Raw genomic sequence first — 144,179 nt, forward strand, 5'->3', positions numbered from 1 at the left:
TTCCCTCTAAAAGCCGAGCTGTTACAATGTCCGAAATAATGATTTATATCAATATTTCCCATTGCAAGAATCAATCACGGAACATGCGCCTTTAACTAACGCACGAAGAGCACGAACGCAGTTCATCGAGGCGCCTGACCCGGGGTCTATGAACATAATAGTTCTGCCAGTCCACTCTGCGACGCCGCACTCGCCTGCTGCTGCAGTCGCAGGTGCCCGCTCCTCAGCAGGCGCGGGCTGCCCGCGCCCATCTGGCCGGCGTCGGTCCGCCTCCCTCGAGTCTGCGCACCAATAGCCACTCTCAATGCATAGTCACGAGAGGGGAAAACAGGTTCGGAAAGGATAGCCAAACACATTAAATACAGTGTTATTTATTAACTACTAATAACACTATTAATTTAATTACAACACTTAAAATGCATGTCCACAACCTAATCTGTCCTTCGTTTAGTCCACAATTTACTCTCCCCACTGGAGCTCGGCTCGACAGTATCTCTCCCTACTGCTCGTCTCTTACATCGCACCTCTGTCCCAACCCACTGCCTCGCACTACTCGTCCGTCGCACACAAAACTGTTCCGATGCACCATTCTCCGCAGACGTTGTCCGGTTATCGCTCCTTAAGGGGTCACTCGCCGTCTTCCATTCACTATCTCGGAGGCAGGCATCACAGTTTTTTTATACCCTTCAGCCCCCTTCCGGAATGGTCTCACATCCCTTTGAAGTGTCGCGTCTTTAGTGTCGACTCCACACCCGAAGCTCCCAGAACAATGGCGTCCTGGTGACGCCATTCCACGTGAGAGCCCGCAGAATACTCCAGAGGGACGGAGGGTTCAATGACAAAGCGCCAAAGAATAGTGAGCGCGAGGAAGTGCTTGGTTAGAGATTAATGGGTAGAGCGAGGATAGCCGCTAATCCGACAAGGAATGTGTCGCGCTACAGACTACGCCCCACCCGGAGACCAAGGAGCCAGCCGACCGGCCAGTAGGACCTCTGGCCTGCCTCGCCAATATCCTTCCGCCAGGCACCTCAGCAGTGTTGTCGTTGGCCTCGCGACTTTGCAGGTGGGCTTCGAGCGAGGTGGAACCTTTTCGTGGATGGAGATGTGAGAATTTTGATATCTTGCTAAATCTAACTCTAAAGTACATTATTGAAAGGTATAACAATTTAGCAGCCATCCAATTCAAACTTTAAATTTTGAATAATTTTGAATGAGAACCTGTTTACAAAAATAAATAAAGAATTAATAGTAGGATATATATGAGAGTTTGCTAATTTCAAGTAATTTCATACTTTTTATGTCAATTTTGAAAAATTTACATAATATTTCAAACATTTTTCACCAAGTTTCAATTTCTTTTTAGCTATTGTTAAGTTTTTACAAACTAAATTACCACTAAATTTTAAATTATTTACAAAGTTAAAATTGTTTAATTAAATGTTAAGGTTATTTTCTTTATTTAAATAAAGAAAATAGTTAACATAAAAGGTAAATGCAAAATATATTCTAGAAAATATCTAAAAAAAATATTGAAAATTGGTAAACATTAGTTTTTAAAGCAGCTGTAACTTGTTATTTGTTGTATCCGCAAAAATAAATACAATAACCACAACTCAAATTATCATTTATTTTTTTCAATATCAAACCATAACAGATAATATTTTCTTACACCACTAAAATATTGTTTGAAAACTTGTAATTTAAAATTGCTCAAAATAATAAACTGTTGAATAACATTTGAAATACATAACCTAATTAATACCATTACCATCATTTTGATTTTGTAAGTTAATTTGATTAAAATGAATTGAAATTCTTATTTTCTCAGAATTTACAATACAATCAACTTGCTCTTTGCAATAAATGCCAGCAAAATATAAATCTAATTTTTAAAAAATGATATAATTTTCTATATTATAATTAGATAGACGTGTTTATCTTAAAACATTCTCTATGGCTACAAGAAAGTTTGGTATTTTTAAATACCATTTGAATCCAAAATGTAATGATACAGGCCAAATAAAAATAACGAGAAACATATATAGTTAAAAATACAAATTTTTCTGCTCTTTTGGGTGTTTCAAATTTTAATGCATAATTTTCAGGTGAAATGAATCAATTTACAATAGCAAAAAGTGGTGGTTTTATTTGTTTAATGCTACTTTTTGGAGCAGCTGCTGAGATAACAACAGAAGTTCGTAATAAACAAGCTAATGATCAATCAGTGAAGTAAATAATAAATAACAGATATTTTAGGAAAAGCTTATATAGAAGGAAGACCAATATAAGTAAAATGGAACTATTATTGGATGGAAAGAAGGTTATTTTGAAGAAATTTTAACACCAATGGTAGCTTCATTTTTATCAGATAATTAAACAATCTGAATAACATAAAATTTATAAAAAACATGGAGGTTTTGTAAGGCCTTTATCAGTTTATTATTTTTCTTTCGTCAGGAAATTATAAGAGGAAGAGTAATCTTAAAAAAATATTATTCATTATTAATTATTTTTCAGACATTATTTATCTCAAAAATATAATGAATTTGTTACAAAAGGTGGAAAAATATGATATTTTGTATTCATGCATCAAACAAATTTGAAGAAAAAATATAAAAAAAGGTAGTTGTTATTTATTTATAATTTCTTCTCACAATTTGGCTATAAATTAAGATTATTTTATCTTTTATGGCTTACTATGCTTAACATTACCTGAATGATATTAGAATTAAAGATCTTTAACATTATAATCCGAAGTGACAATAAAGTTAACGATGATGAAGAGCTTTTCAACCACGTATTTTCATGTCTGAAAACTTTACATTTAACTGGCTACGTCAATGTGTTCACGGTGCCTGTTTCTTCCTAAACTCCTAACCATTGGGAGGCACCATTGTGCGTCAGAAAATCGGGTTGCCTCTGAGAAGTTTTTAATGAGCGAAGAACTCTTTGAAGGCTCTCCGAAATCTGAAAAGTTTTTCATTGCAGCTGCAAGAGCGTCTGGAAACTAGACCACAAGTATCAAGTATCTCAATTACAAAGTATACTTTCTTTGTCTCGTACCTGATAACTGTGTGCATAGCAACATTCGAAAGTGAGTCTATAAAGGGAAATATTTAGTCTACGTTTCAAACTTTTCTGGGAAATTTTAAGTTATTTTCCTTTTTGTGCTTTTATGCTTCTGAGAACGAATAGCTTCCTTCTTGAACTTAAACTTCATGTGTAAAGCTAAATGTGAAAGTTTGGAGTCTAATTTTAAAGGATATACCAGTATTATGAAATAAGTTTTGACATTAGATATTTACATGGACTCAATATATAGTATTATTAAGAGTATTTTTGTAATAGAGTGAATGATATTATATGCAAAAGAGCCCTACTTGGTTTGCCACTCTGTACATATCAGTGCTCTGTGAATAAGTGTGTAAAGTAAAAGTGTGTGCATTATTTTTTTGTGTAACATAAGTGGACACACACTGTCTCTCTATTGAGGATATAATTACTATAATAATTATAATATAATATTCCACTTTCCATAGTGGTAATTTTGCATTGTCAGTCACCATCTACATAACACTGAGCTTGCAAAACAACAAATAAAGATTATATGCATAATCTACTTTCTGTACTTACTAAATAACAACAAACAGTTACGTTTACCTAAATAACAATGTTTTATTAACTGCGAGTGATACACACTGGCAAATAAAAATAATAAATATTTAACTCAGACCATTCCACCATTATTCCTGTTAAAAAATAATCAAATTGCAATTTGTAATTGTTATTTAGCGTTGAAAGAATGCTGGACACAACCAAAAAAAAATTTATTCGCCGACGTTTGTGTTCTGGTGTATAGAAGAATGTTATTTTAATCAGGTGAATTCAAGGTTGTAAATTATTCAGATCATTGCCCGGGCTACGTCGACTCGGTACACACGCAAGCATATATGCGTCCCAGACCTCTAGACCTCTTGTCTTGAGAGTTAGTATGCGTTCATTTGTATGTATGATTAATAAATAACCAGCCTATTGATTAAACAGTAATCTAGAATATTACATTGGAGTTTTAGTCAGAGTTTTAACACAATTTCACGCGCGTCTGGACATTTATAAGGCATTAAATACATTTGGCGTCACTAAAATCTGTTTTAACAGTTGTCCAATATGGCCTATCTTTTCAACCGCAGAAGCGAGTTTGTAGTCCAAGCATCAAAGACTTCTCTGCCAACAGAATCTAAAATGAATAGGACCGGTGGACAGTTCTGCAAAAATTTTTGCTCATAATTTGAAAAAAAAAAAAAAAATAATGAATGTATTATTGGTAGTTATTTTTTAAGTATGATATAGGGCATGATCTATAACGAAGATAAATTTCAAGGGCTTATCTACCACTTTTTTATTTTGCAGTAAGAGTCTTAACCTAAACTTTCTGAAATTAGCTATTTATAATCAAATTTTCACTTTCCTATAGTTAACAATTTTAATTTGCAGCTGACTGACAAACCAATTAAATTAATTGAGAATTTATGGCTGGAATTAAAATAATATTTACTGGGAAATCAGTAAAGATCACTACAATGTTAGATAAACCTAGAGATAAATAAATGAAATAATGTTAGTTTCAGCGATTTTAATGTCAGATATATCTGGTCTGAAGCAGTTGTCGTATAAGGATGAGCAATTACGTTTGTAAGGTTTCGTTTTTTGATAAAAAAAACTTAAACAAATTCAAATTATTAAAAGAAACTGAATACAATCATGTAGGATTTTTAAATGATTCTTGCAATGGAGAAGATTGATTTTAAATAATTGTTTTGGATATAATCCATTGCTAGTTTACACTGTAGGTTACAAATTAAACCAAAGAACAGACAAAGAAATTGATTACACAAACACTAAGAACCAAGAAAACAATCAGCTGATGTCTAATGTTAAATGTAAACACAGAATAGAGAATTCCATGGAAGGAATTGGTCTGGATAACATAAAAGCTCATCGTTGTAACCCCACCGTGTTCGTCTGTGCTGTGATATTGTTTTGACTAATTCCTTCCACGGAATTCTCTGTGCTGTGTTTACATTCAACATTTGATATCAGCTGATTTATTTTTGCTGGTATTCTGTGTGTATGTGTACTGGAATTTCTTTATCCGCCCTTTGTGTTTTCTCCATTACATAGAAGTGCAATGTTGCATGTCCAAAATAATGAATTAAAACAATTATTAACACGAAGAAGTATGTCTTACCTGGACGCTTTGACTGACTGAATGAATGTCTGAATGTATTAATTAATTATTTGGTTTTTTTGTTTCACTTCTTCCACGCCGAGAAAACTGGAGGATTATGAATAGTAAACCAGGAATTACCTCGAGAAAAACAACGGGTCACTTGCGAAAAAATAACTCCGTCAGGAATCGAACCTAGGCCACTTCAACTACCGTGGCCCATAAGGCGAGGGAAGCCCAAGGAGAAACTAGAGCGAGTAGTGTTTACTTCACCACGAGACAACTGCACCTGGATGGCTCTCTTCCATTGTCGCCCGACAAAACAAAAACAAAAAAGAACTTTCTTACCAAAGAAGTTCCGTGACAACTCGGAATTTCCCTGGGACGCCACTTATCCAAGCGAGTCACCAGTCTAGGCGGAAGAGGATGTGTTCAAGGGGGGAGGATGGAAATAGGGTGAACACCTGGACGTTCTTCGGCAATTTCCGCCATTCGGTCGTTTGGGGGTCCCATTTCCTCCCCAGGCGACACCCTTCGCAGTCGCGAAGGTTGGAATTGCTTTCCCGAAGTAGCGACGGGGTTTTATTGGTTGTTGAAGAGGGGAGGGGGGAAGAAAACTGCAGGTGTCGGGCAAGCGAGCTACACCTACCTTTCGACAATATCGGAAGGAATCCCGAATTACCACGACACGCAACAGGCAGAAGCACGGAAAGTTACTTGTGCGCGACACTGTTACGGGAAACTTTCCCGTATAACAAACGAAACCCACTGCTAAGTAATTCAATAGAATATACCGTCAAACTACATTTTAATTTTTTTTCCAACATCAAAGTTTCTATAGCGTTACAATATTGTGTGTGAATACACTAGAGTTTCTTTAAATTTCCTTCTTTTATATTACATATTTTGCATTTCGGATAAAGATATGACATGTTGACATTTTCTTTACTAAAGCTGCTGCTCTGTTAAAAAAACATTCAAAAAAGCATTAGTATATATAGTTAGGGTTTCATATCTAAAAACATTTACAAAAATCAGAATCTCACTACCTCGTTTTTTTATTCTTAGGACTGACAGTGAATTCATATTTAAAATAAAATTGTAATATTGTAGGTTATTAAGTGTCACCGTTATCTACATGAAAATCATACACACTTTATATTATTTTAAAAACTTATGTAAACAGAGGGAATATGTTTACTGATGTAGACACAAAAAAGTCTGGGTTACAGACTCCTTACTAATTTTCATCCTAAGATTAAACAAGTACCATAATGTGCCAAATGTTGATTAGAAATATCGTATCGTCTATAACTTTGTTTTTGGCTTTCTATACCATTTACAGCAAATGTAGTATAATTTTCGTAAATAAGATTAATTACAGACTATGGTCCAATGTAAAATGTAAGAGTCAGACATTGTATTAAAAATCAAAGAAACGAAGTTCATTATGTAAGAAAATGTAACGGCGTCTAGCATTAAAAAAAAACAGGTATTTTATTGAAAAACTCGCTTCTTAAACTGAAATCATAAAAAGAGTAGAGTAAGTATACATGCTGATACCACACAACAAATGTGGAAAGTCACCTTATTTCCCATAAAATTCCAGTCACTTTAAAGTACTTTGGTGTAAACCTAGTGTGAACGGGGCTTGCATCATTGATTATTAATATATTTCGCCCGGACCACCACCACACATCCGACTCCAGTGACAGTTTCATGGCCTACCCATCAGGCGCCCACCTTCGTAAATTTTGACGTTGGTTCGTCCGGCCAAAGGGTTATTAAATAAGAATTGATACTACGTGACCTACTCTAAAAAAACATTTTGTTCACTTATGAATACTTACCTTAAATAGTGACTAATAATGTGCTAACAAAAATCAAATATCATACGTTATATTGTTTGTAAGAAAGGATTGGTTACTAAAAAAAATTATTTATATATTTTTTTAAAAAACTAAATAAAAGTTATCTACATATTACTGTAATTATTTATAAAATAATTAACTGTCATAAATATTTATTATATATTTAAAACGTCTGAATTGCCTTATTCAAATGTAAAATAATAACAAATCATAAATAGGTAATTTTATTTTAAAAATTAAAAATACATAAATACATTCTGCACATACCCTTCATACAGACGTTTCCGTTTAAAAAAAAAGTCTAAAATTAAATAAGTACTTTTTGGGTTACTAATTGCATAGTTATTTTGCTCAAAATTATATATATAATTATATATATATATGTATATTAAAACAAACAGTTGAGAATAAGGAAACTCCGCTAGTGGAGACCGCAGTCCGGTCACGAGGTTTGACAGGATCGTGGTGTCGGTAACGCGGAAGCCGGAGTTCCCCGCGGTCGCCACTGGAACAATCTAGAGCAGGCTCTATGCGGGAGGAGCGAAAAGGGGGTAGGTGGGACTAACTATTCATTGACCCTGAGTCAGAAGTGCCAACGATCCGCATTCGTACAACTTGTTTTTGTTTTTTTACATTATTATTTTCATAAATAATTATAATTAATAAATTAGAATAAACATTCAGGATATTTTTTGAGTTTCGTTATTAATTCATCTCGATTAGTCCACTAAATTTAATAATTAATTTTATACACTTAAATATAAGAATGTATTTTTGAAAAAAAAAATTATTTTGATTGAATTTATACTTTACTAACCGTGTAAATAATATTACTCGAGGCCTTTTAAAAATCTATTTCTATAAATTATTAGTAAGCAAATTTACAGTTAGTTTTCTATTACGCCAAGAAAGTAGAACTTATGACTCGTGTACTTAAAGTACACGAAACTTTTTTTTTCTGTTGCAAAGATTAAAATGATGTTAGGTTACGCATGTCACATAACTAACATTCTCGATCAATTTCGTTCTTGATAGATTTTTTTCCCCAGAGAGAAGGAAAATGGAGGGGGGGGGGGGGGGAAGGGTTGTTTGTAAGTTTTTTCACGTCATGAACGTAAGGTTGAATAAGTTATGCCAGCGTCGTTTAAAATATTCCGCAATCGTGAAAACGCATGAAATCTCACGATTTTTGTTCCTTCTTATTTTTTCAAACGCGAAGTTGCACGAGTGAGCGTGTGAACTTCGGACATGTTCGGGCGCGGGCCGAGCCGCACCGCGCATGCGCGCGACACCCGCACTAGCGCCAGAGAGCCGCCGCCACGCCCACCAGCAGCAGCGACACGGTCACTGCCACGCCGCTAGCCGAGTCTGGAACACACACGCATTACACTCACACTCGAGCTCATGCAGTCAAGGATGTTCTCTTTAATTGTGATCAGTGGCGTAGCCAGGATTTGTGTATGGGGGGTGTTAAGAAACATGGTCCCCACCCCGTATTAAAGCGGGGGGTCCGGGGTTCCTCCCCCAGGAAAATTTGGATTTGAAGGTGTAAAATAGTGCTATTTTAGAAGTTTTCGGTACTTAAATTTAAATATTTTAATGGTAAAAATTTTATTAATTTTAATATGAAATTTGTTTCAGTGATGAATAAGAAATAAATTAAATATTTGGAGCTAAAGGGGGGGGGGGGTTGAAACATTAACCCCCCCCCCCCTGGCTACGCCCCTGATTGTGATACCCGTTATGACAACAATACATAATAGCCAGCTTGCACACCCAGGTAACGAAATTTTTGAGCAAAAACCTAGCAAGTAAATAAAATATGGTAATAGTAGTTTTCCTCAAGCCAAGACTTTGCAAGACGACCTGCATGTGTTCAAAAAAAATATTTTCCTGGCTATGAACTTATTTTTTTTTTTCTTTTTGTGATATTCTAAAGCAGAATAAAAAGTTGGCCGCCCAACTAAAAAAAAAATGTAATACTTGAAACACTACATTATTTTTCTCTCTGTTTGTTTTTCCATATTGACTTTGCGTATTCTAGTATTAAGTTTTATTTCAACTGAGTAAGATTGACTTTTTTTAAATAATTAAGTTATATTAACGTTGTCATGTTTTATGCTGGCAGGCTTAGTGGCAAATAACTTGATAGTAGTTAGGAAATTATAATAAAGCTAGGTTTCAGGTGGCATGTTGAATGATTTTTTTAATGACAGATTTAATGAAGAAATGATTTTAAAGTGCGACTAAGTAAAGTTATACAAACCGTAGACACCCAGTAAATGGACCTATTGTGAATGAAAATGGCACAATTAATCACGCAAAGATTTTGAATATAAAAAATCGCGTAACTTTTAAAAAATATCAGGTTACATGTATGACAAAAAAATAATATGCAATGCGAATGGTATGAAACAAAAAAAGTCATAAAACACATCTTAAATAATAAAAACTACATGGTTATTTGTTGTTAATGCCTTAAAAATTTTCAAGAAAATTTGAATAATTTATTTTCGATCAGTAAAAATTAGTAGGTATTATTTAACTAACGTTCACTTCTTTCTTTTTCATTTTAGCAATGTTAGTTTTATATACCGAAAACACTTAGTATGCGCATGATATTCATTTGACTGCAAAAATAACTTCTTAAAAATAAAACTAATGCTGTTTAAAAAGAGTTTTCCAAACAACACCATATAAATAACAGGTTATGTCACAGCATTAAATTTTTTCAGTTTAGGAAATTATTGGTAAATTTTGCGAGAGACTCCGTCCAACCAGGCGCTGTTTTTTACACTCCAAAAATTATTTTAATTGATAAAAAAAAGTGGGAAATACTATTTTTTTAATTACGGAAAAATTCCAGAAATAATATTTTTTATTCAAATAATTTGTAAGGTTTTTAAAAAAAATATTTTTTTAAATTTTGTTTTTTTTAAATTATTTTACATAATCGTTTGTAAAAATTAATTTTACACTTAAACTTGAACCCTATAGAGGTTGTTTCACAAGGAGTTACTACCACTCACTGTCTTATTTCTTACATAAATTGGAGTAAAATAAGCCTTCTAAAAATAGGTCATACTCATAATAGTTATAGAATAATTCAAAACACTAAAAATATTACGAATACAAAAAAATACTCATTCAGATGGAAATGCAGTGATGCACTAACAAACTATGGTGTTTTCAGCTGACCAACAAAATTGAGTATCTACAAAGGATTTTTTTAAATGTTTTCTGTAATTCCATACACATGGCCGCACACTCTCGTACCCACCTACTGCATACGACAGTCTTCGCTAGCTGCAGTCACGTGCGTGATATGTGCGCAAGTATTTCCTCACGTGTTCGTGCGGTCCTGTAGTGAACAGTCTCATTCGTCATCGTCGTTCACAAAAAGCTGTTCATTGCAAGGCATTGCCAATTTTCTCGAATTAACTGATTCGATATTGGGAATAGAGGCCACACTTGTGACTCCAGATGTGGTTCTCGCCGTTGATGATACAGATTTTTCCATTTCGTTACAAATTATGAAATCAGCTCCGTATGAACTATTATTGCATCTATGACTCATCGTTAGCCAAGGAATAAGTTCATTAGTCGTTTCTACACACTGTAGTTAAAATAAAGTAGTATATTACAAAAACATGTTTTTTTTTATTATTGTCTATGTTCATCTAGAATACTGTAGCTTCGAAACGATGTAAAAATTTTGGAAAATGGTCTAGTAGTTTAAGTCTAGTTATTAAAAAGAATAAAAAAAACACACTCTGTACAGATATTTATATCGAAATGATGCACGGAATGAGTCCTAGGAGTGACGTTAGCGCCTTGTTGAACAACCTGTATTCTCGCTGGCACAGTCAGCTGGTTCTTGACGAGTCAGAGGTTGTCTCGAGCCGTGACTGAGCACGCAGTCCTTTTGTCCGCCCCAGGTCGGTAACGGGGAAACGTCTCACTCTCGGATTGCAGGACAGAGCAGTTGGTGCCCACTGTTGCCAGATTGATACCATCCGGCTCGTTAATACTTAAATTCTTATTTTGCGTATAGTCAATAATTATATTAAATGATACTATTTTTTTCAAATTTTGCTATTTGGTGATTTTTTTAAGACCTTAAATCAATAACATGATATTGAACAGAAACAAAAATATTAATATTAAAAACTATAACCAAATTTTAGGTTAAAACTGTTTGAAAACAGTCGGCATCTTTCAGTTGCGTGTTTTTAAAATATTGAATATTATCTGATGGTGGTGCTCTTGTTGAATCACAACAAGAAAATGTCCCAAATTTTCATTTAAAATTTTATTTTTTGTAAATTTATTTTTAAAATTTTGATAACATTATATATTGGCGCGTGAAGCGTCCGCGCTGTTTGCGTGTGTCTGGCAACAGAGCGCCCTGAAACGCCGGAGGGACCCCACGCACCCACGCAGGAGAGGCGGTCCTCGCTGGGGAAGAACCAGCCGGCGGGGATGCAGCTGCACGTGGAGTTGACGCAGGCCACGCGGTGCGCGTCTCTCTTGAGGTAGCAGTCCACGTCGCCGGTGCAGCGCCCGCCCAGGCCTGCCAACACACGCACGTTGTCAGTTCTTTCTTGACGTGACAACGTCTAATAAATCAATGAACGCCAGCTGCACGCAAGAAAAAGTGTCCCGTTACGCACATTGTCCCGTCTCGCTGTGTCCCGTTACGATCATTTCAAATTGCTCTTTGCTAACCTGAACCTCCTAGCATTGCGACCAAGTCCGTGGCGTAATTCTGTTTTCATGCATTTCAATGTAACATTTTCATTGCTCTTTGCTAACCCGTTCCTCCTAGCATTGCTTCAGAGTCCGTGGCGCAAATATAATTATTATTTTTGACTGCATCTTGGTGTTGGGTAAGCCATTTTCCTTCACATCATCCTTGAAACACTCTCAAACGTTTCCTACTTTTCCTATCATCGTCCTATCCTTAACAGAATAACACAGATTGGAAGAAGTTAAAAAGCAAACATGTATAAAAGTTATAGTTAAAATAATCTCTTCGTTAAAGTAATAAACATATTTGAATAAATGAGTGGAAATAAAATTAAATTTATCAATTAAATTGTAGATGTTTTTTTCACTCCTTCTTTGTATCCATACAAAATAGTGATAATTCAATAAAAATGATTCAATTTTATTTATAAAAGTATCCAATAGTTTCATCAATGTTTTGTGATGACGTCACGTTAAACTATCGTCCGTAAACCGACTTTACAGACACCAATTTTTTTAAATGGAACAGCTACATAAGTAGTAGTATAGTTTGGGGGCTCCGGAAACTGGCTTCTGGCTGTGGGGCCGGTGCCGGTGTCCGCCATGTTGAATTGTGTCGTCACGGCGGCCATCTTGGATGAGTGTAACGGGACACAACGTAACGGGACAAGTAGGACATTGACCTTTGATCCTCAAAATCCGCCAAAATTGGGCAAAATTTGCCCAAAATTCCTCAAAATTCGCCAAAATTTCCATTTCTGTGGAAAAAAGTTCCACCAAAAAATCTCAAAAAATTCCTCAATTCAAAAATTTCTCTTTTCGAGGGAAAATTTTCCCGTTTCGAGGGAAAAATTCCCCTTTTATAGTCCTTAAAAATCCCAGCGGCTGAAAATTCCTAAAACTGGCTTAAGCATCCTTAACTCAAGCCTCAGTTAAGCCATTTCTAGGAATAGGGATACCATGACCGCCATATTGGATTGTGACGTCACGGCGGCCATCTCGGACGGTTGTGACCTTGACCTTTGACCTTGACCCCGGCGGCCATTTTGGATCCGCTATCTTGGACGAGCGTAACGGGACACGGCGTAACGGGACATAGCGTAACGGTACATGTAGGTCACTTCGGCCATTTTGGATCCGCCATCTTGGATGACGTCATTGTGTTCTCGAACATTCCGGCGATGTGTTTTCCGCCATATTGGATGATGACGTCACCGTTGCAGTTTCCGTTACGGCCGCCATCTTTAACTTTTTTATTTATAATCCGATTTTAACGAAAAAAAATTTTAAAAATTATAAAAAAAATTAATTAATAAAATTTTAATAATATATTTATAAAAAAACATACATTTACGACATGGAACTCGGAGTCCTCGGTTCGAACCCAGTGAGGGCAAAAAAATAAAAATGGCGACCGATCCTTCCCCCGTGGTGACTGCTGGCAGACTGACTCCTACCACTTTTTTACAAAGCATATATATCGTCACCTAGCATGACGTCATGTCCGCCATCTTGAAAATCTGTAAATTTAATGCTATAAATGCGGGAAAAAATCCAAAATTCATTAAATAAATTAGCAATAAATATAATGATTGATTGGATCGACTAAGGTCCTTGGTTCGATCCCTGGTCGATACAAAACAACTTTAATTAAAAAAATATACTAAAAAAAGTGTATGTTTGAGAAAATAAAAACACCACAAGTTCTTTTAAAAAAATTTTATTACATAAATTCAATACATTACTACAAGTACAAAAAAACACTAACAAATTACCAAAGCCTTTTGGATTCCTCGATTCAAACAGTCTTCTTATTGTATGGACTAAGCCTTTTACATGACTTTAAATGTCTATCCGATCCGGTCATCACCACAGCCAGAGACGGACTGAAGTTCATATCACTTATATAGTCTCATTAGCCGGTACAACACATGAGTCAAATCAATAACCATGTTCATTATACGTCTCGGAGCCTTTTTTATAATGACGATGTAAGCTATCGAGACGTGAAATTAGTTTATTGCACTTATTGCACGGAAATTGATTTTCTTAGAACATTATTAGAACAACCGCTTCTTTCATGTCTGCGAGCATTTGAGGTGATAGTAAATGATGCACCACAGTATTTGCACTGATGCGAAGTACGCTCTTCATTAATTGAAGTATTCAATGCTGATGAAACTTCAGCTGATGGTAAAACAGCACACATTGAAGTCTCCCCCAGTGCTGCCAGAGGCGTTGCCAACGGGATCTGCTCCAACATCGTCGGTGCCAACGTCATGGTTCCCGTAGTCGATGGTACATCCTCCATCGAGTACGACGTTAATGTCGGTAAAGATGCCATCGAAGTCTCAAGAACAGGCAATTACACGACTTATGCACCAGAAGAAACAAACTAGGTGATCCGTACACCGTCGACGGCAGTAACAAACTGAGCGTCCTGCTGTCTAGGACTCGTTTATATACATTAACCGGTTTGAATAATACGCTAGTCAAATCAAGAACAATTTACTAAAATACTAGAGTCAAAACAACATTAAAAAAATTAAGCACCATCAACAAAGAAGGAAGCACATTTGGAAGCACCATCAAAAAAGGAAAAACAATAGGAAGCACCGTCAACGAAAAGGCAGCACATTTGGAAGCACCGACAACGAAAAGATAACACCGCCATCGAAATGGCAGCACATTTGGAAGCACCGACTACGAAAAGGGAGCACATTTGGAAGAACCGACAACGAAAAGGCAGCACATTTGGCAGCACCGACAACGAAAAGGCCGCACTTTTGGAAGCACCGACTACGAAAAGGCAGCACATTTGGCAGCACCGACAACGAAAAGGCAGCACATTTGGAAGCACCGACAACGAAAAGGCAGCACATTTGGAAGCACCGACAACGAAATGGCAGCACATTTGGAAGCACCGACTACGAAAAGGCAGCACATTCGGAAGCACCGTCATCGAAAAGGCAGCACATTTGGAAGCACCGACTACGAAAAGGCAGCACATTTGGAAGCACCGACAACGAAAAGGCAGCACATTTGGCAGGACCGACAACGAAAAGGCAGCACATTTGGAAGCACCGACTACGAAAAGGCAGCACATTAGGCAGCACCGACAACGAAAAGGCAGCACATCTGGAAGCACCGACTACGAAAAGGCAGCACATTTGGAAGCACCGACAACGAAAAGGCAGCACATTTGGAAGCACCTTCATCGAAAAGGCAGCACATTTGGAAGCTCCATCAAAAAAAAAAAACGGCTAAAAGGAAGCACAAGTTACGAGATCTAAGTCTTAGTTAGAAATCAGAATACAAGAAATAAACACATTAAATTCTTATAATTTAAATTATTTATTTTATTGCTTTACATTATACAAATGCAAGTAAAACAAGCCATTATTGTATGTAGCCAGCATTCCTCAGTTCCTTGAGTATGACGGATATTTCTTTGATGCACGAATAGTTTCCTGCACAAAGCGAACCATGTAGAAGTCTTAGCCGGTCAACCAAAATGTTTGGATCTTTCCATGATGTGTAATCATTCTCTTCTACCAGCATCTTCCTTACACCTTTATAATAAATATTATGATCTCTGGTGTCTTCCGTTTTACCACCAACCTCAGGGTATCTTTCATGTTTGAGACGGTGATCATCACAAGCTTGATCAGATTTATTTAATAAATCACGTCGTTTCCACCGTTTCGGCCTCAGCACACCGCCACATTCTTCGATCTTGGCAGCTGTAGGTGCTTCATCATAGTCTATGTCTTTGTCAACAGCCTCAGAGTCACTGTAACAATCACCGAAGAAGGAATCGTCTTCACCCAATTTACCGTAATAATTCGATTTTGATGATGTTGAAGTGTCTTCATCGTCTTCATGCTTCCTTTTTAGGAGTCCATCATTTTTACAAAGTAGGAAAGATCTACTTGAATTCGGCTGGAATATATTCTCACTTTTCACGTTAAGGATTCTTCCATTGTATTCATTCTTCCGTAAATCATCAACCTCCTTCAATTTAAGTTCTTTGTCGAGATCGGAAGAGCCAAGAAAATTATTGTCGTAATGCAGATCACTCTTCCTTAGGCTAGTAGATTTATCGTTGTCCTCTAGCTTGTACGCAGGCTTGGCGCTACAAGTTCTGCCATGTCTTTTTAGGCTCTCTCTCCGCGTAAACGACTTGCTACATCGAACACAACTTATCATATTGCGCAGTGGATTTTTAACACAGTCATTCTTCTCGTGTTGTCTTTTATTCTTTCTCAAGATAAACTCTTTACTGAAAAACTTACACCTATGTTCTTTCGATACAGCGTCAGATCCCAAATCGGAATTCATATTAGTTACTGAGACTAATGCCAGATACCAATTGAGTGTTTTAATTAGATCCAATACTTAAATAGAAATTTTTTCATATTTCATCAGCGAGAATTAATATATCTCATGCAAAAGTACTTTATGCATGTAGTTCTGCTTTTCAACAACAGATGTCGCCACATGTTGCTTGCAGGTAAATAATATTTAGTTCTTTTATGCAGGATGCGGGATGCTCACTAACGATCGCAAAAGAAGGATGGATTCGCTAGACTCCAAGGAAAAGGAAGTTCGTCTTGCATGTTGGTGCTCCACAGATGTCTCATGGCGTAATATTAATTTGACTGAGTAATGATATTTTTTAATCCCACCTGATAAAAATATTGCAAGTTTTGATTTAGTAGCAGAAATTATCGAATTAAATGTAACTCCAAATAAAATGACATGTCTCATTAGACAAAAAAAAATCCATGCAAAAAGCGGTTTCTCAGAATAGTCAGAAACACTTGAAGAAACCACAGGAATGATTGCAAGAACACGGGAAAAACCATCAAAATATTGACAAGAATAATCAGGAGCACACGGAGAAAACCATCATAATATTGGCAAGAATAATCAGGAGCACACGGAGAAAACCATCATAATATTGACCAGATTAATCAGAAGTACTCGGAGAAAACCACCACATGTTTTCTTTGATATCATAAAATTACAGGAAAAAATATTTAAAAATAAAAAAAAATTAATAAAAAAATGCATAAACAGTATCTGCTAGCTTGTAATTGTTGAGCAAAGATAGAGTTGTTTGAACAGTTATATACCAAATGTTTTATTTTTCCGAGTTGTAAAATGTCATGCAAATGCAATTTAGGTACGGAAACTCAATTGCACCAGTCTGATTAATTTAATTTTTAAACATATTTTTCAGCAAATTTTGTTTGTAATTTGTATTAGATAAATGCCTCCTGAAATCATTTACTGTAGAAACCACAGTTAAAAAATAAAAACGAAAAGACTTGTGGTGTTTGTTGGGAAAGTAACCAGTGGCTTTTTTCCCCTTATTTTTTTTTTTTTTCATGATCTCGAAAGTTTACGTCAATATTGGATCCCGGGATGGATGCGTTCTCACTAATTCACCGCTGTGTTGAAACACAGACCAGCTGTGCTGCCTGTGACGAGCGTGGCCGGTGCTGCACAAACAGCTGTCTGCGTAAACATTCGCAAGAGCCTCGCAGAACGTGTCTATTTAAGGAGTGGGCTTTGTCCATTTAAGGGGAGGCGGAACACACACAGGCAAGCATACGGACGTGGCAGGTTACAGTCATTGGCCAGAGGTGACCTGAGGTAGGGTATTTTTTTTACCAGGGTAGGCTGCCTGTTTGCGGCCGCCACTCCCTCCCCTCCCTGGGAGCACCCTCAACCCACACTTGGAGGTACGATGACAATGTCGTCCCCTGGAGTGGTCACGTGCCGGAGTATCCCTCCAATCGGGAAACACTTCTCTCAAGTAGGTTACTCACCCTTATGATGGCGACTACAGAGTCGACCAAAACGTTGGTGATATATTCGACTTGGATGCGGTTACAAACCAGAAGACAATCTACTTCAGACAGTGGCCGCGAAAGCCTGAGATCTTTATCAATCACTTACAAGCTTAAGAAACACTTTAAAAAATCAGCCAATCCAAAATCAAGATACAAAAAATTAAAAAAAAAAACTGTGCATACATTAACTAGGGGCTTTCTCTTCTTTGTCTCTTTCCAATTCTGATGATACATTTGTCATTGAGTTTCCACGCTCGCAAAGAAGTACCGTATCTGTCTCTCTCTTGCACTTCAAAGGCACACCTGCCTATCTCTTTCTTTCTCTGGCACTGATGCAATTTTACCGTCACATTCCATCGCCATGCTTTCCAACAAAAATAGATGATTACACTTCAAAACATAAAATAGCAATGACGTTTAGAGAGTTTTTAAAATTTAAATTAAGTAAATTAACAGACATACTTAAAAACATGAACTAATGAAAAATAAGGGCAAAACAACACATTGCTAACATACGACTACCTCTGAAATATTCAATCAGCCATTATGTACACATTGAAACGAGAAACCTGACCAAGTACTGAAAATTATTAAAAAAAAACATAATGAAATTATTTATGCTAATGTTTAATTGGAAAAATGCCAAGGCCTTGCAGTGCTATAAGTATTACTAACTATTTCTTGGCAACTTGTTTCCTATTAAAATAATTCATATGCATGTTCCAATTGTTGATTAAGGGGTAAAACACTTGAGTCAGATGTGGGTTCGAGACCCAGTGAGTATTGTCTCGCAGCCTTGCACCGCGACCGGTGCGGCTATGTTACTCCAGCTTCGTGTTGAGGGGATGACAGATGAGGAAAGGTTTTGGGTGGTTTAATGACGAGACAAAAATTTTAAACTATATATATAATGTTCATAAATTTTATCATTTAAAGAATGGGCAAAAAAATATCAAACATCATTCACATTTTAGTATCACTAAAAATGTAAAATAATATATGTTAACAAAAGAAAACCGATTTCAAAGTTCAGGTGTGGACTGGAGTCGATTCTGTTTTACCTCTCCAGTTTTAATCTTTTTGATGTGAAACATCTTAAGTAGTATATAATAGTATGTCCTGCGCCTGGCTTCTGGCTGAGGAGCCGAGGAGACGCCACCATCTTGGATTCTAACGTCACGGTGGCCATCTTGAATGACCATGACCTTGATCTTAGACCTTCAAAATTTGCAAATGTTGGACCAAATTTGCCCAAATTTGCCCAAATTTACCCAAAATTCACAAAAATTCACCATAAAATCCAGTTTTTTGGAAAAAAATTACCACCAAAAAAATCTATAAAAATTTTGTAATTCAAAAATAACGGTTTTGAAAAACCTCAAAAGTCATTTTGTTTTAGAAAGAACACAAAATCCTCAAATAAGGCATAAGCATCCATATCTACAGCATCCGATAAGCCGTTTCTAGGAAATAGGATGCCATGACAGCCATCTTGGATTATGACGTCACCGTTGAAATTTCCGTTACGGCCGCCATCTTGAAATTCCGTAATTTTTATGTTATAAAATCGGGAAAATTAATTAAATGCTTTAAAAAATAATCGATCGAATCTAATTCTAAAAATTAAAAAAATATATATTTAAAAAATTTACACTTACGACATGGAGCTTGGAGTCCTCGGTTCAAACCCGGCGAGATAAAAAAAAGATGGCAACAGGTCCTTCCTCCAGTCGCTGGCAGACTGACCTCCCACAACTTATTTCAAGGTATATATATCGTCAGTTAGTATGAAGTCATTTCCGCCATCTTGAAAATATATAATTTCATGCTAGAAATTCGGGAAAATTGTAAAAAATAATAAAAAAATTATTAATTAAATCCTAATAAAATTTTTACAAAACACCGTTGCAATTTTCGTTACGGCCGCCATCTTGAAAAAACGTCATTATTATGCTAGAAATTTGGAAAAAAATCTCAAAAATTATAATAAAATTTTATTAATCACATTTAAATTTAATACTACTTAAAAACGCACTTACGCCCTGAAGTCCTTGGTTTGAACCCGGTAAGAACAAAAATTAAAAATGTCAATAGTTTCTTTTTCCATGGAAGCCACCTGTCGGCTGACCTCCCACCACCAATACCAAGGTATATATCATCAGTTAGTATGGCATCATGTCAGCTATATTGTTTTCGTCTGATGGAGACCTCCATCATGTTATTAGAGCATGATACCACCATGCTAGTTTATGTTTTACCTGCTAGAGTGCAGTAATCATTTATTATTACTGACGCAACCACCATTTTGACATTTGAGCACCATCTTGGAATTGTGTAATTATTCAGCTAGAAATTCGAGAAAAATTCCAAAATTCACCAAAAAAATTGCAACCAATATACTGATTGATTTCTGTCCTTGGTTCGATCCCTGGCCGATGCAAAAAAAAAAATAATTTTATGTGTAAATTCCACAAAATGGCAGGTTCGAGAAATAAAACACCACAAGTTCTTTTACAAATGTAATATGTATCACTTAATTTATATTCTACTACAGGAACACTTGCGAAAGCCAGCAATCTTATAAAAATGTACGCCTACATAGGCGTGAAAGGCCTAATTCTAAGCTCCAATCGGTTTATACTAGACAGAGACCATCCACAACCTTTACAGACATAGTCTTCCTCTTCTTGATAGATTTTCTGGACACTGGGTTTAACAGTTTTCTTCGTGTCGTCAAAACTGTAAATTACAGCAGGCGATGTCTTGAATGCACACTTCTTCACTTTGACATCTAACGGATATGGCTTTCCATATATACAGTCCAACCACAAGTTATATTTTAAATATGCATTTGGAGCTGTTGAAGCTTTGGAGCTTTGGAGCTGATAGAACTTTGGAGCTTTGGAGCTGTTGGAGCCTTTGGAACATTTGGATCTGATGGAGCGTTGGAGTTTTTGGAGCTGTTGGAGCCTTTAGTGCTGTTGGAGCTTTAGAGCTGTTGGCGCTTTTGGAGCATCTGGAACTGTTGGAGCTTTGGAGCTCTTGGAGAAATTGGAGCTTTGAAGCTGTTAGAGCAATTGGAGCTTTTGGAGCTTTGGAGCTGTTTGAGCTTTGGAGCTGTTGGAGTCTTTGGAGCATTTGAAGTTGATGGAGCTTTGGAGTTGATGGAGCTTTGGAGCTGTTTGAGCCTTTGGAGAATTTTGAGCTGTTGGAGCTTTGGAGCTTTTGGAGCAATTGGAGCTTTGGAGCGGTTGGACCTTTGGAGCTGTTGGAGCTTTGAAACTGATGGAGCAATTTGAGCTTTAGAGCTGATGGAGCTTTGGAGCTGTTGGAGTATTTGGATCCAAAGACATTTGTACTTTACTTGGCGATATCATGCAGATTATTATAAATTAGCTATCTGATGATGTAGCAACAAACACACCTTTAAAATATAACTTCTGATTGGACTGTATATATGGAAAGCCATATACGTTCGATGACAAAGTGAAGAAGTGTGCATTCAAGACATCGCCTGCTGTAATTTACAGTTCTGACGACACGAAGCAAACTGTTAAACACTGTGTCCAGAAACTCTGTCAAGAAGAGTAAGTCTATGTCTGTAAAGGTTCTGGATGGTCTCTGTCTAGAATAAAACCGATTGGAGCTTAGAATCAGCCATTTCACGCCAATGCAGGCAAAAATATTAATAAGATTGCTGGCTTTCGCAAGTGTTCCTGTAGCAGAATAGAAATTAAGTAATAAATGTTTCGTTTCTAAAGAACTTGTGGTGATTTATTTCCTTAACCTGTCACTTTTGTGGTATTTTTAAATAAAATATTTTTTTTATCGCCCATGGATCGAACCAAGGACAGGAATCAATCAGTATAGTGTTTGCAATTCTTTTGGTGAATTTTGGATATTTTCCTGAATTTCTAGCTGAATAATTACACAATTCCAAGATGGTGCTCAAATGTCAAAATGGCGGTTGCGTCAGTAATAATAAATGATTTCTGCACTCTAGCGGTTAAATGTAAACTAGCATGGTGGTGTCATGCTCTAGTAACAATATGGAGGTCTCCAGCAGACGAAAACAATATAGCTGACATGATGCCATACTAACTGATGATATATAACTTGCTATTGGTCGTGGGAGGTCAGCCGACAGGTGGCTTCCATGGAAAAAGAAACTATTGACATTTTTAATTTTTGTTCTTACCGGGTTCAAACCAAGGACTTCAGGGCGTAAGTGCGTTTTTAAGTAGTATTTTATTTAAATGTGATTAATAAAATTTTATTATAATTTTTGAGATTTTTTTCCAAATTTCTAGCATAATAATGACGTTTTTTCAAGATGGCGGCCGTAACGAAAATTGCAACGATGTTTTGTAAAAATTCTATTAGAATTTAATTAATAGTTTTTTATTATTTTTATTTTTTTCCCGAATTTCTAGCATTGTAATTATATATTTTCAAGATGGCGGAAATGACGTAATACTAGCTGACGATATATATACCTTGAAATAAATGTGAGAGGTCAGTCTGCCAGCGACTGGAGTAAGGACCTGTCGACATCTTGTCTTTGACCTCGCCGGGTTCTAACCGAGTACTCCGAGCTCCATGTCGTATGTGTATTTTTTTTTTTTAATTATTTTTATTAAAATATTATTATTAAATTCAATCGATTAGTTTTTAAAAATTTTTAAAAAATACCGATTTTCCAACATAAAAATTACGGATTTTCAAGATGGTGGCCGTAACGGAAATTGCAAGATTAGTTTTTTTTTTTTAATATTTTTAATCAAAATTTGATAATTTAATTTTTTTTATAAATTTTAAAAAAAATTTCAAAAATCAGATAAAAAGTGAAGTTTTTCAAGATGGCGGCCGTAACGTAAATTGCAACGGTGATGTCATAATCCAGGATGGCGTTCATGGCATCTTTTTTCCTAGAAACGGCTAATCGGAGGCTGTAGACATGGATGCTTAAGCCGTTTATAGGATTTTGTGTTCTTTCTAAGGAAAAAAGATTTGATGTTTTTCGAAATCCTAATTTTTTAATTATCAAATGTTTTTCTTTTTTCAATTTTTTTGGCGGAATATTTTTCTAAATAACTGGAAAGATGGCGAAATTTGGCGAATTTTGGGTGAATTTGGCCAAAATTTGAGGGTCAAAGGTCAAGGTCATCCAAGATGGCCACCGTGACGTCACAATCCAAGATGGTAGTCGGTTCCTCGGCTCCTCAGCCAGAAGCCATGCGAAGGACATACTATTATATACTACTATCTTGGCTCTCGGTATACGGCATTCGATAGAAGTAATTTCGTGATTGGAACGGAAGTCGCATGGAACGGAATTGTGTTACCACGGTGCTGCCATCTGTGGCGGATGGCATGAACCAAAGTTCACAAAACTAACGGGAAACTTTATGATGTTAACTGTTTAATGATTTTTGACAAATTCGGCAGAATTTTAATCAAATTCCCTGACGAAATCGGATTAAAAGCTAAAATTTAGTATTTTTTTAAGGTTTTTTTATTTCACTTTTATCAGAGCCGTTTCCTTATATAATTTATCCTTTAATTCTGCATATCGAATGATACGATAAATGACGTAGCTGTTCCAGCAATTAATTCTAGCGGCAGGTGCGGAAACTACGTGCTTTTCGCTTAAATAAATGTAGTTAAAAACACTTTTTTTTTGGTACATGTATTGCGGACGGCCTTATTTTAAAGACTTCTAAGTCAAATTTCGTCTTCGAGTTTCGTATTACGAGTATTAATGTATTTGCAACATGAGAACACTTAAATTTGCTCGTTACCGAGGTTAGATGTTACACATCTCTGGCGAGTATTGAAAGAATCGACCACAATTTTTTTTATTAATTTGTAAACATCTTAGCTCTCGGTATACGGCATTTGGTAGTAGAAATTTCGTGAAAATGGAATGATGGCCGATAAAAGGAAATAAGACACAAAGATGGCGGACCCACGTGAAGCAACTTAAACTTGTAAATAGTCACTTTCTTAAACATTAAAGTACATGAAAAACTTTTTGGTTTTCCAAATTCAAATTTGTATTTGTGAAACTACCCTGGAATATATTTGTTAAACTCTTATAGTCATAGTAAATTTGAACAACAAATCTTAAAATGCCTAAGAAAACTAGCATTACACTGATTATACGACATACTCGTGTTGCAGATTATTAACAGGTTCCGTAGCGCAGTGGTAGAGCGCGCGTTTGTAGATTTCGAAAGTTAATTATTAACTTGGTTCAAACCTCGTCACTGAGAAGAAAAAAAAATCTTTTCCTTTGGGAATTTTCTTTAAATGAATTTGTTGTATTTTGCTTGATTAATCATATTTAAATGAAACGTTCACCCACCAAGTTTCAGTGAAATCGGTGTAGTGTTTTAATTTCGAATTTTGTATTTTGAAGTACGGTTTTTTTTTTACGCATTTCCGGCCGACACGTGGAACCTGCAACTAAGGGCGCGGTTACACGGGACCCTGAACTACTTCAGGTGAACATGTTTAAGTAAACAAGTTTACAAACACGAAAGTGTACGGTTACACGGTAGTTGCTAAAAAGTGTGTTTAGCTCTAAAACCGATTGTCTACTGTCAACGAATGACTGTGTTGTTGATCTCTATTTTGTAATTGTATCCAGAAAACGCGGGATTTTCTCACTTGTTTATACAGCATTATCAGCAGAAATGGAATGTGTTTACATATTGCTCCATATTTTTTTACAAATCGGGAATTCAAACAACATGCACAGTAACATTTTTAAACTTTTTTTTTATTATTTTTTGAGTGAGAGTACCTATCTCAGTTTTAAGAAAATTAAGGTCAGGATCAATTAAAAAATATATATATAATTATCTGTTGATTTTTTTTTTGTTGCATTCGGTAAAATATTACTCGAACTTGTGCCAGAAACACTTTCCATCTTGAATTTCTGCAAAAGACTGTTTATATTCTAAACAGCCAATCAGAGGCTAATGTAGAAGATATGTCGATCTGAACTACTTTGCCAACCTGTTTAAGTGAAATGGGAAATGGCCTCGAACGAAACATGTTCAGACTGTGTGTAACCGCACTCAACAGCTGAACATGTTCACCTGAAGTAGTTCAGACTCCCGTGAAACCTGCCACTAAGTTACTCGGAAGTGCTTCCAGGGATGGCGACGTGGCGCAGGTAACCGCCCACTCACCGACGCTCCGCCAGCACCTGCCCTGCAGGAAGTGGTGGTTGGCGTCGCACAGGCAGTGTCCCTGGCCGGTGGCGTCGGGCAAGCAGCGCGCGTTGTCTCCCAGGCCGCGGCACTTGGCGTCCGTGCTGCAGCGCTCGCCCGCGTACACCGCCACTGTCCACACAAGCCGCCGTGAGTCCCGCGCTCCTCGCGCTCGTTCTCGGCACGCGAGCACCACAGTTGTACACGAGACACTATCCCCGGGCTCCACGCTGGGTGAACGGCAACGGAGACGGATCTCGCGGGACATTTCGCTGCAGCTGCTTCCATCCACATTGGACGGAAACCAGTGAGATTGCATTCCAAGGTTACGAAACATCAATTTTAATTATAAAATACATCATGCTTTGAGATCATAATCACGGGCAGCGTCTATAACAAAATGAAACTAAAAAAACTAATATAATGCAACACTAGATATTCTTCTACTTGGAACCATTTCCAACGTATTTAGCACATAAACACAAGGGCGCCCATATGAAAGTTTGAAAGGGGGGGGGGGGGGCAGAATGTTTTGGGGGAGGGGGGCAAGCCATCACAAATGACAAAAAAATGGCCAAAAATGGCCTTTAATGACTGAAAATTTGCCCAAAATGCTCAAGAACACCTAATTTTTTTCCTTTGCCTGAAAGCTAGGGGGAGCCACGGACCCACCCTGCCCATAGGTATGGGCGCCCTTGCATAAACAAACATGGCTACCACCGCAGCCAAGTACTCGGCTCCTATTGGTCGCACGGAGTCAACGAATACGTGAGAGTTCAGCATTGCCGAGCTGATCCGTACGGGTCCTCCTGTTCCGTGAGATCTTTCTCCGTTTTACGTGATCCGTCTTCGTTTCCGTGTCATTGTAGAAAGGGCGTTAGCGGGATGGGGCTAGTTTTATTGAACTATTAGATAACTTCAGATTATAACTTTAGATTTGTATAAATAAAACAAAGCTACGGGCAACTTAATTTATTTAGGGACGGGACATTATAAAGCCATATATAATTTGCTTTATTTCCAGGCATTTCATGAACCTCAAAATCCCTGGTTATAAATTTTTAATTTTGTGATATTCTTCAGATAGATAATCATATCATCTAAGTTATGCCGGACCCCACTGTTAGTTCGAGTCGGCTATGTGTATCTTACTTGTATCCAAGTAGTGTGATCTATAGTCATTGCTGTTTTAAAAATAAGATTGGTTCTCATACAAGCTCACATTACCAGGTAAACTAATTATTGATCACAACACAATTTAATATGGCATAATTAAGTTATATCAGGGAGCCAACTCATCTAAACTATAGTTTCAATTTATAATCTATGTTTTCAAAACGTTCAAAGTTATTATTCTTGCATATGCAGAGATTGAATACACATCACATCATTACAGAAAGTAAATCCAAAAGGGCAGAACTTCCTGCTGTCTTGCGTTTGGGGAGGGGGGAGTTGGAATCATTTTTCTCGCTGTTTGCTTTCAAAATTATGATTTTCTTGGTGAGAATAATATATTTTTAAAGTTTTTTTGGAGTTTTGGTTTTGGGGAGGGGCATGTCTTTTCTAAATTCCACCCCTTGCGTTCATCCCTGCCTCTGCAACAGTAACTGTTGACTAAGTGCACGTATCCTGAGTACCGTACGTCTGAGATGAAGAAGAAACGCCCCTTTTATAGCACCCACTTAGAGTGATCATTGCTCTTTTTAAATGAGAATTATATATAACTTTTAGGAACTCAAACTCTGTACTCAGAACTCTTCAAGACTGTAAAGGCCGAAATCCTAATTTTTTTTCTCACATAAGCATAAAGGCAATAGAACAACACACAAAGTTTCCTATAGGTAATCTCAACAGGTAACGTCAAATTTGGATTTGTATTTTGTAATGTGATGCTACAATCTTAGAAAGATAAGGAAGGATCATAGAATGGTGTGATATAATAATTTAACTTCCTTACATAAAACAAAAATAATTTTGTTGCTACCTTAATATTAGAATGAACTTACAAAAAAAACACCTTTCTAAGTATTACGGTATGCTCTAAATATCATGTAGTGTTTTTAAAATTCCATATTGTGTGATTTTACAATATAAGTCTTATTCATTCTTCGAGTAGGTACCCCAGTTGTAAAAAAAAATAATTTTAATAAAATTAAATTCCGGGTATGTATTGGAGTGTTTTTCTTAAGTTTCATTCAGCATCCTTCGTTAAAATTGTGAAAGAAATAAATGTTATGTAGGATATTTAAGGTATTTAAATATATTTTGTTCAAAATTTTTTTTTTGCTGTAATAGCGTTGATAAAAATTTGTATCGCTTTATTAGAATGTTTACATTATTATTCAAAAGCATTGTGGCGAGTATTTTTTTTATCCCTTACTGAGAAATGTGTGCACTGTGCGTTTTTTTTTTTTTTTTTTTAAATGGAGCAGAAATATTTATGTAAAATTTCAGATATTTGTAAATTTTTACATTCATATAAAAACAAATGTATCACCACAAAATGGTGTTCGCAGTTGCACTATGTTCGGATTTTTACCCGGATATTCATTCTTTGTGTTGTTTCAGTAACTCCAATAGTTAAAGTTATTTGTAAACCGTTTCTCTGAATATTTTCCAGTATTAATTGCGCAAATTGATAAGCGTAGTAAAATAAATTGAAATCTAGTTATTAAATAATTTATCATCTTTTCCATTGTTAAAAAATTCTCAGAGTTATCTCGAAAAAGGTTTTTCATACATGCAAAAATTACTACAGCCATGTGTTGCACAACGTTACAATATTGGTAAAAGGGTTTGCAAAGGTATATTTACAAAAAAAAAAAGAGCAGACTTTTTTCCGAGTGTCTGCAAAAAAAAAATGTTTGTATCATCGAGGCTTTGACACCGTGACCACAGTAAGCTGGTCGGGAGGTGTCTTGTGGTTTCTCGCGCAACGCACGGGGACTCGTCGCTGGTGGGGCTGAAGGGGCTGAAGGGCCTGAAGGGGCTGAAGGGCCTGAAGGGGCTGAAGGGGCTGAAGGGGCTGAAGGGGCTGAAGGACTCACGCCTGACGCAGGAGGCGCTGCTCCCCGAGCTGTAGTCCGGCGCCAGCCCCTCGTCGCACTTGCACAGGCCGGTGGAGCACCGCGAGTCCAGCAGCCAGTAGCAGTCGCTGTCGTCGCTGCAAGGGTTCCTCATGGCTGCGAACACCACACCGCGTCCAATTCAGCGCGCAGCGAGTGCTACAGTGTGATGATTTTTTTTTTGTAATTGGAACAGAAATATCCATATAACCAGGGGCTTAGCCAGGGGGGGTTTTAGTGGTTCAACCCCCCCCCCCCCCCCCCCCAAGCTACAAATCTTTAATTAATTTCTTATTCATCACTCACACAAATTTCATATTAAAATTAATAAAATTTTTACCATTACAATATTTAAATTTAAGAAACGAAAACTGCTAAAATAGCACTATTTTACACCTTAAAATCCAAATTTTCCCGGGGGAGGACCCCCGGACCCCCCGCTTTATTAAGAGGGGGGGGCATGCTTCTTAACACCCCCCATACACAAATCCTGGCTACGCCACTGCATGTAACTACAGATATTTGTAATTAGGCTATGTACATTTACATGAAAATAACTGTAGCGCTACAAAATAGTGTTCGCAGTAATACTGGGTTCTGATTCTTATTCTTGCATTTATGATTTTTGTTGTTCCAGTACCTCCAATAGTTAAAGTTATTTGTAAACCGTTCTCTCAATAGCTTTCCAGTATTGACTACGCACACTAATTAGTATAATAAAACAAAATAATGTCCAATTATAACACATTTTTAATCATTTTCGTGGTATAAAAATATATACTTGAATAAAACATAAAGTAAAGTATCAGACAATGTGTCAATTTTCGAAAGTTATACTCAGGATTATCTCGAAAAACATATTTCATATACATAAAAATTAATCATAGTCATGTGTGGTACACAATTACAATATATTTCTTGTATCATTACAAACTATTTCTTGGTAACTGGTTTCCAAAGAATACTTTTGTAAAAGTACAGAACATTTTTTTTATGTGTATGTAATCTATTTTATCGCACAGCCTAATGGGTCAAGAACGAGTCATCAAGTTATGTCCACAAATTTTCTCGTCAATGTGGTCAAAGCCGTTTTTGTAAGAAACCACTGAAATATATTATAATTTATTATAACTAACTTTGATTCTCGGAAAATAAACACGTAGACAATCAGTAATATAGATGTATTTTTCGCGGGAAATCATCTGAGAAGCAATACAACACAATAAAGCAATAGAGTTGGCCTGTGCCAGTGGTTTAAGGGTTTGTGCGTATTTGAATTAGTGAGACGACGTCAGTATGATTAAGTGGGATTTGCTAAACATATTGTAGGACAGTAAAGGAATAAGTACAATAAATACAAACTTGAATATATAACCAAAAGCGTAGGTCAAAATGTACTTCGCTTTGGTTGGGAATGGGCATATCTTCTGCGGGAGAAGCTGATTGTCCGATGAGGTGTCGGAACTGTTGTCATCTCTAGTTTCCAAGACAACGGCCCAATTGGTCCACAGAGAAGGGGGTCTGACGCGAAGATATAGCCTCCCGACACTTACGGCAATCCTATGCCTCCATGTGGCACCGATGGTTGATCGAAAGATCTGCAAAAGAGGACTCTGCTGGTAGGTACCCAGCTTTAGGCATCCTCACTTGCCGGAAGGATACCAGAAATGGTAAAGGACTGAATCTGCAGGCAACGGAAGATGCGACAGAAGCCTTTCTGAGGGTTCGACTGCCTATCCCTGGTGATGTTGGGTCCCAAAGGCCTGTCTCTTGATGACGAGACATCAGCCAATGAAATGGAGAGGACTGGGTGTGCCACTGGCGGGTCGGTTGCACCCGGGCCTTCTCGGCTAAAAAAACCTCTTGAGCCGGGATGGGAGTGGGAGAAATATCCAAGGTTCGCCGAGGTGCTTCTGAGTCCATAAGGCCAGTGGTGGTTCCAGCAGCTGTATCTGAGTTGTGTAGATGCAAACAGTCTTAAGCCCACAGGTTCACCAAAAGTTGGTAGTAGTGCGGGTTGGTCCTCTGAAGTAAATAGATCCCCGCTGAGATTTTCTTATCGGTCCCAGACTAGATTGGGGAGGACTCGCACTTGGCAGTGGTTCTCTGCTTGGAGCAAGCAGGAGGATCCTGAGCCCTGAGGAAAGCTGACACAGTGAGCAGCGATACAGCTCTGGTTACAATCTTATAGCTACTAGAAGTTTGATAGGCCTCCGCCATACCACGGGTTTCCTGGATGATTGAGGAGTCCCAGATGATGTTGTATATCGGGATAAGGCGTCAGTATAACTGTCTTCAGGTAGCACGGGCAGTCAACTGTCTGGTTAGTTACTTCCTGATTTCGATTTGAATGAGTGTACCTTCTTCTGGTAGCAGATTACCCCCACATAGTTTTGGCCTGATGGGAGGAACCAGTAGGGTGCAGCCAGCCTGTGGTGGGTTAAAGGGCATGTACAATGGGTTGCGGTCGGCTGAAGGGTTGGTCGCAAAGGTCGGCCCCACACCTAAGCATGTAAAACCCCGGTGAAAGTATTCTTGACCTTCGGAAGGTTGCTTTCAGTGCCTGAATTGTGATCCCATTCTTAGAACAGATTAATCCCTGGTTCTAACCTATTGGGTGCAGCTACAGGGAAAGATGGAATTGCGTGTGGCCGGTGGTTCAGAGATGTGATCTCGGAGATCATGTACTTCGCTTGGCAGTTTCGCACTTGGCAGTGGTGCACCTATATCTTGGAACAAGCTTGGAGGGTTCCCTAGCCCTTCGAGTGAGCGACGTTACGGCTCTGGTAATAGCCCAGACAGCTATAAGAGGTTAAATCGGCCTCCGCTGGACCACGGGTCTTCTGGGTAACTGAGGGGTCCCATAAAGTAGTGACAGATCGGAGTAGTTGCCAGCAATATGTGACCATAGGGATACGGACACTGTCAACAGCCTGGTAAGCTAAGTGAGCAAGGGGTTCTTGGTGGTGGCGATGCTGGGATGGGTTGTATCGGCCTCTCGTTGTAGCTAGATCTTTAACAGCTTTTCCGATTGTTATTGGAAGGTGCATATCTTCTTCTGGATGCGGATAACACCTGCAACCTTTTTAGCTCTGTATTGTGCTGGGACTGGAAGTCCTGTGACAGTATAGCCGATGTGTATTGGTATAAGGGCTAGTGAAATAGAGTGGTCCTGGCTGGAGGTTTGGTCAGCTTAAGGTTCAGCTCTTTCCCACATAGTAACACCCTGGCGGGGACAATATTGAAGCCAATGAAGGATGCCTTCAGTACCTGACTGGTGATGCCAGTTCTCAGCCCTCGCAAATAAGATCTGGACTGTTTGTAATGAATGCTGATATCTGGACCTTACGGTGCACATGCTGGAATCCAGTCTTTTTTTTGCAAGAGAAGATAGCCCGAAAACATGTACTTCGCTTGCCCTCATATCAGTGCGAACTCAACCCTTTATGAAATGGTATGGGGGTCGAAGTGAAATCATTCGTAAGTCTGCGTGACACAAATTTAAGCCCGCGTGATATGGATTCCTTATTAACAAAAGGTTATGATTATCTACGAAAACAAAACTGGAAAAAAAATGTAGGAAAGGTGAAAAACATGAAGGTGAAAAAAGAAGAGCTGAAGAATTTCAAGATGATGAAAGGTTTTTGATAAGTTTAGCCTCATCCACTTTATCCCTGTCGTCTCCAACGCCCCAACCTCATTCTCCTAGTCAGCCCGGCGCAGCTGTTACAGAGAGAGTATCAAATTTGGCCAGCGGTAGTGATAGTGATTATTATGTATGTGATATTATTAATTTCTTTATCAAGTTCATGACACAATTATCGTATGAATTCTTATCAATGAATGTGGTTGAACGATTTCTTGTTGTAAGTTAAAGTAAAATATAAAGTAGCGATTTATTCAAAAATTATATACGTTGATATTATAAAATATTATAAATTAAGATATTAGTTCTTAAAATATTTTTAGTTAGAACTCCAAAGAAACACATAACCTGAAATTAGTAATGTGTTAGAGCTTTGGCAACAGTGCGCGCCTAGGCCATTTTCTGCAATGTAAGAATGAGACGATCTATAGCTGTGCTGACTTGTACAACCAGGGGTGTACATACGGGAGGGGATAGATGGGATATCCCCCTCCCCCGAAATCCTAAAAAAAATAGAAAACACTTTTACTAAATAAATGTATAATAAAGCATAGGTATCGTATGTTTTCGCAACCATAATTTGATAAACTACCTTGGCTTTCAAGTTTGAGTCTTGACGCAATGTTAGTGCGTACAGATCTGAAGATGTCTCCTGCAGTGCAGACAGAAACGTCTATACATACTACCACTGTGACGATGCTTAGATCCTTAACACTGTTTTAAATAATTTGGTTTTTGCAGAAGTTTATTGTGTTCTTAATACAATACTATCAAAAAAGCGTAAATTTAATCGTACATTTACCATTTCATTAAAAGCATTTGAATAATGCTGACATAACATGATATGTCGCAACACATTGTATTTTATATTAGTCTGAATGATATTATAAAGAAATAATATGATATCCAAACCAAGTTAAAAGAGCCACGAATAATTATTTAGCGTGGCTTTTTATTCCTTTCCTTGTTTACCAGTCACTCAGGGCTAGTCAGTGAGTGCCAAAATATTTGTGACCAACTCATAAATTTGTTTTCTGCTTATTTTGATTACAGATTACTCATCAAAGAACTTTGTATGACATTGGAAAATCACAGAAAATAATCTACGTATGGATTTATTAAAATATATATGTGTACATTTAAGGACCATCCTATTATAGAACAGCAAATTAAAAATTGAATTTTCTCGGGGCTGGGGAATTCTGTCTGCCTGAACAAGAATATGGTCATGATATAAACTCAATTTTGTAGAAATTGGTGCACCAAACAAAGCCCATAATATTCAGCGAACCAAAACTGAACCCTAACGTACAAAACATCGACAAACTGACTCAATGCCCCAACCCAAAACGTCACGCAAAAAATCGGCGAAAGGGCTCGTTTATTAAAAATAAAGACCAATACTCTAGCGTGTGTTCGTGGCTAGTCAGAAAACTTTCTAAAACAGAGAGAAAAGGCGCACTGTTCAAACATTTGACTCGTATTTTGAAGTACCTGTGTTCTGTAAACGATCCCGCTAACATGACCGGCTTCTTATAAATTTTCTTAAAATCCGTTTAGGTAAATATAAATAGTATCGTACCAAGGCAGAAGTCTGTCCTTCCTCAGTTTCTCTGACTTTTCTATGTCTTGAGAAATTATTATAAGTGTAATGTTGTATATGAAAGCCATACTGAATATTCCATGTTTTGTACAACAATTATATTAAGCATTGGCAAAAAAAATAGCATATCTATACGACCTAAAACGCCCGGGCATTAAATCCCTAGGTCTTTTTCAATGTCGGCTTGCTACGGACGAACGCACAGTATGTTCATAGTAAATATTAATAAAGACTCCCAAAAATGATTTACACCGCAAGCACAGTCGCTTCTTTAAACTAGGCAAGGTCAGCGCCGTATCTCAATTACTTGTTGAGCCGCGCTGGGCCCAAGGCCAAAACGGAACAGACGCTCTGCGTGATGAAACTCGCGCAATGCAAGCAACTATAACAGGCCTATTCTGCGACATTCCATATTAGCTTTCGTACGCGATGCTCCGACTGAGGTAACGAGAGGCCTAACGCGATGAACTGTTGCAGAGGTAACCAATTAGTTGCTACTGTACAATCTATATTGTTTTGAAAATTTTGTCGTGTCGCAATCTATGTGCTTTAATGTAAAAAAAAAATTAACAATTTGTATTTCCAAGTGTGTATCAGCAGTGAAACTAATGAGTTGTGAAGGGAAAAGCATTTAAGATTAAAGAGAGGATGGATATAAAAAATTAAAAATTCACTTATGTGTGTGTAATTAAGATAACGAAAAATTAATCTACAGGGAAATTTTTTTTCTGTACTTTTACAGGATTCCTTTGAACACCAGTTGCCATGAAATAGTTTGCAATACTACAAGAGAGATATTGTAAATGTGTAAAACACATGGCTATGGTTGTTTTTTCATATATGAAATTTGTTCTTCGAAATAATACAGAGAATTTCTTACGAAAATTGTCGCATAATTATATATTTTAATAGATTTTTCATTCCAGCATTTTTTTAAACCATGGAAAAGATAACAAAATATGCAATAACCTGACTTAATATTCTTTTATCATGCTTATTAATGTGCGCAGTTAATACCTATTAGAAAACCTATTCATTGAAAGATTAATTAATAACTTTAAATATTACAGGTACTGGTACAACACAAACCAGAAATTCCCGCGTAAGAATCCTAATCGAGTATTGCTGTGAACACTATTTTGTAGTGATACAGTTGTTTTCATGTAAATGTACAAATATTCAAATATCTTTGATTTTATTCAATATTTCTGTTCCATTTACAGAAACAATGTACAGTGTTTATTATGTTATATTTCTAAAGAAAACCTTATATCTAACACTGAAGTAGTCACAACATGCACACGGATTATTCAAAGCTATTACAAAATTGTTTACACCTGAACGAGACTCCTGTAAACTATGCAGAAAGTGGTGTTTGTTACACTGCATTCCAAGGCACTATAGTAATTATAATTCAGCCCCTCGTGCTAAAAATTACTACTCTGTTAAAATATTTAACACGAAAAAAAATTGCATCAAACGAAGATTTAACTCAAATACAATATGCAAGTCACAACTAAATTTCTTTTAAATTTCCTGAACTAACAAATATTCCTCAAATTATTTTCTGATCGTCCCCAGAAAATTCAAATGTACACTGAAAATCCAAAATTTTTAGACACACTGTGATCGAGGTTGACCCGAAAGTGCCATTCCCAACATCTTTATTTTCCACGTATATTTGTGACGTGTTACTACCCCCAATTATTTCAATGAAATAACTTTGCTTCAGCGACAAAACTGGAGGGAGTTTTAGAACTGCGATCAATTTAACATAATAATTTAAATAATTTCTCAATAATTTACGTTTTAAAAAAATGTATTTTAGCCCTAACTTCAAAGACATGTACCAGCCTCGGGAAACACTTAAGACGATATTTTTTCAACCTATTTCGCCGCGATGAACCTGCAGCCGAAGCGAGACTCGCCCCGTGTGGGAACGCACCTCTGAGCAGGTCGTCCGAGGAGGCTACTTGGGCGGCGACCGCCCTCGAAGCCAGCGCCAGCAGCAGCACGCGGCGCACGACGGCTTCCATCGCGAGCACTGAGGCGCGTCGGGCTTATCTCTTGACGCCCGCTATCTGGTCGCAGATAAGCGCCGCCTTCCAGGTACCCGCGCCGCGTCATCCTCCATGTCCGCCATCGCTCTCTACTCTCCTGCGTGCAGGCCCGCCAACCGTACTAGAGTCGCCGGCCGTGAAGCCCCCCCCCCCCCCCAAAAGCATCTGGGTCCACTATTGTTTTAGTGTTTGCCTTGATAAAGCCTAGCCTCAGCTGGGTCAAGCCCCTCCCAAACCAAAATCCTGGATCCGTCACTGGTGGTACACACAGTCCGGGTACACTCACCTCTGCATTCCATGTTCTCAGCTGTCTTCTTTAATACAGATATCATATGCACTGTTCTGTTAGATCTCATATTAGTGCGACAATATTCAACTGTATAGTTTAAATTTAATATAGGCTTTACTGCTAAGGCTCATGCGTAGGATTTTAAAATGCTTCCCCTGGTAAAGAATGTGAGAGAATAATGTAAACATGGAATACCTATGTGAAAAAAAAGTAATTTTCAGGTAAAAGGTTAGTGTAAAATTATTCCAAAAATTACCTGTAATATAAACATGGCTGTTTACTTGATAGTATCGGCCACTTGATCCTGTGGTTCTCCAGAGATCCTTAGCAATAGTGCGTAGCCGAAGCCATTTTCAAAAAGGCACGGCGGGCAGGGTAAATGACTATTTTCCACCCTTATTTGTTTTCCATTGTAAGTGAATATTGTTCTTTTTTTTTTCAGTTTCTTAAATTCAGACACATTTGCGTAATCCCAGTGTATCTTTTATAGGGTATCAGGTATAGACATAGTACGTGTACCCGATTTCAGGTACGTGTGGCAACACTGTTCGGGAGGAACTGAGTGACCAGGCCAAAGATTTAGTCGACCTTTTCCTCAGTCCCAACCCCCCTTGGTACGGACCCAGCTTATAATTTTGGTTGGACTACTTTTTTATGCGGGGTGGAGAGGAGTAAAGGACGAGTATGACTGGAGGGTGTTGGGTGATTCACTGTAAAAAAAGAGGCGTATTTTTACAAGGATAGTACTTGGAAACTCAGTTGCCAACTATATCGCTTGTAAAATTTCAAGGCATAACTTTGTACCATTTGCAATTTTGCAAAGCATTGCCTTGCAGTTTTACAAGGGATATCGTTGTCAATTCAGATACCAAGGATTTTCTTACGTAAAAAGGACACACAATTTTGACAGTGTAGACATGTAATTAAATGAGTGAGTCAGAAATGTCTTACGTCTTATATAGTCTTTTTTTTTTTGCTTTTTCGCATTTCCAATTATTTTAAGCCAGGGCTTGAGGGAGAGGAGGGCGGGTTATAACCCTCTCGCTTCGCCCATAGGACTGCCCTCTCAATATCACTATCACTCATTGTCCTACTCTCATGGTAAAATCAGGCATCAAAACAAATTCTTAAAAAATTAACCTGGGTCTCTCTGACATTCGGGCTTTGGAAATTAAATCTTCCCCACACCCTCCCCCTCCCCCTCATTTTCTAACCAACTATGCCTTTCCCTTCTCCTTCACGACGGCCCTGGCCACGGCCAAAAATCTTGGGAGAGTCCAGATGGAGCTCGTGCTAGCGAAAAGTGAAACCAGGCAGGCTTCAGCATTGTCAGGTGAATACCGGACCAATTATTTTAACATATATGGCGGTCATAAAAACCACTTAATGCTTTCTTGTTGGTACAAATCGGATCTTGTCAACGTCACCGGTATAATCTTACTTAATGCTCCCCACAGATAGATGGACATGTTGCTTTTCTCTCGTCATGCTGGGACGTAGGTACCTTTTTTTCGAAACCTACTCTTAACATACTTAATTTTTTTTTAGAAATAGCAATTGCGTTATGAATATAGGTACAAAGCTAACTACATTGCTAAGTACGAGAAGGTGCGGTAAAAGCTCTCAAACAACAATTGTATTAAAAATACGTTACTTAATAGTGGATAATATCTTATTCGCCTGGTTCTGTCTTCCTGGCATCTTTCAGAAGGAAACTCAGCTGAATTTTTGTTTCTTTTGTTACAACTTTTTACTCACTTGACATAGGATTAAGGTTAAGTTTTTACTTTTTATAAAGTTTGTGAATAGAATTTTTACTATTACAATATTTTAATTTTATAATAAAGCAAAGGAATGTAAAGCTTTAATATAGTGAATAAAATTAATAACCTAGATGGTTAAATGTTTTAAATTTTAAATGATTTTTGTTTAGATTATAAGTGGAGATAAGAAAAAATATTCGTAGGTCTTGTCAGATATTTATTTGGCAGCACTGAATGTAATTTATCACGATAAAAATGCGTGATTCGCTAAGTTCAGGAGAAAACATTTGTAAATTGGAAGAAAACTGAAATTTAACTTTCTTGTAGTACGTCAAAGCAATGAATCGTTAGGAACATGACTGATTTCAGTATAAATCTTATCCTAATACGAAACAATGTTCGTCATGGTTAATATGTAATACTTATATTATTAAAGTACCACGTTCGGATGTCAGTCCACCCATTCTGATTTTGGAATTTCCTGTGGTTTTCGCTCATGGCTTTATAAAAATGCCTGAAAAAGGAATAGATGAATTCATTATCCTCATTTATAGCTGATTTCATCTCAGTGCATAAATTGAAGTAATTTAAAAATAGGAAAAAAATAATAAAATATAAAATTCCGAAAAATTCTGGCTTGAAATTCGATAATCTAGACATACTTACTGGTTGCCTCTTCGTTCGCGTGGACATAATAAATCAGACGGTTTCAATTTGATATAAAAGATTCACTACTATTATTTATTAATACGTACACTAAATTTAAAGTAACAGTGGTACAAAGTTACAAGAAGTTATATCTCCGTGTTGTAATGCATTAAGGAAATCAATGTTTCGTATCTCATTCTCATTACGCTTTTGTAACCGTTCGAGTTATCACAATCGAATAAAAACCATATAAATAGAGGTTACTATCTTTAAATTTGGTAACTTTCACGTCACTATAATAAAACGTAATTTTGTTAAATCATTTCGTACAGAGAGACAATACTTTTTTGACATCACATTTAATTTTGATTGTTTATTTTCTGCCACGAAAAATATTTTATGTGTTTAACTAAAAAAAACAGTCACACACTAAGATTTTATTTATTCGTCTAGATTATAAACCAACAAGCCCATATTATCATCTGGTTTTAAATGGTACAGCAAAAACAGTTTGGGCTTGTGAAAGGTAGCAGTAGTAACACATAACTTCTAACAAAAAGTGAAAAGCATATATTAGAGTGGTTGCACTAAATGTGTTTCTGTGAATTTACTGTTGAAGTTACAAACCACTTTTTATAACTAATAAAGTCCCTCACACTAATGTAAATAAAAGAGAGCGACCAATAATTTTTTTTTCCAAAATTGTTCCATCGATGAATATAATTGAAGCTAAGAAATTTTTATAGAACTTAAATTTGTGTTTTTAAATAAATTAATACTTTTTTCTTCATTTTTCGTTTTAAAAATGTTTTTTACCTATCAAAAGGATTTATATGTGCTAAGTAAGTTATTTGTGGCTCGCCTGAACTCTTTGAAATAAATTTTCAGGGTAATAAATGCATGAGACACAGAAGATTTCGTAAAATTATATTAAATTGATTATTTTATGGGTAAGTTTTAGTTAAGTGAATGCTTGTTTTTAAAACACTGCTGACGTAGTTTTATGTCATGAAACACAGAAAATAATTTTATTAAAATATGGCGCAACTTAAAGTATTACCAAATATGACTTTGGCATTCAACAGACTGGGGTTATTAATATGAAATAAAATCAAATTAAAACATTAGTACAGCTTCATAGTTGATGATAGCCCCAAAATTGTCATGTACCTATAAGTAATAAAATGCATAATGACCCAAATATCATGTTAATTTAATGTTAAAAATTATTTCAAAATGATTAAATTTAACCTTGTATAACAATTCAAGAACTTAAATATATACTGCAAAAAAAAAAGTATTTTATGCAGAAAAAGTTGGAAAGGGAATTTATTTGGAGAACCAAAAGTGTCTCCACTTTTACCTTTGCGCAATTAACAAATTTTGATTTGCAAATTAAAACATTCCGGGAACAATAATGGTAATGAAAGTTCAAAGTACAGGAAACAACTTTTCGTAGAGTCTGTTGGCTTAAAATGGCCGTAGTTTTAGTCTGATGTCGCTTGATTACACTTGCATAAACTCCACTTTACGAACCAAACCACCGAGCTACGGAGCACACTTGATGCACGCCAGCTTTCTGTGTAAGGAGTTCTGGGTTGGAATCCCGGGTAAGGCATGGGTATAATATAAATAATTAAAAATATTTTATGTAATTGAAACTGTCAAAACACACACTTTGAAATTCTAATAATGAGTAAAGAAGAGAAGATGTTTGGCAATCAATGAAAATAATAATAAGTGTTTGAATATGCAGTTACTTATTTCACTCGCAATCAGAACGACGTGAATTCAATCCCACGCATTTGAGCTCTCTAAGTATATATCCATCTGCTCCAAGGAAGATGATGGAGTGTTTTTAATCATATTATATCGTTCCCAACTTTTCAAGTTGCTGGCCAGTAATTTTCACCACGGTAGCAGTCCCCACGTAAAAGCGCAAAATAAAAAAAAAATTAAATAATATAGTCGCTAAGCTAATCGAAACTAAAATTGTATACACTTCCAACACTTAAATGTTGTTGGTTTGCCAACTGAACTGTTTGTTATTTCAAAATTTATTGGTAATAGAAAATACACGAAAAAAGCGAAGCGGTGAAAGAAGGAAGTATTTGCGGTAAGGGTCAAACAGACATTTTGAAGGTGCAACTGCCAACTTCCAACTACCGTTTCATAAAAAAAAAAAAGTTATATTTATTATCTCAGCTTGCTTGGGTTCTTTTAATTTCTTATTCCAGCTATGCATTTAAGTATGTGACAACTAACGTGACGTTTTTGCAGACACCAATTAGAGAGGACATTACGCAGAACTATCAAACGTACGTTCGTTTCAAAGAATCGTCTTTGTATGTCTTTGATTCATTCGCGACACTCGCACCTTCGTGGACTAACACATCCGCGATGGAGTGTGTGCCTAGACACAACACTTATCTGTTGAGATAAGTTAAGAAGCTGGGCTCAGGCTGAGGACCGTGACTCATCTAATGCCACTGCTGGACTGTGAACAGCACGGTAATTAAATAGCTATTTTTTAACTCTATAGATTAAATACACAACTTGATTATTGAAATTATCTGCCTTATAAACGGCAAAGGCGAATGGCGACTGAGTTTCGTCCATGAAGGACGCATAGCCTACCACTTCTTGATTTGGCGTATCTGTTGATTTATAATTATTTTGTGCAATACCTAATAGTGGTCGATAGTGCAATTATACAATTGTAAAACTGCATTTACCGTTAATAAGGATCGTAGACTTTCGTGATCATTGTCTGAGTTTTCTTCAATTGCTAGCCACGTCGGAGACGAAAAGATTCATTGCGTTTCGGGCGGCATTGCAGTAGGTCATCTTCAGGGTAGTAGTCTCCTGCTGCTACTTCGGCGCGGCTACAACTTTCAAGCCAAGTAACCTATGCATTTTTTGTTGTTTAAATTGTTTTAGAAGTTTGCCATGAATTAATATTTCGCAGTTTTATTTTTGTTACGTTTCATTCTTGTTTGCATTCATTTCCACGTTTGAATATCTAATGGTTTTTTTCGGTGTAGTTTGAATGAGAATTTGCCATATTTCAACTGTCACTCAGTCATCCAAAGTCACATATTGATTGTAATGTTTTTTAATAAATCATAAATATTAACGTAAAATTAAAAATATTTAAAATTCTTTACATTTACATGAAAACAAAAGTGTCTGTAAAAATAGTGTTCGCAGTAATACTGGGTTCGGATTCTTACCCGGGCATTTATGCTTTGTGTTCCCTGAATAGCTTTCCAGTATTAAATACGCACATGAATAAGCATAAGAAACAATATATAATCAAATTATTAAATATTTTATTATCTTTTCCATTATGCTTGGATAAAAAATCATTTTTTGGTAAGAAATACTCAGCATTTCATGCAGGCTATGCAAAGATTACCATAGCCATGTTTTGTACAAAGGCACAATATCTTGTAGTGTTACAAACTATTTCTTGGCAACTGTTTTCCAAAAGTAATTTTTTGTAAAAATTACAGAAAAAAAATTTTCTTCGTACTTTTGCCTTCACTTTGACCGGTTGCCTCGTCAGAAGGACAGAAGGACAGTCTTCATCTCGTGGTTCGCAGAGAGGCGACACGGTGGTGTGGGTACTTTCCCCTGAACACACATGAGACGCTCTTGGCTGTCCGCTCCAACCATTCTTCACGTGTCAACTCCAGCGGCTCTTCAGCTCTCGGCTCGCCTCCCCTCGTCAAGCGGGGGATTTTTTTTTTTTTTTTTTTTGCCGGCCACCACACACTTTCCCCAAAGACCACGAAAACCAGTCCGGATCGCGCGCCATCCTCGCTGGAAGATTCAGTGCGTGATGTGCGCTCTCCTGCAGCTTCTGAATAAATCCCTGTGAATTTATGGGGAGCCGACCCCCAAATTCGCTGCCGTCCGGAATAACTTTGCTCGAGAACTCGAGTGTCGTGATCCACGCATGCAACTGTGTGTGTCACCAGAACGACTCAGTCATAAATATTAAAACACTTCTGTGGTACTTTGGCTTATAATTTTTTTTGAGTGCCAGAAACGTTTCACTTTCTTTATATATCCATATATTAAGGTACATGGACACGAATTTCTCGGTAACTATGGTTTATTACGCTTGACTGATAAGTGTTGTGAGTTAAATATACCATTACATAAAATAAGCCATTATTGGCAGTCAAAATTGAAAATAATACGTAAAAATAATTTAAGAATTCTTTGCCTGTCTACTTACGTTCTTGCATCGAGTACTATGTAGGCCACAGCATAGTTTGCTATAGAGTTAAATAAATAACTATGCATTTATAAATATTTAAAAAAATTCAATAAAGATACTTCTGATGCATCTTTCATGCGATTATAGTGTTATTTAACTAAATAAAATGTATTTAATATATATTTTAACCAAAAACATTTTATCGATTGTTAAACTAGCAATCAGAGAAGTGAAAGAAGAGTTTTACTTCTAAAAATGTTATGACTGTCAGAAAATATCTTTAATTTAGATGTACTTACGAGGAAGCACTTGCTTGGAGGACAGAGTGATAGCCACGTAGTTAAATGTGTTGTTTTAGTGTACATAAGGTCTCATTTAAAGCAATTTTACCGACAGTTGTAGCCGATACCGGAAAAAAAATGGCTACCGTTGAGGTTGGCCACGCTGGCACACAGACAATATCATCGAACTCTTGTTCACAACCAGTTCTGCAATGATTGTTGGACCCGGAAATTCGAAGTGGTCCTTGAGACAAGCATGACTGTCAGCTGGGACGGCGGTCGTAGTTGAGCGCTTTGTTGCAACAAAAAAGACGTTCCAAACAATACCCTCGTTGCCAAGATACGAGAATCTTTCTGTATTCACCGGAGCAGCTATCTTCGATGCAGCAGCAAAACAAGACACGGTAAATGTTAGAGACAATGATGGTCGATAGATTTTGGATGGAGGATTGAAGGAATGAAGTAATGAATGAATGAATGAATGAATGAATGAATGAATGAATGAATGGGGGTAAAGGAAAAACCCCGAGCAAAATCTCACATGTTCGAGAAAGGTGGTGCAGCCATAAGACACCGGTATCCGAATAACAAAGTACATGGGTTCTATCTAACTCCAGTCAAGACACCCTGATTTAGTTGTTCCATGTTCCTCGAAATCTCTCCAGGCCAGTGCTGGAATCGCTCCTAACAATTGACCACGGCCGATTGTTTTTACAACATCCCAGGTACGTGACCTATTGTTAATTAGCGATCTCTTCCCAATTTAATTCGTTAATGTGCTCCCCCCCCCCCCCCCCCCCCATCTTCCCGTCAAATCTGTTTGTTCCATTGCATCTGACACTACGGAACATACTCGGATACTTAAGTCAAGAAAAGAGTCATATGTCAGTTTTATGGACGTATGTTTTAGAACTATAATAGTTCTTAGAACCCTGCTCTATAATCTCTGAACACTTTTCTGTGTGCTAATGCTGCCAGAAGTAGTTATAAATCTTGTCACGAAATGGCAGGAGTGTGAAGTATTTAAGTCCTGCACCACATTTTCATTTACAATATCATGTTAACTATCTGTTATTAAAGAATATTATATCTTCGTAATCTGGTTTACGCCCAATTATCTAACTGAATCTGAGCAGTTTTGCATATGAGGGACTCCAAAACAAAATGGTTAAGAATGAGAGAGTTGATATTGAAATACGTCATCTTGTATTCAACAGCTATCAGGCCGTACCAAATATTGTATAGATTGTTATTCAAAATGTTTCTTCATTATAGTAAAAAGCGCCTGTAAATAGCTTTACTTAGAATGTAAGATAGTGTATATTGATAATATGATTCCAGTTGTATTTGTTATTACAAATTAAATACAAGGGGAAATATTTTTGTAGTTAATTGATATAAAATTATTTTTTCCTTGGAACTGCCTTTGTATTAAACGTAACCTAGATTGTTTTTAATTAAATATAATATTTTCTATTATATAATACCTATTGAGTCTAAGATGGCGAATTAGTGTTTATATACCTCTCCTAAAAAGGGGGGAGGGGGAAATCGAGCGACAGCTTTATTCCACTCCCCTACAATCCCAACATAAAAGCTCTAATACTGAAAGTTTAATGCGCACTTTCGTGGCATTAAAATTGATGCTTTTGTAGTCTAAGCCATCGGGCTTGTTCTGTGTTTAGCAGTTGCTGTAATCTACGTTTATCTGTGACATTCAGTAGAATATACAGGATGTAAAGCCACCACCTGAATGTGAGTTAATGCAGCGTGCAAATTATAAATGACGTCTCTTTTCCGGTCGGTTTAAGAGTAGGAATACTAAAATAATGAAAGTTAATAAATGGTAAAAAAATGTTTTTGGTTGAAACCAAATGCAATTATGGTCACTACTGCAGCAATACGACACAGACAGCTGGGGCGTTATCAATGTCATATCTGGCTTCTTGATTGCTTTGTTCATTTGAAGAAAAGTCACGATACTAAAAAAAAATTAGATACCCGAAAATTTCGCATATTATTTTAGGAACCAGTTAGACTGCTAATATATATGCACCTTAGCATTGCTTTGATTATTGTATCACAATTGTTTCGTCACTCACCTCTGTGACTAAGCGCCTGTCAACCATCAGCTAGCTACAGAGAGACCGAATCATATTAACCCATTTTAAAGCAGGGGAGTGATTGCATAAGAACGCAATCAATAGGAAAGCACGGAAGGATATAGTATACATAGGAATGTCACATCATGAATACGCTAAATTTTCGGGCCTCTACTAAAAATAAGTTTCATTGCCTCATTAAATTTTATGTTGGTGGGGGTACGATTTCAAAAAAATATATATATAATTTTATGTTTATTTGAAATAAATGACTGATTTCCGGTGTAGCAGTTCAAGATAACGCCTCCGGAGGACAGCAGAAGAACACGCTGAAGATCGTCCCAAAATGTCGTATTAATTTAATTTTTGCAGGTTTTATTGATTCAAGATAATAATAGCGTGAATTTTCTGTACCAAATCTGACTCCGCTGTGAAGAACAAAGAAACTGCCCCTTACTACAGATGCCGCGCCAGTCCCGCCTAATGTGGCTCAACAGAAATGTAGTTAAATTTAAGATGAGAAAATATTTGTGTTTGAATCCGGACGCTGCGCTGGTATGGACACGATCCCCCATCGATCCAACACAGTAAGCAGGTACTTTCATGCACAGACAGGTTAGGTGGTCAATCGAACAAATATTTCAAAAGTGCTCTGCATGACTAAGAAAAATATGACGACAATACAACGTGAGTAAAAAAACATTTTATTAACTCTTCAAATTAGGTGTTTGTAAAAGTACGATATTAAAATAATAATAAACACTTGAGTTTGTAACTAAACGACTTATTGCAGGTGAGGCAGTATAAGATGATACCTCCGGAGACACTGCATCAGAATCCTCCCAAGACCATCTCTAAACACTAAAAGTACGAATTAAAAAAATTAACATTTCTTTCGGTTTCGATTTGGTAAAAATGATAACCAAACGAATACTTAATATAATTTTGGTTTTTTAAAACTGACATCTGATTTTGATAAGACGATATATAACCTCTTCTAGATTATTATGTTCACCAAGTTGTTACTTTTTAAGTGAGGCGACAACACTTAATTCTAAGTTATTTTTTCTTGTACAAAACAATATATAACAGGCATATAACAATATTTGTAAAAACACTTAATTAAGTATAAAAATTAATACAGACGTTTTCCTTCTAATATATAATTAACTAGTTATGTAATAACAATAAGTTATTACACAGCTGTATGCATATATATACATAATACTACAGAATATTATTGGTTACTGGTGATATAATCTTAGAAGTTGAATAAAATGTTAAACTTATGACAGGTTATTTCATCACTACCAAGAATTTGCTATTCTGGGGGGTTATTTGTTAATTAAAATGGTAAGTAAATGTCACATTTGTTAACATAACTGTGAATTATGAGTTTCACATATGCTTGCAGGTTTCAATGATTAATAAATTCGTGTGTTTTATTTAAACACTACCAACCTGTTAACTTTTTGTAGATACTGTTCTAGAGATAGAATTTTATAACTTAATAACAGTATTTTGTTTTAAATATGGTTGAAGCAATAAAATAGCAAGTTGGAGTGACTATCGGTACTGAAGCTGTCATAACACGACTCTGAATTATTAAGTTATCGCGGTAACTCACTGATGAAGAACAGAAGTTAATTTTAGAACATTAACTTCTGTTCTTCATCAGTGAGTTTGATCTCAGGTCAAACTTATTTCGAACAAGGATTTTGGTTGGTCGGAACTCACTATATTCCCTTTATTTAACCGAATTAATATTCTCCCTTGTTCGTAATTCAAACCATGGCATTCGATCTCTTTTTAAGATACTTGGTTGTAAACAAACCCAGTTTTGTTAAAATAATTCATTGGATACATATATATTCTACACTTAATTCATTATATTAATTTAAAATTTTTCAAAATATGTTGGTGAAAAAAACTTATTTTTTAGTTATTTACAACTCACGACCTATTAAAATAAGAAAATGCACTGTAATGCATCTAAATTAAGCTAACTGAAATGAGTTATTACATACAAAAATCTTAAGTACTTCATTTCACATCAACATACATCATTAATTAAAAAAATATACCTAAGTAGTAATAAAACCAACCGATAAAAAATAAAGCTTCTGGTGTAACATATTCAAGAATTATTTGTGACATTTTTCAAAGTAAATACAAAGTTTATCACTCGGGCAGTTAGAGAAGTCCCAATCAGCCCCAATAAAACACGTGCGCTTTGTGACTAGTGCCCCATTCTTGGATTTTAAGGGGCTTGGTTCCTGTATTTTCTGGTTTTGTCTTGTCTTGTAGCGACATTTAAGTTGGAGCAAGGAGCGTGTAGATGATGATTGCCAGCCAAGTGAGAGAGGTTGGACGTCTCACGAAAGACATCCCACTGGAAACTGAAAAAAAAGTTTATAATTTAAAATATGCTAATGTGGAAATGATAAAATATCATAATTAAACAATGGTGAGTACTGAGTTCGTCTGATACATTTTGTAAGGCGCAGGTGTAAATATTTATCGATTTCGTGACACAAATCCCTTGCCATTATGAAACAAATTTTACAACAAACTTATCTTCAAAAGCACACTTCTTACGTTTGGTTTTTTTAATAAAGAAGTGGTAATTGTATTAACTTATAACTTAAATACAAAAAGTTTTTTAATAATTGTTTTAGAAGATAAAAAACAGTTAAGAATGAATCTTACAATAGATCCTCATTACATAAAAAAAATCTCAAATGCTCAAATGATGAGGTGCATGAGTTCGGTCCCAACATGAACCGGCGTGACTCATCCGATGTATGAGCCCCAAGTCAGTATCCAAGCCGTTCGGAGCAAGATATAGTGTTGCAAGGTCCTTTTGGGCTTAATTTTTCACAATTTATATTTATCATAATTATCATAAATGTATCTTAACTCTCAACAAAACCAAAAACAATTTTCTGAGCATTACTTACAACAAAATACTACATTACGAATACCCGGTATTCGAATTTGTAATCTCTACCAACTAGTGCTTTCTGTTCTTACTCCACCTCCCAAGCAAGTGTAAAAGGTGCATCTCCCAGGTGCTTAAGCAGTAGTTACATCCATCAGAATAACTGCGAGGGTGGCATAAATAAAGAGGGATTGAAGTCAAAAAAGTTGCGTCACATTGAAAAGACCAGATAAGGAAACTGATATGATCTTATTCCCGTCATACTTTAACAAGCCCGGTCGTTGCCTGGCAACTGTCACCATCACATGCTCCACCTGAACCGTAACTATATGTCCAAGTAGCTCGACGCAGGTGGTAGCAACTGGAACGCTGTACACCTAGCTACTGCTGGGTTGCAGAAGTCAGAGGAAGGCACATGCCGCGCGAACGGGGCCTCGCACTCACTGCAGTCGCTGTGGTCGTCGCTGGGGCGCAGGCCGGAGCCGCACTCGCACACGCCAGCCGAGCCGCAGGTCGCCACGCCCGTCCTGTTGGCCGCCACCACGCACTCGCGCCAGTTGCTGCACGCGCCGCCCAGTCCTGTCCACACGACACACGCCTGCATGGTTCTCGTCGTCCCCCGGGGGACTCACTGTTTCGAGTCTCCAAATGTTTAACCCCCACTGCTTGAGGGTCAAACTGTTAGAGTCTCCAACTGTTGGTCTCCCACTGCTCGAGTGTCCAACTGTTAGAGTCTCCAACTGTTAATCTTCCACTGGTCGAGTGTCCAACTGTTCGTCTCCCACTCCTAGAGTGTCGAACTGTTCGAGTCTCCTACTGTTACACTCCCACTGATCGAGTGTCCAACTGTTAAATTCCCACTGCTCGAGTTTCCATTATTTCTAGTACCAACAGTTCGAGACTCCAATTGTTGGTCTCCCACTGCTCGAGTGTTGAACTGTTCTAGTCTGCAACTATTAGTCTCCAACTGATCGAATGTCCAACTGTTAAACAACTCACACTGCTCGAGTGTCCAATTGTTTGAGTAATATATTGTTAACATTGACCAACTGTTTGCGTGACCAACTGTTTGCGTGACCAACTGTTAGAGCGTCAAACTATTCGTGTGTCCAACTTTTAGAGTGTCCATTTGTTCGGGTGTATATCTATTTCATTGTCTAACTGTTTGATTGCTCCACAGTTCCAGTGTCCAACAGTTCTAGTATATCCAACAATTTGAATGTCCACCTGTTAAAAAATCCCACTGTTTGAGTGTCCACATTTTTGTTTGTCTAGCTGTCCTAGAACCTAGCTGCTGTCAGAAGGACAACCTGTTCTTGTGTCCAACTGTCCGAGAGCCCAACTGCTGTCCGAGTTTCCAATTGTTTAAAGTGTCCAGATCTTATAGTGAAAATATGTTAGAGTGTCATTTCATTCGGGTGTCTATCTGTTTGATTGTCCACATGTTAGAGTGCCCAACTTTTCGAGTGTCCAGCGGTTCAAGTGTCCAGCTTTTGGAATTTCCAGCTGTTAGAGTTTCCAGTTGTTCTGGTGTCTATGTTTTTTCGTGTCTAACTGTCAAAGTGCCCAGATATACAAGTGTTCAATTTTTAGAGTGTACAGTTATTCGGATGTTTTTCTTTTTTAGTCTTACTGTTCAAGTATTTTACTTTTCAATTCTACCACCGTTCGATTGTCCAACTATCAAGAGTGTTTAACTGTTCGAATCCTCCACTTGATAGTGAATACTACTGTTTGTGTGTCGCCATGTTCTACTGTCCCAATCTTCGTGTGCCTAGTTATGTATCCAGTGTATTTAATGATATTTTTCTGTCGTATGAACATTGAAGAAGTTTGTTTATTTAGGTTGTAACCTACTTAAACTGTTTCAATATTTCTCATTTGAAAACATTAATAACTACACGAATGTTTAATTAGGCTAGGTTACAGTTTGCCATTAGAAAAGCTTAACTGTTTACAATTCTCACTTTATAAAAATATTTCTTTTGTGTTGGTTTATTTGCATGTCCATTATTGTATCGTAAATGAGCGAAATGAGGCATTCAAATTTACCATACTTGTCGAGGGGTTGACTTGCCTCTCAAGACCTAAACAATCTGTGCTGTATCAATAATAGATATACTATTAATATACAACAGGTATATTAATATAATCTTTTTTTATACCTAGGGCATTATTAAATGATAATAACTTGAAGGCAACAATATAAATAGGCAAATAGTGTTTCAGTCGATGTATTCTTGCAATTTTCGCTTGCATCACTTTCTCACTTAGATTTCAGAATTATATTTTCTTTCAGCTTCTAGGAATTTAATTTTCACTATACGTGGTCCGTTGTACGCAAACAAAATACATTAAAAAAGGATGGTTCTAGAAGGCGTGTTCATTGTTAATTAAAACTCAATGGTTTTAATTGAAAACTCCCTTCTAGAGATGGGTAAACCATTTATATAACACATTTACTGCGGAGCTTATATAAGATTATTGTAAGCGTTAATGTTTAAACTGGAAATACAACTCAAAATATTTTAATATTCAAAGTTTTTGACTTGAATTATTCTTGTTGGATGAATTACGGAATTTTTAAATTTCGAGCATTACTAAAATTCCGATCCCACGAGGGGAATAGTTGGGTACGTGTTAGGGGAACCGGTAGAGGAGGAGACTGCTGTACTCACGCACGCTGAACCAGCACCAGCTGTCCTCGGACACGGCGTGGTACAGCTGCGGGCAGGAGCAGGTCCGCGCGCCGTCGCACACCGAGTTCTCCAGCATCTCGCTGCACTGTATGTCCTCCTCGCACGGCGTGCCCAGCCGGAAGGCATCTGCGAAACACAGGCTGCGGCGTGCCTCACGCGCGCTCGTGGGTTCCTCGCACAGAGCAGCACAGCTCGAGGAGGTACACATGTACCGATTTGTTTTGTTCATGGAACAGAAATATTCACGTAAATTTACAGATATTTGTACATTTGTACTTTTACATGAAAACAACTGTATTACTACAAAATTGTGTTCACAGTAATTACCCTTTCATTTATGCTTTGTTTTGTCCCAGTACCGCCATTAGTTTAAGTTATTTGAAAACCGTTCCCTGAATAGCTTTCTAGTATTAACTGTGCACGTTATTAATTATAGTAAATCAAAATAAAGTCCGATAATTCATACATTATTATCTTTTCCGTGGCTTAAAAAAATTGCTTGAAAGATACATCAATTAAAAGATAAAATTATGCACCAGTTTTTCTTGTCAACTAATTTCCAGTGGAATCTTTTGTAAAAGTACAGAAATTATTTTCAGTGTACTTTTCGATGGATCGGATGTCTTTTCTCAAGTTGAAGTAACTCTGGTTAAGCAATTACTAATAAAAACAAACTGTAGCTGTTAAAACAACATTTCTAAAAGTTTGTTTAATAGCTTGCAAGGAATTTGCCAGTAAATAATGTTAACCTCCATTCTACAGCTGGAGCCACGGGTACACAGGACAGGTCCGACACGCTCGGCTGCAAATGAAAACACTAGGTCACCGTGACGTCAACACGACAAAACACGCGCCCCGACGGCCCGCGACAAATAGATTATATTTCTAACTAGCTGCAGTACCCAGCGTTGCCCGGGCTGAACACAGGGTGAAGGGGGAACTGTTTAGAGATCAGATGTAGTTAGTAATTGTCTTCTTAATTTGAATGTCAAGTGTGCAATATAATTTTTATCACTTTCAGATCCCGACAGACGTTGTTCTGCCAGTTTATAGTTATTTACCTGGTCTGTATGTAATCTAGACTCTATAAAGCAATATAGAAAAAAAAAACTGAAAAATAAGGGATTACTAATATTGAAAAGATTCCATTATCTAGCTAATGCTCGGCATGCATTGCAATGCCTCATTCAGTTTTGTTTTGTAATATGTTTGAAGTAGTTACACATATACAAAAAATCTATCCATGTCTCTAAATATATATTTTTCTCTATCTACATCTATAGTCCTATATATCTATGTATCTCTCTATCTGTATTTATCTCTTTATATCTACATATATACCTCACACTATCTCTATGTATTCTATATGAGGGTACTGATTGCTCCGTTGTTAATATCACACGGGTGTTTTTTACTTGTATGGGAAAATTAAGAATGATAAGGCATCTAGTGCGTGGCAACAATGTTAATAGGCAATAGGAAATAAACTTCTAGCGCCTGCGGCATTGTCAAAACACACTTCGAACGTGTACTGCATGTTGTATCTAACCCCTACCGACGCATATGATTCTAAATTTGACTTTTAGTAAGGATCCCTAATGTTATTGACAATATAATATAGCCTATAGCCTTCCTCGATAAATGTACTATCCAACACTGAAAGAATTTTTCAAATCGGACCAGTGGTTCCTGAGATTTTCGCGTTCAAACAAACAACCAAACAAACAAACTCTTCAGCTTTATAATATTAGTATAGATTTCGTCGCGTCATGCCGTATGACGGGAAGCCGAGGAAAACAAACAAAATTGAACTTCAAAAAATATTTACCTACTTGGTAAATCTTTATGATTAAAAAATATATATTTTTTTTTACGTACGGATAAACTTTCCCATTTGAAGTGTGCCTTCATATGTTTATATAAACGGATATATTTTTGTTTAAGTTTAATGTAATTCTTGTTCATAGGTCAATATTTGATTTAAGAAAAGACGAGTTTAGCAGAGAAATTTAATTAATGAAGTTCAGGGTACTGGTATTTTGCATGACATTGTGTTGAAGGACTACAGAAATCAGCTAAATAAAGAAAACGTATGGGCTGCCATAGAATGTTATATCCTATTCTACGCTAGTTTTTAGCGCATTCTATGGTAGACTGTATTTTATGAACGCATTTTACTTGGAAATTTTTCCCGTCAGCTATAAAAGAATTTGTCGTGGTAATGTTGTCATGGTATTGTGACCTTGCGCTATTAAATCTGTCGTGCTGGAACGCTGCATGACGTTATGTCGAGTTTGTCATGTCGTGTTCATCGTGGCATTGTAACTCCAGCTTAACAAAAAAGGAGTGATTTCTATCTGGATAGGAAAGTGTGGTGGAATGACTTTCTCATTATCACTTTAATTATTAACATCGCAAAAATGGAACAAACCCATTCCTAGATTATTTCCTTTATGGTCCAGATACTCTCCTAGCTTTTCGATTTTTACACGGTGTTTTTCTTAACCGTGAATTATGCAATAAAACATTGAAATACTTGCATTCCGATTTGTTGAAAACGCTACGGTCTCATTCAATTAATTCTTGTGGAATCAAAAATCAACATTTCTTTTTTTTTTTTAATGGACAGAAGCCAGTTTAGCGCAAAATCTGCAGGGTGTGTATACCTCCCGGACACGCGCCATTTTAATACTAAATGATGCATATGTACTGCAAAAAATCTTAAATTGATAAAATAAGTTTTCAAGTGCTTTTTTACAGACTACAAACAAAGTAATCTTTGTGAAATGGGACAAGTGTTGGCCAGGCTTTGTCTTATGTACAATAATGTGCAATATTTAACTGTAATCATTGCCTGAAGTCAATTACACAATGTTAAGAAGAGCAAAAGTTATCTTTGACACACCAGGATAATTTTTTTTTGTATTTAAATGGCGTTAGACAGCTTTAATTTTCTAAAATTATATTTATGTTATGTTTAACTTGTGTAGACGCCTCAATATAATTTTTATTAAATAAATTATATTTCATTTCCATAAGTCAAAGCCATAATATGTTTTTTTAGGACCACCAATTAAGAAGAACTAAATTAAGCAAAGAAACTAAACATTTCAAATTAATAATAAATTCTTCATGCTAATTCGTCGTTCAAATTATTTTTTTCCAAAGAAAAATATTTAACTTATAATTTGGTAAAATATTGTATAAATCATAAAACAATTTAATATTCTCACGGCTGAAACTAACAGAAGAGCGTACTGATTTGCGAAAATACTTAAACAAAACTCTCAATTTATTAGTCCCAGAAAGCGAAATGAAAGGAGTATAATTTTATTCGATAAAATTGTCTGAATCCAACTTGAAATTAAAGCGCGGGGTTTTGTGTATTGCAAAACGTACAATTAGAACTCCAGGCAGCACCACAAAATAATAATCCTAATTTAATGGGCTTTTATCTCATATTTGCTACTATATCTAAAACCTGATGTGGGTATAAGAAGATTGTTTCCAGCTTTTTATGTTTAAATTATTAAATATATTAATTCCTATATTATTTCTTAAGAAATTTCTTTTCCAGAACTATAGCCGTTGTCTTCATCATGTTTATTGGCTTCTGTATTTGTCTTTGCCATTTAAAATGTTCTTCTTCGTCTTCGACTTCGATGCTCTATTTCCACCTTCTTCAGTATTGCTTATGCTTCATCATTATTCTGTAATTTATATGTTCTACTTTCGTCCATTCCTTCTTCTGTCTTTAAGGGTTGCAGCGGTCAGGTCCCGCTACTTTCAAACAGCGCGCCGGGGCATCAACGGCCTCTCCCACCTTCCTTTTCCCTTCCCCGCTGTTGTAATGTGCTTTGCTTCTAGCCTCCCCTCCCGGGGTTGGCGCATGCGCGGTGGTCCGCGCAGAGACTTTATAAGAGGTTGCTCTGTTCTTTGAAGGCGACTCGGGAGCTCTGTTAAAAATGGCTTAATAATATATAACGCGCTCATTAAGCCCATCATAACATATGCAGCACCAGTGTGGGCAACTGCGGCTGAGAGCCATTTAAAAAAGTTGCAGCGAATACAGAACAAGAGCATTCGTATCGCGACAGATGCGCCTGTGTACTAGTGATGGGTCGTTCGTTAACGATTCGTTCAAAAAGAACGAATCTTTGAGAGAACGAAATCTTGCTATTCGTTCACGATGTAAAGAACCGGCTCTTTGAGAGCCGGTACCTTGAAAGATTCGGAAGAACGAAAACGCGGAGAGAACGAGAGAACGAGAGAACGAGATGAGAGAACCGGCCACGCGCCCGGTCTGATTCGTTCGTGAAATGATTCATGACGTCAGGAGTCTGAAGAATTAGTAATCACAGCGTGTGCATGTTCACAAGAGCAAACGATAACTGATCAAATAAAATAGGGTAACATGAAAAGTATCTATACCTGAAAATGTCAACTGTTAAGTAGTGGTTTAAAATTGCTTTTTCACATTCACATACACAAATTTGGAAATAAAAAACTAAAAAAAAAACAGTATGAATTAAAAAATAACAGGGAAAGTAACTACAAATGTTCACATTTACCATTTTTGGGTTAATTAATGTACTTCATTTGTTTCTCTTCATACTGAATCGCAGTAGTAGTAGTATTAAATTTTTGTCTTTTTTCTCTAAATGTGTTGGTCTACATGTAAACACTTTACTGTCACTAGAGTGTAAATAGCCTATATATTAATATTTGTAACTTAAAAAGTAATAAAATATAAATAATCTTGTTTCATATACGCAACTGTGATTCACTGGTTACGGAAAGCAATGTTCAAATTCAAATACAAAAACACGTACGTAATACTCTAAAGGATGAACGAGTTACGACACCTGATAAAAGAGCCAGATCCCATACACAGAAAAGAACGAATTGACCGAGATGAACGAATCGTTCTGAACGAATCATTTCACGGCACTGATCCAAAAGAACCGATTCGGTCAAAAGATCCGTTCTGCCCATCACTACTGTGTACTGCCCCGTCAGAGCTATGCACAGGGAGCTTAAACTCGAACTCTTGAAAGACTATTATGTCAGGACTGCACAGAAATTCTATGATAAAAGTCACCTGAGCGCAAATATGTATATTTCCTCTCTCGGAGATCGCGACCCGGAATTTTATCACAAATACAAAATGCCTATCTCAATCCTGGCGCACAGGCCGCCCTAGCTGCTCTGTGATTGGCAGGCCCGCTGGCCAATCACGTCGCGCACAGGCTCACGCGCACGGAACCCAGCCCTGTCTGCACGGAAAAAATTCCTACGCGAGTAACACTTATTATTTAATTTATAAATACTAAATAACCAAACAGGCTGCATATAAAACATCACTTAATAAAAATTAAATACGAATGCTCCTTCACCATTCGCCTTAAACCCATACGCTGACAGTTCTTTCACTATAACTAGTGAATAGATGTAAGTATAAAATATTAGCCTATATTATGTTGCAATATATATATATTGTGTTGCATAATATATGTTAAAAAATATATATATATATATATAAAAACTAGTTTTAGTTATGCTTAGTAACACATCACAGTTAATACTACACGCACACAACTTCGTAGATAATTAAAGCGTAGAAGTTGGGGCTAAAGGGCTCGCGATGAAGGAATTGGGTAGTTTCTCTAACCGACCGACTGCCCTTACTGGCGACAGGCGATATGAGCTGTGCCCTCTTCCTGAGTGATTCCTGAAGCGCCAACTCGCGGATACACTGTTTAAATTAATTATTCGTAGCTCTGGATGCGTAGATGCTGTGATAATGGGTTAAGCAATGACGGACGAACTAATTTCTCTAAGTGCCGACAGCCATTGACAGGCGACAGGCGACCTGAAGCTATAGTTTCTCCGGAGTAAAGCCCATGTCACAGCTCGCGGATACTTAACGTAAATAAAACATTTAATGCCCACACATGCGTTACACCACACATTAAGGCATGTTAGCCCGCGCAACATGCATTTACTAAAAATAGTCTAGTCTGTAGGATGTTTAATTTTCTCTCTTTTAGTTATAGGTGCTGCTGTCTGGAGCGGATGTGAGTGGTTAGTGTCACCCTCACCGCCAGGGGCCCCTGCGTCCCTGGCCAGCGAATTCCAGTCCTGGACAAAATCAAAAATCAAGGCGGACATCGAGTCCAAGTGCCCAACCCCCGCATGGTAGACTCTTTCTACTCTGGCCAACTCTTCATCCAGACCATCCTCTGTCTCCTGTATTCTCCTACACTAATGCATGCAAACTTGCATCCCGCATGAAAGTGCCCAGGGTTTTCTCTGTGTCTATGCAGGTTTTACCTGGGCCCAACTTAACTAGTAGCTTAGACTAGAGATAAGAGTGAGGGGAGTTAGTCATGGCAACAATCGCTGCCATGGCTGGCCAATCCCCTCCTAGCACACGATGCATGTGACCCTCTCCCTGCATGGCTATTTCCAGCATGACTAAGGCGTGATAGGCTTCGGCCTGAGACGCACTTAGGTCCCTCCTTAACCCGGACCCCTCCCAAACACACTTAGTTTTTAGTTAGGTTAGGAAAAAAAAAAAAAATTTTGAAGGGCTCATTAAATTTTGTCTTCCATTTAGGGCACTTCGTTGATAGGCCGAGGGAGCGATCTCCGGGGGAAAATAATATAAGTTCAAGTTATTTCTGGGATTTAGGCGGTGGCCCTACTCATAATGTAGTTTGCGAACTTTAAATTTATTTTGTCTTTTCTAAATTCTCTTTCAGCCGCCACCTCAAAAATTACGTCTGGATATAATGTTGTGTGCGTGGGATGTAAACGTTTCTTTTTGTAAATTCATTATTTTGACTATTCTGCCCCGCGAAGTCGACTCGTTTGCAATTGTTCTAGTCTTAGTATTATTCCCTTTTGGATTTAATAAGCCATTGTACGCTTATTATTTATTTGTAACCGTTCCTACGTTATCTATTAAGTATGGTATCAATATTGACGTTTACCGTTTATTTGTCAGCATAGTTATGAGCCTAGTCCTATTCAATTGAGCGTGATATGGCTTGATTTTCTGTCGTACTGCTTGCACATCAATGTATATTTATGGGGATTACTACATTAACTTAACGGGATATGATACCCTTTCACGGTTAGTTTAAATTTTTTATTATTTCAGTGTTGCTATATTTAAATGCATTCCATATTACCGTATGGTAATAATTAAGTGAAGCATCTTTGTTAATCCGTAATGTGTAGGTAAGTGTAATTTGTACTTGTTATTAGGGATTTCTGCGCCCCTATTCTGTTGTCCCGCGCGCATACACACGCGTGCAAGATTTGTAATTCTTATTGAAGCTTATAAAGTGTTGTTTGCACGTCTATAAGTATTTGTTATTGAGAAGTGCATTAATTAAATGTATCCTTATATAATTTTTTTCTTGTGTGTTCACATTTAAATGCACCTAAAATACACGATCCGTGCTGAATATTTAAATTCAGCCCCTCCCCGTTACCCCTTGAAATCTTGTCCTGACAGTTGAAATCCATGTCCAGGATCCGCTTAGTTAGGGCTTTGTAAAGGCTTTCAGGGTCTTATTTTCATCTTGCGTGTTCGTTTATCTTTCCTTCATTCTCAGTATTCTTAATATAGATCATGCTAATCTAATCTTGAATTTCAATTCTTCCTTTAGATTTTCTTCCTTCCATCGTTTCTATCTTTCGTTTCCCTTTATGTTGTTAACCCTCTTCTCCTTCATATTCTATGTCCAGGAGAAAGCTGTGTACACAAATTAAAAACCATAATCGAGTGCGTATCAGGCCAACCACACGACTGTGCGCACTACCTGTGCAAAATCAGTTTACAATTCAAATTTTACTGTTAATTTCAGCCAACGAAATTCCGCGATGCATCTGACATCTGTTGGTAGAGTTAGCATATAACAATATTAACTACCAAATAATACTGTGACATCTGACAAACCTTTAGTGAACAACGTTATTCAACATACAAATTCATTTGAGTTATGTAAAATATTTAGTTAACCATTCTAACTCCAATATATTTTTTTAATTTATATTATTTACTAGTGATTTTTATAATTAAAATCATTAACTAATATTTGATTATTAATATTTAATATTTATTATAATATTTTATTACTTTTAAATATTATTTAAGTATTAATAAATATTAATTAACATTAGGTAATATTTAATAATAATAAATCAACAATTTTTTGCCTCATTTTTATTGATAAAGATAAACATTTCTCAAGTCCCACTAGAATGACATCATACTCTTCTCTCATTGGCTGTTGCGCCACGCGTCCATAGCAGAAATAAAATACATTCATTTCCCTTCTTACGCGCACGATCTCTTTTCCATGCTCAACACAGTTCTATGCGCTGTTACCATTATTTTCTCTTTTTTTTTTAATTGTGCTCCCAGCTTTAGGTCTTCATGGGCGTGCCCTGAGTCAATAATAGGAGCTTGGGTCTCCACGCGCAGCCGGCAGTTTTCCGAGAACTTGGCCTCCCGCGAGCTTCTGCGAACAGTTTCCACGGAGACGGAGACGGAGAAGTCTAAAAACGCCCTCCCCCCCCCCCCCTTCAAGGGTCACGGTAATGGCCTCACGCGCTCTCTGGATACTCGTCGCGTGGGCCGGCCCACCTTGTTCGCTGAACCTAGCGGAGGCGTTGACACGTGACTCTGTTCCGGTGCAAAACACCCACCCATTAGTAATTGGGACGACGTAAGACGATTTCGCGGGGAGCATCAGTCGCTTTTTTTTTTTTTTTTTTTTTTTACTTGTGTTCCTCTTCAAGAGTCCGTGTAGAACGTGGTGAGAGCACTCGCCTCCTACCAAAGCGATCCGGGTTCGAAACACGCAAAACGGTAGGAACGTGACGTACGTTTTCCGTGTTACGGAGATTTGATCGGGGTACTCCCTTCCAATTCATTCTATCAATTATCCATTCTTATCTCCTCCCCCCCCTTCAACGTGTCAATTCACCTCAATGTTGACAAGAGGTTGAGCACATTAATTATTATTTTTTTTATGTTCTGGCCCCCAACACACGTCATTCTTCATTCCCACTAAAATAGAAGAGGCTACTGCAAAAATATTTTATTAAAATGTACTCTGGTAAATTATCTGTGACAGTAAAATAAAAATTGCTTCTACCAATCCTTATAATGAATGCTATTTACAACTTAGTAAATATTATTTGATATTTTCATACCACGTTTGTCGATTACTACTTCCAGTACCCACCTGAGGTCGTGATGGCTGAACGAAAAGTCTTGGGTACGTCTTAACTTTGTGGGCACATTAGCTCGGAGCCCACTTCAGTCTTAGATCACCTACATTCTTGACCTCTTTTCATAAACGTTGAATGTTGCGACTGGAGTCACAGATCATTTTCCAGAGAATATTCATCTGAGCAGTACAGCGAGTTCTGCGCCTGCTCCAGACCACTCATGCTTCCCGGGAAGCAGTGTAGATGCGCTGTTTGTCCGCAGTCTCAGCTGGCGCGGGCGAATTGGGCTCACCCATTCGATATTTACTGGCTAGAATAATAAATAACTTTAGAAGAGTTAAATTTTTTGTAACAAAATTATTATAGCTTCTTATACGTAATTTTAAATTTAATAACTATTGACCTCATTAGGGCTGTAAATTGTAACCCACGATAACGATGTTGAATGTATTGTAGGGGTTAATAAGACACGTGCGTCACGTTATTTGGTTACAGATGTAGAACTGTTCAATTCCACTGACGCTGCCCAACCTCCACATCTGCATTGTTCTCAGAGCCAGGTCCAGCAAACTCGCTCAAAGGGCCGCTCGGCGACTCGCACCAGGGCCCATCAGCGCTAGTGTGTGTTATTGGATCCACTCACCAGTGAAACCCGTTGAAAATTGAGACCCGCTAACAGCATTCCAAGGACGACATTGGCAAATTCCCGCTCCAGCAAGTGACGTCAATTCAACGAGAAGGGTCCCAGTTAGACCATTACAATTACGTGAAAAACGATTGAAATAGTACTAAAACTATGTAAATCTGAATTTTGGCTCATTTTTACTGTTCCTTTGGTGAACAACATATATATAAAAAAACACTCTGACCTTCGTGTTACGTTCGTATCGTTCATATTTAGGCTTTGAAGTCTCTAATGCCTACAAATTAATTTCTTTCACTACTCTTTCTCATGCTGTGACCAAACAGAGAGCCACACTGTGCTCCGATTAGTTTCGAATGATAGAATATACACGAGGAAACATTTACGTAAGACATTACTTACAAAAATATTAACGCTAGACATTCCTTACAAAAATATTAACGCTTCATATTTAAACTTATATTGAAATTAACCAAATAAAATTCAAATGTTTGTTGAATATAATAAAACAAATGCTGCTCTATAATTAATATTGGGAAAACAAAATCCTGAAAAAAATTTAGTTGTTCATTATATGTTAGTTCTAACTGTTTTGAACTTTCTTTGTGCAATTGACGGTTCTATATCTGTAGCTAAATAACGGGACGCATGCAACTTATTAACCCCTACACTACATTGAACACCGTCATTGTGGGTTACAATTTACAGCCCTTATATGATCAATTGATATTAAATTTAGAATTAAGTATAAGTAGCTTGAAGATTCTATTACTAAAAATTGAACATTTATAAATATCTAAGGGATGAGCCTAATTCGTCCGCGCCAGCAGAAACTGCGGACTACCCGCGCATCTACACTGCTTCCCGGGAAGCATGAGTGGTCTGGAGCAGGCGCAGAACTCGCTGTACTGCTCAGATGAATAGTCTCTGAGAATTTATTCTCATCTCTAAAACACATTATATTAATAAAAAGGAGATTTTTTTGTCTCTTTGAAGCTAATGTAGCTCGGAGACGGTATCAATGTAGCCGTGAAATTTAATGCCTGTATTCTCCAAGACGGATCCGTTTACAACTCGAAGATTTTTATTTTCCCCCAAATTCGTTTTTGTTTTTCTAAAATTTAAATTTCTTGGCGATTCTTGACCACGTATTCTCTATAATCGCCACGGCAACTGCTATTGCAGTTTCAATGATTTATTCACTCTTAAAAACACTTTTAAAAAGTCTTTCTGTGAATGGTTTTGTCATGAAATCGACACGGTAATGGTAAAATAAATGTGAATTTGAAGGCTTTTAAAAACTTTTGAAAACTATATTCCTTCCAGTTACCTTATTTCTAATGATTGTTTTTTTTTTTCAGTTCATTATCAAAATTCTATTTCTTTTTTCTTTTTGTGACGTGGCAGTAGCGTTCCAGCGAGAATGGACATGTAGTATATGAACAGTGTAAGAGTGTTCTGGCCGTAGACTTCTGCTGACTGACGGGTGCATCAGATAGTATTAACAAAGATTATCTAAAAGCATACTTCAGATTTATATAATATATAACAACTTTTAAACATTTTTTCATAAAAATATGTATTTCTAAGTTATACATTTGCAGAGGAAACGTTTATTTTACCTTTTTATTTTACTTCTTATCGTCCCGTTACTGCGAGGGATCGATGACGATCTACCATGAACTCATTGTTCGTCTGCAATAACGGAACTTCCCGTGTGTTGCCCACGGAAGCAACATTAAGCTGGATTTTCGACGGGTCGTGGAGGGGAGGGGAGGGGGTATAAAGCTAAAAAGGCTAGCGGGCTTTAACTGTTGCGCCATTCTGAAAAGACCCTTTTATTTTTGTCCACGGGAAAGCATTGAGTCGGTGTTATGAGCGCCACAATGTAAAGAGCGATTTCCCGGTCGTTGCCTGGCAACAGTTTGGTTTGTTTGGCTTCACTTTCTTGGATAACCTACAGTTCACAGGGGTAAAAGCCACAACCACAGCCCGAACAGTTCCGAAGTTTACCGAAGGTAAAGATTAGCTAAGGTTTTGTCAGTTAAATATATAGTATTTCTTTTTTTTTTACTGGGAGGGTATGTCAGGTTAGGTTATCGTATCTAAAACGAACAGTTGGTTACGTTGGAATAGCGTTATTTGAAATACTCTTTGGCCGTAAAATATATCAATCATTGCAATATGGTGTTTTTTCACGAACGATCGACAAACTTCTGAGAACTTCGGAACTGTTCGGGGGTGGCTCTCATTCCTGTGTACTGTAGGCTTCCCCACTTTCTTCAGCACGTGCTGCACCTGGACTTTTCCCGCCTCTCTGATGTGGCCAGACGTGGGGAAGGGAGTCAGGCAGGAGACGTGGGGCGTCACGGGGAATAGAGTTATACAACTCACAAAGAAATTGGTTCGAAGACTTTTTATTCCTGGAACTTGGCTGTGCGGTGTTGACGATCCGAAATTTAAATATTTTTTCGAATACACAGAAAAATCTTTTCTGTACTTTAAAAAGATTATTTTCGGAATTAGTCACCAAAAGATACCTTGAAATACTACATGAAAGATATTGTAACTTATTACAACACATGGATATAGTCAATTTTGTAAATATGAGTTAATTTTTTTTAAATATTACTAAGTAGTCATTACGATTATTTTATATTTAAATTGATTTTCGATTAAAGCATATTTTTTTACCAATGGAAAAGATAATTAAATGTTAAAAAAGTTGACTTCATTATGTTGTAATATGCTTATTATTGTACACAGTTAATACTAGAAAGCTAGCGGTTCACAAACAACCTTTTCTATTGGAGGTAGCCTACTGGACAACACAAAGCATAAATTCCCGGGTAAAACACAGAATTCAGTGTTATTGCGAACACTATTTTGTAGTGATACTGTTGTTTTCATATAAATGTACAAATTTACAAATATATTTTATTTTACACGAATATTTATGTTCTATTTACAAAAATTTACACTGTAATGATATGTCCACCTTATGATAGTAGCCGCCCCTACGATTAATCCAGGCTAAAATTCTCTCAGCAATATGGACCTTAAATCATATACTTTCATCAGAAATTTCACCTAATTATTTTAAAGTATCCTTAAATTAATATTTGATGTTTCATTATAAAATACATTGCGGACTGTGGATGTTAAACACAATTCAAGGAAACAAAACCTTAAGGGAGATCGGTTTCTAAGATTTTGATATTTTATCTGAGGATAAGTATAGATAACTGGAATCATTTTTGAGTGCACGCCAAAGTAGATATGAAAACTGAAAATTTTACGTTAATATTTGAAGACAGCAAGTGTATCAACACATTTTAAGGACTCTTATCATTGCATCACAGAATATTTGACACACCCCGAAGGACTAAAAATGAATGAAAAAAAACCTATAAGAATATTTTACCGAATAATATTTAACCCGGAGAGAACGTAAAATGTGTCACAGCCAATGAAAACATGACGACCACTTGACTATGCAAGTGTTTGGGTAGTCTAACTCGGCACCAAATATAACGCGAATATTTACGACACAGTTTAGGAGAGTAAAACTTTGTGGGACGTTGTATAGTTTCTTGCGTGAAATTATGAACAGGTTTCTCCTGACGGTTTACAAACTGTAATATCTTGATAACTAAAGTCTGAAAACATGTGTGAGAGTTTGGGAATATCTTAGCCATGCCAGAAATCCGGATCAATAATTCAGTTATTCAATATAGTCCGAAAATAGAAAGATTCACATTCCTACAAATATTCAATTTTGATTTATTAAGAACACTACTTAGAAATTATTTAAGTATTCCCATACATTTAGAAATATTTTAGAAAATTTGCACATACTGAATTAAATTAGTTCGAACCCAAGCTTGCAAGGATCACCTTGTAGTGTGACTCAAAAAATCAGGGGGGAAAATGTGTGGTTCACATCCCAAAGGCACTTTTTTCTTCCACGTGAAAGTTTTCCCGGTTTACAAAGGAAACCAAAACTTGTAAGTCCAAATATGTTGTAGTTTATACGAAAGTGCAGTTATCTGGTTCCATATGAAGAAACCTTCGTGAGAGAATCCGTAAGTTGACTGTGGTTTCCAAACGGTACACGTCGATGAACACTGCACAGAAAAATATTTTTTTCTGTTATTTTATTTAAGATTCCTTTGGGAAAAAAAATTGCCAATAAATAGTTTGTAATACTACAAGAAATATATGTGTATTTTCGAGATAATAATGAGTATTTCTTACAGAATATGATGCGTAATAATATATATTAATTAATTTTTCATTCAAGAGTTTTTTTAAAAAACATGGAAAAGAGAATCGAATATTTAATAGTTCTGTGCAGTTAATTTTGGGAAGCCATTACAAATAACTTCAACCATTGGAGTAGCTGGAACATTATAAATCATAAATACCTGGGTAAGAATCAGAACACAGTATTACTGTGAACACTATTTTTTAGTGATGAAGTATTTTTTTAATGTAAATGTACAAATTTATAAAAATCTGTGATTTTACATTAATATTTCTGTTTCATTAACAAAAAAAAAGCGCGTTTAACTCAGTACAAGTGATAGAAGTGAAACCTCTTTGGCATGTCAAACCTCGAATCGTAAGGATATTGTAAGGGGTAAAACGACAGAGACTATGACTCACTTCAAAAAAAAGCTCAAACCCCGTTGTGTTGCACTCTGCCCAAATACTCCCTCACTATATGCCAGCAAGTCGGAGTGGCGTCAGGCGCAGGCGGGTCCCTATCGCCGCGACCCGCCTATCCCTGCAGCATGGCAGGTTCTAAACTGAGCCGCACGCCACCACGTGGAGCCCGCTCAAGGGAACGGGACCCAACGAGTTCTCTGCACCGTCCGCAACATTTTCCCGTCAGAAATCGTTTCACAGCCCAGGGTTTTCCCTCTGTCTATGGAGGTTTTACCTGGGCCCACCTTATCTAGTTATAGTCTAGAGTTAAGAAGGGGAGTTAGTCATGGCGCCAATCGCAGCCATGGCTGGCCAATCCCCGAACAAGCACACGATGCATGCTCCCTTGTCTGCATGGCTTAAACCCGGCATGAATAGGCGTAAAGGCTTCGGCCTGGGACGCACCTAGAGTCTTCCCTAACCCAGATCCCTCCCAAACAAAATACACTTAGTTTTAGTTAGGTTAGGAAAAAAAAAACAATGTTTCACGGAAACGATGCATGAAATTTGACTGCCGTCGCGACTAAGAGGTTTCACTTGAGAAGTGGACAGCGTGGCGGTACTCACACGGGAGGCAGCGGGTGTTGCGCGAGTTGGGCACGTGGCTGACGGGGCAGCGGCACACCTCGGCGCTGCAGGTGGCGTTCGGCGCGGAGCAGTCGCTGCTCGCCTGGCACCGGTGCCCCAGCACTGCCGGCAACACCGTCTCACTCGCCTCGACTTGTCTTTGCCCCGTTCACGGTCAGACACGCGTGGCCGGCGTTCAACCAGTTTATAAGCTACTTATAAGTATAGAATAATGCGATTATGAACCTATAAGCACACTTCTATCAGCAAACAAGTGTGTTTCTTTGAAAATTCGGGATTTTTTTAACTTTATGCAGGGCCGGTGCAAATGTAAATTGGCGCCCTAGGCGAAAAACCTTAATGCCTTCCCCCCCCCCCCCCCCCGGACACCCCAAAAAATTTTCCTTGCCTAAAAATACATCACGTAAGCCTAAGATTTTGTCAACAATCAAATGTAAGCAGGCTTGTGTTTTTTTTTTTTTTACTTTTTTACTTATTACAAATCATAAACAGGTCACCGTGGACTTAAAATAATTACTTATATCAATATAAACATTCCAAACTGTTACGAAAATCCATTTTCATCTAGTTTCAATAATCGTTAAACATATTATACCAGCTGTTATGTGTCGTGCTGCGCCGCCCCCAGCTACTTGGTGCCCTAGGCGGTTGCCTAGTTCGCCTGTATGGACGCGCCGGCCCTGACTTTATGTAACTTTAGTTATTCTTATTTCTTAGTACTAATAGTATGAAACAAATTCGCTATCCGCGTCTGTCTGTCTGTTCGGTTACTTCTGAAGGACACAATGGATTTTGATGGGGTTTTCGCCATCGTTTAGAGAAATTTCTTCCCAAAGGTACATGTGTGTAATACACTCATACTAAATTTAAAGATAATAGAGAAATGTCGATGATTTGAATCATGTTGTAAAAAGACGCTTCTAGGGCGCTTACCTACGCTGACTTACATAAAATTAATGTACTACAGAAATTTAGGTCTTAAAAAGGCCTAGAGAAAAGTCCACTATAACATATTTCGATTCTTCTAAACATCACTCACTGTAAAGAATTTATATTTCAAAATAGGTTAAATAATTAGTTATTTTCGAAGCTATTTTAAAATATAATATTCATCTATATCCAATAATACATGTTAGTAACCATAAGAATTTAATTTATATCAAAATTGATTTTTACACCATATAATGCATTACTTAGAAGTACTTACGTATTAAATCCAAATGACGCCCCAGTAATAAATCACATTCGTGGGCCGGGTCACTAGTTTAGCATATATTACTGTGTTATTGTAAGGCTGTAAGAACATTAAGTAGTAATGAATGAAAGAATGAATTAATGAATAATTGACTAACATCTCGTCGACAAGTAGGTCATTGAAGGCGATGAACCGTGATTACGTGAGGATAGAGCTATGACAGAGTGAATGGGTCGGAAAAGCGGTAGTAGCACGAAGAAACACACTGGCTAACAACAACGTCCACTACGTTTCCCATTTTCCAAGATAAATCCATTTTAGATCCTACCGGCAACCGAAGGGGCGCGAACTATGTAATGTCTACAAATATAGAAGTAATAAGTTGTTTTAACAAGCCTGCTTGGCTCTGGAGGCGTACATAATGAGGGTAGAGCCATTTTTACTAAGAGAGAGTTCAAAGTACAGCCACTTCCACTTAGAGACAGATGTCTAGGTGTAGCTAGGTGTAGCATCGAGGTAAAGCAACTTCCACTTAAAGAAAGACGTTACGTTGTGGCTACTTCAACTTAGAGAGAGAGAGACGTTAAGGTACAGCCACTTCAACTCAGAGAGAAACATCAAGTTAAAGCTAGAGTCCCGGAAATTTCGCGAATTTCTCTGGCCTCAGGATAGAATTCAAAGTTATAGGTGTGCTCGACCCATGTTCACTTTCCCATTGGTTTATTTCTTAGCGAGAACATTTTTATCCTTGTTATTTGGCCCTACCTGATTCGCTTACTTCTCTCCTAGCTGGACATCGTTGGCTCACGGTCGTAGAGGGGCGTGTCCAGATAACTGCGGTCCAATCATGAACACAGTGCGACAGTGTGGAGGTTTGCATTCTAGCTTGCGACTAAATGAATGCGTGAACATTCCGTGGCTCTAGTTATAGCCACTTCCGCATAAAGGTACAGCCACTTCCACCTACAAGGTACAGTGACTTCCACTTAGAGGAGGACATGGAGGACTTGGAGCGCGAGCGGGGCCGGGGGAGCACAGTGGCTGGCACTCACAGATGTCCGGCAGGCAGTCGCGGCCCCCGCTGCCGCCGTGGAAGCCGGGCTGGCACAGACACGCCCCTCGCACGCAGGCGGCGTCCATGGTTGAGGCTCCCACCCGGCAGTCGTTGCGCACCGTGCACTGGCCCCCGATGCCTGCGGCACACGCATCATGTGTACATAGGACCGAGTATATCTGAGTGTCTTCGCTGGTGGTGGTGATGGTGTCATCAGCCTGCAGGCATGACCAACAATCACGCAGTTCTGAACCCGGCAAGGGAAATTTATGCATATGAATAATGCGCTTTGGTAGTAAACGCAGAAGTTAACATTGTGTGTCGCAGCAACTTGTGTCCTGGCAAATCAACACCCAAATTCTTAGCATAAGCGAGAAATTTACTTTCCAAAATTTCACAGGTCGACTATTAACTATTACTCGTGTTGTATTTACTGTTTTTTCATGATGCCGAAACTATTAAGGAGTTTTCTTCAATTTCCGCTAAAATTAAATTATGGAGAAATGACTTTTCTTGACCATATATTCTATAAAGTGTACCTGAGGTGTTTTGGTGAATTACCAAGAACTAAAAATCAAGATTATTTTTGGGATTTTTTAATTGATTCCTCAAGAAAAAATAAAAACTGAAAGACACCATCTAGGTATTAAATGTTTTTTAGTGAATCCTTTTTTTTTACTTTATGTATATATATATATATATATATATATGTAAAATTTAAGAGTGTCTGAAGTCCATAGGAACCGCATGCTACAAAAAGATTTCCCTTTGAAGTATTGGCATTCATTTTTAATACATTTTTGAGAATGACCACAAAGGTAATGATACTGTCTATAGACACTATTTAGTACGTGGAGGTGTGCTCTCTGCCTCAACGAAGATGGTGTATTTTGGCTTCTATTTATACCCCGAAGAGGCACGAACCCAAGCTCACGCGCTCGTAGCCGATAAGTAAGTCCAAGCGTCGCTCGCGCGAGGCTCATGGCTTGGGGCATGCATATTTCGCGAAAAGATTCCGAGACGAGATGAAAGTTAAAACATTGTAGCATCGTAAGTGTTTCGTGATTTGGTGAGTTCCTTTCAAGTACACGTCGATTCTTACAACACCAAGCACAGTAATTCAGCGCGGAAGCAAACGCGTCCTGAGTGGCTCGTCAAATAAGTCAACGGCTTCTCTCGCAGACGGCAATCAATCACAAGGAAGAAATCGCTGGTGCGGGTATAACTTGTTGAAGTCTAATAGGCGTTCATACGTTTACGCGAAAAATGCCTGCCCCAATCATAATTTATGCCGGTGGCGTGAAAGTTTGCACGTGAACTGGCCCGGAGAATGAATCACACGATGTGATGGTGGAAAAAACTCGCTCTGCAGTCGTCGCGTCTGGCAGACATACCTCCGAGTGTTGCATCCGTCGTGGAATCGAACCCGGCGCCTATCAGCGACTCACACGCATGCCCATGGCATTCAGCTTTAAATCATTTTACATTATTTAAAAAGGTTTTTAAGATTGGTTTTTTGTAAGATTATAATTATCATCACATCAGTTAAAAGTTAAATTATATTTACTACAATAATTATTTAAATATGTAAAGTTTATTACAGTTTAAAATCTTGGCTCTGACAACATGATAACGATAGATTATTGTTCCCGTAATAAATGTATAGGTTTGCAACTGTTCAAATCCCTTTTATTTTTCATTTGTATTTCTAAAATTAGTCTAATAAGAAGCAGTGTAGCCTATAAAATTTAATTGCCAACTTTATTAAAACCAGTTTAAAAGTTTAACGTGATATTCTAAATTGACAGTGCAAATTATCTCTCCCGGAGGAAGAACACAGAACAAGTAGAAAACGTTTCTTTAACGAAGAACCAAATCTAGTTAATTTTCGTTTAATTTAACACGTTGGGAGTGGTATAAAAGATTTTTTTACATTTTATAAATGTTTATATCACACCAAACATAATTTTAGTGCACTTCATAAAATAAAATACATTTATGAAGTCACTTAAGTACCTGATAGAACATTTTGTAAGACGTCAATTCAGGGAACAACTTTCCCTGGGATTCTGCCAATTTAACCAATGGCGTAACTAGAGGGGGGCAGGCGGGACTTGTGCCCCGGGCGCTGTATTGGGGAGGTGGGGGGAGCTAAAATGGCGGAATAATATTAACTATAGATATTTACTTGAATAAAGTAGTGTGAACACAAATATGTTGGAGGCAAATTAACTGAATTATTTGTATTGAATGATACCTAAATTTATATCGTCCAATACTTAAAAACTGGTATCTTTTGCCTACTGTCCAACTTGTGGTGTATTAAAAATGAAATGACTGCAAATAAATCTATTTATTAACATTCTAAGTTGAATAAAAATATTTGAAACGGTGAAATTGATATGTGGTGTTTTTGGATGGTTTGAGGGAAAAAAACGGGGCGCCAAGATGGGTTTTTGCCCCGGGTGGAAACTAGTCTAGTTACGTCACTGCACTTAACAATATGTGTATCAAATATTACGTCCAGGTGCACACAACCTTTGCAGGTAGGGTATCTCAGTTTCTGTGACTCATATTTAAGAAGGAACCCCATGAATTGAGACGAAGAACAGGCCACACTGACATACTTTTCTCCATATCTAAGTTTGTATTTTTTAATTGGGTGATTTTTTGTTTCAAAATGTGGTCTTTCCAAAAATAAATACATAAAAAAAGTGCGTAGTCATACAGTGTTCTATGCCAGCAGCAATTCTAATTGAAAAACAATAATATTTCTAGCTAGGCATCTGAATATGACACAAAATTTTACACAACACAAGGCCAGTTCTTTCGTCGACTGCTTCACAAAAACTGATATCCAATATACGTGAACAACTGTACTACGCATGCAATTTTTCCCTTCATCTGCTCGATCATGGCCTACTCTTCTGCCCATACTGCGCAACGAAGCTAAGTTTGGAGCATCCGGCGTAAACACTCAGTTCACGTGTTGTGATAATTTGAATTTTTGTTTGTGTAAAATGTTCCCGGTACGTGCGACTTTGAGATTTTTTTTTTTTTTTTTTTTTTTTTTAGAAGGCCCATAGATATGTTAGGTGACTTTCGGGTTCCTTGGAGTACACCACAGACTTAGCCGAATGAGTTAAGTGTGTATGTCCCGTTACAGGTCATAATTTTAATTTTTACGTTTAACACCGTTAAACTTGTAGACATTTTGAGTGGCGGAACATCAAATATATATATATATATATAGTGCATTATTTTTGTATAATTAGTTTTGCCCCAGCCACTCGTCGGCGCCGAAGCTCTAATACCCTCCCGATCAACAACAGGGAGCGATCCCTCATAGTTCTGTTTATTTAAAAGCTCTGAAATGTTTAATCAAAGAGAACTGGAATGATACTATGCATATGAGGGAGGGGAACACGAGTACGCCGGCCGTAAGGTCGGAATAATCTGTATAATATTATCTGGCAAAATTAAAAAAAAAAAATTTTTATTTTTTTACAATTTTGTACTGTATGGATGAGGAAACTTAATGGCATAAATAACTGAAAAATTTAGGGATTAGAGGCAATGCAAGTAGCTACTGCGTTTTATGGTTTAAAATTCTTTCACTAAATTTTATTTAATAATTTTTAGCCTTTCAAAATAAAAAGTATACCTACTGATTTTTAAGGGTTAAGTAAAATTAAATAATTATTTTTTCTGAAAGAAATTAAACCATAGTACATAGCAGCCTGTAAAATCGACTAAAAACCTAAAAAAAAAATTCCAGTTTTATTTTCCATGTTATTCTCCTTACCCATACTGCACAAAAAAACGTACAAAAAAATGCAACTTTGACAGCCAGCAAATTATGCAAAACGTATTATATATATATATTTATATATATATATATAAACTTTTCATTTTATGAAAGTTCAGCCACTCTAAAAGTCGGCCTGTTTAACGTTGTGTTTCATAAACATAAAATAATAACCTGGAACGGTAACTACACCCTTAAACCCTGGAATAAGTGGCAATGATGTTGAGATAGGTTCCCTCAAGGTACTCCTTTCAGCCCCTCCCCAAGCGCTTCCGAGACGAGATGAAACGACGTGTCCGTACCCGCGTAGCTTGAGGAGCCCCAGGCCCTTGCAGGACAGTGCAGGCTGGTCCCGCGCAGGGACCGATTGGCGCGCGGGTAGCGGAAGGGTCGGGCGAGGCTACTCACGCACGCTGGGGTAGCACAGGTCCTCGCGGAAGTGCGCGCCCTCCCTGCAGCCGCACACTGCCCCGGGCAGGCACCGCGCGTGCGCGCCGAACGGCCGGCTGCACTGGATGTCGTGGTCGCACGGGTCGCCCATGGCCGCCGCCTCTGCCACCACAAATAAGAAATGTGTGCGTGTAATTATGCACGCGCCTTAGAAGTTTTACTTACGTGGCGTAATAAAAACTAACTTATATCAACGTGAAAATAATATAATAACTGGAGTGATATTATAAATACTGTTGGTAAGGTAAAAATTCGATCAAATTAAAGAAATTCAATAAATACTCATTATGCAATATTAATATAAGCATGTGTATAAAACTAGTAATTTTATATGTATACTAAGTTAATCGAGTTAATTTTAATATATAATAAAAAATCATTTAATATGGTTATTGTTTATTCAAATTTTATTGTTTGAGATAATTATTAATTAATAATGGAATATTTATAATGTAAATAAACTATACACACGGGAACATAACCCCGCTTAATTAAATACACTTGTAAATGTTTATAAACACAATTTCTATCATTAATATTCACAATAAATAACTAAAAATTAATCATATGGACCACTTTCAATATCAATTACTAAAGTATAAGGTTTAAAATCATATATGTATTTTTATTTGTATGTAGCCTTTTTTTATATGGCATTTTTTTCAATCCTGTGAAAATTTCGTTCCATGGTGCGCTCGCATCGTAAAGATTCACTCTCGTTATTTTTTCACAATGCGCCTAAAGAAGTATAACTTTAAAACTCATGAGAGATATGCTGTCACAAAATCCATTATTCACGAATTTAGATTAAAATTACTTAAAGCTTAAGATAACTCAAAGTGTACATTCAAGATTTACAGAAACTCGTGTAATAAACTACTGGATGACGAGAATGTTTCCTGGCAAGAAATTGAACAAGATTGTTGGAACATGTGTACAGACAGGACCGGCGCGTTCATATAGGCGAACTAGGCAACCGCCTAGGGCGCTAAGTAGCTGCGGGTGGCGCAGCCCGACACATAACAGCTGATATAATATGTTTAACGATTATTGAAACTAGATGAAAATGGATTTTTGTAACAGTTTGGAATGTTCATATTGATATAAGTAATTATTTAAAGTCCACGGTGACCTGGATATGATTTGTAATAAGTAAAAAGTAAAAAAAAAACACAAGCTTACTTACATTTGATTGTTGACCAAATATTAGACTTACGTGATGTATTTTGAGGCAAGAAAATTTTTTTTTGGAGTTTCCGGGGGGGAGGGGGGTGCATTAAGGTTTTTCGCCTAGGGCGCTAATTTACCTTGCACCGGCCCTGTGTACAGAAACACACAATGATATAATTATGGGTATATGAGCAGAGGTGTAGGAGTGTGCCAACTGTCATGCCGTTTTGGATAAAATTTACTTTTGGGCCTATAATCTCCTCTTCGCTCCATCTCCATTATATAATTTAGAATAGTTGTCTCTGTTTTTACTTCTTTTGAATTCAAGTTGGGCGATTCAAGATAGTGACACACATTATTCTAGATGGTGGCCCGAGTATATTTTAAAGATCATGGTCAAATTTCAAATGTCAGAATTACTCACTATTGTGGAAGTGACGTCACAAATCCAAGATAGCGCGCGAAAATCCAAATCGCACTCTTCTCGCAGCTAAACTTAAATACCAACTTTAAGTGTGACATATCTATCACTATCGATTCCACAGTTAATACTGGACTAAAACCACATGTGCAGCAACACTATCATTGCACTCTCGAAGTGTGAACTGGAGAAACTCTTAAAGATCTTAGGTCCACGTCTTCCAGATGTTAGTCTGGCTTGTGAAATCCCAGAAGCGACTCAGCACATACTACACTATTTGGTAATAACATTCAATTATCTAGACCGCTCAGGCCATTCAACAGAGCAACCACAGTCAATCAATATTCTAGAGACTGTGAAGTCCCGATAGTCGCATAAAGAATTTTCTTGTTACATATGGTGATTCATTCTAGCATCGTCAACAAAATTAATAGTGATATTTCACTGATTGTTAGCGTAGTGTGTTAGCTGTGTTTTTCCATGTGTAGGCCTACGATTTAAAATTTAGTTTTACGTTTGTTGGCACATACTTTATGAACAGCTCGCTTTTATCACATCCCAGGACAGGAACTAACTATCCATTTACCACCGCCAAAAATATACAACCATAAAACCAGCGTGGACAATGCTATGAAGCTTGTATTATATGAAAATAGGGCTTGAAAACAATGTAAACAATGGGGCATTATTTCCTGCCCTAAAACGTTTTTGCTCTATTGACATTACAATATACTTTCTCATTCTTAGGTCAGATTATAGAATAGATAATATGCTACACATATATTATCAGCATGCTTATATCTCGAGTAAGCTACTGTACTGACTAGAAATAATTTTATTTTTAAATCTGTTTAAGTAATGCAGATGCAGTCTGTTGTCCATTGAAACATTTCGAAGGTGCTTTGTGTCCATGTCAAAGACTGTAAACATTTTTTTCATGTAAGTTATTTATTTTGGGGTCAAGAATTTTGACGGGGTTGAAGAGTGTATGTTTACCTGATAATAGCAGTTTTCTAACATTGTTACAGGACATGCTTAGCAAAACTAATATTGAAAATCTTTCACAAAATTAATGTTTGTCATGGTTGCACCTATATGAGCACATTCTTATAAAACAAATCCCGATTTCGAGGCAAAAAGGAACCCCGTGTGAACACAAACAGCCTCGACGGACTAAAGAATCACGGCAATTGGCTATTAAAAAAACATGTGAGATAGCTTGCCAGAGATGTGTAAAATCTAACCTCGGTAACGATATCATTCACGTATTCTCATGCTGAAAATATAAAGTGCGTCACAAATATGTTTTGGAAATAAATGTGTTACTCCCTATTATTTCGATAAAATTATTTAACCGCAGTAACCAATTCTGCGGTGATAATAGAACTTTAGTCAATTAAAAACTATTCAATCGTTAATTTCTTGAAACATTTGTATATACGTTGATAAAGAAGTTGTTCGGGTCCAAATTTAAAGGCGTATACTTGCATTGGGAGGCACTTAGGACTACATATTTCAGTTGGTTTTTATTCAGGGCAACTCGCAACCGATGTTTGCCTAATGAATTCAGACTCATCCTGTATATATCGCCATGTGACATATACAAACCCCCCCACCCCCCTAAATATCATATCAACGGGTTGGCTCCACCACTGTGCTGTAGCTCTGGCCCCGGCGATACAGGAACTTACTTACCCTTGAGGCAAGCGAGGGTGTTGTTGCGGTGACTGCCGTTGATGACGAAGCCTTCCTTGCAGCGGCAGTACGTGTTCAGGACGCAGTAGGCGTTCTCCACGCAGTTGCTGTCGTACTGGCACGGTCCTGCGACACACATACACACGCAAACGCACATCGCGCCGTCGCCAGGGGATAGACTTGAAGGCAATGAGTTGTTCATGTGAAACATCTTAGCTCTCGGTATACGGCATTTGGTGGGAGTAATTGCGTGAATGGGACGGAAATGTGTTACTACCATGCTGCCATCTGTGGTGGATGTCGCGAAGCAAAGTTCACAAAGCCAAAGGAAAACTTTATAGTGCTAACTGTTAAATAAATGTTTACATGATGAGCAGTATTTTAATAAAATCTTTGTTGAAAATCGGTTTGAAAGCCGGGTTTTGTTATGTTTTCAACTCTTTTTTCGCTTTTATTGCAGCCGTTTCACTATAAATTTTTAAATTTCGGTCTGCTAAGCAAATGATTCGATTGTCGACTTAGCTTCTCCGGTAATCAATTGTAGTGGCGGGTGCGAAAACTATTTGTGATTTAAGTCAATAAATGTACTTGAAAACACCATTCGAATATATATTGATCACGCTCGGCATTAAGAATTCTTCGTATCCGAGTTTCGTATTAAAAGTGTATTTGCAACATGAGAACACATGAATCTGCTCGTTACTGAGGTTAGATGTCATACATCTTTGACGAGCACTCAAAGACTCGTTCACATGTTTTCCTCCGAACTTACATCATTCTTTGATTGACCCTCAAGAAACTCTTGTCCTGAATGATTTTCGACCTTGACCATTAACACTAACTCAGGCCAACATCTTGAATGATATCGTGGTTGCCATCTTGGATCCACCGTAATGAATTCTAAAATTTAGAGACTGTTATTCTAAATCCTACAACGGAGTCGGAGTAAAGATTGGATTAACGAACAAAGTCAAAGGTCAAAGTGGAGTTCATCCGATATGGTGGCCATCAACGTACCTATTTCTCCAGAAACCCCTTAGTTATACTACTACTGTTGATGCACACATGTTCATGAAGTCTTGTTTCTTGCCTTGCCAGCTAATATTCCATTTTAGCAATAACATTCAAATGTTAGTAGTTATATGGCGTCGCAACTGAAGACGAGCACTTGGAGCTACGGTGTCTGAATGGTGCCGTAGCCCATTTGGCTGCACTCTGGCCTTCGGAGCGAGGGGTCTGAGTTTGAGTCCTTCGTTGGCCATGTGTGTAAATTTGTACGGCCTAAATTCGTCACACTAGTTACCACAGTCAATTTAAATGTCAAATCTAGCATATAAATGTTAATTAAAAGAGAAGTTTGTCTTGCTGTTGATGAACATTAATAACCAGTCTAAGGTCAATTAAAAATACTTTTAAAAAGTGTTCGATTACCTATCGGGACATTCCTGGATATTGAGAAATTTGGAAACGCTGTTGACTTTACCTGAGCATGTAGGTCATCTCTGGGTGCTCGTTTTCCCGCTGCCAACTCATTCCGTTGCTTCTCAACTCAAACATTTCATCCGCAATCCTGTTACAATAGCATTTATTTCGACGAAACGTTATGCTGTAATTGATATTATTCATTCAAGATTCGCTTTAACCAGATATATTTCCAAACAATTTTCCCTCTTGTATGACCCAAAGAGCCTAAAAATATTTGAACTGTGCTATTGTTGTCAATAATTATGAAGAACGAAATACATACCACAAAGATTTTTTTTATATTGGAGATATTTGCACATTGTGTTTTAAAATCGTACGCTCTATAGGTGTAAAAAGTAATATTTATTGATAAATCTAAGGTTAGGTACATGTTCACTGATATCAAATTAGCTGTTATTTTTACGATACTTTTTTTTATTGAAACAGTCATTCATTATGTTAGGTACATGAATAAAAGTGCATCAAAATAAAAATAAAAATATATTTTAAGACGTCTAAACAAACGTATGGGTTACTATAAAAAATTGGTACCATTATAACAGGTGTAAAAGTATTTTGCTGTCAATAAAGAGACCAAATAATATTTTCCAGAAATTTTGGAAGTCCAAAACATACATAAGAAATATGATTTGCACTTCCTGGATTCTTCTGGACACCGAAACCGTTCTCTTCGTCTTATTTATAGCAAAAACACTACATTTAAGAAACTCGACTAACCCACGTTTACCATTTACGTCACAGAGGTGTTACCATACGCAGTGTACGCAGTGACTACACAGCGGCAGTCGCGGCTGCTAAGGGATGACGTTAGGAGCGATAGCCCTTCCCGAACCCGAATGTTGTTTAATGCAGTCAAGTTAACTCAAATACTTCACCACATTTATTTTTAGTTTTAAAGTTGTGCGAATTTAGTGTTTCAGTACTGACGACGGTACCAGATCTCAGTTCCCATAAACGTCCATACTGTTTTGTCGTATAAAGCCTACTGTGTTCATGTGTTCCGTCGTCATTCTGTTGCCAGAATATCTGTTTTGGTATCATCGCTGGGTTCGCCAGTGCGTCGTTGTATTTTCGTTGTGTTGTCCAGATTATATGTTTGCATCATCTTTGTGTTCCTCTGATTATGGTTGTGTTGTCCGAGGTTGTTGTTCGACAGTATTGTTGCAACTGTCTCGTCGTTGCCAGCTCACTATGTTCGTCTGTGCTGTGATAATTTTTCCTTCACGGACTTCTCTGTGCTGTCTATTTTACATTGTCATGTTTGGGGGTTGTGTATCTATGTTTTATTTTTGATAATTAGGGTTCATCTATTACATTCAGTGTATATCAGAAATGGTTGATGACCAAAATATTGTTTTAATACAATCTTCTCCATTACAAGAATCATTCAAAGAACGTGCCACTATTTGAGAAAGTAAATTTAGTAAATATTCCAAGGCCAGTCCCTGACATTTAACGTCATGTTTTGTATCTGCATCCATCTTTGTGAGACAGCCCCTCTCGAAAAGTGTTCCCGTAAGAGGCCCCCTTCACAGCGTAGTTACGTGGACGCGTAGTCACAAGAGCTCGCAGGCGAGGCAACCGATATCGCAGGGCATTTGGCTTCTGTGCGCTTCGCTATTCTGCGTGCATGCGGCACGTGGGGCTGGCCGAAGACGGCGCGGGGCCGGGGGAAAGCCCCGGTGCGCCCCGGAGGCGGAGGCAGCCCACCCTATGTGCGCGCCGCCCACCCGGCCACCTGACCGCCCACCCAGCATTCCGCGCAGAGGCGCTCACGTCTTCACCGTCCGGTGGTTGGTGGACGAATAAGTCCACCCCCGCTGATAGCGGATCGAAGGAAGCCTACCATTCCTTCACTTCTGTCCAGTCCCGAACTTTTCCGACCAGTACACGAACACTTCCGACCAGTACACTAACACTTCCAACCAGTCCACGAACACTTCCGAAAAGTTCACGAACACTGATCGGCCAGACCCTCCTGGCCACATACAGGGACTTACATCAGCTCGGCTGTAAATGGTACTAAATACACACTGTTCAGAGCACCAGACCTTCAATGGGTAATCATCCTTGAAGATAGTTGCAACAAGACGTGCCGAAACGTTACGCAATCATTTATACGGACGTGTCCTCCCACCGAAAGCCAATAAGTGGTTAGTGACTCTGTCCACAAATACCTAAGATCTAGACCAAATAAACAATGTTAGCTTATTTATGTTCTGCGTGTGCTATTAAACCTATATATGTGGCTATTTTGCGCGTACTGAAGAAAGGTCTGATTTTGAATTGCCGAATTCACAAAACATTTTTTTTTGTACTTTAGAAAAAAAATTATTTGGAGACCAGATGATAAGAAATCATTTGTAACAATACAATAAAATCACTGTAAACTTTTACAATTTATTTCTATCTATGGTTATTTTTGCATAAATGAAATAGTTTTTTTTGGAAACAAAAAGTGAAAATTTCATGTCTTGCTTACGAAAATTGGTGGATAATATAAAGTTATGATAATATATTGAACAAGCATAATCTTTTTTTAAAAACACGGAAAATTAACCAAATATTTATGAATTGGACTTTATTTCGTTTCATTATACTTATTAATGTGTGCAGTTAGTACTGGAAAGGTATTCAGGGAAGATTTAAATAATTACTTTAATAATTGAAGGTAGTTGGACAACAGATATAATAAATACCCGGGTATACAAAGAAACCGAACTAGTAGTAATGCGATTTTTTTTTGTAGCGCTACAGTTGCTTTCATGTAAGTGTACAAATTTACAGATACTAGTAATTTTCAAGGGTAATTTCAGTTCCATTTACAAAAATGAATGACAGTGTAGCTGAAGAAACTGACAAGCATCAGGACGCGAGGTGATGATTGTATATCTGCGCGTGTCCGCTGTATCAGAGCCAACAGACGTTATCTTATCGTAGGAATGTTTGCTGCTGAAGCTAGCTTCCCGCAGTCGATTAGAGATTCCCTGTGGTTTTAGTCACTGACAGCGACAGGTTTCTTGATCAATTTAGTTCGTTAAAGTTTTACGATCACCATCGTATTTATATCTGCCATCTGGCTGATTTTTGCAATATAGTTAACACACAGAAAACCATTTTCTGTACTTTCACAAAAGATTCTTTAGGAAACCAGTTGCCAAATAGTTTAAAATACCACAAGAAAGAAATTGTAATTTTGTACAACACATGGCTACGGTTAATTTTGCATGTATGAAATACGTTTTACGAAATAATACTGAGTATTTGTTTTTGCAAAAATTGGCGGATAATTTTATAATTTAATTGTTTTTTAAAACAATGGGAGAAATAATTGAATATTCAATAATTATACTTAGTATTGTTTTATTATGCCTTCAAATGTGCGATGTTAATATTGTAAAGCTATTCAGGGACCGGTTTACATATAACTTTAACTATTGGAGGCACTGTAACAACACAAATCATAAATGCACGAGTAAAAATCCGAACCAATTATTACTATGAACACTAGTTTGTAATGATGCAGTTGTTTTCACGTTAATGTACAAATGAACAGATATCTATAATTTTACATGAATATATCTGTACCATTTGCTAAACAAATACAGTGAATGCGCATTAAATATTTCATAACCATTCTAAACACTGGTACGAGTGAGGACTATGCCAGCAATGGGAAAGAATGTTCAGTGACTTCTATAATATACTCCACAGTCCTTTGCACACCCGAGAAAATGTCACCCGTAAGTAAATTGGTTCCTGTTTTGCATGAAATATCAAGTAATGTGATTCGGTTCTTCTTCGAATAATTGTTCCACATTAAATCGCAGCACTCACAATAAACCGTGGGCTAATCGCAGAAGCAGCACAAAGGTAAAAACTTTTTTCATTGTTTGAATATTGCTTTAGAACAGCGAAATTCCAGTCTCTAGATACTGTGAATAATAATAATTATAAGAAGAATAAGAATAATAATAAACACGTACGCCTGGAGTTCACGTGCGATAGAAGTGAAACTTATTGCGTATTAGGTATAGATTGAGATGAATTATTTACATTTTCAATGGCACAATCCACATAAAAATGTATTATACTTAAATAAAGTTAATGGCACCAATCAATAACTCTTTTACACATAAATAAATAAATTGTAAATACTTTTAATAAAACAAATATGGTCAATTGTTAGCCGTTACGAAGTAATAAACAAACACAAGCAGCGTTACGAGACTTCCGAAGCATCAATGCTGCGTCATTTCTACCTCTCCCCTGCCGTCTCCCCTTCTGGCCGTAACAACTGGCACATAGCATGCTACAGTACATACCTATCCCCCCTCCTTGCCATATTTCCCTTCGATCGCTATTGCATGTGTAGGAGTGGCGTCGCCACTGATGCACTCTCCTGCTCTACCGGTTCCCCCATCACGTACCTAACTATTCCTCTCGTGCGATTGGAATTTTCGTAATGCTCGAAAGTTTTAGCCCCCTCAGCAAAGAAGTTTCAATTCAAAACTTCATATAAATACAACACTCTTGTTTAGCATGTTCGGAGTGAACATCGGCTAAATAAAGTCATATCAACACTTGGCCCTGTACGGAATAGAAGCCCCCACACCCCTGCTTTTCGCATTAACATGAGACAGTGGTCGCAGAGCGTTACAGAATGGCGTACATAAATTATTATTTTTTTTAGCCGCTGAAATGTGGAAAAGTGGTCTTCTAAAATAATCATATTAACGACGTTAAAAAAAGTAGGTTGACATCTGCCGGTTGTGCTAGGCAAATTGACAAATTAAACATGTTACGTAACGTTTTATTACTATTTATACTAATTATATCATCGATACGCTATAGTTAAATACATATCATATGCTTCATTTAATTTAAATTGATTAAATCATCATTAACATTTCAATGTGGTTTTCGGTCGCACAACATGTTGTAAAAATTTTTATTCATAAACGTTTTGCAGGTTCCATTGTGCTAACCACCTCACAACATTTTTGTTACCATTAAATAGGTATTGCCTTTGAAATAATTAACTAATTAGTACAGCTGACTTCCTGAAGGTATTGTATTAAAACATGGCGCGTATTGTTGAAATTCATCAAACAGTTATAGTTATAAAAGTTTCCCTTTGGCTTTGTGAACTTTGGTTCGCGTGATCCGCCACAGATGACATCGCTTTGTTTCCACATTTCCGTTCCGTGCGACTTCCGACCAGTTCGCGAAACCGCTCCCGCCGAATGCAGTGCGCCGAGAGCTGAGATGCCGCGCGTGAAGAAAGAGACAGAAGGCTGCTGACGGCGGGCGATGGGGGGTGGGGGCAGTCCCCGGGCAGCGGGGGGCGTGCCGTGAAGGGCCTTGGGAGCACGGGGCGGGAGGGACGCGAGAGTGGGTCAAGGGGTCCCGGCGCTGCAGTCGTTAATTGCCGCCGTAATTGCCCGCCCACACTGGCCGCTCAGCGAGCCACTGCGCGCCACGCAAACAGTTGCATGCTGGCTGCGGCGCCCGGCTTCCCACGGGGAAATAAAAAAAAAATTAGCACAAACTTTTCTTTTAACAATCTCCATAAAAATCCTGATGTCTAAATCAATATCTGGTGACCGACCCATAAATAACTCTATCAATGACTTTAACTTTTATATTAAAAGTAGGCCTATATATCCTTAGGGACCCATTAGACTGCTACGCCCACGCCAGCGGTTTCTTCCTTGTAGTTGGCGGCCTTACTATGCCTTACTATGATTGGTGTTCTTACAGTATAGGTACATGTTCCGAAAAGAAGATCAACACATTACGAAACTCAGCCGATGCAACAGCGTTTTAATCCTCAACTAGTATCGATATATTTTTACGAAATATTCTTGTTCCTAATATATCGCTTGCAAATTTATTTTGTGAATGGGAAAGAAATATTCATGAAAACCTACAGATATTTAAACATAGAGACTGGAAAAATTCGCGAATTCATTTCACGATAGGATACAATCCTATCCCCTTCAACGGCAAGCTGGTTCAGTGATTGGACCACACTTTACCTGAAGGACTATGGCCCAATGAAAAAATCTTAACAAAATAAGTATTGACTCACAAGCAATCCCAGTTAACAGGTCACGAGTTCGTAGTCAATGAGCAGGTGTAATTTTCCCAAGAACAGAGAGGATTGTGTAGTCTATCGTTGAGGTCAATGAAACTGCGAAATTTTCCAGTCATTATTTAAACATCTGTATACTTACATGAAAACAGCTGTATCACTACAAAATAGTGTTCTCAGTAATACTGGGTTCGGATTCTTACCCGGGCATTTATGTTTTGTTTTGTCCGAGTACCTCAGATATTTCAAGTTATTTTTAATCCGTTAATATATTTTTCCAGTATCAACTGCGCACACTAATAAGTAGGGGCATGCATATTTCGCGAAAAGATTCCGAGACAATATGAAAGTTAAAGCATTGTAGCATCGTTTGTGTTTCGTGATTGGGTGAGTTCTTTTCAAGTACACGACGATTGTTACAACACCAATCACAGTAATTCAGCATGGAAGCAAACGCGTTCTGAGTGGCTGGTCAAATAAGTCAACGGCTTCTCTCGCATACGGCCGCCAATCACAAGGAAGAAGCCGCTGATACGGATATACCTTGTTGCAGTCTTATGGGCGTTGAGACGTTGTCGCGGAAAATGCGTGCCCCTACTAATAAGCATAATAAGATTAATTAATGTCAATTTATGAATAATCGATTATTTCTTCCATGGATTAAAATATATGCTTGAATGCAACATCACTTAAAATATAAAATTATGCGCTAATTATCGTAATAAATCCTCAGATTTATCTTGAAAAACGTATTCCATATTTACAAAAATAACCATAGCCATGTGTTGTAAAAAGTTACAATAACTTTCATGTAGTCTTTAAATATAATTGTTTGGCAACTGGTTTCCAAAGAAATCTTTTGTAAAATAATGAAAATATTTTGATACAATGGAGGCCATAAGTATTCGTATCATTATATTAAAGATATGCTGGAATGCATACCATTTTACTCCGGCATTCGTGCTCATTGGACCACAAGTAAATTTCACAGGCCCCGATGGACAAAAGAAACAATAACATCATATCCGCATACAAATTATACAGTCATGCACGTTTTGACCTAACAGTAAAAACGAGCAGTAGCGAATGGAGAACGGACATCGACATTTTGTGTACAATTGTTTGAAGATCATCCTGATATCAGGGATAAAACGTGAATGCTAGCAGGTATACAATATTAAGTAGTATTGTTGAGCAACGCGTAAGTGGTAAAAATCACGGATTAATCTCGTTATATAATAAAATTCAAATAAGCATACCTTTGTGCGGCATTTCCTCGCGACTCTGGGCCAATAAGAGACCCTAAATCAAAGAAGTATCGAATCACGCAGATTACTCGGTTGCGACGTCTCACAAGTCAGCAAAAATGAACGGATGTTTGCCCAAGTATGCAGAGGATCATATTGGGCCTATCTTGAAGGGTCGTTTAACACGCGAATTTTTCTAGACCCTAGAAATTGGGTATTTTCTCGATATCAGGTCTGCTGATGGCTCAAGAGGGCGTGCGACATGTTCGAGACATGACACATTCAAGATTTCAGTGACTAATAAGATAGACCCCATGATCCTCCATGCACTAGGGCAAATTACGCCTGCTCATTGGCTACTACTGACTCGTGACACCTGTTAACTAGAATGCTCGCGATTCGATGCTTCCAATGTTGAAGGTTTTTAATTGGCCCAGAGTCCTTCAGATGAACTGCGGCCCAATCACTGAAGCAGCAAAGAGGCAAACGTACTTGGATTCTAGCCTGTCGCGAAATGAATCCACGGATTTATCAGGTCTATACACATTAAGTGCGGCCAAATGGTATCAATAGCACGAAGTCAAGCCTGTCGCGAAATTAATGGGCGAATTTTTTCCATGTCTCTTGAAATAAACGGCTTTTAGAGCGGTCAGTCTCAGTAGGCGCCGTCGTCACCGGACAGACATCTCACGTGCGCCGGAGCAGCGTAAAAGCGGTCGACCCCGCTCGGGTGCTAGAATCACACTGTTAAAAATTTTCGCCTTAAATTTACGAAGAACGCCCGTTACAAACTATCCAGGGATATTCGTAAATTTGTCGTTAACTTCGTAAATTTACGGTTGCAAAGTTCAGTCACTGTGAATACGAATCTACTACAATAATCTATGTGTAGAAAAAAAAACTCAAAAATTTGTTAGGACTCATACAATAACAATTTTTTTTCTCTCTCGCGTAACAATTAACACCGAATAACAGAATTCAGAAGTTTAATTACGGTGAAGACTTGATGTAAGTTTTTGGACACACGCCATTGCTAAGAACTTTTCCTGTTGAAGAAAAACTAAAAAAACTAAAAAATAAAGAAATAAATAAATAAAACCCAAAAAAGACAAAAAAACGCAAAATTAAGCAAAAAATTGCTGTTGTCAACAAGGATATAAACACCACAAACTATTCCTTAACAGGAATATTGTCAACAAAACAAAGAAAAAACAAAATGTAATAAGAGAACGAAAAAAAAAAAGTTTTCCTTCAACAGAAAAAGTTCTTAGCAATGGCGTATGTCCAAAAACTTACATGAAGTCATGCACTCCCATTGCACAAATCTTTCAAAGATAATATTAATTACGGTGAAGTTTCGACAAAGATGCAGTTATCTGAAATGACGAAGCATTCTTCGTTTATTTGAGGCGGATTCTTCGTAAATTCATTGTAAGTTGTTGACAGTGTAGTGCGCCCAGAGGACGTGAGAAGGCGGGAGGCCGGGACTCACGCGCGACGTTCTGCGCCTGCGCCGCCACCGCCAGAAGCACCACGAGCACACCCGGCGCGCCGCGCATGGCGTCATGGGCTGCTCCGACTGCCCGACTGCCGCGGCACGCCCGCACTATCGCCTCGCCGCTATCTGCTTATCGCGAGCCTTCCCCCACCCGCCCCCTTCTCGCCCCTTCCCCCGGGACTGCGCACCTTCTCTCTCCTGCAGGATGACGGCACCCACTCCTTCCCTGCGGACGGTCCGCTCCCGTGTCCTCGGACTGCTCAGACTGCACGATATCTGCTATTAGCAGCGAATGGGAAAATTCGCGGTTTCAGTTACCTCTAGGATAGACTACATGTGCGTGCTCGAGAAAATTACATCTGCTCATAGGTAGGGGCAGGTTTTTTTCGCAGAAAAGATCTGAACACTTATTAGACTGCAACAAGGTATACCCGCACCAGCGGTTTCTTCCTTGTGATTGGCGGCCGTCTGCGAGAGAAGTCGTCGCCTTGTTTGACCGAGCCACTCAGGACAGCGTTTACGTTCGCACTGAATCACTGTGATTGGTGTTGTTACAATCGACATGTACCTGGGAGAAACTCACCCAATCACGAAACACGGGCGGTGCTAAAGTTTATTTTAACTTTCATCTAATCTTGAAATCTTTTCGCGAAATCTGCATGCCCCTACTCATAGGCTAATGACTATGGCCGTGTAGTTTACGCATTTTCAGGCCAGCTGTGTGTTTAAAACTCTGTAGCATTGTCTGCGTTTAGTGGATTTGCATGTCTACTGTCAGCACACCAATCGAAACCATCCAGTGCGAAGGCAAACGCGTCCTGAATGGCCCTGACAAATAGAGCGATGGCTTCTCTTGCAGATGGCCGCCAATCACAAGGAAGAAAGCTGGCACAGGTATAGCTTATTGCAGTCGAATGAGCGATCAGATTATACATAAAAATACATGCTCTTACAAATGAATCGTGACACCTGTTAACTGGAATGCTTGTGATTCGATACTTCCTCCGTTGAAAGTTATTATTCATTGGCTCTGAGTTCTTCACACTAACTGTGGTCCAATTGCTGAAGCAGCAAAAAGTTAAACGCATTTTGATTCTAGCTTATCGCGAAATAAAACCATGAATTTTTTCCGGTCTCTACCTATTAGCACCGACCTTGTTAAAGTTGTGATCTGTTGCCAAATACACCGAAAGGTCACAAACGTTTTATACACAACTTTATAATGTAATGATATTTTTTTTAATATATACAAAATTAATGCATTTTAAGAAGATAATTTAAGGGTGTATGACCCGTTCCAGGTCATGATTTTAGATTTATATTAATCACTGATCAACTTTTAGACATTTTCAATCGTTTAACTTTCACGAAATGAAAAATATATTTAGTTGCATACTTTTTGCATAATTAGCTGCCAAAGTTACATTTTTAACCTTTTTGGGTTGTACAAATAACGAGAATTTAATTTATTGCAGAACTGAAACTTTTTAGGATTAACTGCAATGCCACTGGCTACTTCAAGAAATGGTTTGCATTTCTATCACAAAAACTCATTTCATGTTTCTTGGCTGTTAAGATCATACAAATTTTGAGAATTTTAAAATGTCATGTAAAATTAATTAATATTTTCTGAAAGAAATGCAAACCATTTCTTGAAGTAACCAGTGGCATAGCAGTTAATCCTAAAAAGTTTCAGTTCTGCAATAAATTAAATTCTCCTTATTTGTACAACCCAAAAAGGTTAAAAATGTAACTTTGGCAGCTAATTATGCAAAAAGTATGCAACTATATATATTTTTCATTTCGTGAAAGTTAAACGATTGAAAATGTCTAAAAGTTGATCAGTGATTAATATAAATCTAAAATCATGACCTGGAACGGGACATACGCCCTTATAATGACAATTTTGGAAAATACGTGTTATTATATTGAATCAAGAGCATAATCTGATTATATTCTATTCCTATTTTTATTAGAATGTAACGGTAATACTCCATCTTTGTTCTAAACGTTTTTGCCATCAAAATGTTTTAAATGATTTAATATTAAAAATATTTCCTTTGTTTGACCATTAAACATAGTTAATGGCGTGTTTTGTTATTAATTAAGAACGGCTGCTGAAAGTAGATTTGTCCTGAAAAATAATAATTGGTTTTTAATTGATAATTTTTCTTTCATAATTTATAGAACTATAATGAAACTGTCAACAGACATTATTATTTTCTTAAAAATTCAACAAATAGTACTTTTATTACGGTTATTCGTCATATACAAAATAATAATTTTAATAATAACAAGCCGGGTGGTACTCCGCCAACATTGGGCTCCAATTGCACTGTCCTGCAATCCTAGCATGAGACGGACTACAGTCGGAAGCACTCGGAAGCATCGCTTGAAAGCCTCCTTTCAAGCGCCCCGCTTATCAGGGCCGTCAAGCTCTGGGGGAACACGTACCATTTAAGAATTGTCCAGGACATCTCAGTAGCTCAACCCGACATTTTGGACTAAGGCATTTTCACTTCATTATTACTTTGTTTTGTTGCAGTTCCTACAGCGTTTAATACACAGATGAGCATTTGATATTGCTTTGGGTTTACATTTAGGTCGTATAAATCCTACACGTTAAGTGCTATTTGTGAAAATTCATATGCATAATTATATATGTATTATATATCTATTTTGATCTCCTACTAGAAGTCTGAGAAAATATTTACTTATATAGTCCCATTTTCAAATTATTTGGTTTTAGAGTCATAAAATAGTTCAAACTTTTAGAGTGAACTAAAAGCATCTAATTTAATAATGTTGATATTCATTTTTGCGTTTCGTCTCCAAACCTTATTTTTTTTGTAGAGAAGATGTTTACTTCTGTAAGGAAATTGCTATAATAAATCTTGAAAGCACTGTATGGATTTACATTTCACCTTCGTCTTTATTATTCTATCTTATTACTATCTAAATAAGAGTTTGCGAATTTGGATGGTTGTTACTTAATCACTTCTTTACAAATAAAGAGATTTTGATAAGTTCTGGAACAGAGGTAAAATGGTCTAACAAATATATTATATATTATTACGAAATTCTACCGTAATGGGTGAAAATGAGGCAAATTGGGTTTTATAATAAAAAATATATATAGTAGGATATAATATGGCTGCCAAGAAACACAAGTAAAGCCCTTTCTACATTGAGTATAATCAATATTAGCCTATGTTATCCTACGATATTATATTAATGTAAAAATTTTGGTAGAGTGATGATTGATACTCAATTTCCTTTTTTAATACAGAACTAGTGTGTACAAAAAGGATTAACATATCATACTAAACAAATGTGAAATTGTGTATGTTTAAATGCTTGTTACTCCATTTCGTCTTTACTACTAAAGCAAATTTTAAAAAATTTGGAACGGATAGTGTATAAACAAATTGTATCTAAAGACTGGAAAAATTAGCGGGTTCAATGACCCCCAGGAACGTCACCTGTTCATTGTCTGCTGACTTGTGAGGCGTCTCAACTGGGTTACTTGCACTCCATGCTTATTTCATTGAAGCTCTCTCATTTACCCAGATTTACAGTGAACTAATAGCAGAAGCCTCACAAGGTATAATTTTTTCATATCACGAAATGAATCTGCCAATTGTTCCTGTCTCAAATTATATCATATGTAGGCCATATATACCATTATAAAATTCCTCATCTATGGGAGTGAAAAGAGGTACATTTTATTTGAATTAAAATAAACATTGGGAAAAATTCCAGTTCGTTTTATTACATTCCAGAATTAAACAGAACTGCTAGGGATCACTGCCTCTTGTTTGATCAGGAAGATATTAGAGCTTCAGCAATTACCAGCGGCTAGGGCACCCAACCTAGCATAGTCACCGCCTCAGCCCCTCCACCACATTCAGCTAACCAGACACTAGGCTGTGTCCTGAGCCCTAAGACTTTATCAGCACTGCTGGCACCTACCCCGATCTCCCACATCACACTGGGACCCCTCAAAACACCCAGTGAACCCGTGGTCCGGTGGAGGCCTTTCCAACCCCTGTTAGCTGTCCAGGCTAGTACCAGAGCTGTGTCGTCGCTTACCACGTCGACTCCGCATAGTGCTAGAGAACCCTTGGAGCCTGCTCCAAGCGATCGGAGCACCACTATCAAGTACGAGTCCTACCCAATCAGAATCCTGTGCCTTGGAGAAAACCTCAGCGGGACACCATTCAATCTTTCATGGATTCTTCCCGTAGGCTATTACTACCAACTTGGCGTCTATGCGGCACGAGACCATTCGCCAACATGCTAGCCTACCGCCACTCTTCAGAATCAGTCCACTGGATGGCCTCGTCTCCTCGGACTACCCTCCGACCTGCCGTGCCTCGGCCCGACAGATTTACAGCCGATTAAGGCCCGGGCGTACCTGAACTCATCCGGCGGCGACTGCAGAAAGCCCTGGCTAGACATAACAGTCCAGTCGTGCATGAACTGGAGGGCCTCGGGGTTACCTCGGTACCTCCCCCGACCACTGGACTAGGGGAACGTATCACACGTAGTCGAGCAGTTTACAGCTATTTTTTAAGCCCGGGTGCCCCCGAACATGCCGGCGCCATTCTCGGTCGTTTCCATTACCATAGTCTTAATCCATTCACTATGGGGCCCTTGGGACCGAGATACCGAGGCTTGGCAGTCAAACCCCGCAGAAAGGTTTCAAACGCACCTGCTGTTGACCGCAGATTCAGCCAATTCACCATTTCTGGTCCCATACATGCAATTGAGGATGCAACTGAGGCAGGGTTACGCCCGGCATTGTCCTCTTTAGTTAAGGCGATGCTATGACTAGAGGTTGAGGCTACCCATCCCAACATTGTCACCACGATTCGCCCCCAACAGCGGTGCCCACGCGAAGGCAGAGGATTGCCACTTGGTGCGGAGAGGCTATGTATTCGCATCCTTGCACTCATTCCGTGAACCTGTTGGGTCATGTCTCGGATACTAGAGCCGGCAACAGCTCCGACACCTCAGGCGACAATCACCTTCCCCGCAGGGTCAAGCCCACTCCCGCCAGTGAACTGCAGGTGGGACTCAACCTACCTGCAGTTGTTTGATCACAGAGGTAAGAAAGCGCTAAGGACGAATATAGTAGGTGCGTCATATGTCCCGCCGCCTCTATCCTCTGGAAAAACCGGCGTGCGATCTTTCCGTAACATGGAGAACTACTATGGGCAGAGACCGGAAAAAAATTGGCGGATTCATCTCATGATATGCTAAAATTAAAATAATTATACCGTTACGCTGCTTCTGCTATTGGTTCACTGATAATCTGGAGGAACTCTGGGCCAAGCCTCAAATCACACGTTACTCAGTTCAGACGCCCCACAAGTCTGCAGCCAATGAACAGGTGAGGTTGCCCAAATATGCAGAGAATCGTGGAGTCTATCCTTGTCATTGAACCGGCGGAATTTTACAGTCTCTTAACTCTGGAGAATCCGTGACCCTGTGGTGCTTAAATGTTTTAAATTAAAAAATTAAGTAACTGTTCTTCAATGTTCTATCGCAGCTGATTCTCGTCACCGTGTATCCTATAGACATTAAGAACTGTAAAATCACTTACCAGTACCTAATATGGCCGGGTTATAAATATGACCCACTGCCCATCATATTATAGAAACACTCGCATCCACTTAGGACCTTCACAGACTACCCTTGGGTGTGCACATAAGACATCCTTAGTCGTATTAATCGCATCAGTAAAATTAAATTACAAACATTGAAGGACACTTAGGCAAGAAAGAGGAACGGCAATTGCATTGCAAGGAATTACTGTTTATGGACAGGCTAGTTTCTCTTGGGCAGTAATTTTATTTCCATTAGTGAATAAATGTCGTTGAACAATCAGCTCGATGCTCAATAGTTGTGAAAATAAAGTCCGTGCTGCTTAAATCAAGAGTGGCATAACCACAGAAAATCAATGGTGGTGTCCAAATAACCAACATAATTAGTTACAATGTTTCTGCTGGAATTTTTGCAACACTATTTGCAAAATCCAGTTGAGGAATTTTTTTTTTAGATACATAATAGAGAAAAAAAACATAATTAACTTTGTTTTTCGCCTGAGGCAAGGTCAGCGTGGATGGAATAAGGCTGGCGCATATTAGAGACACCTGCCATAACTAAACGGCTGAAATGTCATTCCATCCAGAGGAATGCGCGAAATAAGTTATGGTGAGCATAAGCAGTGATGGAATATATTTTGTTAAACAATGGAATAGCGCTGCGAGAAAACTCTTTGGCAGGTGTAGTCATAGGCTGAGGTATGTTACGTATGAATAAATTTATAAATAGTTGGTTAGATAAATTCGCACTCGGTCTTAGATATGACACCTGGATTGTTTAACGCAACCCAACCCGTCAGTTTAGGCACTTTCCTTGAAAAAATACATGGTAGGTAGGACGGTAAAATATATGAATATATGGAAAGGAATTGGAAATTCTTTCTCCAGTGGAAATTGTTTTACCAAATTAGTCATATCAATCAAACATTACTTAAAACTTTAATATAAAAACAAATTTTTTAGTTAATTTTGCATACCTATGACATTAGTTTTTTTAATTATTCAGTAATTGGGAATTTTAATATAATAAAATTTTTTGGCCATTCCAGTCCTGCACTGTTTGTCATGGGAAATATTAAAGAATGCAAATTGAAAAATAAAAATAAAAACACAAACCCACAGAGAACAAGCCTAAATCAGTCGATGTCGAACCGATGGACCCGACGATGAAACCAAACAGGTATCATGGACAACACAACGACGAAATCACAGACGAACACATTCAAACTCAAAATATCAGACAGCAAAAGAATTTCGTGGAAGGAATTTAGGCATGAAAAAAATAACAGAACAGACGAACAACGACGAGACAGTTTCAACAGGAACAGTGAATGCAGGCAGGCAACAAACCTGGACATCAAAACGATGTGAATAAGCAGGTATTATAACAATTGAGAAAATGAATACTACGTATCATAAAAGTATGATATACTTCAGAAACTACTTTATTGGTTTTTTTACACGCCATACCCAGTACATGCAATATTATGATTTCATGCTATTTGTAAGCAGACAAATCTGTAACTCTTCCGTCCCAGAAGCTGTTGGACCGATGGTCTCGTGGGTCTCCAGGAAGCGCCCCTCGACCCCGGGCGACCTCAGGCCGTGACCTTGACCAGCAGCAGACCCAGCGCCACGACGGCCACCAGGGAGCGCAGCACGGCGCCTGCCAACAACGAGAGCACGTCAGCAGCTGCACCACCGAGGCCGCGCTCAGCCAACCCACACGCCGTAACTATTATTCTAAATTTTACTTTGTAAGTCAAACAGAACTGTGTCATGTGAAATTAGAGACATTTGTACATTTCTGTATTTACACGAAGTCAACTAACTGTATCAGTACCGAATAGTGTTCGTCAGGAGCGGCCTGGTTGCTGACGCAGAGGAGATTGTCCTCGCGGGAGCAATCTGCCTGCGCCTCAATGTGACCCTCAATTACAACGTTGCCGCTGTTTCAAACCATGCTTCGCTTTTAGCTGCCTACATATCTCCTTCTGCAGGTCTTGACCACTTCCGAAATTCATTAGGTAATGCATTGACAGTCCATAACAACACATGGAGACATTCATATAAATATATGTACGACCGTTTGCGATAACAATACAGAAAAAAATAATTCAATATTCTTGATAGACATGGCTTGACATCTTGTATAAAAAATATACACGCATAACAATTTTGTTACAAACCTTTATAGACCATGTGTTTGCCAAAATTTAAAATAAAAATTATGGTTATGCTGCAGTGTTACACACTAATATAACGGATCATTTTTCTACTGTTGTTAGATACAATATTATGTGCCCTTGCTGAAAATGCGGTACGTACGAATTTTTATGGAAAAATATTTTCAAATTTTCTTGAATCAGAATCTAGGGATACTGTATTAAATGAACAAAGTTTTGATATTGGAACAGATAATTTCTTAAGTTTGCTAAAAAAAATTATATAGATAAAGCTAGTTCTCTTAGAGTTAATACGCGTAAGACATTAAAAATGTTAAATCAATGGATTACAATCTGGTTTGGAGAAATCTGTTAAGTCTGTTATACGTATAAAATATACTATAAAACAAAAATTTTTGAAGCACAAAATGATTCTTAAAAAAACTGGGATATTATTAAAGAGGTTACTGGCTCAAAAAATTAAAAGGTTGATATTAAAACTGTATCAAAAGATAACAACATATAAATTGCTATATCATATCCTGAAGAAACTGCAAAAACACTAAATAAATATTTAAAAACTGTTGGAAATTATATGGTTTCCGAAATCCTTAAAAATAAGTTTAGTTGTGAGTTCATAAATTGTTTATTTAATACAAAAAGTCTAATGTCTTTATTTTTATTTATTATAATCTGACATATAATGTATTATTTCTGAAATGACAAAATTCCAGTGCGTTGGGTCCTGATAAAATAAGTGTAAAAATACTAAAAGAATATAAATGTAAATTTAACAATCCTATAGCTCTTATAACAAATTTAAGCCTAAGTTTAAGTAAATTTCCTGAGCGGCTAAAGGAAGCGATTGTTATTCCCTTGCATGAGGGCAGTAGCTCTGCATCTTCAAATATTAAACAAATATCGATATGAAGTTATATCTCAAAAATGTTTGAAAAATGTGTTAAAAAAATTAACGTCAATTTTAGATAAAAATAATACTTTCTGTAAATTAAAATGGGTTTAGAAAAGGTTTAAGTACAAATGCTGCTTATAGTAACAAATTTTGTTCACAAAGCCATAGAACAAGATAAAAAAATTTTTGTGTAATGCTGGATCTTGCTAAACCTTTGATACAGTCACATAAAATACATCTAGATTAACTTGATAAAACATTAATAAGAGATTTTTCATGCACTTGATTTAAAAGTTATTTGAAGGGTAGGTCTCAGAGAGTAAAATATATAATAAATTAAGAAACTTCGGCCAATTATTTCTTGTGATTTTCAATTTCTCTTTTCTGAAATGGGACAAACCTTTTTTCTTAATTTACAAACAAAATTCGAAAAATGGTAAAAAAAATTGTTTAACTAAGATTAGTATTATCTCTTGAAGTAATTAGAATGGTTTATTTACTTCGCTATATCTCAGTCTGTTCTGCACTATGGCTTTCTAGCCTGTAGATGAATGAGCGAACCGTCAATTAAACATCTTATTACAAACACTTATTCTTTTAGTCCTTTTAAAAGTCCATATATACCTATCCAATGAACTTTTAAAACTTTTAAGAGTTTTTGATTTTAAAGATTGTATATTAGAGCTGAAATAACGACTAATTATGTATCGAATGGAAAATCAGTTAAATGATGTAGATCATAATTATCCTACAGAGTATATACAGAACATAAATTTACCTATTCCACTTTTTCATAATATAATTTCAAAGAGATTTTTAGAATTTTTGCTTCCAAAAATTGTTGTTATTCTTCTTAAAAATTTGAAAACAATTTTTTTTTTTTTCAAATTAAAAAATATGTTAATCTTTAGCTGAAATATCTTGAAGAAATGTGTTAAATAGTAAGATAATTATCAAGACATTTTAAAATAGCTGTATTAATTATAATATCTTTAGCAACCTGGAATAGGTAAAATCCATCTGGTACTCCAACTATTCTGCCATCAATTTCTACAAAAGTCAGGAAATATACTACTTTTATTGATAACTGAGATCGCAACTTATGTAGTTTTCCTGGACAACATAATTTCCATGGGATATAAAGATTTAAATATTCTAATCTTGTTTTTACGTAATGACTCATTAGTAATTTTATTTTGCAAAACAAATTACTGATAATTGATAATAGATAAATTTCAAAAATGAAATTTGAACACGTAGGTACTATATGTAGCTTATATCCGCCAAACAAAACCTGTGAAGCCTTTGAAAATATTTTCATTTGTAGAGTGTTTTTGTGTCAATTTATACATGAAATTATATAATTGAAATAATGTGTTTATAAAAAAAAATTTAACGCGGTAAAATTTTAACTTTGTGTTTTAATGCATTACGAAAATCACTTTTTGGTGTATGAGCCTAACTATTCAAACTTCCGTAACGTTAAAAATATCACAATAAAATATAAACTAAATTAGTTCTGTAGATACTATCTAAACTATGTGTGAATTTCAGGTCAGTAGCATCAGGAGTTTCTGAATTAAATTATAGCTTTTTTTACTGAGAAACATTTTTTAACGTTATATTTGGTTTGAGATCATAATTTCTTAACATAAAAAAATATACGTACTAGTTTGAAAGTTTCAGTCTCTTGGATTTTATTTATTTGTCTAGATGGTCACTAACATATGAGTAATATTATCACTTTTATTACACTCTCAATACCTTCGCGTAGTAAAAATAAAAATTAAGACCTGAACATACGCAACTTTGGGACATTTAACAACTTCTGTGTATACGCGCATAATTTATTAGTTTACTAATGATACTTCCAAAAAAATGGCTTAAAAATCTTGTTGAACTGTGAAAGTCAGAAGTTAGTCCCCAACTGAACACCTCCTACTACACACTAAAATAATGGAGGATACTAGAATCTTTGTAAATTAACGGATTCGTAATCATACTGGTATTTGTTTTACTTACTTTGACCATAAACCCATAATAATCATTTTCAGTTATTAAGGTAACCATCAGAAAACTCTTAAGTATAAAAAAAATAAATCACTCTTGTTTTTTCTACGTTCTACCTTGTTTGCAAACGGAACACTTAACTTGATTGCTGGAATCCAGTTGTAGTTTATGCAAATCTCCAGTTATCTAGTAGTACAAAGAAATCATCGTTTATTTTAAACACATATTCGTTTGAATGTCCGTGAGTTTTCTATAATTCTCTAAACTGATATTAGGAAACACTGCACCATACAATGAAAGGTCTACGGTTCAACACCTTCCATAATCCGGCACAGATAAACACTCGCGTTCAGAAAAGTTTTTTGCCGATGGATTCCATTTGCTGTCGCTGCAAGCGTTTTCTGTTAGCTCAGAATTTATTTCATTACATTGTAATTTTTTTTTTGTAAATTGAACATAAATAATCATGTAAAATTACTTTGTACATGTACATGAAAACAACTGTATCACTACAAAATATTTTTCGCAGTGATACTGGGTTCTGATTCTTACCCGGGCTTTTTTATGCTTCGTGTTGTCCCAGTACCTCCAATAGTTCACGTTATTTGTAAACCGTTCCCTGAATAGCTTTCAATTATTAACAGCACACACTAATAAACGTAATAAAACAAAATAAGGTCAAATTTTGTGACCTCCCATTATCTGTTCCGTCGTTGAAAGCAATTATGCTTGAATGAAACGTCAGTTAAAATATTTAAAAAAATGTGGCAATTGTAAGAAAAGTCGGGAAAAGTATTTCATAAATGCAAGAATGACCACACAGTCAGGGGCTTAGCCAGGGGGGGGGGGTTAGGGGTTCAAACCCCCCCCCCCCCTTAGCACCAAATCTTTAATTAATTTCTTATTCATCACTCAAACAAATTTCATATTAAAATTAATAAAATTTTTACCATTACAATATTTAAATTTAAGTACCGAAAACTGCTAAAATAGCACTATTTTACACCCTAAAATCCAAATTTTCCCGGGGGAGGACCCCCGGACCCTCCCGCTTTAATACGGGAGGGGGGGGAGGCCATGCCTGTCAACCCCCCCCCCCCCCCCCCAATACACAAATCCTGGCTACGCCACTGCACACAGTTGCAGTGTTGCAAGCTGGTTGCCGGCCCACCTGCGCTGCACCGCTGGCGGTCGGGCGAGAGCTGGTAGCCTCTCTTGCACTGGCACACCCCGCTCCGGCACTCGGAGTTCCTGACGACGCTGCTGCAGTCTCTGTCGGAGGAGCAGGTCAGCGGGCTGCCCCCTGGGGTGGAGCCGCCCCCGGGAGCTGTGGCAGACACGAGCCCCCCGTCACAGCTTGCCCTTTGCGGCCGCTTTGCTTCTGAACGTGCTTTTAAACAACTTCATTAAACAACCATAGTTATTTATCTCGGTACACGGAATTTGGTAGGAGTACCTAATTTCGAGAATGGAATGGAAGTCGAATGGGACGGAAATGTGTTACCACGGTGCTGCTGTCTGTGGCGGATGGCGTGAACCATAGTTCGCAAAACCAAAGGGAAACATAGTATTAACTCTTTAACGAATTTTTTTCGTGATGGAAGGAGGGGATTTAGTTTTTTTTTTTATCAAGTATTTTACGCTTTCGTCGGAGCCGGTTCGTTATATAGTTAAACCTTTCACTATGCAAATCTAATGATTCAGTAGTCGACGTAGTTGCTCCGGCAACGAACCCCTAGCGGCGGGGGCGAATACTACCTGTGGTTCGCGTTCCAGGAATGTAGTTGAAAAAAACAATTTGCGTATACATTTATCGCGCTCAGAAATATTTAAAATTTGTCTTCGTTGAATTACGTGTCTGAGTTTCGTATTATTATTAGGATATTTACAGCACGAGAACATATGAATTTGCTCGTTACCGAAGTTAGATGTTACACATGTATGGCGATTAATAAAAGTGTTTAAAGACAAAGACTAGATACGAACGGTTAATACATAATTGAATACCATACGATTACATGCTTTCAGTACGTAGGCTACATGCTACGATTGATATACAAAATTTTTCCTTTAAGATTATTAAAACCACTAAATTAAGACCAGTTAAGGGGAAAATTTTTCATAAACAAAAAATATGGTTCTACCTTGAATAAATTTATTTAAATCATGTGCAAAAACACGAATTATTATAAGCAAAATAATTTAGTATAACACCCCACTTATGGTTCAGTCTGAAGCGCAGGGATCCATATTTCATTTTCTTATCATTTCTTTCAAATAAGATATTTTCCACGTATAGTTATCACGTTTGTTGTTTGTTCGCACATTGAGCTATAGATATACAGAAAACGCGGTTTCTCTTGCCATGTTAGTTTTTCTCTTTTTTATTACTCTTTCTTCCCTTCATTTGTGGATTCAACACAAATATTTTCAGAAAATAATCCATTAGTGTATTATAATGGATGTAAAAAGGCATCCAAGCGATAATAATTACGAAAACTTAACGTGACATTTTACTTTCACTAAATTGCATATATATGTACAGTCATATATTGTGAAAATATGTTGATAATATCTGGGAGAGAATAACAAATGTAAGGGAGGGTCGAGCTAAAATTATATTTAAAAAAAAGTTTTTAAATGAAAGTAATGAAAAAAGAGAAAAATCAACAAGGCATCGGAGACCAAGTCTTTAAGTTTACTTTGAAACTGTAAAATGTCACCCAATATATCGTAACTGTGTACACTCACGTGGCTCTTTGTCGCTTTCAGATAATATCGAGTAAATATCTACTGAGACATTTCGAGACTACACATGGAATGCAAGAGCTCTTTCGTGTTGAAATTACGAGGAAAGCATTGAAACGAAAGTCGTGACAATAAAATGAGATAACCATAATGACAAGTGACATCAAATGTTTATTAACTACGCAATAAGCGAAAAGAAAAAAAAAGTGCATAACTTAACATGATGAACAACTACATTTTAAAGCCCGGTTATAAATTAAGCTAGACGCATTGCTCATCTTACAGTTTCTTGAGTTTCGGCTTGCATTTCAGCCTTCTTTTTTTTGAAGTGAAGCGATTCAAAATGTTTAAAGATAAAGACACGTAAAGGAATGTCTTTTATTCTAAATGCATCGCTTTAGATTTATAGTTGCGTGTTACGTGCTTGCGCTATTGCATTTCCTGCGCAGTTTATGTAAACTATCGTTTTGATAAGAATGTGTACGATCACACTAATAACATCAAAACCAAATATGACAGGCATATCCAAACAAATAGTTCAAAATTTTCCAAAAACAAAGGGGGCTAATTTTCAGGTACAAAACTATAAAATAGTATACCAAAAAATCTCTAAGCTCTGAGTCAGACACAGACACGTATAATTTTATTTAAGGTGATAACAGTCAGATAATTTACTATTAAACACGTATACCATTGAATGAATTTTATGAATTAAAAGCTAGCCTTTGAGACTTGTTCAGCAAATAGTACCTATCAACTTTTAATATAATTAAAATTTAATTAAAAGCTGAATTATATGACATATATCTGGCGATATCCAGTATTTTCGGTAAAATAAATCACTGTGTTAATTTACAGTAAATTATTATTATTTTTCAACTAATTTTGTTAATTCTGTAACATTTGTGATTTCTGTTCATTTTTTTATGTGCATAATATTTAATGTTAAGCTAACTTCATTGTGGTTAAAGAAAATGACAACTTTTACATGTATCTTATTAACATGATTTGCTCTGTATCCCAGAGACTACACTCATATGGGAGTTAGAGATTGTGAATGAATAATTTCAAAAACCGGCCTTTTTTCTCGCCTAGGTGGAGGCTGTTGCATTGATGAGGGGTTGTGGGTTGAAAAAAGGGAGGGGGGGGGACGAACCCGGAGCTGAGCTTTGTGACATCCTTGCGCCGGGTAAACAGTGGTGACTGGACCAATTTGAAATTAATTTTGCTACATAAGGGGTCTGAGCGGACAAGCGCTGCGAGGCGCAGTCAGATGAATACAAATTTTCGATGCGAGTGGTTCTGGGTTCGAGTCCCGGCTGAGGCATGGGTGTACATTTGTAATTGTCAAAATTGGTCACAAAATCGTCAAAGTTAACAAAACTGTCATAATGTCAATAATAGGTGATATAGGGGGAAATGGTTGGCTCATTGGCGATTTTAAATATCATTTTTGTGGGGAAAAAAACAATCTAAATTACAAAAGCGCTCAAACCACGAGTTTCCCGCCGGGACGATCCAGGTTCGATTCCCGGCGGTCAACCCGAGTTTTTTTTTTTTTTTTTGCAAAAAAATGGTGGTGGGCGTTGTCATGAGCCGGTTGGGTTTTCTCTGAATACTCCCGTTTCACCTTAACCATTACACTCTCATCTCGACGCCATTTATTTCTCAATTGGCTGAAAATTGTTCAGCTTCAGCTGCTAGTTCACAGTTCCTCTGGAGGACTCTAGGCAAACGCAAAACTTCAACCAAACAAGTGCCAAATCGAGGGCATGAACTTTATTTGAAAACACAATTTCTGAAATGCTAGAGGACTAAGGTATTGAAACTGTTTTGAAACCAGAAAAATAAGAGTACCTCAAAGCATTTTTTTAACATTCTATCAGTATTTTTTAAGCATTCTTTGAAACCTTAATTTAATAATTATTTAATGAAAACATTTTCAGTAGGTGAGTACTTTATTAAATATATGAAACTATATAAAAACAATACAATGACAATTGACCAATAACTAACCGCACACCTTTAGATGCACGCGATTATACTTATTGATCATTATAAACAATTTTAATCATGTTTAAAACTAATAACGTCTAGTTACGATTTCCCAAAATTCGTTTCAATGTTTTCAGACTGTTTAATTGTCATATTTTGTTTCCTTACACTTCTATAAAAAAAGTAGGTAGTTATGTTTTTAAAGTCATGTGCAATATTATGCCGCATCTGTTACAAGTCTTGTGAAACATTTGTACTTAAAATTATGTGGTAATCAGAGACTTGTTTTATGCTCCCTATATTTTATCTAAATAACTAAAAGACATCATGACAGCTTACACTTGAACATAATTTTGTTTTATTAAAGGTCAACCTACTGTGAATACCCCAATATATCAACTTAATTTATTTTTACTCTGCTTAGTTACTGAAGTTTCATTACAATTTAAATAATTTATTATATGAATATTTTGGTGGATAATACATGTTTTGTCTTGTGAATACTGCTTGCTTTTAACGTTTTTATTATAAAAGTGCAACATTTTAATTAGAATTACCTATCATTACGAGTTTAAGGATATGACTTTAACATAAATTTGCAATAATTTTATAATAATATTAAATAGTCCAGCCATAAATCAAGATGTCACTTATAAAAAACTTTCAAGAGTACGTTTAACCACATCAACTTGCTATTCTTGTATGTCCGAGGTTGGCCTATAGGTACTTGAAAGCTCGCCATGAGTCCAAACCAGTCTCATAGGCCTGATCACTCACACATTATTATTACTTGAAAACAGTTTTATTATATATTATTTTCAGAATATCAAGTTTAATTATATTCCTTCCTTTGGTATCTTGCGTTGTTCCACCAAATCACATACCTTCTGATATGTTTATCAGTTGTTTACATCGTAACTGCGTAATTATGCTCAGTAGTTTTTTGTGTTAGTTATTTAATTAGTTAAAATTAACCAGGCATTATTAGTTCCTAGGGAAAATCCAACTGTTTGTAAGTTACACCAAATAAACTATAACCAATTACCAGGCGGCTCTAAAAAATTGACACAGGCGATAGAGTGACAAATAATTGAATACATGGACTGAACTATAATAAATTTTTATTAGTAGGTATTAGTTAAATGATTTATCTAATCAACTGGTGAAACATATTTGTTTTCCCTTCTATTATGTAATTATAATCTCTAAGTTTTAGTTTTACAATTAATTTGAAGAAATTAATACAATTAATACAATTAATTCGAGGAAAGAAAGCCTTATCCACTTTTTTTATGTACAATGTTTACTAAGTATTGGTATATAGCACTCATACCTTTAAGACCAAAATTAATACTATATACAAAGGCCTGCAACAATATATATATCCCCCCCCCCCCAGACACACACACACAAATAACATTAAACTATTACCTTGAAATAATGATTTTGGACTAATAAATAAGTTTAAGAATAGTGAGTTAAGTTTAATAAAACAATTCCTACAACTAACGAAGAAACTAAAAAAAAACAGCAATTTTAAACAACTCGATTACCTACTTGTACTCCCGAATAGTTACAATTTTGAGACGTGGTGTCCTATACTTACCAACAGATTAAATGAAAAAAATGGAATTTTTTCCTATGAGAAAAGAAAGTTTTTTTACTACTATAATGTACATTTTAAACAATGAGGCGATCTTCGCATAAAAAAAAGGCCTCGTAAGCAATTACATTTCAATGACGGATGTGCTCTTTTTACTTAGACCGCTTAAACCAGAATGTTAATACTGGCATATATTTTGCCATCAGGTGGACTGTTGGGACAACATTGAAAAAAGAAAAGCCGTCGAAGCCGTCGTGTACTCGATAGCGAGAGCCCTCAGTAGAGACCTCGTACTCACGGTTCGCAGGGAGCACGCAGCTGCCGTACTGGAGCACGTAGCCGGCCGCGCATGCGCACCTCCCCGCGGTGCACACGGTGTTGGCGACCCTCGAGCACTGGGCGTTCTCCGAGCACGAGTCGTTCACGTTCTGCGCCTCTGCAGAACACACGTGCACACACGTGGAGACACCTGCTGCGTCCGGGCCGCCTCGTTTCTGACGTGCAACACCTCGGCTCTCGCTGCACGGCGTTTGCGCGGGAGTGATTTCGTTAATGCGACGGAAGTCGGGTGTAACCACAGTGCTGCCATCCGCGGTGGATGGCGCGACCCAAGGTTCAAAAAAAAAAGGAAACTTTAAAGTAATTTTAACGAGATAGGCAGTATTTTTTTATAAAATTCACTGATGAAAATCAGATCCGAAGCCCGTGTTTAACATTATTTTTCGGATCTTTTTCGCTTTTATTGGAGCCGTTTCACTATATAGGCTGTATCTAAATACATAGGGATGCGTCCACACCACACACATCCCTACATCCCTTAGCAAATGCAGCCACGATATAAAGGACGGATTTCTAAGGGATGGATAGTATTCGAAAACTTTGACTGCTAGCACCACCTGTCAACAGTTGGTACTAATGACCACGTAGCCATTTTGATTCGGGAAGTCAATTAAAATTCAACAAGAGCAATACGAGCAATTAAAAAATAATATTTAGCGTGAATAATTTAATTTTTAGCGATCAAAATATATAACAATTGTTTTTAATATGAAAATATTAAAACTATTTACATATAATTTTGAGTTCACGATTCAGTAATTTGTATTAACTATTTTATTTTACTCTAATTGAGTGGTCACTTAGGCTTATAACGTTTTAAACAAATTTTATGCCAAAACTCTGAAGTATAATATTATATACAAACGAAAAAAAAAACTATTCCGAAACTAATGGATGTAGGGACGCATCAGTGGATGCGAGTGTCGCATCCATAAAGATTTCGAGTCTAGTGGACGAATGTAGGAATACACCGACATCCGTTGTGAGGATTCAGAAGCAACGCAAAGATGGCCGCGTCCACGATAATACGATCTCTTAGCTAAGGGATCCATTAGGCTAACATTTGGATTCAACTATAATTTAAATTTTTTATTTTCTAATCGAAAGATTCGATATGTTACATAGCTGCTCCGGCAGCGAATTCTAGCGGCGGGTCCATAAACCACGTGTTATTTGCGTTTAGAAATGTACTTGAAAAAAACACATTGCTTATATTTACCAGGCTCGGCATTATTTAAAAGAATGTTCGTTAAATTCCGTGTCAGAGTTTCGTATTATAAGTGCATCTGCAACATGACACGTGAACTCGCTCGTTAAAAAAGGTTAGATGTTACAAATAACTGGTGAGTACTAGAAAGGTCGCTTGCATTTATCTTTTCTTTTTGAAAAGCAAAATAAAGGTTAGGTTAGGTCTGTTACATTAATAAATTTGTCGCAAAAAATATTTCGTTATTTTTTTTAAATGGTACGTTTATGCACATCGAAGTGATAGGCTAAAACGATAGGTTGCTTACGCTACAATAGGTCAGCGACATTTATAACAATTTAGATTGTTTACAGAGTAGGAATCTCACAAACGCATAATGAGACGGAGATATATAGAACTTATTTTATTTTCTGAGAAATATACCACTAAACCACTGTTCTGCATATTTTTAATCATGTACCTACCAAGTAATTTACTCATAAATGGTCAGTGTTTTAAGAGCGCACAGGATTCAGAAACCAAACAAAAATTGCTTGCGTACGTTCACTAACCTTAAATAATGCTGAGTTAAAAGAGGCTCCTTAACTATGGCATATTAACTTCCGGTCACTCAAATTGTGTTTATTCTATTACGAATCAATCTTTTTAAAGCAAAAATTCTAGGCTGCAGCTTCCCAGTTACATGAAATGTATCTACTTTTATTAACACGCTCTGAGTGATGTTCAGTATTCTAACCTCAAATAAGTTTAGTTGTAAATATGACTGTTTAAGCATTTAAAGTAGTCGAAATCAGCGTAAATTAAAAGTTTTAAAAAATGGCCACGATTTTGTCCAAGAATGACCTGGCAGGGAATGTTTAAGACTATTTCATTTTTCTAACCTAAGTTAAAAACTAAGAGTTTTTGGGAGAAGTCTAGGTAGGAAAGTGCGGCTCAGGTCGAAGCCCATTCGCTCTAATCATGCAGGGTGTTAGCCATTCAGGAAATGTAACATGCATCATTTGCTAGGAGGGGATTGGCCAGCCATGACAGTGATTAGTGCCGTGACCAATTTTCCTCATTCTTAACTCTCAACTAAAACTAGATAAGTTGGGTCCAGTTAAAATCTGCATAGACACATGGGTAAAATCTGGGCTCTTTGATTCGGGGTGACAAAAATCATGCATTAAGCAAACAGGTTTGCTTACAGGAAACAGAGGGATTGTTCAGGAAGAAGAGTTGGACAGAGTATGAAAGAGTCTACCATGCTTGGGTGTTGGGCGCTTGACATGCTGACCGCATAGATTCTTGTGGAGCGATTGTTTGTTTAAGGCGAGTCACCACAGAACCCGCCGCTCCCAGCAAGAGGCACTCACCCAGCAGGCAGATGTCGCCGTAGGTGTTGGCCACCCGGCCATTTTCGCAATGGCATACGTTGTAGACGCACGCCGAGAACTGGACACTGCAGTTGGCTGTGTTATTGCACCTTCCGCCCAGCACTGTAACCAACAAAATAGTCTCGTCACTCCACGGAGGCAACACTTAAAGGTGAAGTCTATACCTGATCAGTGAAATCAGTGCTCAGTGGAATAAGTCTTTATATTTTCCGCATGGTAGAACATAACACCATATTTAAAAATAAATTTACGAAAGAGGTCTAACAAATAAAATTATAACAAATGTGAAATATTATATGTGCGTGATTAATTATTATTCTATACATTCATTTTATGAGCACTGAGATAGTGGACCAAAAGATTTGGAGCCAAATAAAGTTATATAGTCCAACTATCCTAAACCATTTTAATTATAATGATTGGTGGATTGAACAGCATCGTTATAAAGAGTTCGTAAGTATATAAAATGGTCGCATGTCTGATCTATGGAAAATCATCTTAAAATTTGGTTATTCATTGTTTCACCTAAAATTTTAAATGTTGGCATTATATAATGTACAAATTGAATTTTCAACTAATATTTTTTTAACAGAACTGAAATCAACTTGTAAAAGCAGCGTTCCATAAATGCAATGAATCAGAGCTAGCGTCTTAGAAAAGGAGTTCTGGGGTTGTCAATTTTCGCATATTAGCCAACACCGACAAGGGAGGGTTAGTTTGAGGCCGTGTGTGTTGTAGCACTATAATCTAATCGGTGATAGTAACAGCAGTGATTGCAAAACCATGTGGCTTAAAACACAAGGCACAGTTTCACAAGCCATTTTAATTATTTCGTGTGTTCTTATATCCATAACCAGTATATTTTTTACGATGGTCCTCTTGCAATTTGTGTTTATTTTTGACGTGTAAACATCTTACCTCTCGCTATGTGGCATTCGGTAGAGGTAATTTTGTGAATGGAATGGAAGTCGCAAGGAAAGAAAATGCGTAACTACGGTGCTGCCAAATGTGGCGGATGGCGGGAACCAAAGTTCACACAGACTTAGTTTAACATTATAGTATCAATTTTCTTAGTGAATTTTACAAGATGAACAGTATTTTAGCAAAATTCCTTGTCAAAAATTCAGGCAAAATCTGTTTTTTTTTATCTTTATCGCTTTTGTTGAAGCAGTTTCATTATATAAGTTTTAAAACTACGCTCTACAAATTGAATGATTCGATAGTCGACATAGCTACTCCGGCAGCTAATTCTAGTGGCGGGTGCGGAAACTACGTGCGATTCACGTCAAGAAAAGTAGTTGAAAACACGTTGGCGTATTTTTATCCCACTCGGCGTTCTTTAAAAGAATTCTACGTTATATTTGATATTCGAGTTTCGTATTAAGTATAAGTGTATTTGCAACATGAGAACACTTGAATTTGCACGTTACTATGTTTAAATGTTACACATATCTGGCAAGTATTTAAAGACTCGCTCACTTTTTTTTACAAATTTTGCCCCTAGGTATTTACTGAAAGTTATAATAATGCAGTAAAATGTATTTTAGGTGTTGATAACTATGATCACTAGCGTGACTTTTTGCATCTCGTAAATAACGTTTAGTAAACTCCAGTAAACGAATTTGTCATGAAAGAGAGCTAGAGTGAAAAATGTATAGTAATAGCCTGTGTCTACGCAAACTGTCAAGCAGGGCCGAATCATCAGAAGAACACGTTCCAACAAAAAAAAAACCTCTCCAAATTTCTTATTAGTGCCTGCTATATTAAAACTGGAATCCTGATTTCTTTTCTTCGTTATGTTTGTAAATGGCAAAAAGACAAAACCCCGGTTTTCGCAAGAGTTTGTAAATTCTGGTTCTAAATCAACAGAGCTAGCTTAACCACACCTTCTCATAAGCTGGAACGGCAAGACCCCAGTGCAGTGCCACTCCTGCTACCAATCAAGTGACTATCTTGACTTTCCCACCAGTTGAGGATGGTTTCTCGGAGATGTAAAGTACGCACAAAATAAAAAACACTTTGTCAGAGCATTTAAGTTTCTTCCACCTAAAGAGTTCATCATTATGCCCCTTTTGAGTAATAAATGTATAATTTTGTGTGGACAATATTGACGTCCCGAAGTAACAGTTACTTTTGTCGTAACTGTATCAATAAAATTAAATATTTGAATTTTAATGAGTAAGCATATTGCTGTCATTTCTTCCCCTCTAAAAAAAAATAAGTAACTGCTGTTTTCCTCGCTGAAAATATTCTAATCATTTGTGACTTTTTAGTGGCATGCTATGGTAAGTTTGACAGTTACATCTTCATTCATGATAAGTAGAGACCTGTGAAATTCGCGATTTCAAATCCCTAAAGGATAGACTCCAAGATCCTCTATGCACTCGTGCAAATTACATCTGCTGATTGGTTACCGACTCGTAACACGTGTTGACTGGAATGATCGTGATTCGCTAATTCTTCTGTTAAATATTTTTCATTTACTCAGAGTCCTTCAGATAAACTGTGGCCCAATCACTGAAGCAAAATAATGTCAAAAGTATTTGGACTCTATCCTATCGCGAAATGAATCCACGAATTTTACAGGTCTCTAATGATAAGTTCTACGTGCGCTATTACGTTATAGTGGAAGAATTAATTTTATTTAAAATTAAATTAAGCATATTATAGAAGACATCCGTCATTGCCTCTAGTAAGAAACTACCCAAGCAATTGCCTTGCAGTACTGTTATCAGGGTGACTGGACTCGGTTCTCGCGAGCGCGGGTCCGTTGCTTTACTGCTTTGCCGCTTCGCTTGGTTTGAGTCATGTCACTGAGTGAGCTAGGAAGGATTACGTCTCAGCTCTCACGGTGTGCAGTTGCTCGTCTCTCGAGCCGTGGGTACGTGTCGGCATTCTCTGACTCACTGTTTGTCGCTGGTGATTAGATACCGCCGGGAATTATCCAGGGAGGGCTAAGCCGCCTGCCTGTAAGCCGTCTCGATAAAGATTTTACTCGGAACAAAGTTTCGAATCTCCAGATAACTCCAAAACGTTCGCACTGTGACACAATATTTCATGAGTTCACTGCTAACAATTTTCACCTTGTTTACGAAGAACGCTGGTTACAGATCGTCCAGTTATCTTCGTAAATTGGCGGCTATCTTCGAAAAATTTACGTACACTGAGTTCATTCACTTTGAACATGAATACAAAATAAAAAAATTTGGTATATTAACAAAACATTCAAAAACTGTGGAAGTCTACATTAAGAAGACTCTTTTTTTGTCTTTGTTATGAATGAAACATACAACTCTTAAGTCGAAATATGGCGTTAGTTTCTACGAAGATTCTGTTATTTGAAATCACGAAGAACTCTTCGTTTGTTTGAGTAAAATTCTTCGTTGAAAAGTCAGTAAATTTACCGTAATTTCTGATAGTGAAGAAGTATCTGCACTCTAATATTGTGAATTATCGTATAATTGCTTTGGACACAAGACTAAGTACTTCGGATAGTGCAAATATAGTTACGCATTATGATCTTGGTATCATTCATTCTACTTTTTAAATTTACTGTCTAAAATAGAGAGATCTTTTATATTTTAAGTAACCTCGCCCTATTGTAAGTCGTGGCGGAGACCCTTATTAATTTTTATTATGGAATCCGTTATGGAGCGAGGTCGTGACATGGAAAGGAACTTTCCTCTCACTTCGGACAGACCCGGGTTCTTACTTAATATAGAATTTATCATGGTATCCTGAAATCATTCGGGAATCTCTCCACCTTACATTGAACCACGAATGAATATTTACCAGATATCCCTCATTTATACTGTGTGTAGTGCTTTATCTATACATTACCTTGATGTCAATGAGACCAAACCCATTACCAACAAACAAATAGCTTATTCAATTAAATTCTTTGAGTGCAATGCTTCTAATTAGAAGAAAAATTACAATCACCTCCAAGAATTTGATTTAATGAAAATTGAAAATTTTTGCTAAAAATATATTTATATTATATACAAGAAATTAATCAGTTAATTAATGTTTTATTCAATAGATTTTTATTCTGATCCAGGTGTTAGATTCTTTATGGTTTATTTTTACTTGTTGCGACGTAAATTGCGTTATAAAAACATTTTTGACAGTTATAAACGTATTTTCATAGGTACATATGTTTGATTTGTACCTACAAGCTGTTGGTTTTTTGAGTGGTGAGTCTAAGGTTTAGAGTTTGCTACTCGGTTGGGACAGGAATTTATTTATTGTAGAACATTTTCTTCCTCCGGTTCAGGACGTTATTTTTCTGTCTTTTCAAATCCATTCTGTGGGAACCAATTGTGGACCACCGCAGAATCCTCTCGTCTTTGTACTCTACAGGAATAACAAAATACGGCGTATAAATAATTATAAATCTTTTAATATTTTCTTTAAGATATTTTAACTATTCACACGTGAAAAAATTAAAACTGATAGTAATTTTCAAAATAAAAAATATCATTCAATGTCACTTTTGACTGTAACGAAAATCTCTTTTCTTTTAAGTAGGGGTTTCTTTACTTTGGTAGCATATGTCCATATATATATTTTTTTATCGAGTTTAGGAATTTATTATTTTTGAATCAATAAAATACTTTATCTCACCTAAATATTATTATAAATTTAAAAAAAAAATTAATATTTATTGTGTTTTATTTATATTTTAGTATTGTATTTTTGTGTACCTATACTTTTTATTTTATGAAATTTTGCAATTCATTGTAATGTTTCTTTTACTTATTCATTACATCGATAATATAGTTGAAATAGGTACTGCACGTAGCATAAAGAGACTAGTAGCACACACGCACAAGTTTGCTTTAATAACTGTTAAATTTCCCGTAAAACTTAGTGAGTGTGTAATTATGGCAAAAATAAAAAATTAAAAAAATAATTAATAATACCTATGTGACGATTCTTGCCTAGGTTATGTCTCAACAATTGATAAAATAATATAATTTCTCTGGAAGTAAAATTATAGAAAGAACAATGTTAGGAATTTAGATAGTCGTTTTTAAGTACTATCAATTTTATTTTACTGTGACTTATGATGAAGGCAACATCGGTTGACTAAAAGCAGACATCATTGTTCTCCCAGCTAACACGGCCGATGTGCGTTCCAAAGCAGAGATCCGCGACTGTCTGTTGGCCTTTCCAGCTGGTTGTCTGCTGCGCAGTTTCCTACCTTGCCGGTAGGAAAAGGAATACGGACAATGTAGTGTATGCGTGTAAACGTGACCCCATATCCCCTTGTTTAGTTCTCTGTACAGAAAAAAAATTCTCTACTTTGATATAACATTCCTTTGGACACCATTGGCCAATTAATGGTTTTTAATTTAACAAGAAATATATTTATTGTAACTTTGTACAACGCATGGCTATGGTTGTTTTGCATATATGAAATACTTTTTTTCCAGATAGTAATCAGTGTCTCTTACGAATATTGGAGAATATTTTTATGTTTTAATTGATGTTTCATTCAAGTATATAATTAAACTATGGGAGAGATAATCGATTATTAAAAAATATACAAATATCAGTAATTTTACATGAATATTTATGTTCCGTTTACTTAGAGGTGGTATCGGGACACGCCTATATATTCTGAACAGAGTAGCACTTAGCTTTTTTAGTCACTCTTCAATTTTTATTCATGCTAACGTCATCTATAACCAATTATTGAGATAATAATCCGCTTTATTCACGATATTAAATGATATCGGTTAGAACATGTAAACACACACACTTGTACATTAACCAGTCAATGTCTTCCTTTTTTTTCAATTGGCTGCAACCATTTTTTAAACTTCTGTATTTTCTTATTGGTTTCCTGTCCTACAGGACGTGTCAAGTTACACACTAACTGATCAAAAATCTACTGAAACGTATAATTTCCTGTATCTCCATGAGAAAAGCAAACAGAATACTGCAGGTCTCTGCTACAATCTGTCTCACACTTGGATTGCAAGACAAAGAAAATGGCGTCTACTTAGGCCAGATTTATTCTACCCGGTTTGTTAAAATAAACATAATTGTTTTATATACCATCGATAATTGAAATAAATTTTAATATTTTTCAACTACCTATTTTTTTTATTTTTACAAAACCATAAAATATTGCCTTTTGATAGTACTATTACAGTTATATTCATGCCGTTAAAAAATTATATATATAAATTCTAAACATATATTATTATTTCCAGGAGAAACTATTGATAGCAAACGGTCACTTACATAACGAGGTACTCAGTTGTTAATTATGTGCTATGGTCGAACAAAGCAAAAAAAAAAATTATATTAATTTTTATTCAATAATTGATAGATAAATTTTTGAAACCAAAATGGTGTCTTTCAGTTACGGTTTCTTAGAAGTAAAACGATGCTCTTAAAGAAATACAACAAGAAAATATACTTTCAAAATTCTGATTCCGAGTTTTCACTACAAAAAAAAAATATTTTTAGTATAAATTTAGAAATTTATCAATGAATAATAAAATTTGTCTAAAATTTTGTTCTCTTTTCGTGTATCTGGCAACAGAGCACACAGAAACAAGGAAAGCGCTAACAGCTAATAGCGTGCGTTGGGAAGGGAGAGTAAACGCCTATTTAAACACACACTGTAAATTAAGGATGAGACATGAGAATTACTGAAGTATGCCCTGCATTACACATATAAATGTAGATTTTCTTAAGTTTCCAAATTTAAAAAAAAAATCAAGGTTAATTGGCGTTGAAGGTGAAGAGTTCACCAACGTTTCAGTCGACATTACAGTCGCCATCTTCAGGGTATCATGCTCCTACTGAGGATCTTGGAAGTACTCTGTTCTTTTAATCTATTCGTTTCAAGAGAACTTCCAAGAGCATCAGTAGTAAATTGTTAACCAGAAGATGGCGATTTCAATAACGACCGAAACGTCGACGAACTCTTCACCTTTCCACGCCAAGAAACCCCAGGCCGCGAAATCGTTTGATCCTTATTTAAAAAAAAATATATTTTCAGAAAACTCGTAAGTGTAACTATAATTTTTTGAAGCTATAATTCTTTAGGCGCGTTATGGAAAAGTTGTGACAGTGAATTTTTACCATGCACGCTCACCATGTAAGAAATTTTCCCAGGATGAAAAATGGAATACATACAAAAAAATTACACATATGTGCTTTTAAATCTTGTACTTAGGTAACTGATATTGAATACTGGTACATTATATTAAAAATGTTTCTTTATTGTCATTATTAGTGATAGAAATTTTGTTTATGAACTTTTTAAAGTGTATCTTCAATTGTATGGACACGAATAAGGTTATGTTCCCGTAAGTACAATTTATTTGGGTTATAAGTAGGGACCGGAAAAATTCGCGGGTTCAATGACCTGCAGGATGAACTCCATAGTTCTACGTACACTCGGTCAAATGTCACCCACTCATTGGCTGCTGTGTTTTGAGACGTCCCAACGTAGCAGCCTGTGATTCGATACAGCTTTGGCCGGGTGTTTCTAATTGGCCCAGAGTCATCCAGGTGAGTTGTGAGCCAATAGCAGAGGCAGCACTGAGGTATAACTATTTGTATTTTAGCCTGTCGCGAAATGATTTCGCGAATTTTTCCGGTCTCTAGTTATAAGTTATAAACTATTTTCGTGGACGATGCCTAAAAGAAGCGCCCCTGCGCCACTCACGGACAGAGGAGCCGGCCGGAGCGACGCCGACGAGCAAGATGGCCGCCAGCAGGCCGCAGGCGGCGGAGGCGGCGAGCAGCGATGGGGAGCGGGCCATGGCGGGACTGCCTGAGGCAGCCTCCCGGGCCCCGCAGACATGCCTTATCGGCGAGGTGAGCTCTTCCCCTCCCTCCACCCGAGGCGAGTCAACAGCGCCTCGAGACGACAGCGGCCACCTGGCGACAATATGCTCCTCCCCCCACCCCCCCTCCCCCCCTCCGACGCGCTACGCATTCCTGTAGATTTTGCCAGGAAGATTATTTGCGAGATACTCTTCAACGCATTTTCCGTAAAAATCTGAAAAAATAATAATAATAATATTTAGTGATTTTTTTTTTTCCGTGACGACGGAAATTATAAAATTTCCTCCCCCGATAATCGGTGAAACATTGCAGCGCCCGGCCACCGAGCTGTGTATGGACGGCCATCTTGAGGGCGCCATCTGTCCTGGCACGCACACGAGGTGCGCAGAGCTTCAGAAAAAACAACGCGATTCGAAAACCACTCAAGACGTCCGAGCGGGGTCTGCTTACGGAAAATCATTTAAGAGTTCGCCGAGGGCCGAAAAGTACTTTTGATTTCGGATTAATTTTTTTTAAATGTATTTTTAGAAGCGTTTAAATTGCTAAAAGGCGTGTATTCGGAGTAATTTTCAGGCCTAAACTCGCCGGTACAGATTCTTGAAACCGCTTAAGGGACTTGCATTACACATTTATCTTCATTTCTATGCCATTTAAGTTACGGTCCTATGAACGACGAGAAGACTGCGCGACAGTACACATCCTTGCGCTTAGATGCGATATCGCGTTAGAACCACCAGCGAGCGTCGCGCTAATCATACCAACTCACACACACTCACTCCGACCAGACGAGCCCCTTGAGTTTGACTGGCCTTTGTTAGATACACAAAGCTAAGAGAAAGTTTGGTCCCCATCCAAACAACAACACTGCACAAAAAAAAATACTTTAACATGTCCAAGTTCCAAAGTCACTATATAATGTTAATTTATCGTAGTTACAAGTGGCCATTCGAAAGTGCTGTTTGAACCAATTTTTGTAATATTTATTTTTATTGGCTCTAATTGGGAAAAAGAATATCGTTTCGCACTTATTCAGCCAATGAAAAACTACATACTTCAGTAGACTACATAACTCCTGTGATTCACTTTTAAAATAACTAAGTACACAAGAAAACTTTTTTTGCGTGAATACCTCATATAAATCGGAATTCCTTTTGGAAAAGTGGAATGTAACGAAAATAATATAGATTTTGTAGTGTGTGTGTGTGTTGGTGTGTTTGTGTGTGTTTTTTTTATGTATGGGCCGTTATAAAATATTTTTGTAGATTTATAGGTCACTATGAGTAATAGGCCAGTTTTTCAAACGTTCGATTATTGGTGACACATATAATTTAAGAGTAGATGTTGGATGTACGCAGTACCCAATTTGAGTAAAATTAAATTCATTTGTGCAGAAAAAAATTAACAATTTTAAACCACGTTTGAAAAGTTTTAATAGTGTGAAAAATTACAATTTTGAGGCATAAAGTGAATTAATCTAATTGGAATGTCCATAACAGACGATTTAAAAAATAAAAATAAAAAGATCGGCTTGTGACGATTCCAAACAGTTGCCACTCTGCAGTGCCGAACGATCTAGACCCTGAAAGAAGAAGAATAAAGCTAAGATGGTGGACGTCGCCCAACATAGTTTTTAAGTTCCATTTACACGAGGTATTCACGTTAAAAACTGCCGGCCGTGTCCCGACAATTTTTTTATTTCAACGATAAAAGTAAAAAGAAGTTACAATGATAATGTGCTACCAACACAGTATGTTTTTGTACCTTTACTTCATTTCCTTTTTAAAACCAGTTGCCAAAAAAAATATTTTTTTATATTACAAGAAAAATATTTCATAATTTTACAAAACATTTCTATAGTTATTTTTGTACATTTGAAGTTTGTTTTTAGAAACAATACTGAATATTTCTTGTCAAGCTTTTGAATACTGGCGCATTATTTCTATTTTTTATGAAGTTTTTATAAGAGTATAATTTTTTTAAACCATAGAAAATATATTCGAATATTAAACAATTTGAGTTTATTTTATTATGCTTATTTATGTGCGCAATTCATACAGGAGAGCTATTCAGGAAACAGGTACTGGGATAACATCACAAACCATAAATGTTCGGATAGAATTGGAACCCAGAATTACTGCGAAAATTGCTTGTAGCTATATAGTTTCTTTAATGTGAATGTAGAAATGTTTTACATGATTATTTCAGTTCCACTTACCAAATTTTTTTGTAATTTTGGTACTCATATGTCATAAGTGTTTTCAGAATTATTGTAATTTGTAAGGTGTCCCGTTCTAAGCCTCTCACTGCAAGAAAAAATATATATTGATTCTTAAATTAGTGTATTTTGATTGTTTTATCTCGTCGCACCGGTACACGCGTGTAATTCTTTGAATTTAATTCGAGTACAGTAATGTAATTTCTGTCTAACTCTTACTGGGAAGTTGCCCGCTAGCAATTGTTCAGATATGCGCAAGACACTTCCCGCCTCTGATAAACGAGGCAATTACACTATTGACAAATATAATAATAGGTTAAAGTCTTTCCCTCACGTAGGAAACTTCTGGCAAGAACTCCTTGCTGTACACAGTCGCGCGTCTTCTTGCAATAGTGACTGGGTTTTAATGTGACGGCGCTATTAAAACTGATTAAACCCAGCACCACGCCTCCCACACCTGGCTAGACACGACAAACAAAATAAAATATTTAACTATGGAAATTAGATGGTAAATAATACCATTTTTCGTTACTTTGTGTTGTAGAAATCCTACTGTTTTCGCCTGTGCTTGCGTCGTTGTGTTGTCCAGAATTTCTGTTTAGTTTCAACGTTGGGTTTGTCGGTCCGTCGCTGTGTTGTTATTTGTATTTACTGTTCTTGTCGCAACTATCTCGTTGTTGTCAGCCCACTGAAATTATCTGTTCTGTGATTCTTTCGTACTAATTCCTTCCACGGAATTCCTGTACTGTCTAAATATTTTATAATTGACATCAGTTGATTTTGATTTTTTGCTCCATGTGGTTAAGTATTGATTTAAATTTCTTGTTCATTCTTGATGTGTTTATATGACAACCAATGCTAACCAGCAATGGCATATGTCGAAGATATCTTACTTACCTCAGGTTTCCTGTAATTATCTCAGGTAATTGTTGTTCGATTCCTTTATGTCACAATATATATATTCCTATTTTGTTTGAATATTTTCTTTCTGTGTTTCCGTAATATGTTAAGTTAACTTCTACTTGAATTGTCTTAATTATGTTGTTTGTTTACGTTTGATTAATTAATCTATCCATATGGTCACAAGATACTTTGCTGTATGTAAGTATTTATCATATAAATAATATGTACTACTAAGTCTGCTGTATTGGTCATAACGAAAATTAGACTGTAAAAATTGTAATAAATTTTGAAAGCTACACTATATTTACTTTTAGTCCTAAAAAATAGTTTGTTATAACTTGTTTTAATTATGAAATTGTTTGTATCGAAGCGTGTTTTGTCTGATGCAGAACATAGTAAGTAGTAAGTGCTATCTGTATTTTCAGTGTTGAGAAGTATTTAACTATATTTACGAGGGTACCTTTAATTTATTTTTGGTGAAATTTAGGAGATAAAAAATTTGATTTTAATTTTGAACTGCCCCATTTATTGATGAAGTCTAAGTTTGTGTTAAAGTTTCAAAAGTCATGGTAAATTCGGACCTGTTTCACTACACATATAAAATGTTTTGTGTTGTCCATTGCGAAGCACATTAACACAGTTAAATACGCATCAGCTGTTCCCTCTGTAAAAACAGCCTGGCCTAAAGGGAAAATTTTGTGTTCCTACACCTGGCCATTAATACAGTCGAACCCGCCCATTCTCTTAAGATAACTTTTAAAATGTTCCGATACGTCTGCATGAATGTGATGATTTAAACTGTTATTTGTTAGGATCTAATACCTTCATAATATTTATATGTTTACGCACTCTGTGTCTTTGTGCACTTTAGACAGGTGCACGCAGCATTTACTATGTGTCTCCGAGTGGTCCAGTTAAAACTCAATAGCTAGACCCCTCTAGGGACCAATTCAATTACCAACAAACATTATAACTACTAATTTTATATAAAAAATCTTAATCAGTGAAATTATATTTTAAAAAGTGAAATTTCACTTTTCCACAGTACTGTTGTCGTCTTATTTGTGTGTCCTCTGCTTCTGACGACGTTGGTCCAGCGCAGCAGCGGACCAATAGGCGCCATTTATTTGAACTTAAGTGATTTTCTAACTGCTTAACTGAAAATCCTTCTTCTACGTTTAGGATCTATGGTAGGAAGATTCCATAGTGAAGCACTGATGTAAATCATATGGTTTCAGAAGCATTCAGTTTTCTACTGATGCATAATAAAAAAAAAACTTACTCTACTATTACTTAGTGGAATAGGGCAGCATTCAAAAGGTGATGTAATAAGAAGTGAAATAGGCGAACGCAGTGTCTCCATTTCACATTTACACTGCCAGCATAACACAGAACCATTAATAGACGTCAACAGCGCTATTCAAAAACAGTTTAAATGATTTGAAATAAACAACAAACGAAACCTAAAGCAATAATTACTTTTATCACAAGTGAAATATTTGACGCTAAAATAAAGACTCAGTGGTCTTGAAATAACGTTTTTCTGTTCACCGCTGCTCTATGCTAGTCGGCGCGAACTATTTTAAACAATCAGTAAATAAAACAAAGCGTTTTGTTATAATAAATAATTTTACTTTATAAACCGAGATATTGTTACAGACTGTTGGTAACTTCATGTGCGTAGCTACCTATTTTCTGGTGCATTAACAAGTTAAAAGTAATAAAGTCTTAAAAACCCTGAGTTGAAAAAGTTTATGTATTATTTATGACATTGAATTAATCTGGACTGAATTTTATTGACAAAGAGATAAACATTATTTGGAAGTGTCACACCTATGTACTTAGTCATGTGCACAAAGTGTGTATATGTTGGTATGATCTCCAACATTATATAAATTACATTACATACTTCTTCAAACTTATTTTATTGTTGTGTACTCTTAACTTCTTGATCAGAACATAAGTATGTGTACATGTGTAACACAAGTAACTTTAACACACGCTCATTAATCTGTATGTCGGAACACTTCCAAACAGTTCCGTAGCTCTACTGGGATTAGAGCCTATGTAGAGCAAGATCAGTAGCACAAACATATTATCACAGACATAGACACGATGCAATTTCGCTATTACTTTTAATTGTTTATGGTACTGTAACTTGAGATGCAATTCGTTTTAATTTTATAACTATGTTTATTTTTAAAGATATTTTGATTTTCAAAAATTTCATTTATAAAATGTTTTTAAATGCTTATATTAGCAAAATAATATAATTTTAAATTATACATGATGCATTTTTAGGCTAAAACAATTAGAATAAATCAACCAAAATTAGTTACAAAAAATATAGTTAGTTAGAGATACAAGAACACAAAAGAGTAAAATTCATGTTTCCAGTTCATTTATCCCAAAATTTTCATACAAACGTTATGCTAAAATAATGTCATTAACTAATGTTTTATATAGGTGTATTAATTTTTGTGATTTTAGTTCAGATTTGTTAAAACTCTGCTTAATTTAATGATTTAACTTATATTTGTGTGCTAAATTTCTTTTGAACCTGCATTTTGGTGGTATGTGGTGTATTGAAAAGCATTCCACTTTTCAATATGTAGTACAGGCAGAAATTTCTGTGAGTTTATGTTTGTTTCTTACAATTAAAACCGCACAAAAGTCTGTAATTTATTTTCTCTAGTTAGCTATCTAACCTGCTATCTTACATAGAAACATTTTTTAATGCTCTCTCTTGACCATCAAGGGGTTTAAGTACCAATAATGTATACAATACTTGCAAGTATTCTTGATTATTTTCAGTAATTTTTGTATTTTATTGTAGAATTTCTACACACTTTTGAAGTCTAGAATAATATTATGTACAACCCCAAGTTACATTTAAGCTATGGCACTTTTTATAATTGTGTATTTTTTGCATAGAATAGGAGTAGGGTGACTTAAAATAAAAAATAACGAACTACCCATTCCAACTTATTTTCATTTAATAATGCATACTGTTCTTAAATAGCTTTAAAAGTATTTTTTAAAAATTCTGACCTAATAAAATACACTACTTAATTTTCTGTATTTTTACCTTTAATGCTTAGGATACCTTTTTTTTATTTTATTTATTGATCAAGTTTCCACAAGAGAAAGAAAATTAAAATAGATTAAATATTGAGCACTGCTAACATTCGTTCATAGAATATTAAGTAAATGGTACCTCAAAAATTATAGAGTGCTCATAGCGATGTGAGGCTATCGACTCGGTGGAAATGAATCATGGTGAGGTGGAACGCCAACCACTGGAAACCACATGAGCTTGTCATCTCAGTTATCATCCACAGTCAACGAGTGTTCATTTTTTTTATAAATGTTGCTCTCAGTGTATCACACTGGACCTGGAGCTAAATAAAAAATATTAAGTAGCTTTTGCACTTTAGTAATGGTGAAAGTGGTAAAGGATTGCATCATTAAGTAAGTTACTGGTGCATAAGGCAATGGTTTGTCCAAGATTATAATGGATGGGCTTCAGACAACTTGCGTAATTGTAGCTCGTAACGTGAGTTAAACTTATAATGGCCACGTGGACTTACGGTAAAACATTAATTGCAATATAAAAAATGTTTTTATATCGAAACAGTTTTATATCTATATGACACATGACAAATTTGTCTATTTATTTAATGAAATGTTTCATTCTGGGGATAAGAAAAATTGTAAAAAATTGTTTAGTACATTTATTAACTTTAATCCATCCATTGGCAGTTTCAATGCTACTATTTTATAAAGTAGCGGTACCGTACCGAAGTGTATTCGAGCAAAATTTATATTTATTTAGAAATCTGCTTTGAATTTAAGAATTTACTTCTTAATTCATCCATTGTATCTTCATATGAAAAAGAAAATTACGCGTGTGGCCAAGTCATTGCGTTATTTATATTATAAATCGTGAGCGTGAAACATATTGGCTATGAAATAATCATTTTATTAAGCATGTGTATATTATGATTTCGTTGTCTTCCGAGCCACAGTGGTTGAGTGGTCGCATGATTCGCCTTCCACCGAGTGAAACCGAATTCAAGAATTAAGTATTTGTATTTGTCACAAGTGGGAAGAGTTTCTTTTTTTTTTTTTCAAGTTTTTGACAGTTTTTTTTGTAGGAGTAAACACTGATGCGAAGTACAAGAAAAATTCTGTACTTTTACAAAAGATTCCTTTGGAAACTAGTTTCCAATAAATATATTCTAATACTACAAGAAATATATAGTAACTTTATACAACACATTTCTATGTTTATTTTTACATACATATATGAAATTCGTTTTTGGAGGTAATACTGAACATATTTTTACAAAAATTGGTTCATTATTTATAATTTCATTTAATCGTATTTTTTTTAATCCATGGGAAATAATATCAAATTTTCAACAATTTTACTTAATTTCAATGTATAATGTTTGTTATGTGCTCAGTTAATACTGTAAAGGTATTCAAGAAACGGTTTACGAGTAATTTTAAGTATTGGAAGTACTGGAACAACACAATCCAAAACCCAATATTACTGCGAACACTATATTGTAGTGATACGGTTGTTTTCATATAAATGTAAAATTTTCGCATATAAATATTACTGTTTCATTCACAAAAAATATATATACACATTACAGTGCAGTTGGAAAAATTAAATTTTTAACAGTTTTACAATTTATTCCATAAACACATACAGATTACTTATTGTTCGGAGATTCTTGTAAGAGCCCAAAGTCACTGCAGCTCCCCGGGATGTGGCCTCGGTGACAGAAGCCCGCTTGCGGTGGTTCAGAGCGAGCCCTCAGAAGGCGACCACCAAGCAGAGCACACTCGTCAGCAAGACGTTCACCACGGACCGCATGCCAACGCCTGCGAGAGGAACACGTGCGCAGACCACGTCACCCGGCTGCTCTTTGAACGGTTCCTGCCGCGGGGCAAGTTTGCCTTCAATCGTTATTTCGGGCATACGCCGTTACAAGCTTGCACTGTATATGCCACAGAGAAAACCCGAATACCGGGAAAATACACGTTAAGGAGGATTAATCCTCGCCATCCTGTATTTCTCCCATATTTTTTGGCTATAATTCTAATTTTGAACTATTTATCCCAATTTTTGGCGTGTCAAGGTATAAATCATAACTTCCCGACCTTCTATACCTTATTGCAATCGCATGTTTACTTACAGGCTCAAGTCTGTAAGCGCTGGGAGAAAATAGATTATTATTTCACGCGGGCGACTACAACTGTCATGATAATCACACCAGAGCACAAGTGTTGACTTCAATAAGTAGCCAATGCTAAGTCCTATTTAATGTCGACCCTAGTAACGTATCTTGGAATCTTTATTGCAAACGGTTTCAAAATATTGGAAATTGCAAGAAAAATAAATACACAAACACACAGAAAACAAGCCAAAATCAGCCGATGTCAAATGTTGTCCAGATTATCTTTGGGTTCTTCTGTCAGTTGCTGTGTGACCCAAAGTTGTTATTTTTGTGAATACTGTTTTGTTTTTTTGCAACTGTTTCGTCGTTGTCAGGACATTGCGTTCGTCTGTGATGTTATATTGTTCTGACTTAACGTGTTTAATATTTGACAGTGGCTGATTTTGGCTTTTTGTGTGTGTGTTTGTGTATTTATTTTTCTTTTTATATTTTTCGGGACTTCTCTATGACTGACAGTGCAAATTATCGAGGGCCAAAATAATTATCTAAATAACTCAACTGATTGTGTTCTAGGTGGCTTAGAGCGAGTGGTGAAGAATAGCTACAACAGACATGTCATCGATCCACTATGAGACATCCTGTAAAGAAAATACTCTCATGTGTAAAGCGATGATGCTAGGCCTCAAGTAATATAGATTTACTTGTCTGAGTTTATAATAAAACGATAGCAATGTAAGTGTTGGGGTTTATCATTATACATATAGTTCTTCTCGATAGTGCAACGACAATAACTCAAATTTCTTTATATACAGCTAACCTAGTTGTTAAGGTCATATTTTGACCTACATAAGAAATGAGGCAAAAGGATTATTTTTGCACTTATATCAAAATAATGTATTTACACAATTAGCTTGAATGTAATACTTCATCTTTAAAACACACATTGAGGTTTCAAATTATAAGATTTACAATTTAGATTATTCCGTAAATTTTATTTCTTTCCGTGATTTTTTATTACTGATACCTAACGTTATTAACACGAATGTTTTTTTTTTTTTTAAATAATCATTTTGAAAATTTCGTGAATTTGTTTGAAAAAAATTTGGTAAGTCCAGTTTCTCAAGGTGAAGAGAGTGGTTTTCGTGGCCAGAGTTTCAAACCATATTTCTTATTATTGTGTCAGGCATAAACAGAAAATGTTGGCAAATACAATCTTGAGTCATTACCTGTAATAAAATATATGTACATGTGCTTGTTAGTTACAAAATTTCCCCTTTAACCACTTGACTTGCTAACTTCATTCAAATAAATATAGAGTCTTGATTAATCGAGACCGCGGCAACCTACGGTGAGCAAAATATACTGATAAGATTCTAAAATCGTCTGAGTTTTCAGTTGGTCCAGTTGTGTTATTTTTCCGGGTGATGTTTTTCCAGTTTTACTTCGGCGTGTATTCTTTCACGTTACTCTATTATTCGCCCTATCAGTATATGACATCTTTTAGGTTAATTATCTTTATGCTTTCGACAATTGTTAGATCATTTTCTAGGTCTTCAAGAAAAATTTTCAAGAGTCGTGGGTGGTAATGGCGTTTCAGGTGGACTCCGATTATACGGAACCTCGGTTAATATAAGCTCGTTTAATCGAGACTCTAATGTATGTATTAGTGACTGGAGGTGAGGTATGGTTCTTTTTATGTGTGCGAAGTGAATTACAATTTATGAAGTGCAATGAAACAGAATCGAGAATTCGGAACGACATGAAGGACGAGATGAAGGACAGTGTGATTCAGGAGCCAGACCTGCCACTCACCTTTGCTGCAGTGAAGACTCTGTGGGTCCTGCTTAAAGCGATTCCCTCCCTTGCACACGCAGCTGCCGTACTTGCACTCCGTGAGACGGTACTGGCTGCAGTCTCGGTTGGAATAGCAGTTCGATACAGGCCGGGGATCTGCAATACATCGCGCGGCACATGAAGATTTTTGTATTGTGTCCATACGTCGAACATGGACTTACATATGTCCGGCACAGTGCTGTGTTCTTCCATGTGTTTACTGGCCGACCATAAAACACTACGAACGGTACGTAAGGTTCAAAAATAAAGAATTCACAAAAGGTAGTTTTTTTGGCTTATACATAGATTCTAGCCGCATCGGAAGTGAAATATTGACCAACTTTCTGGTCGACCTCATAGTCGCTAGCTTCATGGCAGCAGATAATTGCTTATCTTCATAGTAGCAGGTGCCCTGAAGATTAGCAGTTACCTGCTTCCCTGAAGATGGTGCCACAATGTCAACCAAAACGTCGGTGAAATCTTCGTCTAGAACCCAGAATCTAAGTAACTTCAGACAAGGGCCTCGAAAGCTTGCGATCCTTTTACATGAAAGAGAGCCTGTGAAATAACCAACCTGTTAAATTTTACAAGTAATCAGTTCCCATAAAAAACTGCCACATCAATCACAGCTTAGCATTATTCTTAGTGTTATTTTAACACGATTATTCTTCTCGTGACATCTAACATTCTTTCTCAAAACAAATTCCTTGCTGCAGTAACTACACCTGTGGCCTTTCGATGATGCTGCAGACAACGATGCTTCTGTGACTGCGATAAAATGCATACTGAAATATTATATTGAAATAAAATGCTTAAATAGGAATTTAAACTATGCATCAGCGAGATTTTTTTTTTCGATTTTAAAAATTAATGCTCCAAGTAGTACTGTTTTTTACCAAGAGATGTAACATCATAAATTGACTCAGAGAATGTTTGAGCTATAACAATAAATATCTGAGTCCAAAGAATCCATATGAAATTGATGTCTCAAGAATAACTAGAAGCGCATAGGTATTTTTTTTTTAATATTTGTGGAATTTTCCCCGATTCCTTTAGTTCATAATTACATATTTTCAATATGCCGACCAAAATCGCCGACAATATGGCAGATTCTGCGACAGTTGACGGTCTAGTGATTGACACTACTGCACTCAAGCGGGTATAAATGAACAAAGATGGCAACAACGCACTATAGCAAATAATATGTATAAAACGCAACACTAGCACTCCTAGTAGCAATCATTGAAGACAAAGACGGTGGCAACGCTCTGTAGCAGGCGGTGTGTACAATATGCGACACTACCGCTTCTAGTAGCAAGTATTTAAAACAAAGTTGCCGGCTCGACCTTGAACAGATGCTGCTATTGTTTATTCATATTAAAAAATTTCAATACCGAATATATGTTGTTTAAATAAATCTTATTTAATTCATAGTCGCGTATATTTATGTTGGCCGTGTGTCCAAAGGCGTAAGATTTCCATGTCAAAGGTCCGACCTGTCATAGTTCTAATCACCTCTCTTGCAATGTGGTTTTGTATTAAAATATTTAATTTAAATGTATATAAGAGTCATAAAATTACTGGTAGGTAACGGATCATTAACCTTACATGCATGAGACATAACAACGCTGGTGCGCTCTAGGAACACACAACAGAAACAATGATGGCTAACATTACGTCATCCAAGATGGCATTCTCCAGCAGATACAATAAGACGGAGAATGACTTTTAATCCATGATGATTGTTGTAACATAATTCTAAATGGCGGAATCCAACATGGCTGCCAGGACGTCATCCAATATGGCAGAAGTGACGTCACAATCCAAAATGACGGACTCCAGTGCACAACAATGAAGTATCAGGAAGTACCAAAGTATACTACTATAAGCTATTTACTATCTAGTATCGGCAACACATGTATTTTTACTTGTAGCCTGTAAATGGAATGAACTGTGAATTTTCTCAATTTCTGTGCATAAATGTGTGCTCAAACCGGCTAAATAATAAGAAATTGATACATTCTTGTTCTAAATTCATTTTCAAAAACAACCAAGCCGTCAAATATTCGGTTTTATTTCCAAACACTATCATAAAAAACAACAGGTATATTTCACAGATAGAAAAATGTCGAGGGGAATTTGTAGTGATATCAATAACAGGTTACCTACAATAATTCACATTTTTTTTAATCTCTAGAATGCACTAGAAAGAAAACTTTTTTCACACAATGCATACGTTTGTCTATATAGACCCAAAAATATTTTTTGGTTGACATGTTTTTTTTTCTATGTCTACTAAGGGTCTAACAAATGACAGAAAAATTATGTTGACGCTAACAAATATTTTTGTCCTAAATAAAGACAGATACTCGCTGAAAAATCAGCTAAACGGTGCCGGTTATTGTAAAGCCAACGAAAAAAAACGTGAATCAAGACCAATTCTACTGGGATCCCCTGTTAATACATTGGACATCCGGGCTAAAACAATTAAAATATCAATGGAATTTAATTATTCATCGTCAGCGAAAACATTTTTGACTTTTAACTTCAGGTCTCCAGTAAAGCAATGAGCTGTGTCTTGTAACAGTATAAATTCCTCAAATAAATAGCATTTTATATTTAAGGAATGAACATGCAGATATGATGGTAATATTTATTGTGAAATTTTTTTTCCGGTACGAGTACTGTTTATGCGCAGAAGGCTGAGAACACCATGACCTCCAAATTATAGTGCGCTTCGAACCAGCATTTGGTTACCAACCCGGTGCTCACAAACTGAGACACGCCGAGAGCTTGCTATCAAGCCCACGACAATCGCCACGCAAGCGTGACGCCTCAGCTTGTACTGGTCGCTTAGCATCCTGACTTAGATATTACTCAAGCTGTTTCTTTTTTAGGTTATTGTAAGGTTTCTTATGTGCAACATCTTATCTCTTGGAATACATCTATTGGTAGGAGTGATTTCGTGAATGGAACGAAATTTCGCATGGAACGGAGTTGTGTAACCACGATGCTGTCATCTGTGGTGGATGGCGTTAACCAAGTTTAACAAGCCAAAAGGAAACGTTATAGTATTAACTATTTAGTAAATTGTTACAAGATGGGCAGTAATATAATAAAGTATTTCATTGTCGAAAATCAGGTCCAAAGTCTGGATTTAGTATTTTTTTTTTAAGTATTTTCGCTTTGTTTTGGAGTCGTTTCATTATATAGTTTAATCTTTCGCTTTGCAAATCGAATGATTCTTTAGTCGACGTTGCAGTCCGGTAACAAATTTTAGCAGCGGGTGCGGAAGCTGTGTGTGATTTGCGTCAAGAAAGGTAGTAGAAAACATAATTTTCTTATATTTATCAGGCTTGGGATTATTTTTAAGAATTCTGCGTTAAGTTTCGTGTCCGAGTTTCGTATTATAAGTGTATTTGCAACATGAGGACATATTAATTTTCCTGTTACCGAGGTTAGATGTTACACATCTCTGGCGAGTACTGAGAGATTACCTTTTTTTTTCTGAAACTGGTTATCCCTTACCTTTATTTCCACATGTTTATGTAGCGTGGGTTCGCCATCTTGGTTACACATTTCCGTTTATAGACTTCTGTTCCATTTTCACGAAATTACTCCTACCAAATGCCGTACACCGAGAGCTAAGATGTTGATACATAAAAAATAGTATTATTTTTATTATTATTAGACCCGGTTGCAGCCGCGCCAAACAAATAAAACTGTTGACTATATTTTTGTTTCTCGACCACCCAACGTAATTCGTGGACGCGGAACACAACAGTTCCCTCCTCCGACATACCTGTACTGCATCGTTGCGAGCAAACGTCTCTTACGACTTCGATGTCGGCGAGACGTAAGAATAACATGTCAGGCGCACTGAATTCGAGAGTCGATCCACACTTAGCATCGCCGTCAGGTCACGGGCTGCGAAGCGGTCGTCTCCTCTGGCCGTGGTGGCTGGCGCGTGACGCTCGAATGTCAAGGGCCGACACTTAGGTTCGACCCTGTTTTGGCACCGAGTCGGTATCCAAGTATTCGTAGATCGCTCTAATCCTAGAGGGGTGTGGACGCTCACCTGGCACGCAGTTGAAGGTTCCGGGGACGTTGACGTGTCCTGCGTGACACAAGCATTGTCCTCCTCGGCACTGCGTGTTGGTGTACTGCAGGCAGTCGCTGTCGGCGGAGCAGGTCCCGGGCGGCAACGTCACTTTTCACACACACACACACACAGACTGGCCACGACACCTCAGGCTCCCCTGCGCTGCAACACACACAGCGCAGCGAGGCAGCACCCTCTCTCCGCCCACGCGCGCAGTGTACGGCTGTTCAATAAAGGCAAGCATTCTTCCGTGGAAAGAAAATAATGAACGCTCGTTATAATGCAACAAGGTACGCCAGAGGCAGTGACCGTCTGTAAGAGAAGCCACTGAGGATGCGTTTGCTTCCTCACTGCAACAGTCGACATGTACCTGACAAAACTTAACCAATCACGCAACACACAGGATGCTACTAACAGGGTTTTAACCCTAAATCATTCTCAAAATATTTTTGCGAATAATACCTGCTTATAAACATTATTAATTTATTTAAATTGCATGTTATATTTATGGCCGTATATCAAATATATATTATTTAAATAATAATATTAATAAAATGAAAGAAACTTTCTGCTTTCTTCAGTTTTATCATTAATTAAATTAGGACGTATCTCCTACAAAGACCATAAACATTAAAAATAACCAAATTACTTAATCACATAAGGGAGGAACAAATTATTTAATATCTGGAATTATTTCTTTCGCCATAATAATAAAAGATCACCATCAAATATTAGTCACAGTTAAGGCAACGGAGCACACACATATTCAAGGTCAGACCATTTCCAAACACGTTTGCTCGCAGGTACCAATCACAGCTCAGCTGTGGATTGCTCTATATAAATAATGTGCAGGGAGTTAGTCATGGCGCCAATCGCTGCCATGGCTGGTAATCCCCCTCCTAGCACATGATGCATGCGACCTCTCCTGAATGGCTAACACCCTGCATGATTAGAGCATATGGGCTTCGGTCTGAGACGCACTTAGTCTTCCTCCCTAACTCGGAACCCTCCTCAACACACTTAGTTTTTAGTTAGATTAGGAAAAATAAATCCAAAAAATCGCGTTTCCACTTACCTCTCAAATAGATTCGAAATTCCTCTGTATACTCGGGCAAATACACCTGTTCATTGGTTCCCGACTAGTGAGTCACTTCAACTTTAACTGTACGATAGACAATGGCGCATCTTTGCAGAGCTTATACATATTTAAGCGGGTGGTATAACATTTTAAATTTTTTTGTAAAGGATTACAATTAGTATGAATTTGTAATAATTTCATTCTCAGTCACTTCACGTCCAAAATGACCTCGATCATCACATTCTGATATATTGTTTGTTGATGGGTAATATCTATTTTGGGCGCTTCTGACATCCCTAGATGTCTGAGCATTTAATTGTGTGAACCTGGTATGTTTTTGCTTCAACGCATGGCTTCAAAATTGACTTAAGATTTTTCTTTGATCCTGTAAATAAATTACATGTATATTTGTTTGCGAGTGGTACTCAAAACACTCGGATTTCTGTTAAAATTATTAAATTTGAAGTGGTATTTTTTTTTAACGCGGTTCGTAGTTCAACGAACTTGAAAATATTCAACCCTTACCGAAATGAAAACTTCAACATGTGCCTGACGTGTTCTCCTTTATATACGTTCGAGACAGCTGTATTGGGGAGTAATCCGTTCAATGTCGTGACCGCAAATATCGTTGACGCCCGGTCTATCTGTTCAATTTATGGTTCGATGACGTCCATGAGTGAGTCCACGCCGGGCGGATATGAGAATGTTAAAGTTCGTGCCTTGTATCAGATATGACAGTTCTCACAAAGAACATTTCCCAACTGTTGTTTGCAAACCATAACACTGAAACAGCCACACGAAGTAGTTTACAAACACTGTTGCCGGAACAACAGTGGTAGGAAGATACGTAGACCACTGGCACAGTGGAGGTCTTTATTCCGGAATTTTATGTTTCTGCCAATTATGTAATCCGGCAAAAATCGATCCACTCGAGCTGAATCTTTCAGTTTTCGTCCGGCTGTTGACTGGTCGCATTACACCTATGCCGGCGCTTTCAGTTTGCTCATAGTTTGTCGTTACTGTCGCTTTTCATTTCAGTGTTCATTTCCTGTTTTCTAGCGGGTTGCATTCAACATTTAACTAGTTAATTTTCCGTATAGATTTTTTGAGTTAAAGATCTGAATTGCAGATGCGAAGTGCTATCAGAGTCTTTTTTTTCTAAACAGTAACGCTAGTATGTATGTTTTCTTTCTATTGAGAAGCTCATTAAAACTATTTCAAATACCATTGTAGGGTATATCAATTATTTTTTTGTGTTTCTCTTAAACCAATACGTATTGATTTTAACTGATCCGGCAAAATCACTATCTGACATGACCTGGTTCCGAACGTGCCGTATTAAAGAATGAGAACTGTCAAATTTGAGACGTCACGTGGCCCACCTATACGGAGACTCGCGGGTCACAGCAGCTCCAAGCGCACGGTGAGGTCGACTAACTGTGAACGAGTGCCTGCTAAAGGGTCGCGCCGCCCAAAGAGAAGCGCCGTTGCGTAACCAACCCCGAGGATCAGGTGGAGAGATAGCTTATCGCAGGTGCATGGCGGGCCGGAGATACCGCGCCAGTCAACAGCTCCGCTTCCTAGAAGGAGCAGTGTGTACTACGTACAGACTTGGCAGCGGTACAGGGCGCATAATGTACAGGACGTGCGCGGTGCTGGTGTGCTGCGGACTGCTGGCCGTCCCTTCCTCGGGTGAGTGCGCTCACCTCAGAGCAACGGTCTCGTAGAGACGGCCTGCGCCTCAGAGCAACGCTTTCACAGAGACGACCTGCACCTCAGAGCAGTGGTCTCGAATAGATAATCTGTGCCTCAGAGTGACGGTCTCGTAGAGACGGCCTACGCCTCAGAGCAGTGTCTCGTAGAGATGACCTGCACCTCAGAGCAGCGGTCAGGTAAAAACGACCTGCGCCTCAGAGCAACGGTCTCGTATAGATGAGCATTGATGACCTGTGCTTTAGAGAAGTGGTCTCGTAGAGACCTACGCCTCCCCCAGGTGGACTTTTGGGAATTGAACATTACATGAAAACTAAGAACTATCCCTATCGACGAATGCCCCCCAACAGTATTAATATCTAGATTGTTTGTTAATTATAATTTGGCCTCATTACGTCTTGTCGCCAACGAGGTGATACATGAGCACACATTACGGAAACAATGCTATGTTGATGTTCTATTTTTTTATTTCAGTGTTTTTGTTGGTACTACCTTATTTTCCACAGATGAAGGCAATCGATAGGAGAACAAGGGGAACTACCTGGGACCCGCGATTGAGTTTCGAGCCTTTTTTAATGTGTCAGTTTGCCCTGATAAATGCGATGAAATTACAAGTTAATTGCTAATAGAAGGCCTTAGAAACCTTTCAAGTTATGCTATAAGCGCAGGTCACACTTACAGTTAGAGCCTGTGCCGTTGAAAATTATTTTATTATTCAAATTTGGGACTTAGAAGTAATGGCAAGGAATTCGACAAAATTATTTGCCCGTGGGCCCTTAGTTCCTCTCGACAGTCCTACGCAAAAAGTGTAATTATGCACATAGAAGGTCCAAGGTGTATAATGATCCACATATAAAATGCATGTGATCTAACCCTCTGGAAAGAGTTTCACAAATGAAAGGAACCATTGTGGATGAATATTGGATTTAAGTGTTTATTGTTATTTTTAATGCAGGGAGATAAGGTAAGTTATCGGCTTTGGCTCGGGGGAAGATAGCATCTAGAATTTACCAAGATTTATTTCGGAAAACCATCGCTAAAACAAAAATTATAATAACTGTAGCGTAATTTGAATCCACCCACGGCATATTGAGAGGGATACAGAAGTATTTAAATGTGACAACGATGCGTCGGTAATGCCATGATTTATAACCTGCAGACATATAAATAAAACAAAGAGAAAAAAATTATATTCATTTGCTGACTTCATATATTGTTTACATACGTACTTAAAACCATAGAATTTTAATGATGATATGATAGATAAAAATAATTACAAATTCCATTTTCATGGCATTTCTGTAACTCCTGGGGAACATATTCTTGGAAAGCGGTCTTGTCTTGATCACGTGTATTTTTCGTGGAAAGCCAAAATTTCACAACCTCACACATCCTGCGCAAGCTTACACTCGAAGAGCAGTGCCCATCATATCACATCAGTGATACAGTAATTTATGTACCATATAAAGAACACGTAAATCTTTTTAAACACGGAACGAAAAATCAGTATCTCTTTCTGAACGTGAAAAGAAGCGCTGCATGTAAAACTTCTTCATGAAGACTTTCCAAATCAATGAAAAGTTCTGCTTAAAACTTTGAAGCAGTGTTGATTTCTCGTAGATTTATTCAGCATAATGATAACTTATCATGTCATCGTATAATGTATGATTTCATACTAATTATTTAAGAACAAACGTTTCGTTCGTAATTCAAACTCACCCTAGGGAAATGGTACGGTGGCGAAGCCCCACTCATTCGAAAGTGTACATGGGCTAGATTGTATGAAATATGTGTGGAATCCCCCTTAAAATTAGGGTAGACTACCCCCCAAAGGAGAAAATCATATTTAGAATAATATTTTTTGCAGGCGGTATGGATTGTGGATTGTGCTTAGTTGTGGTGTGTGTCTTCTATGGCATAGCAAGCATATTTAATATACTTTATAAGATTCCCCTGCACGCGGTGTACCACGGGTACATCTCCCGATGGTTATTCAAACTAAAACTTAAAACATGGGCCAAAGAAATGTCATTAAGTGTCGCGCAAAGACAACTTCCAGAAGAACCCCGGCAGCCGCCGAAAGAAATACACAGATGTATGTGGGACACATTCAGACAGTTTTGTGGAATAGGACGTTTAAGATACCTTCTATGGATGTCATTTAATGTGTCGTAACAACGCTGAGTCATTAGTTCTTAAATGTACATCACGTATTTTAACGCATGCGTGAACTCTTGTGATTTGTTTCTGTCGTCTGTGATTCATATTGAGGCTAAATAACTTGCTAAAAAGTAACGTGAATCTGAAATACATTGGCTGAAATTTCGTAGGTTCGATTTCTTACAAGGATAATTCAAAGGCCGACTGACATTTTAAGCTGAAGTAAAATGTATGATAACGTATGGTCGTGTTAGCATCGACGCATGCGGTCTTCTTATCTGCAGTATACGGATGCTTATCGATGTTTTAGATTTTTATCACCATCTGATGCTTGCAACAATCCAATTATGTTTATTGTGACGTATAACGAGACTTCCATTTCAGTTGAATATACGTCTATATTCTGCGGCCCACCCGCAGTGCGGACTGACAGGCGAGTGGCTTTCCTCGTTGTCTCGTATTTATTGTCTAACAGTATTAAAACAATTTTGCTTCGTAGAAAACTAGTCAACTCTGATACTAACATGTATGAAAGTCCAAACAGATGGCAGGGTTGGACACTGTTCGGAAGTGGTGTCTTTGGGGCTTGCTTGGGAGTGTAATCTCTCTAACTATACATCACCACAGAGTCGTGGACACTAGACATCAAGACATCTTCACAATGCGCTTTTGATGTCTTGATTAGTTGTAAGGCATAGGGCAACATTAGATAAAGGGAATCTATACAAAACAATTTATCATCGAAGATTTAAACTTACGCGTTGTGTCAGATATGAGTACTGCATGTAGATTCTTTTTGCAGGTTAGGTACAAAGGTTTTTGGCTTATCGTGGTTACAAGATATGTGCAACGCGATTTTGTACTTTGTATACAATATGGATTCTGCTTGCAAGCATTGAGCTAGAATTTCTTACTGCCTTTGTAAAATGATGGGATATTTACAATTTAAAAAAAAAAACCCTTGAGTTTTGTGATTTTAGGCGTGCAGGTGGTATTCACTTTCTCATTTTTTATATTATTATGCCTAATAATATGTAAAAATTGCTTAGTACACAACGTATAAACAGCCTGGATTATCAACTGAAAAACGCCAGTAGATATAATAATTTGTATACTTTGTTGGGTTGTACATATTTGGAGTGGCGGATTCAAAGAGGGACACGAGGTCCCGTACATTCCCCCCCTTTCACAGAAGGGTAAAATATTCACTGGATAATACGGATTCCGAAGTAATAAACAGGTATTATACTAGGTCCAGACTACCGGTGACGCACCCAGAAGTCAATCCTTGGCCCACCCCTGCATTTTTGTTTTTTTCTGTGATAGGCACTATAGAAAATAATTTCATTTTGAGGCTAATAGAAGATTTAATGAGTATTTTTACACATTAAAATGGTGTTATTTTTGGCTCTGTGAGACGTAGTAAGCTTTGCATTTGAAACGTTATCTATTTTCGATATCACTTGCATTTATGATACCACGTATCAGCACTCCATCGTTCAAAAAATCATACAGCCGCTCTAAGACTAGATCACGGACAGGAATTACTTCAAACACCTACCGTCCACGCAGAATGACCATTCCTCGGGGGGCTGTGTGTGATGAGGCCCCACGCTCTAGTGACGAGTGCGCCATAGCAGCTACCTGGTCATCCTTCTGCAGGCATCGGTGATTGTCGAGCGTAAGTGGCGGTTTGTTTGAGGCTACCGTAATGCCCCTGCAAAGCCGAGCGACATAGAGCCGGATCTTTAGGGGAGACACGAACTGAACGACGCCATTTTGGTTTCAAAAACTTCCTTGCTATGACAAAATGTTATCGTATAATATTTTAAAAAAAAATGTCTTCGTAAAAGTCTATGCCACACTTTTAGAGCTTTACAAGGATCATAGCATAGTACATATTAGCAGCATAATTACAGTTATTTACGTTCCCAAAAAAAATAATTAAATTCTAAACGTTCCTGACTTCACGGGATAAACTCTTTTTAGATACTAAGTACTTTTAACTTCGGGAATTACATGAAACAATATTACCATGCTTTCACGAAAACAAATTTGGAAGAAACAGCAAATGAATATTTCTATGGTCTATAACTGTTAAAACTAATATGACGCCATTTTGTACCTATCTCCTCCACCCCCCTTACTCCCTTAACCTTACACAAAATAAATGATTAATGCGTCAGTTACAAGATGGAAAAATAAAAAGTCACTCTTAGATGCAATTATTTTCAAGATTTTATACGTACTGGCATTAAAAATTACACACATACACGGTTTTCTTGTTACTTGTTTCAATTTGCCATCCACTATGTGAGCCCTTGCACACAAAATTGGTTTTTCTGAGCTAAGGAACAAGTGTTGCTAGTAAATTCTCTCTGCTGTCAAAGAAAACTATCAGTGCTTATTAGTTTATCTGTGTTACGCATACTTATAGTTGCAAGAAGATTTAAGTGTTTACGTGTATGCGAAACATTCTAAACTGAGTACACTTTCGATGCACAGAAATGTGAGGAATTTCATCTCAAGGTGTTTTTATTTGAACCAAGAATTATTAAGTTTTTTATTATTATTTAAACGTGCTTTATAAATCCTCAAAGTAGATTATGCGGTGTAACTCACACCCATTAAGCATAATGTGCTTATTTGCATCACACGAAGTGTCTGCCTTGGAACATTAGGCCCGGTATTTCAGTACCGAAAGTTACAGTTAACCTTGTTTGCTGTATGTGACTCGGATGCAAAACCAGAACTTGACGTCGCGATACCACATTTCGCTGCCTTGGGTGATAGCTCGGCATCCTGTTGATACAGCAGTAACGGAAGTGCAAACCATTTCCTGGCCCTTAAAAAAAAAAGCACGCAAAAGCAGATAACATTCAAATGCTACGTATGTACCCCCAGAGAGTCCATCGACTGCGGGGAAGACACTCTGTTGACTTTTAGACATCCAGCGATTTGTAGCTATCATTCAAACTGAGTGATTTCAATCAGCTCAGATATCGAGAACGTGTGAAATTCATATCGGAAAGTCGTCAACTCGTAACACCTGATTGTTAATTTGAGACTAATGTGCGATGGAGTTGTAAACAAGTCGCCGATTTGTGACGATAAAACTGGTTCAGTTGAGAAAATTTGCCACCAAGCTTTGACAAATTTATTTATTCACATAATGATGAAAAAAAAGTTTATATAAAAGTGTTCTGAGCAAAGTTCTCTAAAGTCTTGCACTGATATTAGCTCTCCTTACGTACAGCACACAAAAGCATATTTGTGAGTACTTACGGCATCCCATCTGAATAGGAGTTCTTGGTTATAACGAAGTTTAAAGCTAATTCATGTTGATGTGTGGTTTTCTTAGTTTATTAGCGCTCACCTCATGATGGAATTTTTAAGATTCACCCTAACTAGTTTCTTTCAAGCCTTTGTAAAGCTACTTTTTGCTGTGTTAACCAATAATGCTGACAAGAGTTACCTCAACTTTGGAACAGATATCTACTCAATGGACTAATAAACCCATGCATAAAATCATAAGTGAAACTGCAATAAACACCATGACATAGTGTATAAGCTTGCATTTCAGACTGTAACGCCGCTATGAATTTAAGAGATGTTTTACATTGCGTAGCACAAGTCAACTTCAAACCATACACAGTAAAAATCAAATCAAAAATAGAAAATTGCACAGAGCTAGGAACTTAATAGAAAATCAAACACGTGATAAAACGATGCCAGATGTAGAGTAAAGACTTACACAGACTGTTTCACGCCCGAAAAATCCGCGCTTCTAATACTTCAGAATTTTTCTTTAGTGAAGTATTAATAATATTTTACGATATTTATGTGGTAAAATGAACCCAACAAACCCTTAAACCAAGTCAAAAACACCTTAACCTGTGAAAATAACAAAACAAAATATTTCAAAATTGCACAATTCGGGTGTGTAACGAAGAAGTGTGGGTGTAGGTTTACTTAATAAATTATATGGCACAGAAGAACACAAAATAACGATAATTCATAAATAAAAAGAAATAGTAAGATAACTAACATAGTCAAAGAAATAGAAATTTAAGAGGACAAATAGCAAGCCCAAATAAATGGCGATTTTGATAAAAATTAAATACGTGGACAACAAACAGAAATAAAAATAAAATTATCGATTCTTTCCAAAAAAAAATATAACTAGATCATGGTGTTTCTTGCAGTGTTTCAGGTTCTTATGATTCAGTGCTCATTGTCTGCGGACTCAGGTGTACCACGACGCTTAGAAGTAAGTAAAGGTAGAGCAGATAAGCGTGATGTTGCTTGGGACGATTACTGATAAGCTTATATAACGTAGCATGATATTTCACAATAACCTCTCGGGTTGTGGGTTGAGTGCGGATATACCTTTCTCAGTAGTGGTTATGATTCGAATGTAGACAAGGAGTCACTGTGAGACGTGGCAGCCTAAACTGCCTGCCTTCTTGTTGGCAATAACTCATCAACTACGCAGGAAAAAATCTACTTTTTGCCAAGAGAGATATTGTAACTTAGTACAACACAAGACTATGGTTATTTTTGCATAATGAAATGCGTTTTTCGAGATAATGAGTATTTCTTGCGAAAATTGGCGTATAACATTATATTTTGATTTATGTTTCATTCAAGCATAATTTTTAAAACATGGAAAATATAAAAGAATATTCAATAATTTCATTTAAATTATGTGTTATTTATTATGTTTATTAATGTGCGCAATTGGTACTGGCAATCTATTCAGGGAACGGTTTACAATTGACTTTAACTATTGTACGTGCTGGAACAACACAAAGCATAAATTTCTGGGTAAAAATCTGAACCCAGTATAACTGCGAGTACTATTTTGTAGTGATACACTTATTTTCATGTAAATGTACATATTTACACATATCTTTATTTTACATAAAACATGTCTGTTCCATTTACAAAAAAAAATACAGTGTACAGCGTTGTCAGGCACTTGAAGTTAAGTTGTTTTTTGTGCGTAGCGTGATTCAGGCCTATGAGGAGATGGGGTATACGTACAATCTATCAATAAAGCATTTGAAAATAATTTTTTGGTAAGCTAGTAGGTATATCAGTCAACATCAGGTGTAATAATACACAGTGTTTGAACGAGGACATAAAGCTTGCCAGTTATGTATAAGTGCCGTAAAGAAGCTCGGTTACGGTTTCCCCATCGTTGACTATTAAGGCCCCCCGCCTACCCAGACACACATACTGTGTGCAGAGCTTCAGACTAAACCACACTATTTGAAAACTTCTCAAGATATCCTAGTGTTGTCTGTTTACGAAAAGAATTCAAGAATACTCCGAGGGTGGATGGGTCGTATCACTGTCTACGGGAATACTCAAAATTGTTTGGAGCAAAAATCTTCTACAAATCAGATCAAACTTTCAGGAAATATGTTGAAACTGCTTCAACGGAACTAGTAAGGGTCTACAGGTTATGCTTCTAGCGCGGTATCTCTTACAAAGCAAAGATGGGAACTGGCGCGCATTATTCTCGTTATTCATAGGGTAACTCCGAGATTATAGCAGTAACCATAACATTATAAGGCGGATAAATCAGATAAAAGTTTAGTGCTCGTTCCATGAGAGTTTCAAAGATTTTGTACCGGATTTCTCATGCCTAAAATTTGCTTTGAAAACACGCGTTTTAGCCATTTTCATTCTACTAAAAGTACAGTTTAAAAACGAAATACGGAAACAGAACAACACAAATGCCCTCGGCGTATTCTTAAATGCTTTTGTAAAACAGACGCGACTCTGATATCTCCAGCAGTTTTCAAATCGCGTGGTTTTTCCTGAAACTCTGCACGCACTGTGTGCAAACCGGGTAGGCGGGGCTCTTAAGGGTCAGAAAGAGGAACACTTTTAATAATGTACCTTTGCCTTCCGAAATTCACATATCATCCATAAGAGGTCTTTAAAAAACATAAAATAGCTTCTTCCGACAATAATGTTACAGTTGTAGTCATTCTCAAGAAAATGATTCAATGGTAAACGCCAGTGTATGCACAGAGAAAAAAAAAACAAATTATAAACAGCAAGTCATTGTTACCTAAAGGCATTCAACTTTAATACATAATGCCTTAACGAAGCCAGATTGTTAGAATGAAATGTCTGAGAATTTGTAGGGCCTAAAAGCTGTTGAAACCAATTAGACGTGTCACGAGTCGAGTAATGCGCGTGTGTGTGTGTGTGTGTCGGCAGGCGCCAGGCTGCAGGAGAAGTGCAGGTACGACTCTGACTGCCTCACGGACCTCACCTACTGCAAGAACCAGGTGGAGTGTGCCTGCAAGGTGGGCTACGAGCCGCTAGAGTCGCTCAGCGGCTGCCAGGCGGGTGAGTGTCTCTCCTGCCTCCTACCAGCTCGGCTCCTTTTTTATTATTGGTAGGGACCACATTTCGCGCTTTTATTTTTCCAGTGAAGCTTCTTTGGGCGCGATGAGAGTAACATTTCAAGGCCAAAATATAATGAAACTTTTTCGTGGAGCACGGTATTGAACTGTTTCCGACGCGAAAAGGACAGAAAATGCGTACTTTACCAAAGAGATATAAAGAGAGCACTATGTTATATACGTTGCTGGGCTCGTTTTCGTTCTCTTCTTTGTGCGATGGTTCGTCCCCCACCCAAAAAAAAAAATAGAACCGAGAGAATAGATGATCGAAAGAATATGATAGAGAGTGTGCGCATGCGCTTGTTTCAGAAAATAGATATATGTACCCTATACAGTCAGCTGTGAGTGCCATGAATTGCATATTTGCTATCAGTGCGCTCGCGTTCGTCCTTGTTCATCCAGCAGTGTAGAGAGCGGTGTTGAGATAGTCCTTGCATTTCCCTCATAGATAGCGCGTACCTGTTATGAATTTCATATTTCGTACAGAGATATGGCGTGTTTCAAATAACAGAATTGTTTAAAGAAACATTAACACGCACAGTTTTAATTGCTAAAATAGTTTCACTTCTATCATGTGTACTGAATTACACGCGCTCTTTTATTGGCCACTTTCGTTTTTTTTAAGTGGATGATTTTCAGTATAGTGCTATCATTTGTATAAATGCTGTTTATTAATTAATATGGTGCATTATAAGCATGTAAGACGATAAAAACATCCAAGCGAGTTCTCAGTACTCGCCAGAGATGTTTACCATTTAACCTCCGAAACGAGCAAATTCATGTGTTCTCATGTTGCAAATACACTTTTAATACGAAACTCGGACACAAAATGTAACATACCAAGCGTGATAAATATAAACGCAAATTTTGTTTTCAACTACACAAGTATTTCCAGCACCCGCCACTAGAATTATTTCCCGGAGGAGCTACGTCAACTGTCGAATCATTCGATTTGCAGAGAGAAATTTTGCACCACATAATGAAACTGCTCATATAAAAGCGAAAAAGACTTGAAAAAATTGTAAACCCCGGCTTTTGACCTGATTTTCGACATGGAATTTTATTAGAATTCTGCCTATTTTGTTAAAATTCATTAAACTGTTAATACTATGAAGTTCCCCTTTGTATTTGTGAATTTTTTCCACGCCATCTGCCACATATGGCAGCACTGAGAATACACTTTCCCGTTCCATGAGACTTCCGTTCCATTCACGAAATTACTCCTACAAAATGCCTTATACCGAGAGCTAAGATATTACACATCAAAATACTACCAAATTATATTTTCACGAATATTTTCATTATGATATAAAATATACTTAAAAAAAACTACTGGTGGTAACTTTGTTCTACTGTTGACAGTTGAAGTTCAAATGGCAAAACTTAAGCCGAGTAATTTTCCATCCGGAGAAGACATGAAATGATATATATCATCGTTAACATTACAATTAGTATATGAAGTCACTTTATAGTTAGCAATTTGTCTGCGAAACTAACCGTAGCTCTATAAAGGCTAATGGTATATGTTTGTTCATTTTTTTCGAAATGAACACGTTAGGAAGAATCGTAAAATTGCAACATGAGATTATAATTATTGATCAAAGATGTTTACAACACATCAGCAAGAAATTAGTGTTTAATGTCATTACAACCGAAAATAATAGTAATAATGTATTGTTATCCAGATTGGAAGGTCGTCTTCATATTTATTGACTTCAATTACTAACATGTGAAAGATTGCACTCTCCCTAACGTTTTACCTCGTTGACCGTTAGTCTATGTTTACGTTTCGTCAGACGGTGACATTCACGACCAAGACCAACGTCAACGGCCCCGGCCTTTGGTAAGAGACCATCTCGGCGTCTGCCTGGAGTGAGCTCGGTAAACCGTTAGGAATGCCGGACCAAGGGGGCGACTGAATTGTTGCCCATTCGAAGGGAAGCCCTTCAGGATTTTTCTGACAGTGGTTTATTTGTACAGAGACTGGAAGGGCAGCCCATCCAATTTCTGAAAACACGCTCATTTAAGAGTTTAAATAATCCTGAACACTTGCCCCTTGGATGGGCAGCCCATCCGGATTTTTCTAACAGTAGTGTTTTTGAAAGGTTGTCTGAATTGTTGCCCCTTGGAAGGGCAGCCCATCAGGATTTTTCTGACAGTGGTGTTTTTGAAAGCTTTTCTGAATTGTTTCCCCTGGGATGGGCAGCCCTTCGGGATTTTTCTGACAGTGGTTAGTTTGTAAAGTGACCTAACTTAACCTAACCTAACCTAACCTAATCTAACCTAACCTAACCACTGTTAGAAAAATCCTGAAGGGCTGCCCATCCAAGGGGCAACAATTCAGACAACCTTTCAAAAACACCACTGTCAGAAAAATCCTGATGGGCTGCCCATCCAACGGGCAACAATTCAGACAACCTTTCAAAAACACCACTGACAGAAAAATCCTGATGGGCTGCCCATCCAATGGGCAACAATGCAGACAACCTTTCAAAAACACTACTGTTCGAAAAATCCTGATGGGCTTCCCTTCCAAGGGGCAACAATTCAGACAAGCTTTCAAAAACACCACTGTCAGAAAAATCCTGATGGGCTGGCCATCCAACGGGCAACAATTCAGACAACCTTTCAAAAACACCACTGTCAGAAAAATCCTGATGGGCTTCCCATCCAATGGGCAACAATTCAGACAACCTTTCAAAAACACCACTGTAAGAAAAATCCTGATGGGCTGCCCTTCCAAGGGGCAAGTTTTCAGGATTATTTAAACACTTAAAGAAACATGTTTTCAGAAATTGGATGGGCTGCCCTTCCAGTCGTTGTACAAACAAACCATTGCCAGAAAAATCCTGAAGGGCTGCCCATCCAACGGGCAACAATTCAGCTCCCCCGGACCAAGGACTATAAACACGGGACACCTTAATTGCGAGTCCACTACGCCAACTAACTTTGTTTCAACTATATTATTCTTTACGTGAATATAAACAATTATACTATGTGTATTAGACACGATGTTTATTTGTTAAGTATTTCTTATTTCACATAATATTTTTACAATTTGAACTACCCTGCGTTTCCTGGGCTTCAGGCGGAGTGATGAGGCTTCACTTGAGAGCATCTCAGATATACAGATTCTTCAACGGAAATGATGAGGGGGTTTAACGCGCTGGATCTAATTGGCATGGACTAAATCCAACTAACACGGGCTCCCTAGAGTCTATGACGAGAGTCTAAAGGAAACCCATTCCATCATCGTCACCACCGCCATTCAGAAGTCAACAGTTAGTTGCTCGTCTGGCAGGCCCCTCCTTCGAGTGCTGAGTGCGCCTATTGGAAGCTATCACATCCCTGGGACTCCTCAGAACACACACAGGATCTCAGATATACAGTGATGTTCCTCTTTATTTTTCATCTCCAAAGTCAACCGTGCAACTACCACATTTTATTTTATTTAAGAACTTTAAACTACTGGCAGCCACAGGGAAGAAAAATTAAATGGGCCCTAGCACTGAAAATCTTAAACGTTTTTTAGAAAAGAGGTAAGGGTTCTGTATTTTAAATCACATATAGACTGTTATGTTCTTCTTATTTTAAACGTCCACTGTGCAAAATTACTTCAAGAAGTACATAAATTTGCTTAATCGGGTGGGAGCGGGAAAATGGGTGATTTATCGCATTATTTTAAGGCCAAATTTGTAAAATTTAATAAGCTTCAGGTTGAAAATAGAAGAAAAAATGTTAAAATAACTTATTAAATCAATTTACGTCCACAGCGTTCAAAAAATTCTTTATAGCCGCTTCTAAAAAAACTCGAGAAAATGTTAAAAACATAATGTATCATTTACTCCCTACATAAGACGAACATTAAAAAAAACAGCACTGCATAATCTTCTTATAACTTGCATATGACATTTCTTTGCGGCAAAACAATGGTTTTATTGCCGTTTCATAGTATGAATTGCATAACTCTATCCCTTTGATTTTACTCCTCCAGTTGGCTTTAGGGCCCATATTCAAGAACGTTGGCCCTAACTGTTGCCGAGTGAGGTGGCGATGGCGCAGTGAACTCGCACTTCCAGTTGAACCCGGTTCCTAACACCTGTCCGGAAGTCCCTGTTGATCTCGGTTTCCCAAGGCTTTCCCAAAATAAACTCCAGAAACAGTCTGGGACAGCTCCTTGCTACGTCTGTGTTAGGTAACTCGTCTCTAATTTGACAGTTGTCAAAGAAAGTGACAGTGTCACGCAAAACTTGACGCAGACTATAGACTGCACGAGGCTGCGCGTGTCCGTGTAGTAATGCGTACATGGCCCTCCCGGAAAGCCTGAGGTCGGCACCCGTCCATTCCGAGGCCCGAACATTCCCGAAGTTCACCGAAGTTCGCCGCTAGCTCATGCAACTTCGGTAGAACCTATCATAGGGTGTAAACGCATGCTAGACTCTTTTCTACTCTGTCCAACACTTCATCCAGACCATCCTCTGTCTCCTGTAAATTCCTACACGTAATGCATGCCAATTTGCATCACGCATGAATGTGCCCAGGGTTTTCCCTGTGTCTATGCAGGTTTTACCTGGGCCCAACCTATCTCTAGTTATAGTCTAGATTTAAGAGTGAGGGGAGTTAGTCATGGCGCCAATCGTTGCCATGGCTGGCCAATCCCCTCCTAGCACATGATGCATGCGACCCTCTCCCTGCATGGCTAATGCCAGCATGACTAGGCGTATAGGCTTTGGCCTGAGACGCACCTAGGTCCCTCCCTAACCCGGACCCCTCCAAAATACACTTAGTTTCAGTTAGGTTAGGAAAAAAAAATTAAAAATCGTGTAAACGAGCGGGAAAGATGTCGAGGCCGTCTTCGTAGACGTAGTGACGGAGAAATAAGAGAATTGTCAAACAAAATTTAAAATACTTTAAAATAGAGTGGATGTTCAGTAAATACAGATAGTCAGTGAAATTAGTTTTATTAAGTTTTTAATCGGTGTTTCCTAACCAATCATGTTGCAGTATTTTTGATTTCGCTAATTTGACCAAACCTCCATTTTTTTTAAAGTATCATACTGTCGCTAGACTAACCTAACTAACCATTCTCACGATATTACAGTTTTGTGATATGTCAATGGTAAACCCGTGGTAAAATACTAAAATTTTAAATTTTATTCAGAAACGTGTTGTTCCTTCAGAATTGCCAATGTTTAAACCAACCAACATAAATCTT

The 144,179-nt window shown here is 37.2% G+C and overlaps 5 protein-coding genes across 6 annotated transcripts in view; 1 reads left to right on the forward strand and 4 right to left on the reverse strand.

The window, feature by feature from the left end:
• Positions 1–7,360: 7,360 nt before the first annotated feature.
• On the reverse strand, positions 7,361–35,320 carry LOC134531458 (uncharacterized). The gene is made up of 5 exons (XM_063367172.1): positions 35,188–35,320; positions 27,976–28,110; positions 24,908–25,060; positions 11,534–11,671; positions 7,361–8,466 (listed from the first exon to the last, which is right to left on the reverse strand). The coding sequence occupies exons 1-5, from the start codon at positions 35,276–35,278 to the stop codon at positions 8,396–8,398; spliced, it is 588 nt and encodes a 195-aa protein (XP_063223242.1). The 5' UTR covers positions 35,279–35,320; the 3' UTR covers positions 7,361–8,395.
• Positions 35,321–45,301: 9,981 nt separating this feature from the next.
• LOC134531459 (multiple epidermal growth factor-like domains protein 10) lies at positions 45,302–85,672 on the reverse strand. Its single transcript, XM_063367173.1, has 8 exons — positions 85,558–85,672; positions 75,237–75,362; positions 71,909–72,052; positions 67,691–67,831; positions 65,423–65,545; positions 50,233–50,379; positions 47,999–48,133; positions 45,302–47,012 (listed from the first exon to the last, which is right to left on the reverse strand). The coding sequence occupies exons 1-8, from the start codon at positions 85,622–85,624 to the stop codon at positions 46,927–46,929; spliced, it is 969 nt and encodes a 322-aa protein (XP_063223243.1). The 5' UTR covers positions 85,625–85,672; the 3' UTR covers positions 45,302–46,926.
• Positions 85,673–92,594: 6,922 nt separating this feature from the next.
• LOC134530863 (integrin beta-2-like) lies at positions 92,595–118,750 on the reverse strand. The gene is made up of 5 exons (XM_063366128.1): positions 113,222–118,750; positions 105,508–105,630; positions 102,905–103,042; positions 97,432–97,587; positions 92,595–92,838 (listed from the first exon to the last, which is right to left on the reverse strand). The coding sequence occupies exons 1-5, from the start codon at positions 113,316–113,318 to the stop codon at positions 92,771–92,773; spliced, it is 582 nt and encodes a 193-aa protein (XP_063222198.1). The 5' UTR covers positions 113,319–118,750; the 3' UTR covers positions 92,595–92,770.
• A 2,394-nt stretch (positions 118,751–121,144) lies between these two features.
• LOC134530862 (prion-like-(Q/N-rich) domain-bearing protein 25) overlaps positions 121,145–144,179 on the reverse strand; it is a 72,851-nt gene continuing 49,816 nt past the window's right edge. The window contains exons 5-7 of one of the 2 annotated variants that reach the window (XM_063366126.1): positions 127,565–127,696; positions 123,466–123,603; positions 121,145–121,357 (exon numbers count right to left, since the gene is read on the reverse strand). In XM_063366126.1, coding sequence (XP_063222196.1) covers positions 121,290–121,357; positions 123,466–123,603; positions 127,565–127,696 — 338 coding nt within the window. In that variant the 3' untranslated portion in view covers positions 121,145–121,289. Of the gene's footprint in view, positions 121,358–123,465; positions 123,604–127,564; positions 127,697–143,909 lie in introns of those variants that run through there. The other variant, XM_063366127.1, reaches the window with a different exon arrangement.
• Positions 130,190–138,976, forward strand: LOC134530864 (uncharacterized). Its single transcript, XM_063366129.1, has 2 exons — positions 130,190–130,358; positions 138,777–138,976. Exons 1-2 carry the CDS (start codon positions 130,205–130,207, stop codon positions 138,959–138,961), a joined length of 339 nt encoding a protein of 112 aa, XP_063222199.1. The 5' UTR covers positions 130,190–130,204; the 3' UTR covers positions 138,962–138,976.

Source organism: Bacillus rossius, chromosome 3, assembly GCF_032445375.1.
Source record: "Bacillus rossius redtenbacheri isolate Brsri chromosome 3, Brsri_v3, whole genome shotgun sequence".
Taxonomy (NCBI): Eukaryota; Metazoa; Arthropoda; class Insecta; order Phasmatodea; family Bacillidae; genus Bacillus; species Bacillus rossius.

What these genes read in the sequence shown, in the direction of transcription:
- LOC134530864 (XM_063366129.1), top strand. Translation starts at nt 130,205, where the DNA reads ATGGCGGGCCGGAGATACCGCGCCAGTCAACAGCTCCGCTTCCTAGAA. An exon ending in GCTGGCCGTCCCTTCCTCGG is followed by an intron (nt 130,359 to 138,776) that starts GTGAGTGCGCTC and finishes GTGTGTCGGCAG; the next exon opens with GCGCCAGGCTGCAGGAGAAG.
- LOC134530863 (XM_063366128.1), bottom strand. Translation starts at nt 113,318, where the DNA reads ATGGCCCGCTCCCCATCGCTGCTCGCCGCCTCCGCCGCCTGCGGCCTG. An exon ending in CTGCGTGCTCCCTGCGAACC is followed by an intron (nt 97,588 to 102,904) that starts GTGAGTACGAGG and finishes TGTCTGCCACAG; the next exon opens with CTCCCGGGGGCGGCTCCACC. An exon ending in CCGCCAGCGGTGCAGCGCAG is followed by an intron (nt 92,839 to 97,431) that starts GTGGGCCGGCAA and finishes CGTTGTTGGCAG; the next exon opens with GCGCCGTGCTGCGCTCCCTG.
- LOC134531459 (XM_063367173.1), bottom strand. Translation starts at nt 85,624, where the DNA reads ATGCGCGGCGCGCCGGGTGTGCTCGTGGTGCTTCTGGCGGTGGCGGCG. An exon ending in CCTGTGCTACCCCAGCGTGC is followed by an intron (nt 67,832 to 71,908) that starts GTGAGTAGCCTC and finishes CGTGTGCCGCAG; the next exon opens with GCATCGGGGGCCAGTGCACG. An exon ending in CGACTGCCTGCCGGACATCT is followed by an intron (nt 65,546 to 67,690) that starts GTGAGTGCCAGC and finishes TGTTGCCGGCAG; the next exon opens with TGCTGGGGCACCGGTGCCAG.
- LOC134531458 (XM_063367172.1), bottom strand. Translation starts at nt 35,278, where the DNA reads ATGGAAGCCGTCGTGCGCCGCGTGCTGCTGCTGGCGCTGGCTTCGAGG. An exon ending in CAGGTGCTGGCGGAGCGTCG is followed by an intron (nt 11,672 to 24,907) that starts GTGAGTGGGCGG and finishes GTGTGTTGGCAG; the next exon opens with GCCTGGGCGGGCGCTGCACC. An exon ending in GGACCGCCTCTCCTGCGTGG is followed by an intron (nt 8,467 to 11,533) that starts GTGCGTGGGGTC and finishes TGTGTGTTCCAG; the next exon opens with ACTCGGCTAGCGGCGTGGCA.